This window comes from Plecotus auritus (genome assembly GCF_963455305.1).
Source record: "Plecotus auritus genome assembly, chromosome: 4".
Classification (NCBI taxonomy): domain Eukaryota; kingdom Metazoa; phylum Chordata; class Mammalia; order Chiroptera; family Vespertilionidae; genus Plecotus; species Plecotus auritus.
The window spans coordinates 183,744,149-183,857,407 of NC_137775.1; the positions used below are offsets into that span (position 1 = coordinate 183,744,149).

General features: G+C 49.4%; 4 protein-coding genes, 1 long non-coding RNA gene and 1 pseudogene across 11 annotated transcripts; 4 read left to right on the forward strand and 2 right to left on the reverse strand.

Moving 5' to 3' along the window:
• Window positions 1-2,297: 2,297 nt before the first annotated feature.
• On the reverse strand, window positions 2,298-9,593 carry GGCT (gamma-glutamylcyclotransferase). Its single transcript, XM_080664569.1, has 4 exons — window positions 9,212-9,593; window positions 5,218-5,363; window positions 4,132-4,267; window positions 2,298-2,877 (listed from the first exon to the last, which is right to left on the reverse strand). Exons 1-4 carry the CDS (start codon window positions 9,350-9,352, stop codon window positions 2,734-2,736), a joined length of 567 nt encoding a protein of 188 aa, XP_080520695.1. The 5' UTR covers window positions 9,353-9,593; the 3' UTR covers window positions 2,298-2,733.
• Window positions 9,594-9,703: 110 nt separating this feature from the next.
• On the forward strand, window positions 9,704-11,167 carry LOC308246385. Its single transcript, XR_013960409.1, has 3 exons — window positions 9,704-9,765; window positions 10,019-10,117; window positions 11,034-11,167. It is a non-coding gene; the product is annotated as an uncharacterized lncRNA (long non-coding RNA).
• Window positions 11,168-11,241: 74 nt separating this feature from the next.
• LOC308246382 (ER membrane protein complex subunit 5) lies at window positions 11,242-15,090 on the forward strand. The gene has a single exon (XM_080664570.1). The coding sequence runs from the start codon at window positions 11,375-11,377 to the stop codon at window positions 11,768-11,770; it is 396 nt and encodes a 131-aa protein (XP_080520696.1). The 5' UTR covers window positions 11,242-11,374; the 3' UTR covers window positions 11,771-15,090.
• A 6,644-nt stretch (window positions 15,091-21,734) lies between these two features.
• GARS1 (glycyl-tRNA synthetase 1) lies at window positions 21,735-67,010 on the forward strand. Its single transcript, XM_080664568.1, has 17 exons — window positions 21,735-22,056; window positions 26,802-26,903; window positions 27,661-27,763; window positions 28,422-28,563; window positions 30,047-30,135; window positions 30,561-30,637; window positions 32,285-32,430; window positions 34,432-34,581; window positions 42,851-43,013; window positions 44,076-44,240; window positions 50,455-50,562; window positions 51,238-51,383; window positions 57,130-57,215; window positions 59,175-59,284; window positions 61,941-62,034; window positions 63,147-63,337; window positions 64,654-67,010. Exons 1-17 carry the CDS (start codon window positions 21,823-21,825, stop codon window positions 64,777-64,779), a joined length of 2,232 nt encoding a protein of 743 aa, XP_080520694.1. The 5' UTR covers window positions 21,735-21,822; the 3' UTR covers window positions 64,780-67,010.
• Window positions 38,648-39,602, forward strand: LOC308246383 (large ribosomal subunit protein uL10-like; annotated as a pseudogene). The gene has a single exon. The product of its transcript is annotated as a large ribosomal subunit protein uL10-like (transcript).
• Window positions 67,011-76,113: 9,103 nt separating the features above from the next.
• On the reverse strand, window positions 76,114-106,634 carry CRHR2 (corticotropin releasing hormone receptor 2; the record flags this gene model as incomplete). Of its 6 annotated transcripts, none has more annotated exons than XM_080664086.1 (13): window positions 76,114-76,254; window positions 76,478-76,519; window positions 76,895-77,030; window positions 77,194-77,279; window positions 81,234-81,306; window positions 82,670-82,730; window positions 83,233-83,386; window positions 84,008-84,125; window positions 84,421-84,530; window positions 85,825-85,910; window positions 93,842-93,967; window positions 100,756-100,846; window positions 106,548-106,634. In XM_080664086.1, the coding sequence occupies 13 exons, from the start codon at window positions 106,632-106,634 to the stop codon at window positions 76,114-76,116; spliced, it is 1,311 nt and encodes a 436-aa protein (XP_080520212.1). The 6 variants fall into 6 exon arrangements, with proteins under 6 accessions (XP_080520212.1, XP_080520211.1, XP_080520215.1 ...); XM_080664085.1 differs by having other exon boundaries at window positions 100,756-100,849; XM_080664089.1 differs by lacking the exons at window positions 100,756-100,846; window positions 106,548-106,634 and adding an exon at window positions 94,138-94,240 and having other exon boundaries at window positions 84,421-84,524.
• Window positions 106,635-113,259: the final 6,625 nt, after the last annotated feature.

Sequence of the window (113,259 nt, forward strand, 5' to 3'; positions counted from 1 at the left end):
CTTTCCAACCTGTATGCCTTTCATTTTCTTTCCTTGCCTTATTGCACTGGTTAGAACTTCCAGCACTATAATAAAGAAGTCATTATGGGGAGGAGGGGTGGGAGGTGGGGCTCATTACTGCTGGTGGCTCTCTACTCTGCCTTTTCTGACACCACCCTGGTAGTGGTGGCCAGGGACTGGTTAGGGTACCTTGTTACAGCCTGGTGAGGATAGAAATCTAGATTCCCTCTTGACCTTTGCTGGCTAGAGGTCAGGGGGTCCACAATTTGTCTGTGGTTTGGTTGGAGTAAAGCATTTCTTCTCAAAAAGTTTTGTCTTGCTAGATTGTTTTCTACTCATTTTGCTAGACACAGCAGCTTTATTATTACTGTTGTCATTTTTTTGTTTGTGCTTTTGGGTTACTGGCTTCTTCAGCTACAAGTTGCAGTGAGATGTGTGAAACAAAAGAAAACCCAGGGAATTCAGTATCATGTCATGCCTTGGGTCCTGAGGTCCCTGGCTAGTCTGCCTTCTCTCCAGTTTTCAGTCTTCTGTTTGTTTTACATAGAATGTTCAGGGATTTTAGTGGTAGGTAACTAAAGGATTAGGGAAGAGTATGTCTACTCTATCTTCCCAGAAGTCAAAGTCACCATATATATTGCTAGTGTTTTAAATTCTTATTTCAAAAGTTGTAATTTTAGGTGAGTTAGGTCATTAGAATATTAGATTTTTAGTATCTAAGCAAAACTGAGCTTTGCTCACTGTTATTACCATAATTGTATTGGCAGGTCAGTGACAAACTTGGTCTTCTTTGGAGGAGTTGAGAACTAGAGGAAACGAGAATATTGGAGGGTATACTTGAAACTAGTGAGGTGTAACAGCTACGAAACATGGTCTAACCTGCAGGCTATGGCTCAGCATCACTGTAGAATCACAGCTGTAGCTGAAAGTCCTTTGGTCATTTTTCCCAGGAGAACACACGAATCTTTATGTTATGCTCCTGCAGCTAGTTCACTCACATACTAGGAACCTGTTTGGAGGTCCAGCTTCCTACATTTCTGAGACAGAGGATAGCTTTTTATAACCAGGACTAGAGGCCCGGTGCATGAAAATTCATGCACTGAAGGCGGGGGGGCCCTCAACCCGGCCTGATCCCTCTCACAGTCTGGGAGCCCACAGGAGCGGGAGGTGACCTGGCGATCAGGTGATGCTCCATCACACCTCTACTGCTGCCACTGCTGGCAGCGCAAGCCTTGGGCGGCCCTGGGCGGCTGGGCAGCTGCCATCCAAGACTTGCCTGCGCCTCGGGCCAACCCTGGGCAGCTGGGGGACTGAGGGGACTGGGTGACTCCGGAGGCAGGCGCGTGGAGCGGCCAGGCCCACCTGGGGATGGGGCAGGACGGGCCCAGCCTTGCTGCGTGCCTGCCACCCCAGGCTGAGGGGACTGGGCGCCGCCATCTTGTGGCTGTGGGCACCACCATCTTTGAGGGTGGAGCAGTCAATTAGCATATTCTCTCCTTATTGGCTGTGGGTGCCACCATCTTTGAGGGTAGGACAGTAAATTAGCATATTCCCTCCTTATTGTCTGTGGGCACCACCATCTTTGAGGGTGGGGCAGCAATTAGCATATTCCCTCCTTATTGGCTGTGGGCATCACCATCTTTGAGGGTGGGGCAGTCAGTTAGCATATTCCCTCCTTGTTGGCTGTGGGCACCACCATCTTTGCGATGGTGTGAGGGTCAATTAGCATATTCATTCTTTATTAGATAGGATTGCTTTATTAATGGCTCTTCTTTTCTCCATTTATTCAGCTAATAAATGTTAAGAAGGTGACCATCTCTTTCTAAGCCAAGAATTAAATTATAACTTCCAGAAAACCTTTTATCCTTCTGATCTTGCTTCTTCTACTTTAAAATCCCATTCTAAGGGTGGCCCTGTACAAGCTTAATTCTTCAATAAGAACAAGAATGATTTTAATACTTACTATATGCCAGGTTCTATTCTAAGCTCATTACATATATTCACTCCTCAAAACAATCCTAAGACATAAGTGTTTTGGCTGTCCTCACTCTACAGGCGAGGAAACTGAGGCAGAGAGTCAAATAACCCAAAGTCTCCCAGCTAGAGAGTGGTGTCTGGTTCTAGAGTCTGTGCAATAATCCTCTAACCAACCACATAGACTGCATATGGCCAAGGCCAGACCCACTATGTGTGATGATTAGAATCTCTCTTAACAAAATGAAATGTAGTACTTTAGTGGGGAATGTAGGATAAACCACAAATACATGTATGCCTCGAGGAAGAGTATGCCAGCTTTTAAATTTAAAAAAAAATTTTATTATCAACTGTCCCTGCAGCTTGCTTGCTCTTATTAAGCTGATAAAACAAAAACATTTCCAGAGCAGAGCGATTCACCAGCACCGTCATTAAGTTGCAAATCTATCCTCTGTCACAGAGCAAGAATACACTTCAGATCAACTCAAGAAAATAACTTCACAGAAAAGTGTTCACAGAATGACCCACATCCATTTACCATGCATTCCAGTGCCTCACGGTCCCCTTTGCAACCGCCTAACTCCTAACCCAGTTTCTTTTTAGAGTCCAAAAACAAGGAACCACTCAACGGAGATATCCCTTCAGAGCACTGCTGAAAATATATTAAACGTAGAGATATCCCAGTTCCCTATTCCAAAGGTTAAAAATACATTAAATGAGCACATAGAGAAAATATCCATAGGTATAGTCTATTATGTTCTAAGGAGTTTTTGTTTCCTTGCTTTTGATAATGTCTTCAATTTCTTCCGAGACCCTTCCTCTATAGTCATTTGGCTCTATCGCATTTAACTTCTTTTGGTACTCCAGGGGCAAACCATTCTCTTTGGCGCCCAGGCAAATGACCTAGAAATAGTAAAATAAACAAAAACACCTCTTTTAGTGTTTACCTTAGTATACCACAGCTTTATTTGCAATGTCAAAGCATGAAATATTAGCTTTCAGATGATTTTAGAATAACTCTAGAATAAACAGTTCTAGAACAAAAGGGAGATATGGTCACTTCTTTCACAATAAGGATGAATGTGCAGGGAATTTCCAAAGTCACCTGCTAGGTCCTCATGGAATATCAACTCTAAAAATAGTATGACAGAGTATTTTTATATCAAGACAAAAAACTTATTTATAGACTATGCATAATCTTTTAAGAAAAAACATTATTCTTTAAAAAAATTAAAGTTTATAGGGAGCAGTTTTCGTTGAATCCCAGACTCTAGTCTACTGATGAATTAGACATGAGGGAGTAAAGGGCAACCATATTCAGTGGTACTTTTCAGATCCACACCAGCCTAATCCGCTAGGTTCCTTACGGGAACATTTCAGAGCTGGCCTGGAACTGGGCCACCCCTCTGGGTGCCATGTCCTGATTGGGCCTGCTAACAATTCCTAACTTGGGGTTTCTGATAAGGGATGTGGAGGTCTCTATCCACATTTCTTTTCCTGTGCTTGTGGGGAGTGGTTTCCTGAAAGGCAGTGTGACTTCCTTTTTTTTAATCTAGGGATGGAAAACATTTCAGCAGTAGGAAATATATATTTTTCCCAATGCATATTGGTGTTCATGTTCTGTGGAGAGAAAATCGATTACAAATCCTGCATGTAGGAGGAAAATACATGTCTAGAATTATGACATATATATTTCTAACAGCGTTTTAAAATAAAGTTTTAGGAATATAGTTCTATCATTACAAATAAATCTGAACATTGTATTTCAGGTAAATATCATTTTTGTATTTAAAATTTTTTTTTTTTTTTTTTTTTTATATTTTATTGATATTTTACAGAGAGGAAGGGAGAGGGATAGAGAGCTAGAAACATCGATGAGAGAGAAACATCGATCAGCTGCCTCCTGCACACCCCCCACTGGGGATGTGCCCGCAACCAAGGTACATGCCCTTGACCGGAATCGAACCCGGGACCCTTCAGTCCGCAGGCCGACGCTCTATCCACCGAGCCAAACCGGTTTCGGCTAAAATTTTTTTATTAAAATGAATTGTTCATGTAGAATTTAAAACACATAAAGCTTTTAAAAAACAAGATACTCTTTAGATTAGTTCAGTGAAAATTAAGAGGAATCACCAAAAATCTTAATAAGTAGCTTACCTTTTTATACTGGGGCGAAGGGGGAGCGCTCTCATAATTTCTCATCTGGTAACTTCGACAGGTTATTTTTTTTCCTTCTTGAGTGTAAACATTAATTTCCATTGGGGCATATGTTCCACTATTAACCCCTTCTTGCCTGAAATAAGAACAGCCGAGTTTTAATCATACTTGACTTAGCCAAATTAGTTTACTGGATTAAGAATTTAACTACCTATGGAAGTATTTGCTCCCTCTATATTTTGGGATATAGTAGGACATATTATAATACTACCACATCCAAAGTAAACTCAGCATTTCAATTAGAAAACCCTAGGTTACTATTATTTGTTATACTTCATACAGATCTCTATGTTTATTTTATGTAAAAACATGCTTCAGTGTAGCTATTTTCATCTGTATATCCCCGAGACATCGGTGTCTAGGCTACAAAAAGTGGACTGTGTTCTGATAGCAGGAGGGTATCCAGCCTGAGCAGAGCAGAGTCGATGGCTTCCTCGCTCACAGGTGAGTGAAGCACCACGTGTGTCAGATAATCTGCTCTTTGCAAATCCTACTCATTTCTGCCAACTTCCTCTGTACTAAATGCTCTGCCTCACAACTCATGGGAATTCTAGTTATAAAAAGTATCAAAGCATTCCTAGTATGTTAAAGGTTTTTACAAATTATTATTTCTTTTTACTGATTCAACTGCCACCATAAAGAATTCGTTTTTAAAAACTGGCTCTAAAACGACTACTTCCGAAATCAATAAATATATGTGACAATTTAAAAAATCTTCTTGCTTTTTTACCATATGACACTAAGAAGGTTTATATAAGACAAACAGGATGAGAATAAGGACTTCCATCTTTTACAGGAGAGATTACACATGTCACCCCCCCAAAATCTCAATCAGAAAGTGTGACCCTCTAGGCTTTTCTTTTTAGGAAATGCACATTATACTTTTTATGTTAACTCTAAAGTATAAAGAATATGTCTGTCTGTAGTACATATATGGTTTTGAAAAACACATATAGATACACATCCTTGCATATGATCCACTTTCGGAATTTGTAATTATTTAACTTATAATTAGAAGCCACCTACTTATCCAGAGAACTTAAATTGCTTTTGTTCATTTTCCATACTACTCCCCACACTTCATCGCCAGGACTTTGAAAAATGGTGGCTATACCTCCATGCCAAGTTTCACTTGTTTTGCCTTGGGAATTGCCAAAGTCAAGCTTAAAATCCTACAAAGAAAACCAAAGTGACATGATCAATATTCTCTTGAACCAAAACTTCCTCAAAAAAGAAAAAAAAGTTTTACGTTGAACTTTATGGAATTAAAATATAAACTTTGAGTTCCTTCTATGTGTAAGAAGCTATGGAAAATAGAAAGAGAAGCAAAAACCCAGATCTCAAGGACTGTATGTATTTTTCATATTCTTCTTTAAAAATGAAATGTATATTAAATAGGTACAGTATCTTACCATAAACAAAAGGCTTAAGTGGGAAGAAAAATCCCATAATCCCAATGCCTTAACAACTATTTTTATTTTTGAAAATTACTTCCCAGCCTACTTACAGATAGATTTTTAACTTAGAAGCAATCACAGTGTACATAATTATTGAAACTGGGTGAAAGCTACATAGGGGTTATAATATTCTCTCTATTTTTATGGATGTCAGGAGTATTGACTAGCATATATCACGATGTTTGCCCTAAGGGAGCTGGCATTTGAGGGTAATTTGTATACATATGAACACTAATCTAATATTCATAAACTGTACTAATATATCTATAATTATCATAAAAGCAACTAACACACTGGAAAATTACTGGGTTCTATATACATACTGTGCTATGAACTTTATATGGACTCTCATTTGTATCTTGCCTAATAAACTTATTATACCCATTTCACAGCAAGAAAAACTGTGGCTTACAAAGATTAAGCAACTTGCCTAAGGTCTCATGACTAATAGGTAATGGAGCCAGGTTTCCAGTTTAGCTTCTTTTCTCACAGAGAGGGCACAGTCCTGGGGAAGATGAAAAATCCATACTTGGCTGTTTGATCTAGGAAGATAGCTTTCCATCTTTCCAGAAATTAGTTCCCTTAATGATAAAGTGAAAAAGGATGGGCTCAATAATAACTCTAAGGTTTATATTTTATCCTTGTCAACTTTATTTTCTTAAATCCTTCTCAGACATTTTAGGTAAAAAGGTGGTTTTTTTTTCAGTGACCAGTACCTTCAACTGGTATCCTGGATATTCTAGGACCAAGTGTCCCATCAAAGGATCTGATAAAAGTTACCGGCACACTAGGAACTGGTTGTCTATTGCTAAATGCAAGAGACAATTTTCATTCTTCGTCTTGTCCCAGTTCTCAGCTGCTTCTGACACAGTTAACCACCCTGTCTTGATCTGCTTCCTTCCTGACTTTCAGGTTGTTCCTTGATCTCAATTACCTTTGCCAACTCCTCCTCGACTACCTGGTCTTTCAATGTTGGGGTTCCTAAGGGTTCAGTTTAGGCCCTTTTCTCTGTTCAGTCAGTAGTTTGCTCAAGACAATCTCAACCCTCCAATAACTTCAAATATCATCTAATATTCCAATCACCTTTAATCCAACCCAAATCTCTCTGTGGGCTTCCAAAGTGCTTAAAGCAAGCCTGGCACATTCCGAGTGCCTAATAAATGTTCATTAATATTGTTCTGCTCACTTGGATGTAAAACTAGCATCTCAAATTGAGTGTGTGCAAATCGAGCTTGATTTCCCCTCCCAAACCTGATTCTCCTCTTTACAAACATCGCTATCACCCACCCTGTTATTGCACCAACAACCTTAGTCATCCCTATTATCTCTTCCTGCCTTCAGAGTCAATCACTGTTGACACTCTTATCTCCTAAATATCCCCCCAACGTGGCGTTTCTGCTGTCCTTGGGCAGATGATGACACTGTTACTTCCTAAATATCCCCCAAACCCACCTACCCTCCACTGCCACCACTCACGGTGCCATGATCATTAGCATGGAGCTTTTTAACTGGGCTCCCACATCCCCTATTGCCACCCCTCCCCCTTCCAAGCCATTTTCCACAGCAACCAGAAGAGGCAAATTAAAGATGTCAATCTCATCTTTCCTTTGCTTACATTCCACAGTGGGTCCTCTCACGCTCTCAAGATAAAACCAGTCTTCTTTGACCTGTGGTCCTGCCACATGTGGCCCTTCCCTACCTCTGCAGCCTTCATGCTATATCTCCTTCACACACTCGGCTCCAGCCGCACCAGCTGGGGGACCCAGCTTCTCTCCTGAGTGAGGTCTTTTGTACACACCATTCCTTCTGTTTGTTTCTTCCCTCCCCCGATCATTCAGGTCTTGGCTTAAGCCAGTGGTCGGCAAACTCCTTAGTCAACAGAGCCAAATATCAACAGTACAATGATTGAAATTTCTTTTGAGAGCTGAAAACCGACTTCTGCGCATGGGCCACGAAGTTTCAATCGCACTGTATGTGCGCGCCTGCACGTGGTATTTTGTGGAAGAGCCACACTCAAGGGGCCAAAGAGCCGCATGTGGCTCGCGAGCCGCAGTTTGCCGACCACTGGCTTAAGCAATCACATTTTCAAGAAAAGCTTTACTGAGCATTCAGGTTAGGTCAGGTCTCCATGTCATACATTCTTATAGCACCTTGTATGTCTCCTTAAAAAAAGAAAAAAGGCCACTTTTTTAGAGCAGTTTTAGGTTCACAGCAAAATTGAGATGAGGGTAAAACTCCGTTTTAAGACTAACCATACCTGTAACTAGATAATCATTTTCTTGATAGCTTTTCTCGTCATCTTAACTATCAAGTATCTGAACTTCTTTCCCACGTTTAGGGGACTCCCCTACCTTATGCACCTAGGGGGTAGAGTGCCAGAGCCCAAATCCCAGTTTTGAAGCTTTGAACACCGGAAGTTGGTTCTCCCAGCTTTGCTTGGGCACGTGGCCAAGATTTAGCCAACCTGGACACCCCCTGAGTCTTTGAATTATGCCCAAGGACAGCAGAAACTCCACCCTGGTGGTGGCGGCCACATCTGGGTTTCAGGATCTGCAGGGGTGTAGTGACAGCGGCAGGCAGGGTCCAGCACAGACGGTGCTGGTGATGCGTGAGGCAGTGCCCACATTTACCCAGTTCAGCAGGGGTGCAGCCCTGGCCTCCTGGGCTGCTCCTGTCTGTGACGCTGGCTGCATTACCATTGCCATGTCTCCTTTTATGCCTGCCTGTTTTGTCAGCTTTGTGGTCCTGACTTCCTGGTCATTCTGTAAGCTCTCCAACAGCCTTTCAATGCATTCTTTTTCTGCTTAAATCAGCTACTTTCTGTTGCTTGCAACCAAGAACCCTGATGATGACAGCAGAGGCCGTGTCTGTCGAGTTCAACAAGCAAAATGGTTTTGTAAGGTAATTTGCGTGTTTCTCCTATAGCCTGGAAGGTCCTCAAAGCAGCCAGCTCTACTCAATCATCTGTGTGTCTCCAGGTAAGTGCTGGGAAAAAAGGAACGAATGGACTGAACGGAAGAGCATGATTGTTACCCAGGTTGGCTCCGTTTCATCCAGCCACTTAACTGAGCACAGCCCTCACGAGGAATAAGACATGGTTCCAGCTTTCAGGGCCTCTCCTGTTCGGGGGACGGGGAGGGATGACGAAAGACAGGAAAACGGACTTTTACAATACCTGGTGACGAGTCCCGTAGAAAAGATACCTACAGAACAGAAGGCAACTGATTCCCTGACTTGGGTCGGAGAAAGCTTCTCCGAGGTGTCAACGGAATGGATTCTGAGAGGAGGCCCCTAAGTTAGTGGACGAGAGGCGGCCAGAACTGGGCAGAACGAGCAGCTTGTGGAAATGACAGGAGGACAGGAGGGGAGCCACGGCGGCCTGGGGGCCCCGTTGCTGGGGTGGCAGCTCTCAGTAGGGGTCAGGGCCGCGAGGGCGAGGTGGGCTTGCCCAGGAGGGCACATCGTGAAGACAAGCCGTACTCTTATGGGTGAGAGCTGCGTTCCCGGCCCCCTCGTCTGTGGGGTGGGCACCACGTCGCAGGGGCCGGGCGGGGAGCACTGACCTGCAGGCGGGCCACGCAGCAGAACGCGGCCGAGGGGTTTCGGAGGTGGATCCGCTCGGTCAGCAGGTTGCTGCCATAGGCGAAGTACATAAAACTCTCCTCCTCCTGACCCCGCAGGTCCTCGCAGCCCGAGCTCGCCATGACCCGCCAGACGCCCCGCGTCAGCAGCCGGGGTAGGAGGAGAGGACGGCGATGGCAGCGCGGCCCCGGGCGACCCCAGCTCAGTGGCTGCCGCCCCCGGAGTTAGGGGGAAAGGTGGGAAGTGTGGGCCGGGCGAGTCAGGAGCGAGCGCTCTTCTGATTGGCTGTCGGTCCCAACGATGCCAGTCGCCCCTGCTGATTGGCCAAACCCACCGCCCTCGATCCACTTTCCTCTTGGACTCGGAAATGCTCAGTCCGGAGGCGACCGGGGTCTGGTTCCTCATTGGACACGCCTTCTCTTGTCCCGCCTCCGTGGTCAAGGCTGCCTCTGATTGGCGAGTGGTCGGGCGCTACGCGGAGTCAGGTCAGGTCGCGTGGGCTTGGTTCGGCGGTCGCGGCGCGGGTCCCCACCAGGTTTCTCACTCTCGGGCGTGGGCCGGGGGTGGGGTGGGGTCGGGGGGCGAGCGTGTGGGTGGTGGCCGTGTGTGCGCTTTAGGGAGTGCTGGGCAGATCTGAGGCCAAACAGCGGCCCTGGCTACGACAGTTTCCTCACCCCGCCAGCTCGCCTCTGGCCCGGTTTGGATGAGTCGGCCAGGACGGGGCTGTTCACCCCACACGCCGTTTCCCGCAACCCCAGCCCTGATGGTCTCCCTGATACCTTTTCTAGGGACCCTTTGCCTCCTGGAGAAGTCCCTCTGAACGTCTCGGGCTCCGTTCCCTGACGGAAGTACTGTGCCGGGTTCAAATTCCGACGCTGCCGGTTGGTGTAAGTATTGCCATGAAGTGCACAAACCCCCGTGTAAAATAAGATATAAGAGTATTAAAACAATGGAATAAAACCCTATCTTGCTAACTTTGAAGTGAAGGTATTAATATGAACTCAGGGCCTAGTAGCAAATCTTGGGCACCCAGATTTTGACCCCTAAATACCATTCTCCACTAAAAGGTACATGGAGAAGGGGCTGAGGCCCGGTCAAGAGCTGGGAATGAGTGAATTCTTGGAATATCTCCTGACAGGAAGTCGGGAAGTATCCAAGAAAAAAGAGGTTCTTTTATTTTTTTAAAAAAAATTTTTTTTTAAAGATATCTTTATTGATTTCAGAGAGGGAGGGAGAGGGAAAGAAACTCAATGATGAGAGAGAATCATTGATTGGCTGCCTCCTGCTCTTCCCCTACTGGGGGGTCAAGCCTGCAACCTAGTCATGTGCCCTTGACCAGAATCGAACCTGGGACCCTTCCTTTCAGGCTGATGCTCTATCCACTGAGCCAAACCAGCTAGGGCGAAAAAGAGGTTTTTTTGAAAGGACCTGGGAGCCAGTGTGACGGAATGCCCACTGGCAAAGTTACAACAACTTGAGGATCAAAAATAATGACTGCAGTTGATTGAAAATGTCAAACATGTAAAAGTCATTTCCTGGAAAGAGTGAGCCAAATCTGAAAAAAAACCCAACGATTTCTAGAAACCCGCATTTGCCATATTACTAGTGGTGCGTATTACACCAGCTCTTTACTCTGAAAAGCGGTAAGTGGAGAAAATAAACACTTATCCTGCCTTTCTAGTTGCAGGTGTATTTCAGAGTAATCAAATAGCCCCAGTTGATGTGGAAACAGCTGTTAATGAAACCTTTTGGTGAAAGGGTGATAGGGAACAGAATATTAACATGTGCACAATTATTCCCCAGGAATTATTTGCTGGTCATCGGGGAAAACATAATGACAGTGGAAAAATGTGGCCTCTCCCATCTTAGCCTAGATGAATCTTATCACCACTAAACGTGGGCCGTGACTTTTGTCCATCATCATCTGTGAGTATTGTTTCCAAAAATCAACATAATAAAGCAGGGACTACAGGATTGAAGGGGGAAAAAAATGACACCAAGAGGAAAAATCTAAAGCAAACAATAGGACATACTGCAGAGCAAATAGCTTAGCCTCTTAAATTAAGCCAGTGTCATTTAATGAAATAAAGTCCTTCGCTGCTTTTGCTGGAGTGGGCACCACGTTCTGCTGCTCGTCCAGAACCATGGTGCCCTCGTTGTGGAAGGGGCTGGTGGGCGTCGGCCTTTTTGCTCTAGCCCACGCAGCCTTCTCCGCTGCACAGCATCGTTCTTACATGCGATTAACAGAAAAAGAAGATGAATCCCTGCCAATAGATATAGTTCTTCAGATACTTCTGGCTTTTGCAGTTACCTGTTACGGCATAGTTCATATTGCAGGGGAGTTTAAAGACATGGATGCTACTTCAGAACTAAAAAATAAGACATTCGACACATTAAGGAATCACCCATCGTTTTACGTCTTCAATCATCGTGGTAGAGTACTGTTCCAGCCTTCGGATACAACAAATTCTTCAAACCAAGATGCATTGTCTTCTAACACATCCTTGAAGTTACGAAAACTTGAATCACTGCATCGTTGAGATTTTTACAAATCGTAACAACAGGACAGGACACAGAGCTGGAATATGGCGTTTGGGGTCTGTAAAACACCTCCCCCCATCGATACTTATCTTTCAGACCTAATTTTTAAAAAGTTTATGCCCCTGGTTTTTATACTGTTAAATCATTGATGCAGTATAAAATAGCTGTGTAATGAATCTTTGATCTTTCATAGAGTTCTTTTTTTCCATTTAAAACAAATAGGCATCTTTTGTAAAAGTCACTGTTTTGAACACATTTCTTTGAAAAAAAAAATGTTGATGTTTTTGTAATTGTTTTCTCTGATTTCGTTTCCTTTGCACTAGTTTTTAGGACCCTTTTGGAAACAGTGTGACTGCTGCATTTTGCTGCATGAATGGTAATAAAATGGTCTTCAGTTCTTTTTTTTTTAATTTCTTTATTGATTAAGGTATTACATATGTGTCCTCATCCCTCCATTAATGGTCTTCAGTTCTTAACAAGTGGACTTCTCTGCAGAGATTTAAAAAGGTGACATCAGTTTTTCGGAGGCCCTCTAAAAAGGGGCTCTGCTTCAGGAGTTACTTGCCAGATTTTAATTTATCCCTCACTTCTCACCCCACCCGACTCCCATATACCTTCTGACATCAGCTATCTCGTGGCATCACTTCTCTGGAGTTCTGTGTGCAGTGAGCAATTTTTGTGTCAGAAATTCTTTGTCATAACAAATACTTAATAGACTCAACTTGCTGTAAAACTACTTGTATTCTCTTTGTTTATCTGTAAAAAATGTCCCTAATTGGTTACGTAGTGTAAGAATGTTGAAGATACACCAAAAAGACCCTTTGGGATTTAATTATCCTGTTTATGTAGAAGAATCACTGAGGAAAACGGATTATTTGTCATTAGCCAGTTTAATTTATTCAAATTCTGTTATTTTATTGCATACTATACTAGTGAATTAGTAAAAATAAACTTCTCATTAAAGGAATTGGGCCCAAAATGTTCTAAATATTTGGAACTACTATCTTTAATTTTTTTTTTTTCATTAATATCATTTAAGAATTTTTTGTGTGGCTTCTGACTTGTAGCAGGCTTACAGTTTTCCATCTTCATTGTATGTTGCTGAAGATTATACAGAGTAGTACTTTTTTAGGAACAGTCATTTTAGTTTTAGGGAAATTTGGCTAGCCTTTTGATCGGCAGAAAGCTTAACATTCCTTGGTAGAGGGATTTTATTGAATTCTCAGGTATGAAAACATTGCCTGTAGAATTGTATAGAAGTAAAGGGAATAACTGTGCAGATTTGAAAAGGAAATGAGCTTTAGGCAAAGGTCATATGATGCCCTTTCGCTGGATGGCATTTTTTCCACTAGAAATGAACCTTAGCGCTTCTGTTCTGCCTGGAAACGCACAGCCCCAGAGCAGGAGATTGTCATTGGGCTTTTATTGTTTTATTTAGTTTTGTTTTGCCAACCTAGTCTACCTGTAGAATACTAGCTCTGCTCTCTAAGGAGAACAAAGTTGGAAGTCTGATAACCTAGAATAATTTAGAAGTGAGTTAAAGAGGTGAAGTCGGGGGTTAAAAGTGGTGATGATAAAATCAGAACAGTGTGTGAGAAACAGCTCCTTACATAGGTTGTATACCGTTTCCTTGGGGATGACTAGGTTCCCAAGGGCCTCTTGTTTTCTTTTCTTAGGGCTGTCTTCCTTCCTAATAAGCTTTCAGAACAACTTTAAGATATAACTCACATTTCTTATAACTCACCCACTTAAAAGGTACAGTTCAGTGGTTTTGTAATATAGTCACTAGTTGTGCAGCTATGACCACAGTCAATTTGAGAACAGTGTTATCACCCCCAAAAGAAACTGTAACCCTTTAGCATCTCTCATTTCCCCCAATGTCTCCCAGCCCCGAGCAACCACTAATCTACTTTCTGTCTCTGATTTGCCTATTCTGGTCCTTTAAATGGATTCATTCAATATCTGGTCTTTCATAACTGGCTTCTTAAATATAGTTTTGTTCTATGGAGAATGATTACTCATCTTGAGAACTGTGACTGCTGTGAAAGAAAGTGGTTAGTGAAATCAGTAGACGTAAGACGGAGGGTCAAATTTTATTTATAATGCTATGAAACAGTCCAGGACTACCTAGGGTAGTCACAAAAATGTGATGCAAGCTATTTCAGTCTGCAGTGGACTATTGAAGGCTCTCTAGAATATGGGAAGACTCACTTCTTAATAACTAGGAACCAGCTACACGCAATGGGCTAATAGCCCAGCTGCACAAGTGCAGATCAGTGAATCGGGCCCTGTAACGCCCTTTTTCACACGTCCTCCATCCAAAAATGGCCTCTGTGGTCAAAGCTGGAAAAGACTGTTGTTCACATCCTCTTGGAGAGTCCAGGGTCCATGATCACAGGAAGGAATCTGAGAACACCGGTCATGAAGAAACCTGCTGAGCTCTGTTCAGTCCTGACTTTCCCAAACCTTTGGTGTTGGGAAGCATGTTACCAAGCATGTGGGAAATGCCTTGATTTTTGAAGGATGATTGCTCAGTTCTTGAAGAATCATGTTAACTAAACCCTTAAATTATATAGAAAATTGAAGACAAGCAATGATGTTAGCTAGATGTTATTTATTGGTTTAATATGATTTCAAAGCCATTTGTTTATGACTTAAACAAAGTTGTTTTAATCTACCTGTTTATGGCCTAGCAACTTAAGATGACAGCTTATCTCCTCTGGTGATAAGCTGTCAGCTGCTCATCTGCTAGGGACCCCACTGGGGCTTAGCAATAACATGTGGAGAAGCAACTATAGCTATATTAGTATTATCTATAGTCTTCATTTTATATATAGAGAGAGTATTTATATAAAAAATACTGACAATATGTGAGGACTATTCAAGAGTCAGTCTGGGCAAGGCGCGCTTTGCTGAGCTAGCTCTCTGAAGACCTTGGGGCATTAGCTCCTGTCTTGGTGGGGTGTGGCCTCACAGACAGTGGTAATAAACCTTGCAGCGACCCCTTTGAGGAATCATCCTGCCCACTAACATGTTCCTTAGCAACGTGCTCTGGCACCAATGGCTTTTTCATTTTGTGCTGGCAGCTGGAAGTCAGCTCCAGGTTGGTTAAGGGTGGCCCTCCCCAGTGCCTGCTTGTAGAAACAGGTCCACTTCAGCTAAATTTGGGCATTATTTCTCTCACCTCCCCTTGCCTGAAGAATAGTATAATTAACCTAGCATTGCGTTGGCATATGTTATTTATTATCTTCTCAAGAGATGCTATCCTGGATGCTATTCGCTTGTGACATTCCCTCAATGAACCGGTATTAAATAAATGGCTGGCAAAGACAAAATTAGTCTCTGAGCATAATTTTACCGCCAAAACAAAACACGAGAGTGGGAAGAATTCCAAGTCTTTGTACTGTTCTGGTTTGCTGCTGCCTGCCTTGGTGAGTGATATAACCTTTTATCACAAATCCAGTCCTTGAAATGTTACCAGACAGGGAAGCTGGCCCTGAGCAGGTCTGCCTAGGGCCAGCGGGTAGTGTGTGGGTTCTTGGCTTCATGTAGAAAAGAATTCACAATACAAGCCCAGGTGACTGAGGGTATGTTTATTAAAGCTGGGGACCGTGAGACAAGGGAAGGCCTGGACTAGAAGCAACAGGAGAGCCTGGGCTGGGCTGTTAGCTCACTGGGAAGTCAGAGAAAAGAGGCCTTAGAGCCTGGGATGAGCTGCCGCTGCCTGTTGCTCCCCTGGTTGCAAGTCTTCATGGGGTCCCTTAGAGTTTAGGAGGTGCATGCCTGTGGGGGGAAGCAAAGGGGGGAGGGGAAGGCACAGAGGGAGAGCACACATTGGGTCCTTTGTCGTGAGGGTTTTTTTCTCTTGCAGGTGGGAATCTTAGGGGAGGGTTTCAGCAGAATATTCATCAATTTTCCAGGTGTGCTCTTTTAGGGTCGAGGTCTCTACTGATTGCTTAGTGCCAGGGCAGGGGACTGTTAGTCATTGCAGCTGCTCCTACTGTTGTGTACTTGGTCTGGGCCTGGAGCCAAAATACAACTGGGGCCTAGATGTTGTCTCTAGGGAGGTGACCTGTGTCTGCTTAAGTTGCTGGGCCAGTTGGTTCAGCTATCTGTCTCAGTTTTCCCATTCCACTTGTCCTGGCTTACTGGCCTGTTTGAGAAATGTTGCTTGCCTTTGCTAATTAAATTCCTGATAATCAGGTTGAAACTGCAGTTATGTATAGAAATACCCATCAACCTCTATTAAATGCAATAATGGTTACAAGCTGGTGAAAAAAAGAATTTGATTGCAAGGCTGACTGAGAAACAAGTGTGATGGGAGTCTAAAATTCTCAAACTGGAAAAGGTTTGGCTCCTTGGTCCTTAGTATTTCCCATCCTTCTTCCTTTGCTCCTTCTTGGTTCCTTTAAGGTTGTCAAAGCAGTTACAGGGGTTGTAGAGCGGGTTAGACAGCTTCATGGAAATGTACCTAAGTAGCAGCACTGGTAGCAGCAGCTGGTCTTGTTAGGCTAGTTAGTTTCTTAAAACAAAATGTTTCAACTTACTCATTAAAACATTTTAGTGCCAGTATTGATTCATGTTTCCCACTACAAATGAGAAATCTTTCCAAATTCCAATTTGGAGGAAATGGTTGGCTTAGCAAGTTCTACTCTCATGTGATATGATTTTCCATGCTGTCATGAAATTAAAAATCACCTCAATATATATCATCACATGAATTGATAATGACAAAGTAGATGACTGCATTTGGCGGTATCAAGTCCTTCTGCCAGTCTGGTTTAGAGTGTACAATATCTGATGGTCTCTCGAACTAATTCCAGTGAGCAAATAGTAGTCTGTATCTGTCGTGGAAGCAGGGCTGTTTTCTGGCTTCTCGGTCAGGTGTCAGAGAGGAAGGTTTAGAGGTAACAGGGAGATCATTTAAAAAGTATATTCATTTATTAAATTTATTGGGGTGACATTGGTCAACATGGACTTACAGGCTTCAGGTGTGGGTTTCTATGTTACAAGATCTGTATATTGCACCGTGTGCCCACCCTCCAAAGTCAGATCTCCTGTCACCTTATATAAGGACTCCCTCTGAGGGAGATCATTTTTAGAAAGAATATCTTCCATCTGGCTTAGAAATTATGAGGAATTAAAATGTTTCTTAGGATGAAACTGAGAACACATCCTCTTTTTTTTTTTTTCTTGAAATAATTTCATCCACTCTGTCAAAAATAATCTGTTTTGTAGAGTTGTTTTGCATATAACTTTGCTGACTTCCCATTGCCTAGGGAACAAAAGTAAAAATAAACTCAAAAGACTGAAACCCAGCAAAATAGTTGTTAATATTTATATTAGCAAATTAGGACTAGACCAGAATGGGAGGAATCCTGCTAAAAATAGGAACTGTGAGTAGTTCTGGTCTGCCTGTAAAGACTTTCCTTCTTGCCCTGACGGGTTTTGCTCAGTGGCTAGAGCGTCGGCCTGGGGACTGAGGGATCCCGGGTTTGATTCCGGTCAAGGGCATGTACCTTGGTTGTGGACACATCCCCAGTTGGGGGTGTGCAGGAGACAGCTGATCGATGTCTCTCTCTCATTGATGTTTCTAACTCTCTATCCCTCTCCCTTCCTCTCTGTGAAAAGTCAATAAAATATATTAAAAAAAAAAAAAAGACTTTCCTTCTTAACTTTCCTGGAAAATTCTTATTTATTCTTCAAAATTAAATAAATGTTACCTCCTCTATCAAACCATCCCTAACTTCCAGGTAAATACAGTCTTCTATATTTATAATACTTGATTGATTCCTTTACTATTTCATTAAAACAATTTAATTTTAAGTAATTGTTGACATGCTTCCTTCCCCTACTAGACCAGGATGATCACAGAGGGCAGGAATTATCATTCATTCAACAAGTATTTATTGGGTGTTTACCACGAGTCAGGCCATTTTGCTACTGCTCAATACTGAGGAGTAGTCATCTTTTTCTTCCCAGCACATAGTACATATTTGTCTCATTACTGAGTAGGTATTCAGTAATGAGTCGCTAAATAATTCCATAACTGAGTGAAAGGATGAATAGATGAATGGCCTCTATTGTGTAAGGTAGAAAAGGTACCCATTTTGCAGTGAAGTTTCAGTTTTCCCAATTTTGCAAACAGAATCAGTGCAGAGAGAAGGTAAGCTCCCAAGGAGAGTAGGATCTCTCCTTCTGCAAGGAGACACAGTGACTCAGTTCCTGGTGGGCCTTTGGAGAGCCCAGGGCAGTACGAGCCTGTGGGTTTCCCATTTTTGCAACATGCTTGTTGCAGAATACATATAAGGCTTGATTTTCCTCTTAACATACTTTCCTCTGACAGTGTGCCCCTCTTCTTCAGTCACGTGCTGGACTCTATATAGTTGTTGCAAATCATTTTGACAGCAGGGAGTCCTTTTCCAAGGTGAGCCTGAGCCATCCTCAGCTCGGCACTCTCGCCAGCCGTTTGCCCACAGGGGCGGTGTCAGGCTGGCCCAGGTTTCATACGTGAGATGAAGGCTCATTACATGGAGTCTGATCTAGTTGTAATAGCAAGTGTGATTTTTTGTGGTTGGGTCTGGCATAAAGGAAGATAGGCACAAAAGAAAACCACCGATTTTCCTTGTTTATTCACGGTGACTAGTGAATGCACACATTTACTAGACTTAGTCAGTATAAACTTAAAATTACAGTAATACATATAAAAAAACTCTTCTGTGAAATTAAACTTTTCTACAGACTTAATTTTAATTACACAAACCTGTCTTCATAAGTAAAAACAAACTAATTTGCCAATTTTTTAACATATGCATGTGGGAAACCTATTTTATTATATAATGGACTTTTAGCTTTAACGGACACCCCCTCACCCAAATGAGTCCATGAGATCAAGGTTTTACCTATAATACAGTATAAAAGAAAACATTCTTATAGGAAAATATACATAACCGAGTTTTTCCAGCCTTTATCAGGATGTGGGGAGAATTAGGGAGTCTTGTAGCAGTTATAACTCTTGTCCCTACCTGAGAATGCAAGACTTGTAAATCCTTTCAAATTTCTTTCCAAATAATCTCTCCCTCTTCCATCCCAGGGAATGTCTGTCTTGGAGCTGGTCTTGATGGACACAGCGTCCTAAATCATTATTTCCACCAGGTGGCAGCAGTACACCAGCAGGCACAGCCTTCAGGTCACTGAGCCCTCAGAGTGTGACCAAGAATTCTTTCCTCCCCTTTACTATTAAAGAGTTCTCAAAGAGGCAAAGTTTTTTTGTTCTTCTTAGACCAGCGGTTGCCAACCGGTGGTCCTCAGATCACTGGTGGTCCGTGAGGTCCGGAAGGTTGGCGACCGCTGCCTTAGACCGTTGAGTTGGTTTTAGGCAGGTCTCCAGAAAGCATTTCACCTGAACTCCTCATCATTCATGGCAGGAGGGTTTATGGATGGGGTCATTAAGTCAAGATAAAATCTTTTTAATAGCCACACAAAGACCCAAGGGCCAGAAGATCCTAGAGTAGATGAATAGATTATAAAAAAGAAATAGACATTTCCAGAGATGGGTCATATTTTAATTTGAAACCCATGGTGGACAGGGTGACTGGGTTTTCCCATGGTAAAGAGTGTAGGGTTATCGGTGATCACACTTGGCTGTGCTATCATTTAGCTCCTTTGATCTTCACGTTGAGTGAATGAAGTGGTCAGACATTCGTTCTCTTGGAAGGATAAACTCAAGCATGATGCTGCTGCAACATTGCTTCTATAAAAAGCAAAATCAAAATAGTTGACATTAGCCTTTGGCAGCTAATGCATTCTAGTTCTTTCCTCATGATTGATAAACATAGACTCTCTTTCCAGGAAACTTGAGACCCCCGAGAGACACGGAAAGTCCAGAGCAGCCCTCTCAATACAGAGTCTGGTGTTCTATTACTCCTTTGACTCCAGGATCCACACTAGATTATCCTTGAATTAAGATGTCCAAACATTCAGACTCCTAACTGGGTCTGAAAAGGTTCTAGGTCAAGCTGGGATCCAGGTGGAGGTGAGATGTGGTGATGGTGGCCCTGCCCTCGATGGCTACATCAGGAACATGTGGAAGGTGGATGGAGGAAGGAAAGCTGGGTGTCGATACATTGGCTGGACTGGGGTCTGTCCCCTGTAACCTAAGATTGTCAGTTGACATGATGCTGAAGCCTGCTGTGGTCCCCTCGGCCCCTGTGGTGAGGCCCCGTCCCTGGCAGGAGAGGGAGAAGCTCTTGTCCTCCCTGCCGTGCTGGGGCATCTCACCCGGGCATCTGGACCCGTGGCAGAAGGCTGTGTCTTCCGCTGCTGCAGTCCTCTCCACGCTGCTGAAAAGTGGCCCTGGTGTGGCGAGGTGCGGCCTTCTTCCCACCCTCTGCCTCTGCCCCAGCCCTGTGACATAAACTTCCCCTCTCATCATTTAGGCAGCAAACGAAAGAAATGAGTGAAAATTAAATCATGCAAACATTCACGGAGGCAGTGTCTTCGTGTTACCAGAGGTGCCCAGATGAGCCTGTGCTGAGAACTGAAGACTGATCAAGCTCACGTCTAAAACCCTGGGTCCGGAGGAAAATTCCAGCTAATGGGAAACATTGGCCTTACCTCTCCCACGTGACACTTCAGCAAAGAGCTGGTCCAGGAAAAACGCCACTCACTCAAAAGATGAAAGATCAGAAATGATTCCACAAAGGATCTCTCTAATATATAAGGATCTCTCTTATATACTAGTAAATATATAAGCTTAGGAAAGGGACAGGCCAAGCATGTGGCAGATGCGGAATCGTCACCAGGAAAATGCTGTTGTGCACTGTCACCCCAAGAAATTTAATTTAAAAAAGGAATTGCATAGCCCAGCCCACGTGGCTCAGTGGGTGAGCATCAACCTGTGAACCAGGAAGTCAGGGATCGATTTCCCGTCAGGCAATGCCAGGTTGTGGACTCCATCCCCAGTGTGGGGCATGCAGGAGGCAGCCGATCAATGAATGATTCTCTTTCATCATTGATGCTTCTCTCTCTCCTCTCTGAAATATATATATATAATAAAAAAGGAATTGCATAAAAAATATTTTAAAAAGGAAAATGCTGCCGAAGAGCAGATGAAAGCTGTCACCAAACAACTGCCAGGCATTTCAAAACAATAAAATGATTGCCTCCTAGAAGAGAGAGTACAGGAAAAACTGGAAAAGTAAAATGAAGAAAAATCGAAATTAGCCCAACACATTATTTTTGTAGTCCCTCTATGCAGAGGGAATTCAGCGTTTCTGGCTAGCCAGCCCACCCTTGGGGCAGGAGCAAGGGAGCGAGGCATCGTAGGGCAGTGGCCTAATCACAGGAGGCAGGTCAGCTGATGCCAGGCCACGCAGGAGTCCCGCGCCCCTGGATGCTCATCGCCACACCCCTGCATTATCATGTTCCCTAGCCTTTTATCATCTCTTTGCCCCTAGCCTTTCCTCATCTATGCTGGTTCAAATCCTGCTCGCGCTGAAGGGTACTGATCTCCAAAAGGCCCGTCGCTCCTCCTCTCGCTTCCCCAGCTTTTGTCTTGACATTGATTGGCAAGGCATGGTTGTGTGAAGTTGGGCAAATCACCGACCTCTCTAGCCTGTTTCCTCCTCTGAGGAACGTCTGAGGCTGAGCAGCAGTGAATCTAAGTCCCTATGATTTGATGTTTATGACCCTGTAAAGCCCAAGGGGCGAGAGATCAGACGCTTCTGCACGTCTCGGATGGAGCTGCGTCCCGGGATGTCCACCCGATTGGGGTGGCCTGACGCATCACTGTGCAAATATGTTCGCAGGGGGGCTACCTGAGTCCCCACAGCTCTCCCGGGCGCCCCGAGTGGACCTAGCTTCCCCGGGGCTGAAGGATCCCGGGTCCTTCCGGGTTTCTGTGTCGAATCTGCCGGCGGCGACCCGGCGCCGCGTCTCCGTGTGGAAAGTGCGCCTGCGCGCGCGCCGCGGCGTTTACGCGGCGGTTTCATCATGCTCCCGGCCGGGCAGCGCGCACCGCTTCCGCCGCCGCGCCCAGGCCCGCCGGCCCATGCCCTGTCCGCGTCCGGCGCTGCTTAGAGCCGCCCGCGCCGCTCTGCTGCTGTCGCTGCCGCCCCGGCTCCCGGCGCGACCTCCGCCTCCGCCCCCGACCCCGCCCCGCCGGCGCCTCGGCACGCGCGCCCCCGGCCCGACCTCGTTCCCCGCGGCCGCCTCCCGGAGCAGCATGGACGGCGCCGGGGATGAGGAGGTGCTGGCACCTCTCAGGCTAGCCGTGCGCCAGCAGGTACCGGCATTCTGCGTCTTCCCCGCAGCCCCCCCCCCGCGCTCTCTCTCCTTCCCTCCTGGTTCTCTCCTCCCCGGGCATCCCTGCACCTCGCCGGTTACCCCTCTCTGGAAGCCCTAGGTTTCCTGGCATCTCCTTCGCCGCCCCCACTTTGGACCAGGTCCCCGCGTGCGTCGGCCACCTTCCCTCCTCTTGGGCGACTCCCTCGGTCCCCGTGGACATTCTGCGTCCCTCCGCCCGCGATCTGGTCCCCTTTCCCAGTCCTTGCTACTGCCCGCGCCTCCTCTCTCCGGCGGGGCTGGGATCTGTGACCCTTGGGTCCCCCTCCTGTCCTAGCTCAGTATCCTCAACTTCAGTTTTCCAATCTCGGCTGTGTTCTTTGTGCACCCCCGGTGGCGAGCTGCCTGGTCAGCTGGAGCTGCCGGTTCTGTCTTCTTACGGCTGGACTCTGTTTTTTAATCTCCAGCATGCTTCCAATAGTGTATCCTCCTTGACATCTTCCTGCATTCATTGCTTAGCCGCATGACAGGCTGAGAAGATTAAAAAAAAAAAAAAAGTGGAAACGTGGGTGTGGGGAGGTGTTGAACGGGCCCCTTTCTAAAAACGATGTGAGTTCTTCGTCCTTCACTTTCCTGTCATCTTTGCTGGGTTCCGAAAGGGCCCTTTGGAATGAGCGAGCCCTTCAGATCGTGAACCTGGGGAACTGTAAATGTTGCTGAGTTACTGGGTGAAGTCAGCCCTCCGAATGGAACATTTTGAAACTTGATTTTGCCAGAGGGAGGGAGGTTTCATGCGCTGGAGGACTTGGCGATTTGTACAGGCCTGCTTTTCCTAGGGCAGTGCATGGATATTAGAACTTAGAGAAGACAAGAAAAAGGCTATTTCAGATGGATTCTCACATCCATTCAGGTAGAGCCCAAAGCTTGGGAGCGATGACCTTGTAGTAAACAACAGACGGGTTTCTCCTGCACGAGCGGCGCCTGATGCAATAACTTGTCGTAGCTGGGGAGGGTGGAACCCTCCCTCGGAAATAATTCATTGGGGGCAGATCTGCTACAAATTCAGCAAATCCTTCCACTTGGCGATCTCTACTTCTTGCTAGTATGAGCCTGACTCAGTCAGTAGTGTTTTATTCTGCAATTTCACCATGGGCTTAATTTTTTCTCCTTTATTATTGGTATCAGAATGCTTATTTTCCATCTCCCTACACCCACTCCCCTCAAATCATATTAGGTGTGGTTCCTTTGTCGTTCCTGTAACTCAATTTTTGTTTCATATCCTTCACTGTAGAAGGGAGAATGCATCCAAATTTAAAAAGACACGTTCCCAAACCCCTCCCTCTGCCACGTTAGCCTGGAACTGCAGTGCAAATTATCTGTCTGCAGGAGTCTGTGGAAGCAGTTAAGTGCATTTTGATCGGTTCCCATGCCATTACTGTATTGCATATTGTGTATGCTGGCTTGGTTCATTTTTTTTTTGTTTGTTTAAGATATTTTTTGAATATGTAAGTTAGTTTGTGTAAGTTAGGTTAGATTCTTTATCTAGTTTTCCAGGACCACACATATGAGTTAACTACCTGAAACTTTGAATCACACTGATTCCAGTGTCAGTTGGAAGGGGATTTAAGGATCATCTACTCACCACCCTTTCCTCCCCTTTTTTTTTTTTGCTTATGAGGAAATGAGGCACACATCACATATCTATATTTTATATTGTGAAGTTTGTGCAATTGGAGACAACCTTGGGGATTTTAAGGTGCTTAACAACGAGTTGTGTTAGTGGGATGTGTTTCATATAATTACATGTTTCATATAAACTTGCAAATCTGGTAGGCCAGTGGTCGGCAAACTGCGGCTCGCGAGCCACATGCGGCTCATGAGCTGCGGTTTGCCGCTCTGTTGACTAATGAGTGTGCCGACCACTGTACTAGGCTATGTGGATGCTGTTGCTTTTTGGAGGTTAGGTTTGTTAGACGGAAATGCATGTTCCTGTGGCATATTCTTAGTTGCTTATTGGAGAATTAGTTATGGAACTCCTAAGAGGATTTCAGAACACCAAGAAAAATGCATTTTTTAAAATATATTTTATTGATTTTTTACAGAGAGGAATAGAGAGTTAGAAACAGATGAGAAACATCGATCAGCTGCCTCTTGCACATCCCCTACTGGGGATGTGCCCACAACCAAGATACATGCCCTTGACTGGAATCGAACCTGGGGCCCTTCCGTCCACAGGCCGACGCTCTATCCACTGAGCCAAACCGGTCAGGGCCATTTTTTTTTTTTTTTTTTTTTTTTTTTATGAAAGGTGCCCTAGGACAGTGGTCGGCAAACTGCGGCTCGCGAGCCACATGCGGCTCTTTGGCCCCTTGAGTGTGGCTCTTCCACAAAATACCAAGGCCTGGATGCGTCTATTTTGAAGAAGTGGCGTTAGAAGAAGTTTAAGTTTAAAAAATTCGGCTCTCAAAAGAAATTTCAGTCGTTGTACTGTTGATATTTGGCTCTGTTGACTGATGAGTTTGCCGACCACTGCTCTAGTCTTTATTTTGCCAAATAAGGACATTAAGAAAACTAATACAGTCACCAAATTGCCATCTGAATTTTGCTTTCATTTCATAAAAGAAAGGGTATTTTAATACAAAAAAGACAAGACATAGCTCATGGTTTATATTTAGTAGGTTTAACTTCGAAAAATATCTAATACTTTTTTTTTTTTTTTTTTTACACCCTGTGTTATGAAAACTCTGTCCTGGAGTGTCTTGTTTGGGATCGGAGTAGATGTGTGAATAACATTACTTGAGTCTCAGTGTTTCCTATTTTTCTTTTACTGTAATTGGGAAGACAGCTAAAATCCAGATCTTAGCAGCAGTAAGAAGACTTAGGAGGAAGAGCCCCCAGCCTTTCTCTGCTTTGATTTTCTGAACTAACTGTGCCCATTAAAGCTCTTGCTTGAGCCGCAGAGGGCACATGAAAAGTTTATGACATCGTTGTCAATAGCTGGAGAACATTTGGAAATCTGAGACAAACTCATTAATCTTAACAAGAACCCTCATGTGTAAAACCAAACACCTTACAAAGGGGAGGTTTTTGTTGTTGTTTCTTGGCCAGCCGAATATGCATCATGATATATAGATCCTGTGGAATGATTTCTCATCTAATAACTACTTTGCTTTATAATCACAGGCTGTTATTTCACATAGATGTCTTTAGGTAAGAATTTACCCAGGAACTAAGCTTTTACTTGATGTTTCTTAAGGGTAATGTAGATGACGTTTCACATCAGTTTCATTCAACAACACACACACACACACACACACACAGTTGGGTTGTGAAGACAAGAGAAGAAAAATAATGAGAAATTAGGAATCCTTAAGTACTTTCATCCATGTTTAGATCACATCCAATTCTTTTGTTTTCGGGGTTGGATCATTATAAATCATGATTTTAAAAGTGATTCAGGGAAATTAATTTTAAATACTTCCTGCCTTTACCTTCACTTGTGGTGGTCCTTTGCATGTGCCCCCTCTTCAACCATGAAGCTCCAAAAGAAAAAGTAGGTGGAATGTGTGGGAGCGGCAGTACTTGACACAGAGTGGGAGACCCTCAAAAGAACTGCTTGCCTGCATCTTTACCAAGTTCAAGACATTCAATGAGAATTACTACTTCCTGACCTCTTTTCAGAACAAAGGTCCTCACACGTTCTTATCCCCATCCAAAAGCACTGTTAGTGAGCATGTATAAGGCAGCTGCTCTGACAAGTAGAGGAAGGAAAAAGGACACTAAATAAAGAGTAAATTAATAATATTTGCTGAATTTTAAGTGCTTGGCACTGTGCTAGGTTTAGGTTGTGATATCAGTCAACAAATATTTTTTTAAGATATATTTTATTGATTTTTTTTTTTTTACAGAGAGGAAGGAGAGGGATAGAGAGTCAGAAACATCGATGAGAGAGACATACATCAGCTGCCTCCTGCACACCCCCTCTACTGGGGATGTGCCCATAACCAAGGTACATGCCCTTGACCGGAATCGAACCTGAGACCCTTCAGTCTGCAAGCCGACCCTCTATCCACTGAGCCAAACCGGTTAGGGCAACAAATATTTTGAGTGCCAGAATTGACGTGCCAAAATTCCTCTCTTAAGACAGGGACAAAATACATGCACGTAAATAAGCCACTGCATTGATAGGGTGACTTCAGATATTGTAAGTGTAATGAAGAAGCTGAAATAACGTGAGAAGGTGGCTAGAGAGGTCAGGATGGAGCTAGTTCAACGGCTCTGAACTTTGGGACCCAGTGCCGCCTTTTACACCACATACTTTGGAATTCCGTTACTATCCTGCAGTGCGAAGACAGTCATTTTTTGTAGGTAGAGAAGAGAGATTCAAGGAGAGAGTGGTCTATTTTTTGGTTCTTCTGTGTTCTCTATACTAATTTGCTATTTCCTTCTTTTTATCAATACCTTTCTCTCCTCCCTCTCCACCTGTTTCCTCCCCCCCCCCCCCAAAAAAAAACAAACCAGTAGTAATAACCACTTTAAACCCTGTGTACTTGTTTGTATATTCTGCTGGGTAATAAATGCTGAGGGCAAACACTTTCAGTTATTTGTAATGACCTCTCGTATACTAGACATTTGAATGGCCTTATTCTTATACAGATACTTTTTAAAAACGTGCTCAAAAACACATTCCTAACTTTTCTTGACTTTTGAAACCAATCCTGAATGTAAATTCTCTCTGTTGGCTAGGGAGATCTTGTTCGAAAACTGAAAGAAGATAAAGCACCCCAAGTCGATGTGGACAAAGCGGTAGCTGAGCTCAAAGCCCGGAAGAGGGTTCTGGAAGCAAAGGTGAGCCATGAGACTCTAAAACAGGAATGTAAGTAGGTATAGGATTGTTCATCTTTATTTAATCTCTGGGGGTAGGAAAGACCTAGAAAAGTTTCATAGCAAGTCCCATTTGCTTTCTCTCTATTGACCCGATGCCTTCCTCTCCTCCTCTACCCCGCCTCATTTTCTCAGGGGGCAACTCAAAATCTCACCTTCTCTTTGAAGCCCTCTGACCCCTGACCTACCCCTTTGCCCATATCCTAGACCTAGACTCAACATGCCCAGTGAATTTCCCTGGAAGGCATAGTGCTTCTCCTCCTTACGGGATCTCCCATGCCTGGGAAGAATGGCTTTGTGTTGATATTTCTGTTGTTTCTTTTAAGGAAAGGGTCTCTCCATCTGATACCTGCTCCCAAATCTTTCAAACGATAAATCTCCCATCACCAAACAGAAGTAGTGTGGCGTTGGAAGTCACTATTTTGCTACTGTGATCCACTACAAATTTAGATATTATTGATCAGTATCTGCTCCTAAGTAAGCCTAGTCTTGTAATCTTGGAAATGATCACATATTTTCCTAAATAATTAAGTAAAGATATCTTTTCTGTAACTCAAAGGGGGGGAAACGCCAAGGTTTCTTATTTTTTAAGGGTATCAAAATCTTGTCTGATACATTTTATATTGAATTTTGCTGGGGAGTAAACGAAATTCACATGTGTAAATTCATATTACTACGCATCCCTCTGTCTAATCACGTTTTCCATTAAAAATCCCTGTAGGAGCTGGCATTACAGCCCAAAGATGACATTGTAGACAGAGCAAAAATGGAAGATACCCTGAAGAGGAGGTTTTTCTACGATCAAGCTTTTGCTATTTATGGAGGTAGGGGATTAGTGATAGAAAGAACAGGTGTGCTGTTCGTGGCTTTAATATTGTTCTTAAATAAAAACTGGCTTGCCAGTTGACACCTACTTGTCTGAGGTCACCTAAAGCAAAGGATAGATATTTTGCTTTTGTTTGTTTAGCGTCAACCATTTGATGTAAAATCTGTTTTTATTTCCCTCTGCCCTATTTACTCTTGAAGACTTGATTCAAGTTTGGCTAAACAGATCTCTAAATGTTTAACTTCGTGAGGATTATATAGTGGCTCAAATTCCCAAGAATAAATTAGAGAATTGGGTGCTAAAATTATTACTATCAGTTGAAACAAGAACTTATTGTCTAATTTCTATGGCAGAAAACTGTAATTTTTTTTCATTCTGTTCTTGTATGTGGACGAATTTCTTTCGCTTTCAGTTTTTTTTGCTAATTCTACTTGAAATTCTTAATATGGAAAAAGTAAACGAGTAGGAGCTTTTTAATTTTACCTCTGTCAGCTAGTGGAGGGAAGGCTCTTGGTACTGAGGGATTCGAATGTTGACTTGAACACCTTTCTAGGGAGTATGTGAAGTCTTACCTTATCCATGTCCCATGTCTCCTTGCCTTCATTTGTTCAGAATGGCAGGGTCAAGTACATGTTTCCCTTGTTGACTTTTTACAGGTGTTAGTGGCCTGTACGACTTTGGGCCAGTTGGCTGTGCTTTGAAGAACAACATTATTCAGACCTGGAGGCAGCACTTTATCCAAGAGGAACAGATCCTAGAAATTGACTGCACCATGCTCACTCCTGAGCCAGTTTTAAAGTAAGATTTATAGTTTGAGGGCTGAAATTCTTTAATATGCACATTTAAGAACTTTTTCTGATTATAAAAAGCTACCCATGTTCATTATAAAAATCTAGGGGAAAAACCCCAGAAAATATTCACCTACTATTCACAGATAGTCATGTTAAGGTCATTATAGTTATCCTTCCGGTCTCTTTTCTCTAAGTCTCTATATGTGTATCCATGTTGGTAGCACACTGCTGTTTTTACGTAACATAGGTGAACATGGACTTCTGTCATCAGTTTTCTAAAGCATTTTTAATAACAGCATAGTATCCTGTTTTATGGGTATGCCATGCTTTATTTAGCTAGTCCATATTGTAGGCAATTAAGTAGTTTCTAATTTTTTACTGCATTAAACATGCCGATAGATGAATTTTTGTATATATCCCTGATTATTTCCTTAGTATAAATTCTTAGAAATTCTGGGCAAAGGTGTAAATACATTTTTATTATTTATTTATTTATTTATTTATTTATTTTTTGTAAATACATTTTTAATCAAAAACTACTATTTGTATTGAAGTTTCAATGCAGACATTTAGATTATTCCTACCAATATTGTTGAAAGCAGAGCAGGATGTTTTGAATGTAAAACTGAAAGAGGAATTCTTACCATTTTATATATCACTTCATTTAATGTTCCCTGGTAAAGAGTTATTTTTGGCCATTTGCATCCCTTAGTCTTTCTCTTTTTATTTTTTTAATTTATCTTTATTGTTGAAAGATTACAGATGTCCCCTTTTTTTCCCCCGTTGACACCCCTCCTCCCCACTTCCGACCTCTGCTTTCTCTTAATAATTTCAGCCAGTTAAGACTAGATGATGGATCTAAAAGATCAGGAGAACCTGTTCTTGAGCTACTTGCTCCACTAATGGGAACTGTGTAGAGATAATACCCTGTCCATGCAGGTTTCAGGGGCAGAGAACCAAGGCTCATTATCTATAACTAGAGATCCAGTGCATAAAATTCGTGCACTGGTAGGGTCCCTAGTGGCTGCCTGTTGCTGGCCAGGTACTCCCTCCCTTCCCCTGGCCGGTCCCGCCCCCTGGTCAAACTCCCAAATGAACTCCAGGTTGAGGGGACAATTTGCATACTACGCTTTTATTATATAGGATGAGATAAGAGTTCTTGGCTAGCCACGTTTGGCCTTTGCTTGTATTACTACTAATAATAGGATAGGTGTGGGTTAATTGATTCTGCAAAGTAGCACAGACTTTCTGACAACTTGTGAAAAAGTGTAATCTAGGTGATGTCTTTTTTCCTACCGGAAGGAAGAATTTTCTCTGGCATACATTATCATCTACCGTGGATGTATCACTATAGATGTGGGAGTTTCCATCTTTCAGATTCATAGATACAGACTATGGATAAACATATAGAAGGGGGATTGTCTTATAAGGTAAAAGCTATGTGTTAATTTGTATGAAAATGACAAATTGGCTTGGCATTGTTACTTTAGGACTTCTGGCCATGTAGACAAATTTGCGGACTTCATGGTGAAAGATGTAAAAAATGGAGAGTGTTTTCGTGCTGACCATCTATTAAAAGGTATGGTTCTTCATCTCAAGTAGGATTGATCAAAACAAAGGGTTTAGGTGAAACCTTTCTCAATGTTTTTCTATTAAAATTTTGGGGGTGCATAATATACAAAGGCTAAAGTACACGGATCTTAAGTATACAGATAAAATCCCTTACTTTAAAAAAATGTATACTGATAATTAGAAATTCTGTAAGTCAGCAAAAGGGTCAAGCCAGTATCATGACTCCCTGTTAAATCAACCAAGGGATTCATATCAATTAGGACCATTATCCTTGGATACATTCTTTTTACCTATCCAGCATTGAAACTCAGAAATACACTGTCCCCAAAAAAAGAAGAAAAAAATACACTGTCCCGAAAAAAAGAAGAAAAAAAAATACACTGTCCCCTTTCCCCATTGATTGAAATTGACATGTACCAACATGTGTTATAGCTCATTTACAGAAATTGATGTCTGATAAGAAGTGTTCTGCTGAGAAGAAATCAGAGATGGAAAGTGTCTTGGCTCAGGTGAGTTCTTGAGAGGCGCTATCACAGCACCTCAGGTAGGTGCTATCTTCCTCCCGGCATTTGATGACTATTGAATTCCACATGGTGCTGACCCTGGCCGAGGTGGTAAACAAGCCAAGTTTACCGCTGTCTCTCATAGCATCCCCAATTATATTTTTATTTTCTTCTCTCTACCTTTTGTGGCTAACCCTTTATTTTAGCCAAAACCAGCAAGTTTGTTTGAATAGGCATAAAATTTGTTCTCTCTCTTTGAAACCCGTTTTCTGGGTTTAATAGAAAAAAACCAGAGGAGGGCTGAATGATGAACAGTGTTCAGTGTAGATGTGGAGATTTGGGGGTAGGTATCTTTGTGAGAACTCTCTTGATCTGCTTCTGGTTGCCCTGTTATATAATTCTTAGGATCTGATGGGTCGGCCTCCAGTACAGTTTTAAAATTTCTATTTAAACTAACTGATTTTAGGGGAGACAGAAGAGACTATAGAGGTAATCTATTCTGACTTTTCCCAAGTGGGGGAATACCTTCCATAGCAGAAGTAGTTCTTACCCTTTGTGTGGGTCACTTGAGAACATAACCCTTTCCTTTTTTCTCATGAGAGTTTACTGGGTATTTTCCCACTGTTGCTCTGTTTTGTAACAAGCTAATTTTTCTCTGTGCTATCTAGCTTTCCAACATTAGCTGTGAAATTTTCTCCTTCATTTAAATTGAAAATCTTCTTAATCTGGCCATTTATTTTAGGTCCTCATGAAGTATATCTTATTCCTTGCTTGAAGCTCATTGTCAGTTCTTGTATTCTGACATTGTTATAGCTACACATTTATTTCTTATTTCCTTTTTTCCCCTCAAAGGCATGAACTTTATTATTCTTATTATTATTAGGAAAAAGATATGAAAAGCATGTCTAATTACCCCTAAAATACTGTTTCCTACTCTGAATGCTAGAGTTACTAAAGTTTTGTGTGTACGTCTTTGATCATAACAGTTTCATTTATCTCCAAGTAACTTAACAGAAGCAGGAAGTAATTAGTTGATTTGTTAAGTCATATTTTATAGTTTGAGCACTGACTTCCTGTTTCTTCCCAGATCCACGTTCTAGGAGAGCAGTCTGCTTTCTGATTTGTCATGTCAGATATATATACAGCTGCCAGTGTAATTTTCAGTGAGAAGTTGGGGACCCGCGGGAAGGGGCCGAGTCCTTACATATGGCCCCGTGGATGCCTGGCTGAAGGCCCATCCTTTGCCTGAGCACATCTTAGTGCCTCTGACTCCTTTTCAGCTTTGCAAAGCATGACGGTTTCTTTAAAAGGCACTGGCTTACCGTTGGTGGTAGGAAGAGCTCTCTTCCTGTTACGTGGATTCAGCAACCAGATTTAATTCTCTTATTTATCCTCTGTCCATTTTTGCTGACCCAAAAAAATGAACCTCACTGGTGAATGTTGAGTTTTAGATCCTTCCCAGAAAGATACTTCATTTTGCTGTTGGTAAATGAAATCTGTGTAAACTGGTTATGCTTTTATGTGGGTATCTGGAGGTTATTTTGGATGAGTTTTCACGGTGGATGGGGTTTAATATATAATACTTTATCTTATGCCTTGGTTTTTCCTCAGTCTTTTATACTAATTTTTTTTTTTTTTTTGCATGTTCTTTAGCTTGATAACTATGGACAGCAAGAGCTTGGGGATCTTTTTGTGAACTATAATGTAAAATCCCCCATTACTGGAAATGATCTCTCCCCTCCAGTAGCTTTTAACTTAATGTTCAAAACCTACATTGGTCCTGGAGGAAACATGCCTGGGTATGTATCATTTATTGTTCATGTGTCAAAGTTATTAACATTGCTTGTCATAAAAGGTAAATATCAATATAAGCCATGAGGGGGAAATGATGAAAAGTGATATATGAAAAGTGCAGGCAAATATATTAAGGAAAAATTATGACAGAAAAATTTGATTTCTTCTAGTTCTTTAGTATATATGTTGATTTTTTTGGCCTAGAAATAAACATAAAAGGTATGATCATCATACCTTCTAGTTACACTGCAGAGTACAGGAAAGACAGTTGAAGAATGATTTGAAAGTCATTGAACTTATTGCTGAAGGAGATGAGAAACCATTCAGTCCAGATCAGCACTGTCCAGCAGACCGCCTGCAGTGATGGGAATGTTTGTAATCTGTGCTGTCCAGTATGGTGGTCATGTGGGACTGATGGGCACTTAATTGGGCTAGTGCTTCTGAGGAAAGAAATTTTAAGATTCATTCAATTTTAATTAATGTGAATTTTAATAGATATGACTAGTGGCCTAATACATCGGACAGCACAAGTTTAGCTTTGATTTGAAAGACTTGATTTTCACAGAGCAGAGAAAACCTGGACCATTTATAGTATGACCCAGAGATGGACTCTGTATTTTCAGATTCCTTGTCCATTTCCATTTCATAGCTCCAGATATTTTCCTTATGGTCTCATTTTATTATATTTCATTTACTTATTTATCTAATGGTCTCATTTTAAAGGGCAAGAGAAGGGTAGGTTTTTGCAAGATGAAGTTAAATAGATCATGTTTTCTAGAGTAGAAACTAAAGAGTAATAAAAATTAATTGAGACAGAATGTTACTAGAATTACTTTACTGAGACACAGGGTTGACTTGGGATATTTGTGGAAAGAGGCCAGAGGTAAGCCTTTCATTTTGGCAATCCATACACAGAGTCATAAAACGGGCCATATCCTCTGATCTGCCGTCCCACTCCTAGGAATTTATCTAAGAAAGCAACTCAAAAGAAAAGGAAGTGATACTTGTCAAAGGTGTATAAATTAAAAGTACCACTAACCTACTTATCCTATAATTTGAGGATGGTGAAATAAATGACACCAAGTAGAACATTTCGGTAGAATACTCTGTAGCTGTTGACTATGAGAAGTTTTCAGTTATTCAGAAACTGAAGAAGTATAAAATAAATGAAAGAATACATATTTTTTTACATCCTACTTAAAAACATGCACATAACTGAGCTGTACTTCTGTTTGGGTGAAATGTGGAAAGGAGGACAAAAATCAAAAGCGCTGGGTGTGTGGGAGATGAGGGTAGAATTTTATTGTTTTTGTCTGCATTGTCAAGTTGTTTCCATAAAATATGTATTGTGAAGTAGGCTGTTGAGAATGCTCTCTTAGTTGTTTTGCACAGAATATTCTCCGTGAAATTCAGAAGAGGGACAGGGGATATTTGCTTGTCTCTATCTTTAGCATATGGAGAAATATTAGACGCCTCTGGCTGGAAACCTAAAGTACCACAAAGAAGAACATGACATGAGAAACCTCGAAAGTTTCCTGGCTCAGTGTGATGCTGTGATGAGTGAGCTGTAGTGTGGAAGGGTAGCCCACATGGACTTATTTTTCGTCCCATGGTTATGCTCTAATATGTGGGTATACGGAGGCTTGGGTCTGATTTTCAGAAGGATCTGAAATTGTCATCTGTCTCCATGAAAATGATCAGTCAGGAAGAATAGCAGATGTTTTAGGGACACTATGAGAGAGGTGGTATTTGATTCACTGGAGTAGTTAAATAAAATGGCATTTCTAGCAGTAGTATTGCCATACCAGCTACCTAATACATTCTCTCATACTTAACGGTAACGTTTGCTACCGAGGGAAAGATCTATTTCTAAAACTTTGTTTTAGGGTTCACACAGCTTTGAGTGCAAATAGTATAGTGAGGACTTTTAGGATTTGCATCTAGAATTTCAGATTTGTTGGAAAACTTAATTTCTTTATAACCGACTGATTGATTTAAACGTACAGGTACTTGAGACCAGAAACTGCACAGGGGATTTTCCTGAATTTCAAACGACTTTTGGAATTCAACCAAGGAAAGTTGCCGTTTGCTGCTGCCCAGATTGGAAACTCGTTTAGAAATGAGATCTCCCCTCGGTCTGGACTGATCAGAGTCAGGTACTGCCCACATTGTTCTTCTGGTGGACTTAGTGAGTGACCTTGGCATTGCACTGGACATGAAAACTTGCTATTCTGCTCCATTCTTTCATGATGATGGAATTATTTTTATGCTACAAAAAAGCATGTTTTATATTTGTATCTCCAGATGTAAACTCTGGGATGACTGGCAGCTCTGAGTAACGAAAGTGAACTTGAAGGGAAAGGCAGGGAGGGTGAAGAGCTTAAGTCTCTGCCCTGCTCCAAAATGACCTTTTCCCCTCGTTCATCATGTGCTTGTGATTTTTTAAAAAGATAAAAAAAATTTTTTTTTTAAATTGATTTCAGAGAGAGGAAGCAAGTGGGAGAAAGGGATAGAAACATCAGTGATGAGAGAGAATCATTGATTGGCTGCCTCCTGCACACCCCCTACTGGGGATTGAGCCCGAAACCCGGGCATGTAACCTGAGCAGGAATTGAACCGTGACCTCCTGGTTCATGGGTCAATGCTCAACTACTGAGCCACACTGGCCGGGACAAGCCCCACGTGGTTTGAGGATGGCAAGATGTTGATTATCTAACCCAAGGCATTTTCTGGCGGTGGTGATGCAAATAAGAGTAGGGTGAGGTGGGGCTGGGGTGATGGTTATGACAGGAAGATCATTCCAGAACAGCATTGCGGGGTTAGGAGTGTTTCAGTAACCAGCTGGTGTTCTTCCAAGTTGACTACTATCTGCTCTTGTTTAGACATCCACTGGGCTCTATTCTAATGACCTCCCTTTGTCAGATGTGTCCAGGAATGTGTGGGAAGGCGTGCGGGCACTATTTAGTTACATTTTCTTTGGGAAACTTAGTATGACTTATCTGTTTATGACTTAAGCCTTTTGTGATTTTTATGTATTTTCTCACTGATGTCATCTCTTAGGGCTGTGGTCGGCAAACCGCGGCTCGCGAGCCACATGCGGCTCTTTGGCCCCTTGAGTGTGGGTCTTCCACAAAATACCACGGCCTGGGCGAGTCTATTTTGAAGAAGTGGCGTTAGAAGAAGTTTAAGTTTAAAAAATGTGGCTCTCCAAAGAAATTTCAATCGTTGTACTGTTGATATTTGGCTCTGTTGACTAATGAGTTTGCCGACCACTGTCTTAGGGCAATAAATTCCGTCTAAAAAACAGGATATGTAAGTAAACCCAACTTTCTTAGGCTCTCTGCAGTCCCACTGCCCCACCCATTTCCGCTCTTCTTTTCTTCCTTGCTGTAATTACAGACTTCAGTCACAGCATATCCCAGCCACACACTCTACATCAAAGCATCCCAGCCATCTGCCTAATCTCATTAGTCCCCCTGACTCCCTCTGAGGAAATGCGCCTGTGTTCTGACCACACTTACCTTCAGGCCTATAAGCCCTTAGCCTTAGAATGTAGAAAGGGGAGACTTCCAGGAGGAAAGAGCCTGCACAGAGTAACAGTGACTCCAGTTTGGACCTGTATGTATTTTCGTTTCCATGGCCCCAGGTACGTTCTCTGAACTCAAAGACAGGAGGCAGCTGGTAAAATCAGCGTTAGTGTTGATTTCCGCCTCCCGTCTGTGAGTGGGATGATTTGACAGCACAGATGCAAAGACGTTGGCAGCAGATTGTTTTGGGAATCTGGGCAAAGCCCTTATTTTGATCTGCCCTGCATTTTAGATGTTCTGTTTCTCAGCCCAGTTCTAAGCTCTGTGAGGTCAGACACTGTGCTTTTCTCTCTTATATTTCTGTGCACACAGACGATATTTCATAGTTGTTGAAAGACAATCTAGACATAGGTGCTGCATGACTAAGAGATACCATTAAATTTAAAAATTAAAGTTCTTTTGCAGTGCATTTCATGTGTTTTTAGACCTATTTAAGCAATTCTTCATTACTTCTAAAACATCTGAGATAATCATGAAAGTGCACAAGTAAATGTGTGTGTTTTAAAGAAGAAAGATTTGATTTTACTCACAAAATTATCTTAAAACACTTTTCCCTCCAGTAGTTACTAAATTGACATTCAGAGGAATCTCTCTGGAAAACCATTACTATGTGCATATTTATTTCATCATGAAGCAATTAGCTTGATGTTAGCTTGTTCAACTAAGCCTTATGTCTTCTGCTTTGAATAACACTATTTAAGAAGCTGTTATTCCAAAGAAACAAGCTGTATGGTGCCATTATCAGTCACTTACTTATTCAGAGCAATAAAAAAGAAGAAATCAAACTACTCTAAAACCATAAGAACAATTTAAATTCACTATTAATTTCCCATTATTTGAAAAGTAAATATTGGGAGCTTGTAAATATCAGACTTGCTAATGCTTTAAGGAAAACTATTTTATTTGGAAGTCAGTTCCTTATTTCACTTCTTTTTGTGTCTGTTTTTTGCTTAAATTTTCCTAATTTTAAAAACTATTGATCTGTTCTTTAAAAATTATTTTTCATTAAAAGTAATAATCTTTTGTGGTTATATCTAGTATCAAAGAAAAAACAGAAATAGATAGTACTTAAAGTGGTAAAAACAAGATTTTATTCAAGACTCTTGCAATAGGGAAAGAGAGACCTCATATAAAACAGGGCTCAATTCTGAGTACAGCATTCTCCCAATATTATCCACAGGGTATATGTCCCCAGACCCCTGGTGAATGCCTGAAACTAGATAGCACTGAACCCTATATACACTATGTACATACTTACCTATGATAAGTTTACGAATTAGTCAAAGTAAGAGATTAACAACAGCTCATATAGAACAATTATAACAATATCTATCTATCTATCTATCTATATAATAGAGGAATATGCTAATTAGCTGGGACGCTGTAATGGTCACGACCACTTAGCAGGGGACAGGAGCCTGTGGTGCCTCCTTTGGAGTTGGGGAGCTAATGACAGACTGGCTCTGGTCCTCCTCCAACAGCCCTCTCCAGCAGGCATGGGGTTGCTGAGACCCAGGCCGGGCCTCCGGTCACAGATCCACAGCTTCAGAGACCAACTCTACCAGGCTGCCTGGAGCCCATGTGGCTGGGCCGCAGGGTGCCTGAACCCGGTGCCCGTTCAAGACGTGAAACAGAGGAGGTGCGGGAGGAAATCCAGAGAACGGGATGTGGGGGTTCAAGACTCACTTCCTTTGGACTTTGTCCTTCTTGGCCTTGGTCCTTTTCTTTCGGGCCTGGAGCGCAAGCACTGCAGGAGAGAGGGATGGATGAAGGGCGAATGTGGAAGAAAGGAGGTGACCCAGGTGAGGGTGGAGACCCAGCAGCTGCAAGAGACCCTGCTACAGGGCCGCCTCAGGGGCGGCTGCCGGGCAAGCACCACGGCTGGCTAGGAGGTGGGCGGCCCAAGAACACCATGCGGCGCTGAGGCGGGGTGTACCAGAGGGGGCTTGGGCCTGGGCAGGGAGCCAGCGGGCGGGGATCTGCCTCGCCCACGGAGAGCAAGGTTCTGCAGTGGCCCCAAGATCCAGGTCGGCCTGGCAGGGAACAAGGTGGAAGGACGCTGGGCGGAGGGGCGCGGACCCGCAGCCCTGAGGCAGGGGTTCAGGGGCGGTGCACTGCTGGGTACCCAACTGCTGCAGTTCGCAGAAGCTCCCGGCACTAACGGGGCCTCACCCCAGCAGCCTACGCACTTGACAGGCAGCGACTCCTGCTCCCGCCTTGGCCCAAAAGCAAGCCCGTGCCCACCTTGTCCCACAGCAGCACACGCCTGCGTGGTGAGTGCGAAGCCTACCACCTGCTCCGGAGAAGGGGCGGGCAGTAAAGAATGGGGGCAGGGGAGAGGAAAGAATGTGGAGCGTCTGCGATGAAGAGGTGCTTGAGAATGAGGCTCGGAAGCCTGACGGGGAGGTTTGTTCTGTTTGCCCCGCGGCTGCCCCTTAGGAAGGGCAGAGAGCATGGCTCCGAGGCTCCCTGCACGCTGAGTCAAGTTCCACAGCCAACTGGAATTGGCCTCAGTTTCCTGGTCTGTACAATTGGTTAAGCGTGTCCCAGTGCCTTCGCTGACCTTTGAGGGCCAATTGAGATACTATATAAAGAAAATGAGGGCTTCCTCCCGCCAGGAGTCCTCGTGGGAGTGACGTCGTCTTTAAACCCTGCGTGGCAATCCCTGACACACCGCCGTGATGCCCAGGGAAGACAGGGTGACCTGGAAGTCCAACTACTTCCTTAAGATCATCCAACTTCTGGATGATTATCCAAAACGCTTCCTTGTGGGAGCAGACAATGTGGGCCCCAAGGAGATCCGCATGTCCCTCCGCCGGGAGGCTGTGGTGCTGATGGGCAAGAACACCATGATGCGCGAGGCCATCCGAGGACATACGGAAAACAACCCAGCACTGGAGAAACTGCTGCCTCATATCCGGGGGAATGTGGGCTTTGTGTTCACCAAGGAGGACCTCACTGAGGTCAGGGACATGCTACTGGCCAATAAGGTGCCAGCTGCTGCCTGTGCTGGTGCCTTTGCCCCGTGTGAAGTCACTGTGCCAGCCCAGAACACTGGTCTGGGGCCAGAGAAGACCTCCTCCTTCCAGGCTTTAGGCATCACCACTAAAATCTCCAGGGGCACCACTGAAATCCTGAGTGATGTGCTGCTGATTAAGACTGGAGACAAAGTGGGAGCCAGCGAAGCCCCAATATGCTGAACATCTCCCCCTTCTCCTTTGGGCTGATCATCCAGCAGATGTTTGACAATGGCAGCATCTACAACCCGGAAGGGCTTGACATCACAGAGGAAACTCTGCATTCCCGCTTCCTAGAGGGTGTCCGCAATGTTGCCAGTGTATGCCTTCAGATTGGTTACCCAGCTCTTGCGTCAGTGCCCCATTCTATCATAAATGGGTACAAGCGAGTTCTGGCTTTGACTGTGGAGGTCAAGGCCTTCTTGGCTGATCTATCTGCTTTTGTGGCTGCTGCCCCTGCCACCGCCGCCACCACTGCTGCTCCTGCTGCTGCTGCAGCCCCAGCCAAGGTTGAAGCAAAGGAAGAGTTGGAGGAGTCGGACAAGGATAATGGGATTTGGTCTCTTTGATTAATTACCAAAAAGCAACCAGCTCAGCCAGCTCTATTTGAGAAACAGGAAATAAAGGCTTACTTCTCTTTAAAAAAAAGAAGAAAAGAAAAGGAAATGAGGGAAGAAGTGAGAAAGAAAAGGAAGGGTGAGCAACACAAAAGGAAGATTGGAAGGAACCTGTAAACCTGTTGTCACTTAAATAGGGAATATAGTCAATAGTGTTGTGATGATGGTATGATGCCAGGTGGGTATTGAAAATATCTGGGAACACTTTGTAAAGTATATGGTTGTCTAACCACTCTTTTGTAACTAATGTAAAACCTGAAACTAATACAAAATAATATTGAATGTAAAGAAATGAAAATAGGAGTGAAATTTTTACAAACTTCAAAGTTTAAATAAAGGCTGTAAAGGAAGGAAGGGGGAGAATACAAATAGTGTTTTTCATTTTACCACTTTATTGTCTTTTCAGTACATGAAAAAGACAGTTGCCTTTATATGGTGCTTTTATACTTTTCTAGGTCATTATCTCATTTGATGTTCAGGGCAACTTAAAGACAAGATAATTCCCTTCACTATTCAAAGAAAGGAAATCTTGGTGTCTGGCCCCAATGATTCAATCGTCAAGCCCTTATTGTAAAGCAGGGTTAGTGAAATTTTCTGTGAAGGGTCATATCTATACTAATAAAAGCCTTGGGGGCGATCAGGTCAGCAGGGGAGGGCAGTTGGGGGTGATCAGGCCAGCAGGGGAGCAGTTAGGAGGCGATCAGGCTGGCAAGCAGAAGTGGTTAGGGGCAATCAGGCAGGCAGGCAGGCAGGCGAGCAGTTAGGAGCCAGTGGTCCTGGATTGTGAGAGGGATGTCTGACTGCCGGTTCAGGGATCAGGCCTAAACGGGCAGTCAGACATCCCCGAGGGGTCCCAGATTGGAGAGGGTGCAGGCCGGGATGAGGGAAACCCCCCCCATGCACAAATTTCTTGCACCGGGCCACTAGTCTATATATATAAAAGGCTAATATGCTAAGTGTCCCTCCGACTGTCCGATCGATCTCTATGACACACACTGACCACCAGGGGGCAGACGCTCAATGCAGGAGCTGCCGTGACACACACTAACCATTTACAATGAAACGGCACCATGGACCTGGCACCAACAGAGCAACACTCAGCTTCCCCGAGTGGGACACAGGCCCTGCCACCACCCAGGTGCAACAGCCCACCAAATCGTAGCCAATGCTGCCAAGATCCCATGGCACAAAATGTTGCCCACACCCAGCCCAGCCTGGAAACGGTGTCTCTGGGCACCAGGTAATGACATCACATAGCACTGCCCAGCTTCCTTTCCATAGCGACTAGCCTCCTTGGACTTTCTTCAGCTCAGGAACACTACTTGCTTTATAGCCAGGTGCAAACATTTTACACTTTAACCAAATGTCTGTGAAGTGTTTTCACATGCCTCGTCTCATTTGATCCTCACAGAAGTCCTGGAGTAGGTAGATAGGAGACTCAGTAGAATCCTATTTTATTTTCATTAGCCAGAAAATGGAGATTTACAAAGTTTAGAAACTTGACCCAACTGAAAAGAAGAAAGAAATGGTGGAACTTGAAAATGATTTCAGGTTTTCTCACTGTGCAGGTTATAGTCAAACACTGCTACAGTTAAATATTTCACCCTTTGTTCTCCCTGTGTGATCTACAATAATAATCTGCTTCGTGTTGATATTTACCGCTATGTTGCTGACAGTTACCTGAAAGAGAAGTTGGGGTGCTTCACTGGGCTGGAAAAAGTATCTAAATCAGAAAACAGTTCTAATTAAGCAAGTTTACCTATCTATATATATAAAGCTCTCGCTGGCGCCAATTGCACACATATGTTTCCATCTGTCATTGTTGATCGTGAATTTGGTTGACATTTCTATTATAGAGCAAGGGTGAATAGCCATATTAAAATATTTATTTTAATTAATTTCCTTTCAATGTGCATGAATTCGTACACTGGGCCTCTAGTACTGTAATAAAAGTTATGTGAATGTGGTTTCTCATTGAAAATACCTTATTGTACTGTCCTCACCCTTGTGATGATGTGAGATGATAGAATGTCTGTGTGACGGGATGAGGTGAGGTGAGTGACAGAGACATTGTTATGTGACATTAGGCTACTGTAAGGGTGACTTGAACACAAGCACTGCGATACCATAACAGTCGATATGATAACCAAGAGGCTACTAAGTGACTTGGGCAGGTACGTATACAGTGTGGCTACGCTGGACAGCGGGATGCTTCAGATCCTGGGCAGGATAGAGTGAGTGGGACGTGTGAGATTGCATCTCAGTACTCAGAGTGGCACGCAATTTAAAACTGATGTTATTTATTTCTGGAATTTTTCATTTAATATTTTTAGACCACACTTGATTGAGGGTAACTGAAACCTCAGAAAGCGAAACCAAGGATAAGGGGGGACCAGTGTACACATGGGCAAGTGGGGATTTATAGCCGAGGAGCAGGGTGGCGGTCAGGGGATGGGATTACTAAGAGGGAACAGCAGGGGTAAGGGGATTCTGGCTAAACTGCCCTGATAGGACTCTTGCTGAAGACAGGCTAGGGCAGGGGTGGGCAAACTTTTTGACTCGAGGGCAACAAGGGGTTCTTAAACTGGACCGGAGGGCCAGAACAAAAGCATGGATGGAGTGTTTGTGTGAACTAATATGAATTCAAAGTAAAGGAGCGGAGAGGAGAGCAAGAGAACCAGATAGAACAGCCGGATCCGGCCCGAGGGCCGTAGTTTGCCCACGGCTGGGCTAGGGCATCAGACGTTGCCTGGGGCATAGTGGAGGAGGATGATGATCGGATAGCAAGCGGGAGTGGTTCTGATTAAACTATCTTAGCAGGATTCTTGCTAAAACTGGATTTTACAAGGAACTGCACAGATGGGCCTAGGAGAAGGTTCCAGGGCCTGACTAAAGCTTGGTGAAGTGAAGCATCTTTGTCACTAGACAGAAGGTATTAATATCTGAGAGAAGTTGGATTGTGTTATTTATTTAAAATACTGAGTAGTAAAGTTTTCATGAGTGCAATTAAAATTAACAACCACCTAGACAAAACTAATCTAACTTTTTCTTTTGCCATTCCATTAGGAAACAATTTCCTGTTTAGTGATGAGATTCCTGCAGTGTGAGGGCATATCATTGTAAAATGAAGTTGAAAATAAGGGCCTTGTTTGTTGTTTTTTATAGTTAAGCATGCAACTTTTGTCCCTTATATTTTTCTTTCAGAGAGTTCACAATGGCAGAAATCGAGCACTTTGTAGACCCCAGTGAGAAAAACCATCCCAAGTTCCAGAGCGTGGCAGACCTCCACCTTTATTTGTATTCGGCAAAAGCCCAAGTCAGCGGACAGTCTGCTCGGAAAATGCGCCTCGGGGATGCTGTTGAGCAGGTAAGATTCCATAGGTAACTTAATTTGCATTCTATCTATTCAGGTTTTGTAGCACTTAGCAAATTCTGTGTACTGGATGGCAAAGCATTTTATTTTAGCAGTCACTTTATTGTCTTTATACAGTATGATTATACACTGTTATTACAGTGGGAGGAAATTACCCGAACATGACCATTTGTGGGCCACTGGGCTAACATGAAAAAGAGTGTTTAGGAGACTCTTGGAAAAGAGATCCTGGATTGAACTGTGCCTTATCAGCCCGACTTCTAGCAATGTGTGCTACTTTCGGGGAGGCATTTTGACCCACAGAGAGCAAGCCCTCTGGATTTTAATCTCTTCTCTATTACCCATAGCAATTGGGAGAGTCTTACATATAATAGAATTTCTCTAATTATTTGCTTAGAGAAATTCGTGAGTGAGAACTTTTCTAACAGTAATGGCTTCCCGATAGTGGAGTGAATTGCCCCAGGGAACAGTAAGGTTCCTGCCTCTGAAAATATTCAAGTAGAAGCTGGGTGATAACTTATTGGCCACTTTGCTGAGAAGAGCCCTTCAGTGGGTAGGAGATGGGGCCAGATGACTTCTAAGATCCTTCCAGTACTTAAAATGGTGAGATTACATATGCTGCATGGGGCTCACAGATTTATTTCAGTGGCTGAGAATACATTAAAATCCCCTCAACATGTCTTATTACTTTTTTTTTTTTGTCCTATTACTTTTGTTAATTCAGAAGGAATATATTTGTAATTCCTAGGTCATTATTGTGAATGTCATTTTAGCATTGTAGACCTAGAAGGTATAGGTATTAGGCTGAATTTTTGCTGACCTAGTGAGTATGGTAGAAAGATTGTGAATAACCCCATTATTACCAGTTTGTTAACTTGACATTATTCTGAAAGCTAGATAAATTAGCTTACCTTGTATTTCAAATATTTGTCTGTAGATCATGAACAGCTCAATGGAAAATGGTACGTGGCCTTCCAAAGCGCTAACATGTGTTTGTTCCATCATGTGTGCTTGCTTGCAGAGTTATTTACTTACTTGTTTATTCATTTATTTTAGGGTGTGATTAACAACTCAGTATTAGGCTATTTCATTGGCCGCATCTACCTCTACCTCACGAAGGTTGGAGTATCTCCAGATAAACTCCGCTTCCGACAGCACATGGAGAACGAGATGGCCCATTATGCCTGTGACTGTTGGGACGCTGAATCCAAAACGTCCTATGTAAGTAGAGTGAGATGGTTTTCAGTATGTGATTTTCACATTGTTATCTTAGAAGCATGGATATCAAAATCGCCTTTTGTGTGCTTTATGTCAGAAAGTGAAAGTTCCAATTGTATGCCTCTCCCCCAAAGCATTTCATGTTTCTTTTCTAAATTAGACGTTTTCTGTAGTAAATCATTTTGGCTTTGAGGATTTCTGTTCCCAATCTTTTTTGTTGGTGGTGGTGGGTGTTTGTTTTTTAACAACCCTTTAAAAATTTAGAAGCCATTCTCAGCCCCATGAGCCTTGGTTTGTCAGCCCCTGATCCAGATGTCGTTATATGTATTACAAATGTATAAATGTGTACATGTGTAATGATATGCATATATTATTAGTGGCTGTTATTGATGTTGTTTTTAATATATTCTTTTTTCTTTGTGGAGTTCAGAGAGACTTTCTGTAATCTGTTAGGTTTTTCTTGTTACTTCATTTTCTTCTCAAGCTTCTTTGACATATGTATGCCAAAATGACAGTAGCAATTATTTTTGGATTACAGGTGATCATTCCTTTCTTTACATGTTTTAGATTTTCTGGAACTTCTTTTTCTTTTCAAATCAAACCAAGGAAATATTTTCTGTTTCGTGTGGGGGAAAGTTTACGTCTTTTCTCTTTGTCCCATACCAGTTCCCTTTCTTAGTCTGCTTTGACTCTTAAGTTCAAGTTAAACCAGACACAGATTCTTGTTGCTTCTATTTAGATACTGAATCTGGCCTGGATTTCATCTTATTTAGTATTTGTTTATTCATTAAACATTTATAATTGTTGAGAGCTGTATGACATTCTAAGGGCTTCACCTGTTATCTTTGCAATCTTCACAATAATCCGAGGGAACTGAAGTGCCGAGAAGTTAAGTATTTTGCTCCACTCTACAGCTAGTGAGTGGTGGAACTGGGACAGGAACCAGGTTGCTTGATCTGCCCCACACTCTTAACCATTGTGCTACGTTGCTTTAGTAAACCCTTGTACATTCTTGTTCATCCTCTTAAGTGCCACCTGAGCTGTGGCCACGCCTTTAAGGATTGGGGATCAGAAAATGTGGGCCTAATAAGTCCTGGGGATGTAAGGTACAGCATGGTGACTACAGTTAATAATGCTGTAGTGCGTACTTGAAATTTATTAAGAGAGTAGATCTCAAATGTTCTCGTCACAAGAAAAAAATTCTGTAACTATTAATGGTGATGGATGTTGATTAGACTTATTGTATATACTAGAGGCCCGGTGCATGAATTTGGTGAGGGTCCCTCAGCCTGGCCTGCTCCCTCTTGCAATCTGGGACCCCTCGGAGGATATCGGACCGTTAGTTTCGGCTCAATCCCTGCAGGCCAGGCCGAGGGACCCCACCAGTGCACAAATCTGTGCACTGGGCCTCTAGTATGCATATAAGATCTTTGGTTAATCTCTTCCCGTCCTTCCCCCTCCCCACTTCCCTCTGAGATTCATCTGTTCTATGTTTCTATGTCTGTGTGTTGAGCATCTGCCCCCTGGTAGTCAGTGAGTGTCATAGCTAACAGTTGAACTGTCACTTAGGCTTTTATATATATGGGTTGCAAAATGCTGATCATTTTGCAATATATAAATAGTAAATTGTTACATTGTATAACTGAAACTAATATTATATGTAAACTAGAGGCCCGGTGCACGAAATTCATGCAGGGGGGTGTGTGTCCCTCAGCCCAGCCTGCACCCTCTCCAATCTGGGACCCCTCAAGGAATGTCCAACTGCCCGTTTAGGCCCGATCCCGGTAGGACAGTCAGACATCCCTCTCACAATCCAGGACTGCTGCATCCCAACTGCTCGCCTGCCAGCCTGATCACCTCCTAACTGTCCTCCCCTGCAGGCCTGGTCCCTCCCAACTGCCCTCCCCTGCTGGCCTGATGGCCCACAACTGCCCTCCCTTGCAGGCCTGGTCCCTCCCAACTGCCCTCCCCTGCTGGCCATCTTGTGGCGGCCTTCTTGTGTTCACATGGGGGCAGCCATCTTTGACCACATGGGGGCAGCAATCTTGTGTGTTGGTGTGATGGTCAATTTGCATATTACTCTTTTATTAGATAGGATAGAGGCCTGGTGCATGGATGGGGGCCGGCTGGTTTGCCCTGAAGGGTATCCTGGATCAGAGTGGGGGTTCCCTTGGGGCGTGGGGTGGCCTGGGCAAGGGGCCTGTGGTGGCTTGAAGGCCAGCCACGCTCCCCAGTGACCCAAGTGGAGGCCCTGGTATCTGGGATTTATTTATCTTCTACAATTGAAACTTTGTAGCCTTGAGCGGAGCCAAGCCTCCTGCTTGCTCCTTGGCCGCAGCTATTTTTGTTGGGATTTATTTATCTTTTTTTTTTTTTTTAATAAATCTTTATTGTTCAGATTATTACAGGTGTTCCTCTTTTTTTTCCCCCCATAGCTCCCCTCCACCTGATTTCCCACCCCACCCCATGCCCTTACCCCCCGCCACTGTCTTCATCCATAGGTGTAAGCTTTTTGTCTAATCTCTTCCCGCACCCCTCACACCTCCTTCCCCCTGAGAATTGTCAGTCCACTCCCTTTCTATGTCCCTGATTCTATTATATTCACCAGTCCATTCTGTTCTTCAGATTTTTTATTCACTTGATTTTTAGATTCACTTGTTGGTAGGTATGTATTTGATGTCATTTTGTTGTTTATAATTTTTATCTTTACCTTTTTCTTCCTCTTCTTAAAGAATACCCTTCAGCATTTCATGTAATCCTGGTTTGGTGGTGATGAACTCCTTTAGATTTTTCTTGTCTGTGAAGCTCTTTATCTGACCTTCAACTCTGAATGATAGCTTTGCTGGGTAGAGTAATCTTGATTGTAGGTTCTTGCTGTTCATCACTTTGAATATTTCTTGCCACTCCCTTCTGGCCTGCATAGTTTCTGCCGAGAAATCAGCTGACAGTTGTATGGGTAATCCCTTGTAGGTAACTAACTGTTTTTCTCTTGCTGCTTTCAAGATTCTCTCTTTGTCTTTTGCCCTTGGTATTTTAATTATGATGTGTCTTGGTGTGGTCCTCTTTGGATTCCTCTTGTATGGGGTTCTGTGCGCTTCCTGAACTTGTAAGTCTATTTCTTTCACCAGGTAGGGAAAGAAATTATTTATTCTGTCATTATTTCTTCTAATAGGTTTTCAATATTTTGCTCTCTCTCTTCTTCTGGCACCCCAAAAATTCAGATGTTGGTACGCTTAAAGTTGTCCCAGAGGCTCCTTACACTATCTTCATATTTTTGAATTCTTTTTGTTTGTTTGTTTTTCTGGTTGGGTGTTTTTTGTTTCCTCATATTTCAGATCTTTGGTTTGATTCTTGGGGTCCTTTGATCTATAGTTGAATTTCTGTATATTCTTTATTTCAGACAGTGTATGCTTAATTTCTGACTGGTCCTTTTCCATTTTTTGGCATTCTCATTAAGGTCCTTGAAGGTCTCACTAAGCTCCTCGGAGGTCTCATTAAGTTTCTTGGCAGTTTTTAGAAGATTCTTGAGTAACCTTATAAATGTGGTTCTGAACTCTATGTCGTCCAGTAGTTTGCTTTCCTCCATTTCTTTCATTTGTGACATGTTTCTTTGTCTCTGCATTTTGCTGCTTCCCTGAGTTGATGGAGTGGCTTTGTGTGGTAGGTGACCTATAGGGGCCAGTAGCTCAGCCTCCCCAATCACCTGAGGTGGACGCTCTTGGTACACCCTTTTGTGGGCTGAGTGCAAAGTCTTGGTGTAGTTAAGCCTTGATTGCTGTTGGTACACTGGGAGGAATTGACCTCCAAGCCAATTGGTTGTGAGGACCCGTTGTGTCTATAATGGAAGAACTGCTGCACTCGAGACATGCTTATGGTGCAGGACTTGTTTCAGTGGGGCTTTGGTGCTCACTGAGTCTGCCTCTTGAATGTGTCACTTATGGATGTGAGGAGTTGAAATCTGGTGTCTCACACTGACCACTAGGTACACTGGCTTCTGGATCTCCAATGGGGTGCAGGTCAGCTACTGTCTGAGGCCACCCAGCAGGCGCTACAGCGAGAACTACAGTTTTTTCCTCTTTGCTTGGGGTTTGGAGGTTTTGGAGCTGTCTGACCCGGGCTGCATGTTTGCTATCTTAAGCTGCAATAGGGCAGGCCATTCATATGCTAAAGCCGCTGCTTGGAGCTTGGGTGGGTTTGTAGGTTGTGCAGGGCGGGGTCTCGGCGTCACTAGGCTAGGGCGTGGCAAACAGCGATGGCTGCCAGTAAGCCAGCTCTGTGTCTCTGACCGCGTCCCGCGCCCCAGCGCAGTAAACAATCATTCCTGCACGCAGCCCTGCAAGCAAGCCACCCTCACTTTCCAACCCAATGGCAGACAGTCCAGCTTCTCCCCATAGGAGTTTGGGTCCCCAGCGTCTCCCCAGAAACTGGAGTTCAGAGTAATCGGGAGCTTGTCTCCCTTCGGGTTGAAAAAAGCAGCGCTCCCAGTCGCCCGCCGCCAGCCCGATATGCGCGCCTCCGTACCTCAGCTTTTCAGCGCTTGTGCACATCTCAGTGCTCTTTTCTCTTTCCTTCTAGTTGTAGAACTTCCACTCCAGCTTTCCCGTGGTTCTGGGTGATAGACTTTTTGTCTTTTAGTTGTAGTTTTGAAATTGTTGTGCGAGGCAGCAGTTTAGGTGTTTACCTATGCCACCATCTTGGATCCTCTCGGGATTTATTTATCTTCTATAATTGAAACTTTGTAGCCTTGAGTGTAGGCCTAGGCCGGCCAGGGTGTGTGGAAAGCTTGGCTTCCCCCATTACAGGGGAAACCCAAGCCTCCTGCTCGCTCCGTGGCTGTAGCCATCTTGGTTGGGTTAATTTGCATACTTGCTCCTGATTGGCTGGTGGGCATGGCTTGTGGGTGTAGCAGAGGTACAGTCAATTTGCATATTCTTTTATTAGATAGGATTATTCCTAAATTTTAAAAAATTAAAGAAAAATAAATTAAGAAAATGTTGTTAGCCTAGCATTGAGATTAGGCTAGTGTTTTGTGTAAGGTCATTGGAAGACAGGACAAGCAAAACCAGAAGCTCCAAGATAACGGAATCTAGAAGAGGGGAGAATGCCTCTAAAGACTTTAATACTTTCTTTCTGTGCCCTTCATATTTAAGTTCTTCAAATAAAAAATAGTTACTGATACTGCTCCTGCTCCATCTTCTCTTCTTCCATCTCAGAGGCAACCACTGTCCCAAAGTTGCTTACCATTGTCAGGCATGATTTTGTAATTTCACCTCTTAGTACATAAATAGGTTAATTTGCATCTTTGGTAAATGATAACCACCAAGTTTATACAGTTAGCATGTACATTTAAGCTGACGTGTTAGTGAATATCATGTTACATGTTTTCAGGTTTTGTTCTTTAATTCCTCGTTTGTTATTTTGTGTTGCGGTTTCTGAGCTTATATGAGTTTCATATTTGCTCTCTTTATTTCAAGCACCCCATGAGGTAACATGCACTTAGAAAGCTCATGATGGTTGACTTTTCCCAAACTCTTCAAATCAAAGGCAAAAAATAAATATTCATGAGGACTAACTAGATACTTAACTAAAATAAGCCTCTTACCTCTTTTGTTCTTATTCAAATAACAGGTTCTTAAGGGTCTTTGAAAACAATTTAGATTGTGCTTTTGAAAAGTATCTTAGGTTTTAACAAGAAATGGAACCTGGCACCCATGCTGTTATTAAGCTTTACTCTGTGACCTAAACATTACCTGCTCTTAACGGAATGTTCTTCTGGTGGGTGGGAAGCAGCCATCTGATGCCGAGTGGTGAGAGCTATGGACACTTCATCCGTAGAGCGGAGGAGTTTCTGCCAGATTTATTTTGAATCCTGCTCACAGATTTGAAACAAACCTGTTTTCTTTTCTAGGTTCACATTTTATTGCCACTATTAAACCCTAAAATTTGTTAGTTTAGCCCACATTCACAGCATGGCAAAAAGAATGTGTCCAGAAAGTAACAGATTTACTTTGTGTACATGTGTGATTTATGTTTGATAGGGTTGTTAGCCGCCTGGTGTGAAAGACAATCCCCATTTCAAACGTTTATACAAGTTAGGAGTGGAGATTCCATAATTGAGTCATCCTTGAGTATGTGGAAGAGTTAGTTATAAGCTGCATGGGTTTGTGAATGAACCTAACGCAAGGAATAAATGTTTTTCTCTATCCTGTCTTCTTAGGGCTGGATTGAGATAGTCGGATGTGCTGATCGGTCCTGTTATGACCTTTCTTGTCACGCGCGAGCCACCAAAGTCCCACTTGTAGCGGAGAAGCCGCTGAGAGAGCCCATATCCTTTCTAATTGCTTCTCAACTCAGCACTAACGTGTGAACATCTTGGAAGGAGACAAGTCCAGCTCTGTGCCTGGATCCTGTGGATAAACTGAGGTGTTTGATATTGGGGTAATACTTCCTTAAACCCATTATTTCACCCGTTACTGCTCCGCTCCTATTCTCTCTACGTACAATCTGACATGTGCCCACTCAGTGTTTGGTTCTTAAAAGAAGTATTTTCAGAAAAATGCTCTAAATATCTTTCAGGGCATTTCAGGCATTTCTCCACACCTGCACCTACCTACATACTCTTTGCAAAAAGAGTACCTGGTGAATACATTTTCTAACAAAAGATGGGTGCCATTTTATGGTAGATAAAATAGTAATTGCGCTTACTTGTTATGTTCATCAGCACAGTAGAAATTTCCTTCCTTTACCAGACAGTGAAGTTGTGAGCTGATCTTAGGGCTAGGCCAATGGTGTTGGGACGTTTTAGAAATGAATAAATTATTACCAGAAGTTACCATGCTATGTATCAGCTTCTATGCTGATTAGATAATATATTCCTGTAACTTTGAAAAAAACTCTACTGATGGTGTTTACTTACTTTGAATGATTTCGTGGTTCTCAAGATCATTTTCCGAAATACTGAGGTAGTTCTACAATTTTGGATTCCTTGACTACTTCATACAAAACAGTCAACATTGTTCAGTTTGAACCCAATAAGGGAGCAATTGGTAAGGCGTATAAGAAGGATGCGAAGCTGGTGATGGAGTACCTTGCCATTTGTGATGAGTGTTACATTACAGAAATGGAGAAACTACTGAATGAAAAAGGGTAAGATTTAAGATGTGTGCTTTTACATGTGCTCCGGGCAAATGCGTCTTCTCTGCCACGTTCTGAAGGTTAGGGTGAGGTTACTGTCTTAACAATTCTTTGCAGGTAAGTGCTATCTCCGGCTACGTTTAAAGGACTGGGCTTGCCAAGATTTAGGTACTATTGCCAGAAATAGATTTGAAATGGACTACAAAGATCCCCCCAACCCCACCCAATAACTTTTTTTTTTTTTTTTTTTTTTTTTTTTTTTTTAAATATATTTTATTAATTTTTTACAGAGAGGAAGAGAGAGGAGAGGGATAGAGAGCTAGAAACATCGATGAGAGAGAAACATCGATCAGCTGCCTCCTGCACACCACCTACTGGGGATGTGCCCGCAACCAAGGTACGTGCCCTTGACCGGAATCGAACCTGGGACCTTTCAGTCCGCAGGCCGACGCTCTATCCACTGAGCCAAACCGGTTTCGGCCCAATAACTTTTTTAGAGGAGAAGACTTGTCCAAGGTAGTGACTGAGGAAGGATTAGAAACCATATTTGCCTTCAAGTCAATGCTCTGTTTTTGAACTTTAGAGTAGTCTCTGTAATTGTTTTAAGCATAAATTTAAAAAAAAATAGTAGAAAAGAATCTTTAAAGGAATCCAACAAAATCCAACACTAAAGAGTATAAAATTTACTATGTCTGAAAAGCAATAAAAATGTGTAGACATATGAAAATGTGACCCCTAATGAGGAAAAGAGTCAATCAAAAGAAACACCCAGAAATGACAAACATGATGGAGTAAATACATAGGATCTTAAAACAGTTATAAATATGCTTTATATGCTCAAAGACGTAAGGGAGCATATGAGGTGAGAGATGGAAATATATATGGAGAAAGAACCAATGGAATATCAAGAGGCAATATCTCAAAAACTCACTGAATGGGGTTAACAGTGGATTAAACATTGCAAAAAAAAAAAGAGTATGGAACTCAATGTAGCAATAGAAACTATTTAAAATGAGGCATAGAAAGAGAGACTGGAAGAAATAAATGTTCTTTGGGACAATAAGAGAAGTATTTTCAGTCTAACGTGTAATTGTGAGTCACAGGGAGAGTATATAGCGAAAATATCTGAAGATACATCAATAGCTGAAAATTTTCCAAATTTGATGCAGGCTATAAACCCAGGGGTTCAAAAAGTTCAACCCCAGCAGAATAAGCAAAGAAAGCCACATAAAGCAACATCAGAATCAAATTGCAGGAAACTAGTAATGAATAGAAAACTCTAAATAGCCTGGGAAGAAAAGGTTCCTTATATGAAAAGGAACAAAGATAGGAATGATTGGAGTTCTCATCAAACTCTAGGCAAGCCGCAGTACAATAGAATGAAATTTTTTTAAGTGCTTACCGACAGAAATCCTAGACCAGCAAAAATATCCTTCAAAAATGAAGAGGAAGTGCTTTCAGACAGACAAAGGCTCAGAGGATACATTGCCAGCAGACCTACCTGCAAAAAAATGTTAAGGGTGTTGTTCTTCAAGCAGAAGTGTGAAAATTTCTTGAAGCAGAAACGTGGAAATTTAAATTTACCCAAAGAAATTAAGAGCTCTAGAAATGCTAAATTCATGGGTATTCATTGATTTCATTAAAATGACATTTCTTAATTTCTTTAAAAGATAATGCACTGTTTAAAGCAAAAATAATAACAATGTGTTATGAAACTTACAACATATATAGAAGTAAAATGTATGCCATCAATAGTTCAAAGGATGAGAGTGATGCATTGGGAATAGACGATTGTAAGGTGTGTATATTTTAAGTGAAATGTCATAATATTACTTGAAGTAGCCTATGATAAATTAATAAAAGTACATAGAGTAAATTCTAGAGCATTTACCTGGAAAAAACACATAAGAACCAAAGGAATATAACTAATAAACCAATAAGGGAGATAAAATCTATATATATAAAAGCCTAAGTGACCGTTATGACAGAAGGACCAGAACGACCGGACGATTGGCTGGTAGCTATGATGTGCACTGACCCAGACCTTGCTGCTGTGGCCCCGACAGCCCTGAATCTGGTTCACCCACACCCCGGACCCAGACAGGAGGGAGGAGGGAGCCCGATTCCTCGCAGAATCGGCCGCGCCTTTGCTTGCTGCTGGGGTCCTGACAGCCTGAATCTGGTTCACCCACACCCCAGACCCAGACAGGAGGGAGGAGGGAGGAGGGAGCCTGATTCCTCCCGTAATCGGTTGTTGGTTAGCTTGCTGCTGGGTCTAACCTCCCTCGGTCCCTCCCCCCGGCAGGCAGGCCCGGCTGATGGACCCCACCTATGTACGAATTCGTGCACCGGGCCTCTAGTAGAATAATAAAATATACTCTAGAACAGTGGTTCTCAACCTTCCTAATGCCACGACCGTTTAATACAGTTCCTCATGTTGTGGTGACCCCCAACCATAACATTATTTTCGTTGCTACTTCATAACTGTAATTTTGCTACTGTTATGAATTGTAATGTAAATACCTGTGTTTTCCGATGGTCTTAGGCTCTACAGCAGCGGTTCTCAACCTGTGGGTCACGACAGGGCCGCCTAAGACCATTGGAAAACACAGATATTTACATTACGATTCATAACAGTAGCAAAATTACAGTTATGAAGTAGCAACGAAAATAATTTTATGGTTGGGGGTCACCACAACATGAGGAACTGTATTAAAGGGTCGCGGCATTAGGAAGGTTGAGAAACACTGCTCTAGAAGAAGACAGAAGAGGAAAAATGAACAAAGAACAGATGGAACAAATACAAACTAACTCCTGAGAGGGTAGACTTAAACTCAACAGTATTGACAACTACAATAATATAATGATTCAAACCAGCGATTTTCAACCAGTGTGCCACAAGAATTTTTAAGACATGCAATACCCGACTACCTCTTCTCCCTTAAATTGTCAAATAAAAAAATGACAACAGCCAACACAATAGCATTCTAGTATGAATGTCCTGCCTTAAATCATAAATATATAGATCATGCAATAGAGCTGCATCTTATTAGTCATGTAGCATAATAAGGTTGTGTCTGATTGATTAATTCTTGGTACCAGAAATCTTATATACAAGTATAGGCACCTGATTTTTTAAAAAGTCACTTTGGAGCAAAAACGGTAGGTAATTGCTATTATTATTATTATTATTATTATTTGTAAATCAAAATATACTTTTGATGGTCAGGTTGGTAAAAATATATTTTTTGGTGTGCCGCAAAATTTTAGTACAGTAGGTCCTCGGGTTATGTCGGAGATCCGTTCCTACGGCACGACGTAACGTGATTTTCGCCGTAAGTTGGAACCCACCTACATAAGCACCTACGTCACTCACCTGGAGCACATACGCAGCAGTAATGAAGTGAAACAGTAAAAAAAATTTAAAAGAAAGATAACAATTCCTGGCCTTTACTTGTGGTAAATAAATAATAAAAAACATAAAGCATATATTTACATACATTGAAATGACAGAACTTTTTTTTTTTATAAATAAATGGGAGATAGCAATGTAACCACGAAACATCGAATCCGACGTAACCCGAGGACTGCCTGTAATTAGTTTATGTGTGCCATAAATAAATGTTGAAAATCGCTGATTATAAACACTTAAATTAATAGCCATGGTCAGACTATTTAAAAATTCAAGACTCAATTAAATGCTGTTTATAGGAAACTTACTGTAATTGCAATACACAAATAGGTTTAAAAAAATGTTCCCATATAAACATTAATCAGAAAGTTGGAGTGGCTCTATTAATATCAGGCAGAGTAGACATCAGAACAAGGAAAATTATCAGGGGTAGAGTTGCATTTCACAATGTTAAAGGGTCAATTCATTAGGAAGCTGTATCACTTCTAACTATATGCAACTAAAAACCTCAAAATGTGTATGGCCAACTTGACAGAACTAGAACGAAAAATAGACAAATCAGTAATTACAGCTGGAGATTTTTTCGCCCCTTTCTCAGTAATTGTAGAGCAAGTAGACAAAAGTTGAAGATCGCTATTAATTTAATGTCAGTTATATAATGTCTAAAAACCAGAATACACATTTCTAAGTGCACTTCAAACACTGTTCATACTGTTTTTTAAAATATATTTATTAATTTCAGAGAGGAAGGAAGAGGGAGAGAGAGAAACATCAATGATGAGAGGGAATCATTGATTGGCTGCCTCGTGCACGCTCACACTGAGGATCAAGCCTGCAACCAGGGCATGTGCCCTGACCAGGAATCGAACCGTGACCTGCTGGTTCATAGGTCGACACTCAACCACTGAGCCATGCAGGCCGGGTTTTCATACTGTTTTTATACAACTCTCCGGCTAAGGATGAATTTTGCATTTTCAAAGGGTTAAGAAAAGGAATACTAGGGACTGCATATGGCTTGCAAACCCTGGAATATATCTGGCCCTACACAGAAAGTTTGCCAACAACTGTCATAGGCGTTAGGCTAAGTGAAAGAAGTCTTACACAAAAGATTATATGCGAAATCCTAGGAAAGACAGTGCTAGCTTAGTGATAGGAGGCACAGCAATGTTAACGGGCCAGAGGGGATTGAGATAAGGGACAGGGCAACCTCTGGAGTGATGGTGGTTGCATGTGCATGTACATATTTGTTGAACTATTGCAAGATGAGTCCTTGTAAGTTGAGAATACAGTTATCCATTTCAAATCTTACTAAAATGGACATAGATCACTAGTTAGATATTATTAGCCACAAGTAAGACAGTTTCCTTTTTTAATTATTCTCTAATAATGGCCTCCTCCTTGCATATTTCAGCTTGTTAACAACCATTACCTACTCTATACTTAGGCCGTGCTTGCCGAGAGAATATATACGATACGGTTTGTGGAGCGGGCTCTTTAATGCACACGCACAGACTTCAGACAGAACGTACAGTTGGAGGAGGGATCGGTGAAAGTCACTCATGTAATGCATGAGATCATCACTGCGAGAAACTAGCAGAAGGCAGTGCAACCCGTGTCAGCCGCACAGCTTCAGAGACAACCATGGGGCCTCTCTCTCGCAGCTCTAAGCTGCTTGTGAGAGACCCTACCTGATCTTCCTACTGTGAAGAAATGCCTCGGGAGCGAATTGTAAATGGGAAGTCTTATAGCCCGGAACGGAACGGGTGTGTCTCAGGATGGGAACATACTGCAGTCCGTTACTTGGGGGTAGGGGGATAATATTTATATTGACACATCAAACAGAATCATTCAACTTTTAGCTGATCTTCATCACCATAAATGTCAATGTTTATTTGGGAAATAGAGTAGGAGTTTTAAGATTACTTTCTGTGCAGTGACAAGCTGGTCATTCTTATATTTGTTGGGACAATTAAGAGAACAGTGGTCTTTCGTCAGCAGGCCTATGTTTGACAAATTTATTCTAATTATTCTAAAATTGAATTTTTAAAACATTGGTTTTGGTTTTAACCTTGATCTCAGAGTCAAAGAAATTGGTTATTAAGCCACTTAGGGAACTTTATAAAACTAGTCATATTTTGGGGTGCCTCCCAGAATACTGTTTGATGCCTTTGTTAGAATAATACTTTGGTGTTTCTTGTGAAGTAATTTAAGTTTGGCTTCAGCTATTATATTTGAGAGTTGACTAAGTTGTATTCCACTTAAAATGGAAAACAGCGGTCTGAAAAGCTCCTTTGAATGAAGGCACAGGGATGCCTGTTTTCACTAATATGTAATGTTTCTTTGTAGGGAATTCACTATTGAAACTGAAGGGAAAACATTTCAGTTAACAGGAGACATGGTCAATGTGAAGAGATTCCAGAAAACACTATATGGTAAATTTGTAAAAATAATTAAGAAACAATTTGTTTGTGTTTGTTTTTTTACTTTTATAACATAACCAGTTTACTGAGAATTTGAAGAGGAAAAATAAATTCTTAACGCCATAACCCTAAGTTTGATGAATATGTTTAAGGTATTATCCTGGGCCTTTTTTAAAGAACATAATTGTGCTCATACTGGAGAATAATTTATAATGCCACCTTTATATTTCCTATGATCTCAGGTGCGTATGAAGAATATCTCTGATTTAAAAGATTTATTTTTTCATTTTAAGGAAAAGTGCTTTTGTTTCCTAAGCAAAAGAGGAATTTTACCCCCCCCTTTTTTTTTTGCAAATTAACTTGTTAAACTTCACTTAGATTAGTGATCTTTAATGCTTTTTTAAAAGCCAAGATGATTTTTTTTATAGAACAAATTCTGTGAATTTGGGAGTGAGTGTTTTGGAACATATGAGGATGCTTATGGTTTATGGTGGCTGCATGAAAGCTCCTGGGAGCGGGGAGTGGGGGGTAGGGGAGCTCCTGCCAGGGAGAGAGCAGGCCTGCTTTTCCACTGGGCCTGGCCTGCTCTGGAGCCAGGCCGCAGGGAGCTGGGCGAGCCGTCCGAAGTGGCAACAGTGAGCAGGGGGTTCTTCATGGCCTGGGCTACTACGTCACCGTCCTGTAGCTGCTTCAGAGCCGTTGTTCGCATGCCACGGAAGGATGGGCCGAAAATGCCTCCATGATGTTTCTAAAATGGTATTCTTACCCTTCATCACAGACAACTTAAAAGGCTCTCTTCTTCCCCGTGTGTGAGTTTTCAGTTCTAGTTCTCATTTTCCTTGCAACGTGAACGCTCCAAGGCTAAAGTCAGTCAGTCACCTTAGACCGGACAGTGCTTAGTCTGCTGTTTTTCTGAGTCACATGTGCTAATGAGTGCATTTCCCGTGGGTCCCACAGGTACAGCCTCCCCGTGGGAAAGGCTGTGGGCCCTGGTGAATGTCTCTGAGTGAGTGCTGATCCCTGAGCACACTTCTCTCGGGGCCTCCTGACCCCAGAACCTTGGACAGCAGTGGCAGTAACGTGGCTCTCTCAGACTTCTCATCCACATGGCAGCAAACCCAGCAAACCCCTGGTCCTCGTGTGTGTAGGAATTCTTCTTGTTAATTTGGCCAGCTGTCACGATAGGTTTTTCATCCCAGCAAAACCTTAGAAAAGCTCTGGAGTTTTCCTACTTTCTTCATAGGCAAGGCGGATGTTAGCATGTAGCCGCTATTGGTCATAGCTTACCAACTGGGGAAGCCGTCCCTCGGGGCCCTGTTTCACTTGTATGCTATATAAACAACTAGTGAAATTTGATGAAGTTGTTTTTCACTCCGACTTTCTCTTTATTTTTTTATTTCTTTATTGATTAAGGTATCACATATTTGTCCTCATCCCCCCATTCCCATCCCAAACCCCTCCCCACGCATGCCCCCACCCCCCTGTTGTCCGTGACCACTGGTTAGGCTTATATGCATGCATACAAGTCCTTTGGTTGATCTCTTCCTCTTACCCCCACCCTCCCCTACCTTCCCTCTGAGGTTTCCGACTTTCTCTTTAAAGGCATCATGTTTCCTACCAGCAAATAGTTCTCAGGAATGTTTCTTCATTCTGATGTACAGAATCGATCAAAATTCATCCAGGGGTGGGCAAACTTTTTGACTCGAGGGCCACAATGGGTTCTTAAACTGGACCAGAGGGCCGGAACAAAAGTATGGATGGAGTGTTTGTGTGAACTAATATAAATTCAAAGTAAAGGAGCGGAGGGGAGAGCAAGAGAACCGGATAGAACAGCTGGATCTGGCCCGCGGGCCGTAGTTTGCCCACGGCTGACTAGAGATAATTTTAGTGCTAATGAGGATTATTTAGCGAGGCCCTGAGATGCATCACTTGGGGTTTCAGAGAATGTTATTGAGTTTCTCTCTCTTGCAGTGGAAGAAGTTGTTCCGAATGTAATTGAACCCTCCTTCGGGCTAGGCAGGATCATGTATACGGTATTCGAACATACATTCCACGTGCGCGAGGGAGACGAACAGAGAACGGTAAGCTGTCCCATACACGTGTCTTCTCTTACAAAGTCAGAAATGAAACTTGCTGCAGTACGTGAATAAGACAGAGTGACCAGTTAGCTGCTGCTACTCATCTCTGTGTAACTGTCCACAGAGCAATGCACTGCCTCATGTTATTTCATTTGAGCTTTAGGGTGTGCAGGTTATTCTCGATGCCATTGTTTTAGTTGCTTGGTGTTCTCTATTCTGAGACACGGCATATCACTTTGAGGGAACTATCTTTGTTGCATCTATGGAAGGAATGATACTTTCTGGATATACTCATGTTTTCAGAGAATTGGAAAGGAAAGAATGGCTCTTGGAATTTGGTCAAACCAAGAAACTATGTCTGCACACGTAAAGCATTTAAGGGAACCTTAAAGGGCATAGAATTGTCTGGGGTACTTTTGGGGTAAAGACATAAATTCCTAGGTTCTATTTCAGGGATACTGATTCACTAGGTCTTCGATCCAGGGATCTGTGGTTTTTTATAGGAACCCCAGGTGATTGCAGTGTGGGAGATTGACAGACTTAAATTGCACATTGGCATTTGGGGGATAGCCCTTCCTGTCATTCAAGCATTGCTAACTATCAGTATTTATAACTGCGTAAGTTTCCTTTCGTTCCTTTGTTAACTGCGTAAGTTTCCTTTCCTTCGGCTGCTTCTGAATCGCTGCCCACGTCTGCCACTTAATCCCTTCACTTTGCCTTCCTTCACCTTCTCACTGCACCTCTGCCTGCGGACCGTATACTCCTGGATTCATAGCAGACAGTCCGTCAGCGGGATAATGGCTAGAGAATGGCAGCTGTCTATGTCAGGTTAACTGCGAGGAACGTTCTCATCTGCATGACCATTCATTCTAAAGCTGAGTGTGCATCGTGTTGGACATCCGCTCTTTCTGGGACATTTAGCCTTAAAAAAATGGACCAATGAGCTCTTGGTGCCAGTATTGTACATCTGACATACTTACTATTGGCAGTAGGTAGCTACTAAAGTCGCCATTTTGTTCTCTGCCCTAAAGTTGCATCTTCATTTCCTGACATTGAAGGAGCAGCTTTTCATTCATTCAGCAGAGAGTGGGAGCGAGGAGGCTGGTCTCCTCCAGTAGGGATGACGTCTGTAACGGAATGTGCTCTTTGCAGATGTCAAGTTCGCTTCGAGCTTCTCTGTTTATTTTTAAATCGGTTTTTAAAAAGCCTTTTAGCTGTTCCTTTGAATCTAACAATATTGATAAAACTAGAGCTCTGGTAGAAATGTAAGGGCTAAGCCAGAGGAAATTAGTGACAGCGTTTTATGAATTGCAGAGATTCCTGTCATGAAGAGACATTTGATTAGGCTGTGGGAAGCCAAAAATGTTTTAAAATTACTAGCACATGGTTCCTAACCCATTTTCCTATGGCTTTGGTATAGAAACACTGTCAGTGAGGTAACATTTTTTCCAGGAAGGCAGGTCCCCGTTCTCTCTCACAAATAGTGACCACAGGTGGAGGCGAGGAGTCGGACTTGAACATGTGACCGCGGCAGCCGCAGCCCTGGAGTCCGGGGCTTACTCCCCGCGGGAGTTCACCGTTGCTTGGCATCGGAAGTTGATTAGGTTTTGGGGTGGGCTGCACTGGGTCCTGTGTCATTTGTTATTTTTATGGGACCTATTCATTCTGAGTTTCATATTCTTACCTTCAGGCGAACCTTTTGTTTAAATATTATTTAAGAACTTGTTTCCAACCCAGAAAGGCAGACGAGTTTGCCTTCCACAGAATATCCTCGCTTTCTTTCACGTCTGAGCACCCCGCAGCCTGATCAGGAGCAGTGTGAGAGGCTGTGCTTTTCCAAGAAAAGTGTGGGGTTACAGAGCATGCTTGTTTGTTCCATATGACTTCTCTTGGAAGGCAGCTGTGCTCACCACTATACCACCAGCGCTGCGTCATGATACTTCTTTTGGACACACATTTGTGAGCTGATTAAACGTTCTGGTTTTACATGGTCACTGAGGCTCATAGATCGTCTGCTGAAACGCTTCAAGGACAGAATGGGATTTTGTTTCGGGGCCCTCCCACCCATTACTTGGTGATTTGGAGGGAGATTCTTTAGGGATCTCCACAGAAAGAGGGAAGGCTGTAAGGCTTTTTGTTCGTTTTTAGAAAGAGGAGGGGAGAGGAATAGAGAGATAGAAACATTGATGAGAGAGAAACATCATTGATCGGCTCTCTCCTGCAGGCCTCCTGCCGGGGATCAAGCCTGCAACCCAGGCATGTGCCCTGACCGAGAATCAAACCAGTGACCTTTTGGTTCTTAGGCCGATGCTCAACCATTGAGCCACACCAGCCAGGCTATAAGGCTTTTTATACGTCACCAAAAAATGGGCATCTTCTGTGGTGGGTTTGAGAGTGCTTTCCCATCATTTAACTTTCACAGCAGAACTGCGAGGCACGCAGAGCAGGCGGGAGAGACTAAGGCCCAGAGGGCGCTCAGCTGAGGGTTCCGAATTCAGAGCTAAAAGCAGACCTTTCTGGTCTAGTCTGGTGAGCCTCTTGTTCTCTTTCGTCACACTGCTTTTCCTACTGTGTGTCCTGGTGTCTTGATGGTGAAGTTTGGACAGTAGCATTTAGATTTTTATGAACTAACACATTTGTGTTTCTTTCTCTCATCTAGTTCTTCAGTTTCCCGGCCGTGGTAGCACCATTCAAATGCTCCGTCCTTCCACTGAGCCAGAACCAGGAGTTCATGCCATTTGTCCGGGAATTATGTAAGCAAATCCAACTGAGCACCTTCATGGAAACCCTGCCAAGTAGACTGGATTGTAGGAAGTGTTCTTTTAAGAAAATAGAATCACAGTGGCGTGGCCTCTGCTCTTCTTTCTGAGGCAGTGCTTGCTCAGGAGCTGTCCTCCTAGTGTTTGAGTGAGAGCGGTGGGACCAGGTATCAGACTGAGAGCGGTGGGACCAGGTGTCAGACTGAGAGCGGTGGGACCAGGTGTCACTCTGAGAGCGGTGGGACCAGGTGTCAGACTGAGAGCGGTGGGACCAGGTGTCACTCTGAGAGCGGTGGGACCAGGTATCAGACTCAGAGCGGTGGGACCAGGTGTCACTCTGAGAGCGGTGGGACCAGGTGTCACTCTGAGAGCGGTGGGACCAGGTATCAGACTGAGAGCGGTGGGACCAGGTATCAGACTGAGAGCGGTGGGACCAGGTGTCACACTGAGAGCGGTGGGACCAGGTGTCACACTGAGAGCGGTGGGACCAGGTGTCACACTGAGAGCGGTGGGACCAGGTGTCACACTGAGAGCGGTGGGACCAGGTGTCACACTGAGAGCGGTGGGACCAGGTGTCACACTGAGAGCGGTGGGACCAGGTGTCACACTGAGAGCGGTGGGACCAGGTGTCACACTGAGAGCGGTGGGACCAGGTGTCACACTGAGAGCGGTGGGACCAGGTGTCACACTGAGAACAGCCTTGCTTCTCCAGCTCACTTCCTGGGGGTCTCCGGCCCCTGAGCCCCCAGCACCGACAGGAGCCTCGTGGTCACCTGGTGCGGCTCACCTACTTCAATGATGGGAAACAGAGAGTTCATTGAGCAGCTCAGGGCCCTGCAGGGGGAGGTGTTGGAGTCGGGACGGGCCTTGGCCGTTGGTCTGATGCTCGTCCCCCACCCGGCAGCTGTGTGAGGTGCGAGGGAGGGGTTGGGCTCCAACAAGGGACTTACTCAACTTTGGGGATTTTTCCCTCTGTTGGGCCTGTAACTAGTTACTCTCCTGTCTTAGTTCCTTTTATAAGTTTCCTCAACTTGTAAGGCAACATTTAGATGACCCCGGGGCTCTCCATTATTTTATTTTGAATTTATTTAATTGATTTTGGATAGCGGAAGCCCTGACCAGGAACGGCGTCTCCCACAAAGTAGACGACTCCTCTGGGTCCATCGGAAGACGCTACGCCAGGACTGACGAGATCGGCGTGGCTTTCGGCATCACCATTGACTTTGACACCGTGAACAAGACCCCGCACACGGCCACCCTGCGGGACCGGGACTCCATGCGGCAGATTCGAGCTGAGGTGCCCGCCCTCCCTTTGGCCGTTGTAGTCTTAGAAACGTGTGCTGGTTCCTTCTCATTTGAGCTGGATGTTGATGCTCCCCTTTCTTTTTTTCTTTTTAATTTTAATCATAGGCTTATATCAGACAGAGCACAGATTCTCAACTCCCCTTGGTTTCATTATGAAAATATCCATGAACACATCTCTAATATTTTATAGCCATTTGGATCACTCTGGGCTCATTCTCCAGCAGTTTGCTTTGATAGTTGCTGGATTATTTGGGCAAGAGAAACAGGATCCCACGCGGTTGTTGCCATAGTTTTATTGGCAGGCTTGGAGGGACTTGGACATTTCTATATAAACGTATACATGTGCGTGTACAAGCTTTTCCATGTTAACCCATTTAATACAGCACCTATGTTGTAGTAATTTTACTTAATGAGAAGGTAACAGTGGAGATGGGAAGTGCAGGAGGGGAAGGGAAGAGTGGCCACTTTAATTGGCAGCCACCTGGCTAATGTATTCATCTTGAGGAGGCTTTTATTTAGAGCCTGGTAATCGCTCAGCCCGATGCAGAGAGCTCGGCGTGGGGGAAGCAGAAGGAAAAGACTGCTTTTCCCAGACGAGATGACAGTCTAGTCCAGAAGTCTGGCTTGTCCTTTTACAAAACCAGGTCTCACTCCTCTGGACCTGCATTCCCACCTGTCAATGGTTCTCAGAGGCCGGGCCCTGGGCCGGCAGCGTCCACATCACCTGGGAGCTTGTTCGATGAGCAGAAGCCCCGCCCCAGACCTACTAAATCAGAAGCTGGGGAGGAGAGGGTTGTGGGGGGGGGCGGGCAGAACCGCTCTATCGAGATCTCCAGGGGGTCCTGGGGCTCAGGGTTGAGAACGGCTGCTGCGTGGTGGCCAGTGTGTGCTTGTGGCTGAGGCACACGCTGGCCCCCAAGCTGGGGCTCCCAGTGTACCAGCCTCTCCTGGCTCCCTGAGTGGCCCTGGGTGACCCCTGTTCTCAGAGTTAGATTTGACCCCATGAAGTCACTGCATGGGACACGAGACTTGGGATAATGAGGAAAGGCTGTGTGGGAGACCTGGGTTTTGTGGGGCTTGGCAGGCGTTCTGGGCTGGAAGAAGAGCAGGAACCGGGTCTGGGAGGGAGGTCAGTGTGGTTAAGTGAGGCGGCTGCAGAGGGAAGGACAGGAAACATCCTGTGGGAACTGGTTTCCATCACTATTGAACACTGGTTTGGCTGCGAGGGTTCCTGCGTTCAGGGTCCACCCTTTCTGACAGTCTGATGGGGTTGGCTGACTCTTGGACTTCTCTTCCCTTTTACCCCAGGTCTCTGAACTGCCCGGTGTCGTCCGAGATCTGGCCAACGGCAGCCTCTCGTGGGCCGACGTGGAGGCCAGGTATCCTCTCTTTGAAGGGCAAGAAACTGGTAAAAAAGAGACAGTGGAGGAATGAGGACAATTTCAGCAACTTTTGACCACTTGCGCTAATAAACAAATAACTCTTCCCATGTCCACGTTACAAAAAGCGGCCTTGTGATCGCTCCGGGGACTGCATTGGATCCTCAGCGGCCGCCTGCTCTCGCCCACAATTAAAGTTGGAGGAATTCTGAACAGTCTTGTCGTCCATTTGCTCCTGCTTCCGCGTCCGCGGCAAAGCTGTTGCTCTCACCTTTGGACACATGCTCGTAGCTTATTGTTAAACTGATGCTTTTTTATAATTAACAGCTTTATTGGGGCATAATTTACATACCATAAGATTCAGCCGTGTGAAGTGTGTAAGTCCGTAATGGTTAGTGGATTCACGGTGTGAACCGCCGCCACACTCGGATTTTAGAACACTCCCCTAACCCCGAAAAGAAATGTGCACTCAGCTCACTCCACGTTCCAGCCCCAGCCCCAAGCAACCACTTAGGTACTTTCTAACGACGCCTTTTCTGTTCCTTCTCTTCCTGAGAAGGTGATGCGTTGTGCTGAGGTGGCAGCGTGGACGGCCTGTGGGAAGGCCCAGGTGGGGCTGGGGCAGCAGAGAGCAGGAGGAGGAGGTGTGTGTGTGTTGGGGGGGCAGGGGGAGAGCAGGGCTGCCACTGGAATGTTCTGCAGACACAGTCTTTGCTCTTTCAAGTCTCCAGGAGGTGGTCTGTGGGCAGGAGATGCTGTGGCCTCCCCAGTAGCCCTGGCACTCACTGCACCCCTGGGGCGACAGGAGCCCATCCGTCTTACCTGCCTCCCTGATTCTCAGCCACCACAGTGTCTGCCTTCCAGCCTAGGAGTTTCCTGAGGGCCTTCGCTTCTATGACATTTTTGCATGGAACACTCAGCACAAGAGTTACCTGTTAGGAAAACAGTTCCAGGATGTGCGAATGTGTACAGCTCTTCATCTGCAGGGTTGAGACCTTGCCTAGTGTCCCAACTTCCTCTCACGCAGTGGAGGGGGTGGGGGGTGACGGAAAGCATGTTTGTCTCGGGTGCAAAGAGCGATGGAAGTGGAGAATCCCCAGGGCTGCTCTCCTTCACATCACATCTCGGCGATGCCCACCCAGCACTGCCCAGTGAGGCATTTGATACGCAGACTTGGGGTGAGTCTTGAAATTGTAAAAACCAACCTCTTGGGGCAGAAAGTCTTGTCCTGAAACATTTCTCTCTGCTGCTCTTTAGAGCGTTCCTTGTTAGAAGGGAGATGGTAAATACACTTGGTTTCCATTTCCTAGGGAATTCCTTTCACCTCCGATTCCTGATCGCTCTTAACTTGGTGCGTGCTGCAGCTTTCTCCCCTGGGAGTGATCTCTGCTTCTCCCCATTCATTCCCCTCTTACAGCAGCGCCCCCAGAGTCCATCACCACCACCCCAGACATTGTTACGAGCTCACTAATAGGAACGATATATTAAACACGTGGTGGGATTTGCCTGCTTTGGATCATAAAGGGATTGGAACCAAGCTCTCTCACTTCAAATACATTTGTCATGAGTAAGATGCTGTATATTAAATCCGCAAGCCCTCCCTTCCCCTGTACCTCCTCCAGGGGCCTTTCTCCCGAGAACACGCTGTCTGGAAAGTGATGGATCACCTGAGTGGGGTGGGCAGAGCTCGCTGGTTCTGTCTCTGCCACGTGTGCTTGCTTCTTAGCACAAGAAGAGGCTCTGTACGCGAGCGGTGTACACACACACACACGCACGCACCTCTTTTATTCAAGCCCAGTGTGTAGTTCAAGAAAGCCAAGCTCTTTCTGGCCTGATGCTCTGTGAGGCCTATTTGATGTATCAGACTGGGCTCAGGGAGAGCTAGATAAACAGCACTGTCTCAGAGAAACGACTCCTGAAATCTCTCCCCCCACAAATAGTGATGGCGAAGGCTCCGATTCTAACTGGTTTTCATGGAATGTACCTAAGAACACAGTAGTTCCTTTAAAACTTACCTTGGCTTGGAATTCAGGGCATTCAGTCAAGTACTCCTGAGTTATGTCTGGAGAGGTGGTCAGTGCCTGATTTCTCCCGGAGTTGAGAGCCTTATTGTCGCTTCACAGCTCATAGCAGTGAAGCACTGAATATAGATGGTCGTCTCAGAAGGAATTCATTGCCTAGAAACGATGTTACTCACTGCATGAGGCTGTACCATAGATGTTGGATGTCCAAAGTTCATGGCGACAACCAGTTGTGAAAGTTTTTTCAATAAATCTCTTGAAATAGGTTCGTTCTAGACCTTTCTTTACTGTTCCCTTAACCAGCATAAACTTAGGGTAGTGGCAGTGACTGTCTTAGCCTGTGGAATCTATTCATGAGAGAACCAGATGCCTTGGAAATAAATCTAAATTATCTCTGGATTTCGCTGCATTGAAGTTAGCCTCCTATCACCAAGGACGTCTTAATCTGGATCTCTTGAGTGGGGTAGGATGAGAGGTTTTGATAGCATTGCTCCTACTAAAGAGCCTTGCACCAGCATCTTTGCTGATAGTCTGCTTAAGGCAAGTTTTTTGTGTTAGTTGTTTTGTTTTGTTTTTGGCATTTGGCCAACACCACAGAAATTTAGTTGAAGATGCAGTTAGAGAACAGATGAATAATTCTGCTGCGCCTCAAAACTCACCTCTTGTTGCCTCTCCAATAATTCTTGATAATTGCGCTGCCTCGAAGCAGTAATTGTTAAGACCACGAGGATGGAGTTAATGTCTCTTCCGGAAGCAGGGATATGGTTGGGAGCTTCGGCAGGAATGGCCCGAGAAGCAGCCCGTGGCTCTCTCTCCCGCTGGTGACGGGCTGTTCTGGCTGGGTGGGCATCTTCCCTGCAGGTCCAGGGACACGCCCTTGTAACCTGCTGCAGCTGTGACAGGTCCTCAGTCCTGGCTGCACAAAAATACTCCTGTCTCTGCCCGCTCAACCCAGTTTCATGAGCGTCTCCAGGGTGAGGCCTGGGCATCAATGGTATCTGGAAAGCACGTTAGGAGAACGATGCCACTGTGGATGCCTCAGCTTGAGCCAGAAAGAGCCTGCCCCCCCCCCCACCCAGAATGGCGAAAGGTCTGCTGAACGAGGGGTGTCTTCTGACAATAGGGGTCAAGTTGTCAACACCAAAGTGTCCAGAGAAGATGCGCTTAGAGGGCGTTGCTTTTGTATTGCTCTTCCGCAGGCATGTCAAACTCGCATGCCATGAGGAGGCATGCGGCCCGCCGGCCGCGAGTTTGACATGCTTGCTCTACTGAGATGACGGTGAATGTGCCCTCATGGACCCCAAGCATCTCTACTGCCGTGCCCTGCTTCCCTTGCGCAGTGTGGGGTGAATTCCTCTCTGCCCTGGAGCCTGGCCTGCTGTTTCCTGGGACTTCGGGAGGCTGTACCGGAGTGCTTCCAGCCGGAAAGGCTCTTGGTTAGCCCTTGCAGGAACTTGAGGATCACAGCTGTCCTCATCCATCCACGAAAGGAAAGGAAGCCGAGCCCTCTCAGGGTCACTGTGCTAGAAGGGGGCGGGGCAGTGGGAACCCAGTTCAACGCCCATGATTGTGTAGGGATGAAGAGGCCTTGAGGAGGGTGCGTGAAGCTCTAAGAACCTTCCGTTAGAGAAGGGAGCTCCAGGTTACCGGCCTCGGGGAGTGAGGGCGCCACGGGTCCTCCCACAGCCGTGGACTCTCACTCCCCACACGCGGGGTTGGCTTCAGCCTTGGGGTGGCTTTGTGGCGGAGGACAGGCCGGGAGGTGGGGAAGGACGGAGCTCGGGAGAAGCTGCCAACTCCTTCCCGCCGTCACTGTCCTCACTGCCCGGGCCCTCTCAGTCCCTGTCACAGGCTGACACTGTTTCTTGCCGTCAGGAAGCACTTCCTTGTCCCTAAGCTTGCCGACAACTCAAGGCCTTTCCTCTCGTCCTGCACTTTGCAGTTGGCAAAGCAGCTTCTCAGCCAGGCTAGGAAGTCTCCGTCTTCCCAGCCTCTTGTTTCAGGAGGCGCTGTGTCTGCAGATGTCTCCTCGGGGAGGGTGTGGCTAACCCTGGAGAGGACCCCGGGAGAAGGGGAAGACTGTTCACAGGCCACCGCTGTTCTCCATGCACCCCGTTTCTGTCTTCTCTTTCCTTCCCCTCCCCCTCCCCTCCCCTTCCCTTTCCCCTTTCCTTCCCCTGTCCCTTCCCCTTCCCTTCTCTTTCTCTCTTTCTCTCTCTCAGCCCTTGCTCATTTTCCTACTTCTGTCTCTTGTTCACTGCTCAGCATCAGCCACTTTGGGTGGTACCACAAGCACACAGTCTTCCTTGGCCTCCAGAGGTCCTTTCCGAGCATCCCAGCCTGCCTGGAGGTTTACAAAAGCCGTTTAGGCATCATCATCCGTGAAGCCATGTCAGGTGCTCTCCACCGGGTGAGGCAGGTGTCCAGGCGCTGCGTCCGCGGCCCCCGCAGTCAGAGCAGAGACGTGTGCAGAGCTGCGGTTAGGAAAGGAACTGTGAGGCAGGGCCCTGGCTTGGAGAGGGGAGAGCTGGTTTGTCACCTGAGTCGCTCGGTCCGTTTTCCTCTCCTTGAGGGTTTGTCTCCTTTTCTGAAGCTGGTTGAATAGAACGCGTTCAGTGTTAGTCAGTCTGTCCGTGAGGCGGCTGAGGAATCCGTCTCCCCGCTTGCTCCCTGGCGTTCCCACGACAGCTGGTGGACGGGGGCTCCTCCCTGGGCCTGGCTTCCCTGTACTGGTTAACAGTCGGGTTCAGAATCTGCAGCCATGTTCGTTTTTCTGCCCGACGTCACTTCCTGCAGGCGAGGCAGGTATTATAATAGTTAAGCGGCCGGCGTTGGAGACAGACATGTCCACGTGAGAATCGGGCTCTGACCCCAGGCGTGGTGCCGCCTTGGGCAATTGGTGTAACCTGGAGCGGACCGGCCTTTGCCATTGCAGAGACTCTGTGTCCGTCCTCAGTTAAAAAGAGAAGAAGAAAGCCCTCCACCATCGGAGGTGTAGGGTCTGTTTAGGCCCAGTGGGGCGGCGGGCTCTGTGTTAAGGGAACATTTCTGGCTCTGGGTGTGTGTGTGTGTGTGTGTGTGTGTGTGTGTGCGCGCGCGCGCGCATGTAAATCCAAGGCCACCTGATGCTGGCCAGGGAGGACGTTGCAGAAACACAGCCCTGGACCCTGGATGGAGAGGCATCGCTCTGGGTCATGTGCACTTTCAAGAGAAAGGGGCCCCCTCGAATCCACACACGTGCACTGGCTGTTCGGCTGCGGGAGCCTGATTCTGTGGATCGTGCGTGCTGGGGGCCGGAGGGTGCAGCAGCGGGAGCTGTGGGCGCTCCCTCCGGGAGGCTGTCTTCCGCCCAGTGTTTCCCGCCCTTGCCCACTGGGAACTTTCTCGCCATAAGCAAATGCCGGACCGCAGCTCTCCCGAAGGGCTTCCCTTTGAGATCATGCATTTATATGAGCCTCGTGTTTCCTGGGACAATTAGACAGGCAGGTGTGAGGTGGTGGGGTGAGCAGCGGGAGTGTAATTTCCCAGGGTGGACTGACCCAGCCATGATTCTGTTGGATGGGGCGGGTGGGGCTGAAGAACAGAGGGTTTGGGGAGCTCCATGCTGGAGATAGAGGATCCCAGTCCTGATTCTTCTAGAATCCAGCTGGGGTGGCCCGTTCTAACCCTCCCTGCCTTGGTTCCCGGCCACAGCCCGAGCCTGTCGTTTCATGAGCTTGAGGCTGGAAGAGAAAGTGCTCCTCTCTCCGGGAGCCAAAGCTCTCTGCCCCCTCGTTCAGGGTCAGGCCTCGGTGCAGAAGTGACCCGCATAGAATTTTTCCAGCCAGTGTCTGCCCTCGTTAGGCCTTAAAACTCAATCACCAACAATTAGCACAACCGCAGTTGTGCTAACTAAAACCACTTACTCTAATTGGAGCTTTTCTTGGCTCATCAACACCCAGTGCTCTGCATCTGAGTGCGAGCTAATTGATAGTGAGATGAAGCAAGATGAGATTGTGGGAAAGGGGAAAAAAACACTGACAAGCTTTTAAAGATCTTTATTAACAGTCTTTTTAAAACTGAGACCAGACCTTCCATTTTTCTGAAAAGAATTCTGAAGCAAGCGTGCGAGTTGGCACACTCCCTTTAGCTGCCCCCTCGGTTAGTGACAACTCCAATGCCAGTCCTGACTTCTCTCACCGGCCACGTCCAGGTCATCGGCTCCACTTCCAGTCAATGTTCAGAACCAGGCCATCACCCTGATACACCTGGACCTACTGTGTGCACTGTGACCCTGATACACCTGGACCTACTGTGTGCACTAACTGTGACCCTGATACACCTGGACCTACTGTGTGCACTAACTGTGACCCTGATACACCTGGACCTACTATGTGCACTAACTGTGACCAGTCTTGTTTCTTTCTACTGTGCTTCTGGAGAAGGTCTCTCACTTAGAAATCGACTTCCTACCCCCAGGCACTACGATTGTGTGCATCTGTGGTCCGATCCATGCTTCTGGAACCCTTTGTTCAGATGAAACCTGCCTTAGAACCCTAATATTTCTCCAGTACTCGCAGTTCTGGGCTGGGACACACAAGGTCCTGCCTCCAAGCCGTTCACAGACCTAGGTTTGTATCCAGTCCAGGAGCGCCACCGAGGAGAGCGGGCCCTGGAAAGGTGCATTGCCCCAGGGCAAGGGTGGTGGGCACAGTGCGTGCTGGTGGCTCCCAGGACCCTCCTGTGCGAGGCCCACCCCCGGCCTCCTGTTTCAGGTCTGGAGTGGGCTCACAAACCCGGACCCTGAAGCCGCCCTAGGGAATACTTGTGAGCTACATTAGAGCGTTTTACGTCTCCTGAGGGCAGTGGCTCTTAAAGTTGGCTCCCTGGTTCTTCTGAGGATTCCTGTAGAAATTTCTTGCACTATTTAACACGCTGTACTTTTACATTGTATACGTTTATATTTTTCTAAGGAAAGGAACCCGTTGTTTCCACGGAGGGGCCTCTTCCTCCTCATGCCTTCAGCTGGGAAGGCCTATTTGCGTCTGCAGCGCCACGGGAGGGGTAGCCAGCAGCTGTTTCTCCAAAGACCTCATTTGGAGACGTGGCTGGAGCGTCCGTGGCTTAGGAACTCGAGGTGCGGCTCCATAGTGCAGGCTTTGGAAGAGCCGGGGGAGACAAGGTATTTGGGTCCAACGGAAAGAAGAAGGGAGGGCGAGGTGGTTCTGGCCCGACACCAGCCTTCCCCAGGGAACAGGGGAACCAGGACGGGGAGGAGCGAGATGACAAGGCCGGGTGCTCCGCCTTCTTGGGCAGAGGGGCCTCCGCGGCCCGTGACGCTGGATTGTTGATCAGCGCTGGGCCTCCGTGAGCCGGGGGGCCCTCACTCGCTGCCCTGCACAGCTAACTAAGCAGCACGATTAATTACTGAGCTGTATTCACAGCAGCAGCTCAGGGACATTTTCTCCCGCAGCGAGAACCGCTCCTCCCGCCCATCGCTGCTCACTCATTTGTCCCACAGCAGCTCCCGGGCTGGACTCGGAGCTGCCCCCGCAGGCCCTCTGCTCGGGCCAAGTGCGAACGTGGACCCTCTGCCCAGCTGGCTCCATCGTCCATCTGTGGCCCCTCCTGTGCCCCCCAACAAGTGTGGGGCTTAAACAGGGGGACCATATGCTTGATGGTTCACCTGTGAGAGGGAGAGGGGGGCTTGTCCCCACACCAGGGCGGGGTGAAGGCTAATCCCGCCGCGTGGGGCCCCTGGAAGCAGCGGGGGGGGGGGGGGGATGACTTCATGGACGCCTGCAGTGGCATCTCGGTAGGCTGTCGGAGGCTCTCCTCCCGTTTGCTGTCCACGTGTGCAGCGGAGAGGTCGGGGCCTGGCCTTGGCTCTGCTGGTGGTGGGCATGGAGCCGGGGATGGATCGTCTCTGCAAAGCTGACCTCTGGGTTCTCTGCGCCTTTGGTCTGTCTGGCTGGCCGGGGCTCCAGCCTGGGAGTCAGCCAGCTCTGGGTGGGCCACATGGGAAAGGCCGGTTATCCCGGGAGCCCTTCTAGGGCTCCTACTGGGTGCAGAGCTCTTGCTGTGGGGACGGGCTTGGTTGCCAGGACAGGTGCTCACTGAGGCCAGCATGTGGGGGAGCCAGGGCCTAATGGCCTGGTGGCATTTCGAGGCCAGAGTTCAGCAGGGACCATAACCAGGAACTGCCCCGCCCCGTAATGAGAGGATGCAGGGTCAGCATGGGACCAAGGAGGGGCCTCCTCCAAACTGGAGGGGGAGCGGGGCAACCTCCTGCTGAAAACGGGGTGGAGCCCTGGCTCAGTGGTTAGAGCCCTGGCTCAGTGGTTAGAGCCCTGGCTCAGTGGTTAGAGCGTCAGCCGGAACACCGAAGGCTTGCAAGTTTGATTCCTGCTCAAGGGCACATACCTGGTCCCGTAGGAGGCAACCAATCAGCGTGTCTCTCTCACGTCGATGTTTCTCTTTCTCTCTCTCTCTCTCCCCTCCCCCTTCCACTCTCTCTAAAAATCCATGGAAAAAGTATCCTCGAGTGAGGACTAACAAAAAGCCAAAAACACGGGTTAGAGACTGCTGCCTTCAGGACAGGCCCTCCAGGGAGCGGGCGGGGTAATGAGCCGGCCTCTGAGGAGCGGTGATGAGTGTCCGGACTTGGCGCTGAGGCTCTGCGGAGGCTCTGCGGAGGCCTGCGTTCCGGTGGCTTCTCTGATGAGCGCTCGGTCACTGCTGGCCGCAGGACTCTCCAAGTGGCCTCTGGGGGCTGGACCGTTGATGGCTCCCAGCTCTACCAGACCCCCAGGATGCTAGAGAAAGTGGCCATCAGGCCGCCTCTGCATGCGCAGAAGTCCGGCCAAGACCCGCATGAGGTCCATCTCTCGGGAAGGGACGGTCAGGGCCTCCCACCGCCTCCCAATGGACACGGACTGTGGTGCCTCCCAGCACCTAACCCGGACCACGTCCCCGCTGGCGCCGAGGTGTCCAGTGTGAGACAGTAAACAGGCACCTGCCGGGGCAGCAAAGCCCTGGCAAGGTTGATAGTTCTCCATTCCTGTTTTCGCCGCATGCAAAGAGGACGTCTGCAGGGGCCAGCGGACGGGCCGTGTGATGAGAGATCGCTGTGCACTTTGGGGCATTCAGCTCAGGAGTGAGAGAATCGAGCGACACCACTTACTCCTGTGCCAAGGCCGCCCTGCATGTAGTTATACAAAACGCAGAGGGAAGAGGATGCTGAGTCCCGCTCCCTTCTGGCAATAAATATTCACCCACAGACTCACGAACAATTAAGTTCCTACCCATTTCAGAAGATGTGTTTCCAATGACTTCCCTTTTTCGGTTTAACAATTCCTTCTAAAAACTCCTAGCAACCCTGTTGTTTTCCTCAAGCACATACTGCATTTTATAGAAAAAATAACTGTAATAATTCTGTTTAGAAGAGTTTTTTTAAAAATCCCTTAGAACCTTCGGTCACAGGAAATTAAATATTTCGATTTCAATTTCTAAATATATTTTGTGGCAGAGGAATACGGTGAGGTGAGCAGTGAAAGACTTTCAACCGTAAAAATACTTCCTTCGTATAAAATCCCCTAGACCAGTGGTCGGCAAACTGCGGCTCGCGAGCCACATGCGGCTCTTTGGCCCCTTGAGTGTGGCTCTTCCACAAAATACCACGGCCTGGGCGAGTCTATTTTGAAGAAGTGGTGTTAGAAGAAGTTTAAGTTTAAAAAATTTGGCTCTCAAAAGAAATTTCAATTGTTGCACTGTTGATATTTGGCTCTGTTGACGAATGAGTTTGCCGACCACTGGCCTAGGGGAAGGGAATGGACGGGGACACAAGTTCAGAGAGGAAAGGAACCATGTAAGCTCTCCGCCGGCAAAGAGCAGCGGCTGTAATTTTTTTGACAGATGAGGGTAGGTATTTAATCACCGCTGTGCTTGGAGTCTGTATGCTTTGTTAAAGTATTGTGGCAGTTTTATTTTAACACGCAAAGAGTTACCTAATCCCAGAAATCTAGGTAAACCATAGTAGACGTCAACTTAAAAATGCAGACAAGATAGATACAATTTTAAAAATTGGGCGGGGAGGTGGGGAGGAAGGAGAGGCCGTATCAAGAGCAAAAGCCCTTTTGAACCCTGGCCTCATGGCTCCTCCCACCCCTGGGTCCTGGCCCCTCGGGCAGGGTGCGGGGAGCCAGGACAGGAGGACACTGCCCGGGGTGGTTGCTCATGGAGACCACCGGCCTCGTCAACCGGTCCCTCCAGATTCCAGAATCTGGGCCTCTGGGACAGGCCGGGGGACAGGCCGGGGGACAGGCCAGGGTGTGCGGCGAGCCCTCTCATCTGTGCTGAATTCAACTGCCTGTGGTTGGGGAGGAGGGGCAGACATTGTCCTGGGGGAATGATGAGGGTCAGGCCTGCGGTGTGGGGGTCAGAGAGAACCGGCCCAGGCCAGCGCCAGTCTGCAAGGAGATGGGACCCAGCCCAGCACCCCTGGCCCACAGCACCCCTTCGGCTGCCTGGTCCCCTTCACCTGTGGGGGCTGTTTCCACAGAGACATGCTTATTCCACAGAGAGCAGGTGTGGTTTCCGAGGGGTGGCTGATGCCCAGGCTCAGGTGGGGGCTGGGGAGTAGCTCCGGTCACTGAAGATGTACTTCAGTGTCTGCTGTTTCTACCCCACGCCTCGTCCCTGCCCGTCCCCCGGCTCCTCTCCGTTTTGTCCTGCACTGTGTACCTTATTGGTCTAAGTGTGGCTGTCCTGGCCCTGGCCCTCCCCCGCGCCCCCCCCCCCCCCCCCGCCCACAAGCCTCGAATCTATGGACGAGGCTGAGGTCTCCCAGAAAGGAGTCCGCCTTCTTCAGGAAGCCCCGGGGCAGGGTGGTGTAGACCAGGCTTTCGAGGCGAGAGGCCCTGGGATCAAGCCCTTTACACCCCCCCTCCCCCGACTGCAGAGGGCGCCACTGAGTGTGGAGGCGGCAGGCAGGGAGCAGGGCCGACCGGCTCCGGCTGCTGGCAGGAGGGCCCACACCATGAGTGGGGCAGGGGCCCAGGCCCACAGGAACGAGCTGTGGGACTCGGGCAGGTCCTCCTGGTCCTCGGCCTCAGTTTCCTCCTCGGTGAGCGGAGCTTCCGTGAGGACCTATGTGAGCTGCTGTGCACAATGCCCGCAGACCCGCGCCCCGCTGTCTTGCTCTCCTCGGGGTTCCGGCGACTTCTCCGCTCCGGCCCGGCTGGCCCTGGTCCGCGGAGCCCCCTGGGCCGCACAGGCTGGAGAGCTGGTCTCTCCCCTCCCTCTGTCCCCATCTGGGCTTCGGTGGAGGAGGACGGGGAAGCTGTTCTGACTGACGGGGGAGTGACGGGCAAGGGGGGTGACATGCGGGGTCATACAGCGGCCGTCTGCTTGATGCTGTGGAAGCTGATCCGAGTGGGCGAGGTGGGGATGGACATGGCCCGGGCCCCAGGGACTCGGAGGGAGTGATGGTCCCGCCACCGGTGCCACCTCTTCTTCACGGCTGCGCGCACCTGCGGGGGACGCACAGACTCAGCTCTTCCTGGCTGCATACTTGACCTCTACTCTGCAGGGGCCCCTCAGGCAGCCTTCCTGTCCCCCCAAAGGCGGGTGATTTTCCCAGCCCTCCCCGCTTCTCCACTATGGAGCTGAGCAGAGCCAGGGACCCGGCAGTCCCGAGCTGCCTGGAGTGGGTGTGAGGCCCTCGGAGCCCAGGTCCCCGGCCCGGCCTCATACCTCTCCGTTTAAGAAGCAGTAGAAGACAGACACGAAGAAGCCCTGGAAAGGAAGGAGGGTGGTCAGGGGTCTGCGTGGGCATCGCCCGGCCTGGAGGGGGGCAGGGGGCCAGGAAACACTCTGACCCAGAACCCCAGAGGCTCAGAGCTGGGGGCCACCCCTCCTGGTGCATGTGTGACAGGTGGCGTGAACCCCCAGAGCAGGCGCTGGGCCAGCAGTAGGTGCCAGCTGGGTGACCCAGACCCGTCGGGGTGGGCCCACCTGGGTTCTGGGGTGGGGGTTCAGTGTGTGCACACTTATATTTGAGTGTGTGCCCGCGTGACACACATGTGCACCCGTCCCGTGTGACCGTCCCGTGAGGGCACCTGAGCGCCCAGGTCGGGGAAGCTCGCTGCGGCCCCTCGGCCCTGGGCCCACCTGGAATGACTGCAGGAAGGAGTTGAAGTAGATGAACACGATCTGCGACAGGTCGTCCTCCCCAGGGTTGACCAAGAAGAGCATGTAGGTGATGCCCAGAAGGGGCAGGAGCACCAGGGTGGCCTTCACCGCCTTCCTGGGGGGGGGGGGGAGAAGGGTGACGCAGGTGGGGCCTCACTGGGTGGCGAGAGCTCCCGGGGGAGACATAGAGGACCCTGCCCAGAGGCCGGTGCAGGGCCCACGTGGCCTCCATTTCTCCCAGCGGTTGGCCAGCGGGGGCTAAGGCACCCATCACTTACCTGTACTGGATCGTCTCTGACGTGGTGGATGCTCGTAGTTTTGTCATTAGGATCCTGACGATGTTGAACAGAAATACAAAGTTGATCTGGAGGGAGGGAGTCAGAGAGGGGGAAGGAGGACCATGAGGTGGTTTGCGCTGAGAGGCAGCCACCTCCCCTGTAACCCACTGGGAACCCAAGTTCCACGCGCACGCACGGCACACTCGTCACCCCAGCCCCGACCTGGGGTCCCAAGGCCTCTGCTCCTCTCTCATGGGACAGGCAGGCACCCCCTTCTGCTCAGCTGCCTGTCACCTGAGGCTCCCGGAGGGGAAGCCACCCCAGGCAGCAGAGGAGGGCGCAGAGGCCACGCCTCCTGAGGCCTGACTCTGCAGTCCCCCACCCCACGCTGCCCGAGCCCCTCCCCCTCTCTGCTGTAGGGACCCTGCCCCTCCTCACTACGGAGGGTCTCCTGGAGAAAGACCACTTCCTGGTGGGCAGGGGGAGAGGGCCTCTTCCTGGTGCAGCAGACGGGCCAGCTGGGGGTGCCGGTAACCCGGTGCTGCGGGACGGATGACTCTACCCTCCGTCCCTGGTGCCGGTAAAAGTCCAAACCTCCGCAGACCCCGCAGTCAGTGAAGATGAAGGAGCCGCTGGGCCCACGGGGAGGCTCTGGAAGGGCCTCATTGGTCTTCATTCTGTCTCAGCATCCACGCCCACGGTGCCCGCCGCTCCCCAGGCCCCTGCCTGGCTCCTGTGGGCCTGAGGGCTGCAGGTGTCTGTTAAACCTCGTGGGCTCGTGTGTGTGGCTGTGCTGCCCTCCACATGCTCCCGGCGAGTCTGTGGGACTGTTCTCTGTGCGGAGTGTGTGAGTGTGTATCTGCGGACATGGTGTGGCTGTTGTTTTTTGTCTTCATTTGTCTCCAAGTGTGAGCAGACAAGAAAGTGAGTGTGTGTGGGGGCCTGACACTAGCAATCCCTTTCAACATGCACACACACACACACACACACACACACACACACTCACACTCTCACACACTCTTCCCAGTCTCAGTCCTGAGACTCCATCACTCCTTGAACCCTCCTAAGTTCTGGATCCAGGCTGAGGCACACAGGCAGACATCATGGGACAGATTCCTGTGGCCTCTGGATGACCCCTAAGTTGAAGTGCTCTGGGGACCCGAGGGGCTCAGACTCCTCGGCCACAGCCTGCGGCTCTCATGCCCTCAGCGGCACGGCCTGGCGAGCCCAGGATCAGGGTGGACTGGGAAGCCTTCATCCAGGGCTGCCCGTGGCCTGCTGATCCCTGGTTCTCCTCAAGGGCCATCCAGGTTATAGCTCCCAGGTTTCTGGTACATTAACCTGAACGCACGGGCCAATCCCAATGTTCTCACACAAGCAGACAAACCATTGGACCTTTCCTGACTCTGACTTTCCCTAGAGGCTGTTGGAACCAAGATACATTCCCATTTCTGCCACATTTCCCTGCATTAAACCTTATTTACCCATCACCCATCAGCCCACTAACCAATTCATTCAATTATCCGCCCGCTCCTACCCATCCACTCACCTACCGACTCAACTACCCACCCACCCACAAATCCATCCAAACAGCTACTCAGCAAGCATGCATCCATTTATCTAGCCATTCACCCCTTTATTTAATGGGTGACATAATATATGTCCACCCATCACCCACCCCTTCATCCAGTCCATGAGCATCGCTGAGCTCCTCCTGGCTGCAGGCCCTGTTCCAGGTGCCGAGGAAGAGCAGGAGCAGGGTCTAGGGCAGAGAGTCTGGAAGACAAGGCCTATCCCCTCTTCTCCCATGAGGCAGGGCAGTTAGTGGTGCTGCCCCTCACCCCCCATCTCAGCCTGGGTCTGTGCAGCCGGAAAGCCACTCTGTCCTCATGAGCTTGTTCCCAGCCTCCCCCTTTACAACATCTGCACCACCTCACCCACCAGGCACCTTCCTCCCTCCTGCAAGGGAGCCTCTGAACCCCCCTGTCCACACAGTGGTCTCCATTCTTGAACCCCACTCTTCCCCCTGCCAAATCCAAGCTCTTCAGTGAGCACCAGCTCTGCACTCTAATCTTGTCCAGCCTGGGTTTCTTGATTCATTCATTCATTCATTCATTCATTCAGTGAGGGCCATGTGCCTGACTCTGAGCTGGGCACTGATGATAGGAAGTGGACTTGGCTCTCGGTCTGGGGTGAGGGGTGCATTGCATTTTTCTTAAGTGGTCAGACAGCCCTGGAGAAATGGCATGTGAACTGAGAAAGTGGGGGAGTGTTCCCGGCAGAGAAAGAGCTAGGGAGGAAAGCCCTGGCGTGGGGGAGGTGGGCTGGATGGCGGCCAGTTTGGCTGAGGTGAGGCAGAGGAATCAGGACACAAGTCCAGGAGGGAGGTAGGAAAAGCACCAGATTCCTTCCTTCAGGGCCCTCTCAGCTCGGGGCGGGGCAGGGCCCCCAAGCACATATCCTACAGAGACAATGGCACAGGTGGTGGGGGACCAGCCCCTGAGTATCAGCTCAGCTAGCAGTTAGTGGTGACCTTGGGCAGGTCGTTCCATCTCTCAGTGTTTTCATCTGTGAAATGGGAAGCAGCTCCCTACTTCTCCCAGACATTGGGGAATGCGAGGTCTGGACAGCACAAGGATGGAGCTTCTGGAAGGGCTGACCCTTGGCACCTGGAAGCCCTGTTGGTGCAAACAGCTGGGTGTGGGCTGGGTCCAAAGGCAAGGACACGCAAAATGCCCTGGAGGTGAGGGTGGAGCCAGGAAGCGGGCATGGAGAGAAAGCTGGTTGAGTCTTGTCTCCCTTTCTCCATTCATTTCCTCACCACTGTCCCACCTGCTTGCACCGGGGGCTTGCTCCCCACTGTCGTTGGTCCCCCATCCAGGCCAGCCTTCCTTGGCTGGGTCCCAGGCTCGTCACAAGGCCTGACCTCCAGGAGGGCTCTCAGCAGCTGGCCGGGAGGGACTGGGTCTCATGGAGTTCCCATTCATACTGGGGGTGAGGGGCTCATTGCAGCTGGGACTCCAAGGACCATCCTTCCCCCACGCACTGCCGACACGGACTGGCTTTGCCTCTGAAATAACAGAGCCCTGATGGTGCAATTTCAGGCCGGGGGTGAGAAACCTTCTTAGTCATCTCCAGTGCACATACATCAAGGACACTCCGAAGACGGGGGTCAAATGAATCCCGGAAAAAGTCATAAAAACGAGAGTAAGGCAATAAAAGAGATGAACAGTCATCGCCCTCCAGGTAGACCAAGGAGGCCTTCATTAGGCACCTGCTGTGTGCAAGAGGCGGATGGATGCCCTCTCTCAGTTCCCAGGAGCGTGTGGCCCTTTAAGGGCCGGTACCTACAGGAGCCTGAAATTACCGAGCCTGAAATAAGTCTTACATAAATGCCAACTTCTTAGGGGCCTTTCTGTGCGTCTCTCTCCTTTCTGTGTGATATGTAATGGGTTCATTTTTGCAGAATGCAGCCCCTACTTAAACTCCATATTAATTAAAGCTCATTGTGGATTAAAGATGGGTGGCAATTGTACCACAGGTTCAGAAACATTTGGCAAAGGGCGGGGAGGTGAACTAGGAACAATTGCTCATTACACTTCATTCTGGTACCAGGTCTCCAGGCTGGGGCTGGGCTGGGCCCTGAGGAGGCTGCTGGGGAGGACAGGGGTATAGGTCTGGGCTGAACAGAAGCCTGCACACCCTTCTCTGGCCACCACTGCCCCCTGGCCTGGCTGGCTCAGCGTTTACCTGGCACGGGGCTGTCACATGTGGGAGGGCACTAGCAACCGGCCAGTCAGACCCATTCTCTGCCCAGAGGAAGAGCCCAGTGCCAGGGACGGGGGGAGAGGGGCTGCATGGACACAGAGCGAGGGGAGAGCGAGCTGGGAAGGGAGGTGTCAGGAAGCCGGTGGCATGGACGGAGTGTGTGCCGGGGGCGGGGGGGGGGGGTCTCCATGCCACATCGCTCCCTCATGTCTCTGCTGGGTGGGTCCTCCGCTGCTCCCCTGGTCCCCAGCCCAGTCCCAGTGTCCACCTACCAGGAGCACGAGGAGGATGGGGCCCTGGTAGATGTAGTCCACTAGGTCGCCCGGCCCCTTCCCAAACCAGCACCTGCAAAGGTGGGGGCTGTCAGTGGCCTGCTGAGCCGCAGCTGGGAGACCTCTGCAGACTCAGGCCCAGGGGCCTCCAGCTTGACCCTTCCTGACACCCATCCTCCAGGGCTGTACCTTCCCCAGCAGCCCGGGTGATGGTCCCAGCCCTACTGACCACTGTGCTCACCCCGGCTGCCTTTTGTCTTGCTTAGAGGGTCTCCCCAGCCAGTCTGAGGGTGGCCTGAGTCGCCTCCTCCTCCTCCCCCTCCCCTTCCTCCTTCTCACTCCCATACCCATTCCAGATTGCTGGACCCAGGGCTCACGATGGAGAGCTGGGCTGCCCCCTCACTGGTCTCGGGTCCAGCCGCCTGTGCCCCTGTTCATTCATTGCTTAGAACCCGCTGCTCCGTGTGCCAGGCACTCCGCGCACAAAACAGCAGGAGTCTTCTCCTGCCCCGAGCCTGCCTTCCTCCCAGCCGAGCCTCATTCATGCCGCGGAGCCTGCTGCTGCCAGGGGCTTGGTTGCTCTCTAGGGCGAATGGAGGGTGAAGCTTTGGGGTCTGGGTCTGGGGGACGGGCGGGGCCAGGACCTCGTCCTGGACCTGGAGAAGGGCCCATGCCTATGTCCCTACCCCCCTCAGAGGGCATCCGGTGCACCTGGCTCAGACAGGCATCTCCCCAGCTGCCTCCCAGCACCGGGGTTTCTGGTCTCTGCCCGAATACCCCCTGTGACAGGAGGATCACTCTCATTCCGCACAACGATGAAAGCTGCCCCTTTATTCTTGGGTAGCTTTTATCATTATGAGCGCTTCCGAATGCCGAGTTCCTGGATTGCGCCCCATTCCTGTCCCCACCCCCAAATCCCATCTGCTCTCTCCAGCCTCAGAGATGCCCTGGAGACAGACACTGACGGTCCCCTGTTCTCTCTCCTCTCAGCTGGTGGCACCCGGCTTCCCAGCCTCTCCCTGTCAGACCCATGACCAGGTTGCCATCATCTGCGCCGTGGCTTCGTATGGCAGAGGCTCTGACGCAGGTAAGTCCCAGGACACGCCGCAGCCCCGGGGTCTATGAGAGGCTCACTGGCCCAGCCAGGAGCCCCTGGCCTCCTCCCCGTCCCCCAGTTCTGAGGAGGAGGCCTTTCCAAAGGCCAAAGGGCGCTTAAAGGAGCCAGAAATCCTAACTCAGTTCAACCAAGTTGACTCAACACCGACCACAGGAGCACCTCTGGGTGTCCGGGCTGTAATTTTTCACCTAAGGGTGAGGAAAAGCCGATCTGTCCCATGTGGCTGCCATACCTCCCTACGGCTTGGCGGAGCCCACGGCTGCCCCGTCCGGACGCCCCTGACCCTGACCCTGACCCATGGCTGGCCTGTCCGACTCACTGTTTATTCTCATAGTAGAGCTTGCCAAGGGCCCAGGCGATGATGAGGGGGCAGGGAATGCCTGGAAAAAAGACAGACATGGCTGTAGTGGACAGACAGGTGGACAGGGGACCCTCTTATAGAACACAGGGTAGGGGGACCATAAGGGGCTCGAGATCATGTTTCCAATCATCCACTGCAGACCCCCATGACCAAGGGCCTGTCCCTAGACCCCAGCCCCTGCCCCTCCACCACCCTCAGCCGTCCCCTCCGGGCAGGCCAGAGAGAGAAGGAAACTGGGTTTTCTGATAGAGAAGTGCCGCCGGCAGCTTCTCATCTTGAGCCAGAGACCAAGGCCTTGGATCTGCCACTCCAGGCGGGAGACAGGTCCCTGTGTGGGAGGCGCTTTGGAGGGACTATTTGCCTCCTCCTGGCCAGCCTGGAGGGGACTGGCTGCGCTGGGGACTGTCCTGGGGATGGTGGGCAGGGCTGTGGTTCTGTCCTTGGACCCAAGATGAAGAGAAATGACCTTGACAGTAGCACCCCCTCCCCGCTTGGCCCTGCCACCCCCCGGGGACCCTCACACCATCCGACGAAGAGGAAGAGCCACTTGCGCAGGCGCTCGGTGGAGTAGGTCATGACGATGGCCGTGTGCAGGTAGCAGCCCTCGACGAACATCCAGAAGAAGTTTGTCACCACGAAGTAGTTGAAGATGGTGGTGATGCAGCGGCACCAGACCTGCACGGGCAGGCGGCAGTCAGGGCTGCGGGCAGGGCCCAAGGGTGTGGCGGGGGTGCTGGTGGAGGGCCGGTCATTTTAGTGGTTCATGGACATGGCATCGAACGCCCTCAAATCCCCTACTGTGTGGATTAGCCCTAGTCATTTCTCTCTCACTGTTTCAGACTGAGTGAACGCGCCCGTCTCCCGGCACGGGTGTGTCTGACCTCCTCCAAGGTTTCTAATTCCCCCTTTTAGCCAAGAAAGAGGGGCTGAGTCCAAGCGTCCTGCAGGCAGAGGCTAGAAGGGCACCACTGTTGTGTTGCCGTGGTGCTATTTTGGGGGGGTCACCTTTATCCCATAAGTCACACTGGTTTCCATTTAGGGATGGAAGGTGAGCTTTCATGTAGGAAAGTGATTTCAGGTAGAGTGATTCGATGAAAAGAAAATTGTTACATAAATAATAGTACGGGGTCGATGAAGGTGGGCGGAGCCATGGAGGGGCATCTCCCGTCTCTGGGTTTGGGACAATGAATGTTGGTTGCTGCTCTTTGTGCCCCCAGCAGAGGAGAATCTGTCCCTTTCCCTCTGCGCAGGGCTCCCCCCACCCCTGGGCCCAGCCCCAACCGGATGCCCAATGACCTCATTGCTTTCATGCACTTCGTGGTCGATGAGCTGCAGCAGGAACCACGTGACATTCCGCAGGATAAAGGTGCCGATCAGGTTCCAGTGAATCACATTTCGAAGACAGCGAATGCTCCTGCAGGAGGCCCAGGTCAGGGGTCAGCCAGGCTCAGGGGTCAGCGAGGGCTGAGGCTCAGGAGGCCAAGTAGAGACAGCCTGGCATGGGGGCAGGGCTGCACCAGGAGCCACGGTCGGGCCCTCACTGCCAGCCTCCCCATGGCATCCATGTGCCTGCCAGGCGCGCCTCCCCCACACGTCCTCCCCTCCGTCTGCTGGCTCCAGGGCCCCTGGGGCGGAGGTGAATGTCTGGGTCAGGTGAAGGGGGTGTTGTGGGAGGAGGACAGGGAGAAATCGGGGGAGGGGTGACTCACCGCAGGGCCAGGAAAAGCAGGAAAGCGGCCATGAGGGCTGCCATGGAAACGCAGTGGCCCAGGTAGTTGACCATGTGGGCGATGTGGAAGTGCAGCTCGTACTTCCTCTGCTGGACAGACAGACAGACAGACATACGGGCAGACGGAGGCGTGGGGCCCACGGAAGGCGGTGCTGAGCACTCCAGCGATGGCCACCCTGCGTGTCCTGACCCGGAGGCAGAGGGCTCCTCCGTGCAGCTCCCTGCCTGCGGTTTGCCACTGGGTGGCTCTTGGTAACAATGGCTGTGGTCAGGCCTCCCGACATGCAATTTTGGAGCAGGTTTGGACATAGTGGATTCTGAGACATGCCAGAGGTGCGGGTAGATTTTATCTTCTTTGTAATTCTGGATTGGGAGTTGCCACCCCTGTGTTTAGTCTCAGCTCAGACCCCAGCCTCTGAGCAACCGAGGGTGAGTTGATTCAAATTTCTGGGCCTCAGAAATTTGTACCATGGGGCCACCCTGCCACCTTGCCTCAGAAGCAGTGACTGCTGGGAGGTCTGAGGGTTGCTCTGGGATCAGTCTGCCCTTGGGTGTAGCCATGGGAGGGACAGGTGTGTTGTCTGCAGCGGCTTAAGAACGATATCAAAATCAAATAAAGCCATTGTGCTTTTTATTATCCCCACGGGCTGGCAATTCTAGACAGGCGGTGAAAAAGGACTCCTTCCTGCCACGGGAGGCGCTATCCCAGCCCCGTTTGGTTTGCCACCCTCAGAGGGGCTGTGAGACGGAGTGAGAACAGAGGCCGGAGCAAACCTCTCTCCGTGAGGACTGTCCCGCTTGCCTCTCCCGTGGCCCTCACCGCAGTGTCCCTGTGGCTCACATGTTGAAGAATCACGTTCTCAGGGTAGACAAATGGTCTTCTCCCAGCCCCCCGAGGACTGTTTCTGGTGAATGAGGAGGGGCCTGGAGGCGGGACATACCCTTTTGGGTCAGAACTGAAGCGTAGCTTTAAAGGGGAGGTGGCTGGGCCCGCAGGCAGCAGGGAACTCCGTTTCAGAGCAAGAGGGGCTAGTGGGGTCTGAGCAGGGCCCAGCTTCCTGTGGGACTGCCCTTCTGGGGGCGGCACTCATGTCCCCGTGGAGTCAGAGTTAGAGTGCCACCTGGGGAAACTGAGGCCCAGACGAGGAAGGAAGTCACACAGCCTGTGAGATGTTGGGGCACTGGCTACAGAGTCATTCCCTTCTTGTGCCACGTGCCACCCTTCCCTACCTCACCACAGTGTCACTCAACACAGGGTGGGACGTGGGGCAGGGGTCAGAGGTGCAAAATGGAGTGGTCGGGAGACAGGCCTGGTTCCGCCACCCTGGGGATCCTGTGTGCTCACCCTGAGTCTGTCAGGGTCAGGGCAGGTGGGGCCACTCACCTTGTTCTCCAAAATGGGCACACACTGCGAGTAGTTGAGCCGTGAGGCCCAGGTCCCGTTCTCCAAGCACTCTCGGTAGGCATTTCCTACAAAAGATGCCAAGCACGACGAGGCAGGTCACTCCCCTCCTCAGGAACTCTCCCTGGCTCCCCGGTTCCCCCAGGAGAAGGCCCACACTTCTCAGCTTGCCTCGGGCAGGAAACACAACACGGACCTACAAGTTCATCTGAAAGTCAAGTGTGTGAAAGCTGCACACAAGACTTCACCACACGCGGCAGCTAAGAGGCATGAATAATAAACCCATTTCAGTACAGTCTTAGGCTAGTTCGAACACTTCCTTTAATTTTGTTTGAAACGGAACCCAACTGTAAGCCCTGAGAAGTGGGTGAAGATTCACTGCTTTCAGCCAAAGGATTACCAGTCTTATCTCAACCATGTTATGCAGGGGTCCTCAAACTTTGTAAACAGGGGGCCAGTTCACTGTCCCTCAGACCGTTGGAGGGCCGGACTATAGTTAAAAAAAAAACTATGAACAAATTCCTGTGCGCACTGCGGGCCCGGGACGCGTCGGCTGCTAAGCAGGACAGGCAGCGGCACCCGGCGGGCCGGATAAATGTCCTCGGCGGGCTGCGTGTGGCCCGCGGGCCGTAGTTTGAGGACCCCTGATAAATGGTCCATACTTTTCCTACCAGGATCAGGGCTTTCATTGTAATAACAGCTGCCACTGACATTGCAGACGTTTGCCACGTGCCACATCCTCTCTGCTTTCTATTTGCTGTCCATTCAATCTCCACCGCAACCCCGTGAAAGAGGTACTAACATTAACCCATTTCACAGAGAGGAAACTGAGGCACAAAGAGATCGGGCTGCCTGCCAAAGATACAAGAACGAGAAGAGGATTCAGACCCAGGAGGTCAGGCTTCAGGCTTGATGCTCATAACCTCTAGGCTACTGAGTACATAGGAATAAAGGGCATTTGGGGAAACAGGACCATTCTGCTGACCTTGAGCCCCGGCTGCCTGGGTGGCCCCCACGTGATGTCTCTCAATGTTTGAACCTCTGTTAAAGTTGGAATGTGACGTGTGAAAAGACATTTCAGAACCTCAATGTCTGATGTACAAAAGTGCAGGTTTTATCCAAGGGAAATGTACGGAAGTCAAAGAATGTTTGTATTTATCTTTCTTTCATTCTAGCTTGACGTCAAGGTCTCGCTCCTAAGCCACCTCCTCCAGGTAGCCCACCCTCGCACCAGGAGCAATCCCTCCCACCTGAGAACTCCCAAAGTCCTTCGCTGGCTTCTGCTCTGCATTGCATGATTAGTATGACTCTAACCTCCCCCACTTGGTTATACATTCTAAGTGCTCCATTGTTGGGGTGATTTGTACCAGGCTTCTGCTCTCTGGCTACTGAACGGTTGTCTGCAGAATTTTCTTTTGGCTTCTGTTAGACTAGAAGCCTGGTGCACGAATTTGTGCATGGGTGGGTCCAGCTGGCCTGCCCCTATTGGGCCAATTGGGGCCCGGCTGGCTGCAGGGGGAGGGGATGTGGGAGGCTGGCCAGCCAGCCCCGCCCCCTGGTTGAACTCCCAGTTGAGGGGACAATTTGCATATTAGCTTTTTATTATATAGGCTATACACTATAAAGCTAATGAAGATAAACAGCACACAGAACACAAGTGCAGGGCTAGAGGGGGGACTCAGGTCATTTTGGAAGCAGTGAGTTCTGAGATAATTAAGTTACATAAAAAACCACTTCCGCCGAGCTGACAGTGAGTAAAAAGCAATGGAATTATTAAGGAGCACTTGCTGAGGAGCAGAAGCAATGGTGGAGATTCTATTAGCTTAATTGTTTTTTAATTCGGTGCTCTGAGCGCACAGATTTTTCAAATTCAGCGTGGTCACTGGCCTCTTCCTGCCCCTGGGCCCTGCCAGCGTGAAGCTACCTCTGGCCCTGGAGTATTCCCCAGGCCAATGCGGGTCTGACACCAATTCCAACCCCAATGTGGACACCATGGCACCCAGTTCCTCCCTTAGGTTTTCTCCCTCCTCAGGGGACCTTGGCTAACTCCCTTCCCTCTTGGCCTCAGTGTCCCCCTCAGAAACAGTAACGTAAATTTCTGTTTTACTACAGAAAGGTTGTGTGTTAAGAGAATCTGATGCATAGGGTCAGTGAAGTCGCTGAACTAAAGGACAGAGTGTAGGGTGAAGCCGAAAGGACCCCTGTCAAGGTATCTTAGGAGGGCAGGTCCTTTTGTAAAATAAACACCTGTGCCTCTCCACAGGCCTGTGTGAGGTGAGATAGACCTTGATTCTAGCTGTGGTTCAAAGAGAAAAAGTTTATCTTCTGGGAATGTATTCTTAGATGTTACCTGGCTTTCTTGACGTTCATGGCTAAGCCCTTTCCTCCAGGAAGGCCTCCTTGATTGCTCCAATCTGGCAGCTCTTTCTCTCTCAAGATTCCCCACACCCACTTCCAACAATCTGAGCCTCACACTTCTGGCCCTTGCTCATGACTTGGCCTGAGTTGATCAGTGTGGGACTCCCTGAGGGCAGGCCCCAGAGTACTCATTTCCATAGTATGGTATCTCAGCTGGTACTGACCACAGGAAGGCTTACGGATGGCAGAGGGTCAGCATAGAGATGCTGCAAATCTGAGACCTTTCTGGTCCCTCGTGTCAATGCCGCTGGGGTACCAAGTTCTGTGAATTCTTTTATTTTTTGGAGTCCACCCCCCTTCTGTCCATCCCACCACTCTCTCTCTAGTCATCTTACCTAGACTGGCACAATAGCCTCCTATCTTGCATCCCTGCTTTTTCTCTCACCCCTTGACTTTCTCTATCCTTAATCCCAACTGTTAGAGTGATCATGTTGTTTTATGCTTAAAAGCCACAGGCAGCTTTTTATTGCTCTTGGGGATAAAGCCCAACATTCTCAGTGTGATGTCCAAGGTTCAGGACACTCGTGCCCAGCCTAATTTTCCTGACCCATCCCTAGCAGTCTCCCCGGCAGCTGACATTTGCACTAGCAGGCAGGGCCCACACTGTCTCTCTGCTGAACCAGTCCCTGAAACGCCCTCCTCACGCTTACCCACTGCCCACTGGCAAACTCCTATTTTCTAAACCCCAGCTCAAATGCCATCTCCTGGAGGCTCCTTTAACATCTGAGATATTAATACTCCCTTCTCTCTTTTTACTCCTCCTCTGTGCCTTCCAGTCCTTGGAACTTAGGCTTTCACACTCTATTGCCCTTGAACCACAGCAACACATCCATTTCATATCACAATCCAGTGTGTACACACACACACACACACACACACACACACATACACACATACACACACACACACACATACACCCACACACACACACACACACACACACACACACATACACCCACCCACCCACACACACACACACACATACACACATACATACACACATACACACACACATACACACACACATACACACACACACACACACACACACACACACACACTGCATTACTGAATTCAGCTCCACAGAGTGAAATTTATCTTAACTACAGTCATATTTTTCTTTATATTCTATTCCAATTAATTCTGTTTATTTTATGTACAAATGCTGGTCGTGAGCCCACTGAACTGACTTCACAATCCACTGTTGTGCTACAACCTGTTGTGTGACAAACAGACATCTCTTTTCGAGCATTTGCCATGATTCACTGCACACCATCTCACTGGACTTGATCCTATTCTTTGCTACTGAAGTTGAGCTCCCCGGGGACAGACCAGTAGGCACAGACAGACTGCACTGGAGTCATCGGGTCCCCCTCAGGAGGCTGTGTCGAATAGACTCAGGTCAGCCGAAACCTTGGGAAGCAGGCCCTGGGCTGTGGGATGTGGTAGCAGGAGGGTGTTTCCCTCAGAAGCCCAGGCATGCCTGGGAATGAGGTTCTGTCTACAGACACTGGGTACCCGGGGACTGGCAGACAGATGTCCCCAGCTCTTCAGGGGAGCCGGCTAATGAGGATTCTGAGCCCTTAGGCACAGCCTGGGATAGGAGAGTGACAGACAAGGGGAGAGTCTCCTCTGGGAACCACTGGAAGATGGGCACGGAAAGTTCTAGGACAGGTGGCCAGGCCAGAGTCTCGGGGATGGATGCAGTGAGGTGGATGTCTGTTACCACAGCAACACAGGTGCCCCGGCCAAAGATCGATGCCAATGGTGTGCAGTGTGGCCCGCCAGGGGCATTAGGGTCTGAATGGTATGGGCAGGGTGTTCTCCTCCAGGGCTCTGTGGCCTAGGAAGCCTGGACCCCCTCCCCAGCAACGTGCTAGAACTCTGCACCAGAGTGGCCCTGGCCTGTTGAAAGGGGTCTCCTCCTTTCAGATGCTGACACTGTAATAGGAGTGCCTGGTTCAGGCAGTCACCTGAGTGGTCCAGGCGCCTGGCTGGGAAAAGATGGGGGCCTATATTTTAGCTGTAGTTTTTTCTCTGGCTGGCTAAGTCCCTTCCTTCTTGGCCTCAGTTTCCCCTCTCAGAAACAGTAAAGCAAATTTCTTCTCAAGGATGGTATTGGCATCACAGGTGGGTCAAGTATTTGTTGTGGGGGCCTTCTCAAGATGCTAAGAGCCAGTAGTGACCACAAGTCACTGTGACAATCCCAAACATCCCTACATCACTTTCAAGAGTCCACTAGGTTGGCACTGCTATCTGTTATTCTAACTGGCAAGGCATAGGAGATAGGCCATAGAAGACAGGGACAATTTTCGTGGTAGTTATGGGGACAGAGTGCAAGAGACAGGTTGGGCGTGGGGAGTGAGTAGGACTGTGGTGGAGGGTCAGTAATGTGGTCATTGGATCATGACAAGGAGGAAGGTGCTGGCAGATGCTACCAGGAAGGTGGGAAGGACCAGAAGCAACACTCATAGGAGGTCACTGGGCACAACAGGAATGTTCAGCACCACGGACAGCAGAGCAAACCCATTCCCCACCATCTATGCAGGTGCCCCTACCTATCTTGGAGAGATCTAGAACCCATCACTCTCACCCGGCCTTCAGCCCATGGCCCTGGGCCCAGCCCAAGAAGGCTACACTAATTCATGTCCCTCTTGAAGATCAAGCTTCTGCCCTAGATCCTCCAGATGCTCCCAGGACTGCTCCAGCCCACTTGTGTGTTCAGTTGCTACCTCTCCTAGTGCATGCTGGTTGGGATTTCCCAGCTAGCCTAAGGAGGCAAGGTCTAGTTCACCCTCTCCTCTGGTCCTTTCTGAAGGGCTACATAGAGCTGAGCACACAGGGGCTCAGGAGGGACCGAGGTGATGCTGTTGCCTAGGTCACTGGGTAGCCCTGAGTGAGGATGTGAGGCTTGGAGTGGGCCAAGGGGACAGTCTGCCACCCAGGCCTCACCGAGCTGCATGGCAAATGCAAAAGCTGTGGTCACACATGCAGGGAGCATGTAAGGTCTCATATGCGTGTCACGGGTAGGTTGAGCCTTGTTTCCAGAACTGTTGACACTGTAAGTCCAACCCCACCTGGGGTAGGGGTGTCCGTCTACAATAGCAAACTTGTGGCCAGTATCCTCCAGATTCAGGGCAAGAGATCCTTGACTGTCCCCAGAACAGCACGTTGGAAACAGAGCCAGCAGGCATCTCCTTGGGAACTTAAGAGGGGGAGGCAACTTGTCCCTTACTGTTCTAAAGGGGCCCAAAGCGGGAGAGTGACATGTCCAGGATCACCAGCAACGAACAGGCAGAACTAGATCTCTCCCCTGGGACACACTTTCTCATGGGAGACCCTGGAGCTGGCGTTTCTGGAAGCAAGAGGCTCTCTCTTGCTGCACCAGGTCCCAGAAGGTGCAGTCAGCTGTGCCCTCTGCCATGCCTATCTGGGACCCTCCTTGAGGCTCCACCCCATGCACCAGGCCTGTCTTTGAGAACTGTGACATCCCCACTGTGTCAAGGCCCAACCTCCCCCTCTCCATGAAGCCTTCCAGGAATGCTCCAGTGCCCACCAAGCCCCCCTTCCCAGTCCCTGACTGTTGGTTTGTGTGAGTCTGGTCTTTAAGCTGCCTGGGCCACCTGAGGGCTGAGTTCGGCCTTTCCTGTCATCTCTGTCCCCTCAGAGCCCAAGAGGAGATTCCTGCACAGCAGGCTGACCCAGTGCAAAGACCGACCCCTCTGGCTGGAGACCGCTCAGCTGATGTGTTTCCATGTGAACACTATCCATGCTTCAGCATGTGCCTAGAAGGGGGTTCTGGGAAGTGGGGACCCATCCTCTCCATGGGGTTGGGTTAGGTGGGGTGTCCCTTTATCCCCTGTTCTGGGAGATGCCTCAGTACAGATGGGGCCAGCCATTCCCATCAGGGCCTGAGGTCCTGGAGGCTGAGCTGGGCTGAGCAGGGCTGGGCTGGGCAATTCCTCAGGAGGAAAGTGGACCTTGTCCAGGAGGAGGCAGCAGCTCTTTTGTAGCTGTGAGGACCACAGGACATGGGGGAGGAGGGGCCCGAGCAGGGCACTCCAGGCTGGCTGGGATGAACAGGGGCCAGCCCAGGCTGGGGTAGGAACCAGAGCAGAGCGTCCCCAGCCCCCGGTCCACAGGCTATGGGTTGAGATGCTTTATCACCCCCCTTAACCCTTAGTCTCCTGGCCCAGGCTGACTCAGGGACCCCGAGTTCCACGGCCACACCCCACACAGCTCGCAGAATCCTAAAAATACAGTGTTATAATCTCAGGGCTGAGGAGCATGGACGTCATTCCTGCTGCTTGCCCTCCTCCTGGGGCGGGGACCTCATTTCCAGCAGGGAGGTCTGTTTGAACCCTGGAGAGAAAGCACGTCCTCAGATGATGCAGGGCTCCTCCTGAGCGGCCTCACTGTCTCCACCAGCCCCTTCCGTTGGGGGCTCCTCTGCTGCTGGGATCCTTGGGCCCAGGAGAGCCCTCCACCGGAGCAGGTGCCCGCAGGGGAGTGTGCTTAGCCTCAGATGCAGGCCCTGCTGCTGTCTTGCCCTCTAACCGTCTCTCTCAGCAAAGGCCTCAGGCTCTAAGAGCTCGGACGTGTGTGTGTGTGTGTGTGTGTGTGTGTACACACGCGTGCTTGAGAGGGGTGGGCGAGCGGTGCCACCCTTCAGACAGACACTCAGAGAGAGGTTGCTACCATGTTCCCAACACGGGGCTTCAGACATCCTTCTCCCTACCCGGAGGCCCCCTGCTGGTGGGGTGCGGCTGGAGATGTGAATGGCCTTCAGGGGGGCCAGTGATTGCTGCCCTGGCTCCTGCCTGGCTCCCATCAGACCTTGCACCGGGCATAGACTCAGGCAGCCCCCCCTCCCAGGGCTGGTCCTGAACAATCCCACCTGGATGCTGGGCGGCTCCCCAGCCTCCAGCCAGGAGGAAGGTGGGCACAGGCTGCCCCCCTGGGAGGCGGGGGTGGTCCTGATACCTGGGGCGCTGGAGGAAAGCAGCCCACGGCCTCTGACTCAGCCCAGAGGGTCAGTCTGGAGACACCGGGTAGGAAGAGGTAGCACCCCACTCTCTGGCCCAGAAGCTTCTGTGCTGGGGGTGCTTTCCCAACACAGGCGCTGGGCTTGGCTGCCTCCTGCCCTCCCCTCTCTGGGAGTGAAGAGTGATACCCACTCACCCTGGGGGCTGGGACTCAGTGCAGCGCCACAGCCCCCCCCCCCCCCGCCCCCGGGGGGACATTGGCTAAACAGAGAAGCTCTAATGGGGAGCCTCACGCACCCAGTGTAGATAACCTGGAAGAGGGGTTCACCCTCAAAAGGGAGGAGGTGTGTTCTTCTCCCCTTTCTGGGTTCTCGCAGCTCGGCGCGCGGGAGTCGTGGGCAAATCAGTGCCTCGCTGAGCTCTGACCACAGGGGGGCACAAGTTGCGTCCCCAACATTATAAGGGTCCTTATCGCCAGCGGGCTGACGGTGCCCTGGCCCTCCGCACGTCTCCGATGCTGGGTCGGGGGCCCCTCCACTCCCTAAGCGCCCTCCTGGCAGGCCGGGCAGACCCGCGGCAGAGGGCCCGGCACTCACGCGTGGTGTTGTACTTGATGCCGTTGAAGTCCTCGGGGCACGGCCTCTCCACCAGGGCTCCGGCTGCGCTGCGGGGCCAGCACGTCCCGATCTGGTCCAAGGTCGCGTTGCAGTAGGAGAGGGGACCTGGCGACGGGAGAGAGAGGAGCGGGGCTCAGAGAGGTGGTCGGGGCGGGCGTGGGGCGCGGGGCGCCGCGGGAGGCAGGGCTCCAGGCGCTCGGAGTGCCGGGCCCTGAACGCACCCAGCGTGCAGGGAAGGAGCCCGCGCCGCCCGTGTCGGCTCGCCTCCCGCCTACCCTCGGGGTCCAGGGCCAGCTCCCAGCCGTCCGAGAACAGCTCTCCGGCCAGCACCAGGCTGCAGTTGGCTTCCAGCAGGCTGGGGAGCAGCGCCGTGTCCATCGCGCCCCACAGCCAGCCGCGCGCAGAGACGGCGTGTGAGTGCGCGCTCGCTCGGGGTGGCTGCGGGGCCGGGGTGGCTGCAGGGCCCGGGGCCCGAGTGAGCGGCCCAGAGAACCGGGTTTGGGTCCTGCCCGCCCAGCCCTGACCTGCGGGCGCTGCGCCCGATCGCCCGGAGCCGCCCAGTCGGGACCTTAACCGAGAGGAGCTGGCAGCGCACTGAACTGCGGGCCCACCCGTTCGGGCGCGTCCAATGGCCGCGTCAGGGGGCGGGGCCGGGCGGCTCCTCCAGCCCCCGACCCCCGGGCCAGGCGGGCGTCCGCGTTCTGTGGTCCAGAGGAGGGCGGTGGGGGTGGAGAGTGTGGGCCGGGGGTGGCGGAATGCCCGTCCGTCTGTCCAAGGATCGCAGCCGCCGGGGTGCAGCCTGCCTAAAAGAGTTTCTACCTACCTGAGGGGGTAGCGGGGTGGGATGGGGTGGGGGGTGGGGGGACCGGGCGCGAGAGTCCACGTGCAGATCTGCGTTCCAGAAAAGCTCCCCGTGGCCTCTGGGAAGGAAGTGGATTGGAGGGGCTTCAAAGCAAGCGGGGAGGCCACCGAAAAGTCTAGTGAGAACGAGGTGCCTGAATGGGCGAAGGACCAGCTGTGGGGGCTGGGGTGGCCGGGGATTCCCAGGAGAACCAGCCCTGGTGAGGAGGGCCTGGAGAGAGGAGGCGCTGGCGAGGTCTGGGGAGAAACTGTCTGAAATTAAGTGGAGGACTTCAAACGCCAGGGTCTGCCGCCGCCCTGGGCTCCTGAGAGAATAGTTTCTTCCTCCTGGCTGGGGCATGCGGCAGGGCCCCCTGAGAGTGGTCCGTGTGTGTGTGTATGTGTGGAGAGCAGGCCCCACAGCAAGTGTGGAGCAGCTAAAACCCCTTCTGTGGCATTTGCTCTGGCCCCATCGGATTACCTCCTCTGTAATTGGTGCCGGCTCCATTCTGAGGGCCCAGGGTTGAGCCCTCTGCTCACGTCTGCTAAGTGGGGGGAGGGGGGTGGGGGGGGGAGGGAGAGAGAATCTGGGCTCAGGAGACAGGGTCTGGGGTGTGGTACACCCCAGCTCAGCTGGGTTCTGGTCCTGCCTGTCTCTGCTCTTCCTGCATGTTATCCCAGGTCTTACCCTCTCTTCTGGGGCTGTTTCCACGTCAGTGAAATGTTCTCTGAGCCCCCTCCCAGGCCTAAGGTTCTCTGGTTCTGAGTTTTGAGATGCAAAGAACGAGGAAGGTGTACGGTGTGAGTGTGTGTGTGTGTGTTGTTTCCATCTTTAGAGGGCAGGGAGAGCTGGGACCCAGGCCGAGCTGGGGCCGAGGCCCCAGGGGAACTAGTCCTGCCCCCTTGCCAGCCTCCACTGGGAACAAAGCTGCCAGAGAAGGCTGAGCCCACCCCGGCCAGCACTGTGCCCTGAGCAGGGAGGGGAGGAGGCAGCTGGCTGCCTTTGTGTGCTCATCTCATCAGCCTCCTTGCGAATGCCACTGTCCCTGCCCAGGCAGAGCCGGGGTGCGGAGACCAGGGCCCAGTGCTGGAATCTCACCAGGGCCAGCTGACTGGCAGGTACAAGGTGCAGGCCAGCCGGCCAGGTCTGTCCTCTGCCTCCTGAAGGGACAATTAGAGCCCTGGGCTCCGTCCTGGGCAGCTGCAGAGGCGAAGGTTCCTTGGTGTCTGTCATAACCAGCCCACGGGAGTAGGCGGGAGAAGCTGAGTCGCAGTCCCAGCCTCAGACGGGCAGAGTCCTGTCCCCAGCCCCAGGCTGAGCCCTGCCTCACAGGATCCCACAGAGGCTAGCGCGTGGCGGGCAGGTTAGCCCACGCCTTCGCTGAGAAATAGTCTCCATCGCACACAGAGGAGGGCTCTGCGCACACTGATCACAGCACAGGGGAAAGGGAGAAGGCCAGCCCAGATACTAACCGGCTCATCACCACGCGGGGAGCAGCGATGTCAGGGGTGGCGAGTGCCCAGGGACCAGAGGCCGAGGTCCCCTCGACTCACGGCAGCTTTCTGCAGGACGGAAGGCCGGCCCAGATGGCCTTCATGGGCGGACACATGTAATGAAGTCTCCTCGGGGAGAGCCACAGGCCATTCTGCATCTTGACTGGCCAGCTGGGCCAGAGCACAGACCCACAGACCCACAGACGCAAGGTCCCCTGGTTTCAGGGCCATTTCTCTCGGATCTTATTATGGGCACAGTTGTCGGTTACTGTAGGTGTCACAGAGGAAACGGAAAAGGTAGCAGCTTTGGAACAAATTGATTTCACAGCTCGCTTGAGTGTTTGCAAATAGATAAATGAGGGGGGACGGAATTGTCAAAAGCTAAAACTTCCTTCAACTGGATTAAATCTAACTACAAATAAATAAGGTACGGGCCTTTTTGCTAACTGAGGAAGCACAGGTCGATGGGAGGCCCCTGAGGTGGAGGCCAGGGGGAGAGGTATTTGGGACAGTGTGTGCCCCCAGGCTGGTGGGACAGGTTGCAAATAAGTTCAGGGAAGTGTGACAGGTGCTGGGAAGACACCTGTGTGTCACGGGCAGCACTGAGTGAGGCAGGTGCCGCCGGCGCACCTCAGTGTCAGCTGCAGTGGCCGTGACCAGTTCCAGGCAAGCTCAGACACACACCTCGGTTCTCCGGTCATAGCCGAATGCCAGGCGTCAAACAGGCATGCAGCGCACAGTGGAAATACACACGGTGTCACACACAGTCAGGTGTCTTCACAGCTTCACACACATTCTCTCATTCACCCCACCGCCCATCCAATGTCAGCTGGAAAACAGGATGTACGGGGACAGTCTGTCTTTGCATCTCTTGGGGGCTGTGTGTGGCCAGACTGAAAGGACAGGGGTGTGCACGGCTGGGACACAGTTGTGGGGCTCACGGGGAGTAACAATGGGGCAGCTGCTGAGGGCACAGAGGCTCAGGAGAGTCCAGGAGCTGCCCCGCTCCTGCCCCGTGACACTGGGGACAGTGCCCCTAGGCCAGATATCTCCTCCCCACTCCAGCCCACCCCACCCCACCTGGGCACAGGGGAGGTGGCCTGGGGTATCATGTGGAACCACGGCACCAGGTTGTGGAACCAGGAAAGGCCCTCTGCAAACTTCTCATTTATAGCTGGGCAAGGGGAGGCCAGAGGAGGAAAAGGAATTCCCCCTTCAGTCCCTCCCACACCATCTTCATCTCTGCAGAAGCCAGACTGGGCTCCTGGGCATGGCACTCCTCACAAGAGTGGCTCCCGAGGGCCCTCAGGAGCAGCCCGGCTCTCTGGCCCCGCAAAGGACATTCTTCATGGTCCTTTATCTGCATCCTCTCCCTCCTGCTCAACTTGAGACGCCCTTTGGGAAAGCTTGTCATTCCCTGGAGCCACTCCATACCTCTGCACCTTTGCATGTGCTGTTCCCTCTGCTAGGAACGCCTTCACCGCTCTTTACTCCGGCTTGCCTAGCTGATGTCCACTCATCCTTCCAACCATCAGCTTAGCTCCCACCTCCTTTGTCTTGTCTGGGCTGGGTGGCCTTCCTCGGTGCCCGCATCTGCTAGGAGCTGGTCTGTGCCACGGCGACGTTGTTGGTTTTTCTACTGTTTCCTCTCCCAGCCCGGGACTCCCCGAGGGCAGGCCTGGTCACGCTCACTAACTAGCCTAGCGCCCACCCGAATGCTGCAGGCCTACGCTCAGAGCCATTGCTGACACAAGGGCTGCCTTGGCACCAGCCTGGTCTCCTGGCCAAGGCTCTCTGCTCTCTTCCCATTCGACTAGCCCTGGTGTGTGTGTGTGTGTGTGTGTGTGTGTGTGTGTGTGAGTGTGTGTGTGTGAGTGTGTGTGTGTGTGAGTGTGTGTTGGATTGAGGAGTTATTTCAAGGGATCCCTGAATCCACTGGACACATGTATTACCTCTGGACAGAATAAATAATATGCATTACAACACATACCTCTGTGATGAATAAAACAAATACTCCAGCCCTAACCGGTTTGGCTCAGTGGATAGAGCGTCGGCCTGTGGACTGAAAGGTCCCAGGTTCGATTCCGGTCAAGGGCATGTACCTTGGTTGTGGGCACATCCCCAGTAGGAGGTGTGCAGGAGGCAGCTGATCGATGTTTCTCTCTCATCGATGTTTCTAACTCTCTATCCCTCTCCCTTCCTTTCTGTAAAAAATCAATAAAATATATATTTTTAAAAAACAAAGAAACACTCCATGCACAGCCTGAGGTCCCTCGTGATTATCTGTGTTTTCCCTTTAGTTGGACCTCAGTTAGGGGCTTACAGTGTAATTGACCATCGCCTTTGGTTCATGACCCCTTGTCGCCAGTAGCCCACACATGGTCTGACTTTTAGGGACACAATTTATTTTATTTTTGTCTTTCCTTTCATGGAAGTTTGTGTGCAGCAGTAAGTATAATGACTCTATCGCCCAATCTGAAACTAGATCACTGCCAATCACGCGCCTGCTTGTCTGTCTATGCACTCTCAATATTGCCTTGATCGTATTGCACTTAGCTTTTTCAGTCTGATCACGTGTGTGTGCGTCTGAACAACAGATTGTTTGGTTTCACCTGTTTTCGAACTTGATGCATTTTCTCAATCAGTGAACCCTAAAAAGGAGAGTACTGCCCTGTATGAATTGTTCCTGAAGTCCAAGGGCATCCTAAGAGCATGGATGCTCCTCTCAGGGGCACAGCTAATGAAGGCTAATGCGTCCCCACTTAGCTGCTAGGCAGCATGGCATGCCGGAAGAATGTGCAACGGCAGGGGGAACGTTCCCTCTGAGCTATAAGAGGCGAAATCAGGTTACAAAGCTGTGGACACAGGGTCATGCCAGTGTTATCAAAACAAAAACAAAACTGAGAAAACATGAGGTTCTAGGGATTGATAAACTGCGGGGGCTCGTAAATATTATGAATATTCCTGGGTTGAGGGACAAGGAGCACTTACTATCTTCTTCCTTGATTTTTAAAAATATTTTTTTCCCAAATTTGTGGGGTGTGTGTGTGTGTGTACTATGTATTGGTTTAAAAACAGATAAATGATGTTACAAGTGAAGCAGGAGAGGCCTTGTTTTTGGAAAAGTTGGGACCCTCCTCACTAGGAGGGGATGGGGAACCATTTTTCAGGGGCCATAAGGAAGGCGGGGGTCTGTGTTGGAGGGGAGTGGGGAGCAGGGAGAAGACAGTGGGTCCACGAATGAACCAGCATTCCCTCTAGAGCAGAGAGCTCTGCAGAGGTTAAGGTGGCCCTCCTGATGTGGGGGGGCTCTATTTCCTGCCCGATATGGCCCCTGCTGGGTGTGTCCACAGTCTCTCATTCAACCTTCTCAGTGAGCCTCTGAGGTTGATTTAGACCCGTTTGTAACAGACGAGGAAACGGAGGCTCAGAAGGTGTTTGGGGTTGAATTGTGTCCCTAAAAGTCCACATATTGAAGTCCTAACCCCCAATGCCTCAGAAGGCAGTCTTATTTGGAGACAGGTCATTCAGTCACTAGGATTGTCCCTAATCCAAAACGACACTGTCCTCTTAAGGAGAGGCGATTAGGACACAGACCCCCCGAGGGAAGAGCAAGGGAAGGCGCAGGGAGAAGACGGCAGTCCACAGGCCACGGAGAGAGGCTCCGAAGGAACCACCCTGCCGATGTTTGATCTGGGACCTCTGGCCTCAGAATCGTGAGGAAATGAATTTCTGTCGTTTAAGCCCCTCGACCTGTGGTGTCTTACTGCAGCCCTAGCAACTGAGTGCAGGCGGCCGGGGGCTTGTCCGCAGCCACACCACTGCGGGTGGAGGAGCTGGCGCCAGACTCGGGTCTGTCGGACCCTAATGCCTGAGCTCTTGGCCTTGCTCTGTGAGGAGGGCAGGTGACCAGGCTGTCGTCCTCCATGCCCGACTCAGGCTGCATTCGGCGCTGCGTCTCCCTGTTGACCAGCACCCTTATCTCCAGGGGCCAAGGGCAACGCCAGCCTTCCTTCTCCCCTTCCCCTCCCCCGGCTGCTTCAGTGGATGCCGATCTGAGAAGGCCGGGACCTGGTGGGGCCCTGCGGCCTCTCCCCAGCCCGTGGCTGACCCTGACTCTGACCGGCCGCCAAAAACCCCGAGGGTCAGAGCTCAGGCACCCGCTGCCGCTTCGAAGGTCCCTACTAGGAGGTGACACTTGGAGTCACCGTGACCAGAGAATAGGTTTTACACCTCTGCTGGCCTTGCAGAGGGGCGGGCCCTCCTCGGGCTCCTGAATGCAGCTCCTGCCGCTTCCTTGGGGTGCAGCTGCTGGGAGCTGGGAGCTGGGAGCTGAGGGCGACTCCCAGCCAAGCCCTCATCACCAGGGAAGAGTCTGAGCCCCAAGTAGGAAGGGCCTGTCCAAGGACAGAGACAGAGCTGGGCCTGGAAGCTGGAGGCTGCCCCTGTCCAGCACCCACCCAGCGTGGGCTGACCTGGGAGAGCCTCTTCCTCCCACAGGCCCGGACCCACCCTCATCCTGCGGTCTGCCATGTGGTGCCCACAGCGGGCATGCGTACCTGAGAGGTTGGCGAGCGTGGTGGCGGTGTGGCAGTGCTGCTCCAGCAGTGCCCACGGACGCTGGTCTCCAGGCGCCTGGCGTGGCCCAGCTGCCTAGGAAATAGGAGGGACCAGGGTCAGAGGTCAGGCCCTAGCTAGCGATCGACCACACATGTCTGTTCCCTGCCCTGTTCGGTCATTCATCCCTTATCTCTGTGGTGCAGAGGGGGAAACTGAGGTGGGAAATGCACAAGGCCAACCAGCAGAATAGCAGCCTGGCCGGGCCTGGAACCCTGTCCTCAGAAGTGGCTGGTGCAGTGACCTCTGAGACAGGAACCTTCTCTGTCCATCCCTCAGCCCCAGGGGTTTCCTCCTCAGGTGGGACGCACCCCTGTGACGGGGCCCGGGTCCTTCTGCCAGAGAGCCAGGTGGAGGTCCACTGGCAGTTCATTCACCCAACAGATACTTGTAGAATGCCTACTGTGTGTCAGGCCCTGGCTGGGGGACCCAATGGGTGTACTTGGGTAGTCTCAGGCCAGATAGGGATTCCCTAGATTTAGAAGGTGCAGAAGGGAGCGGGGGAGAGTGGGTGATTTCACACTGTCACACCAGTAAACAGGCAGTTACAAAATGTGTTAGATTTAACACATGGGAGAGACAGCTAAACGAGGGAGGCTTCCTGGAAGAGGGGGCATTTTGGAGACAACCAGAGGATGAGTAGGGGAAAAGGAAGGACCACTGTGTGAGTCTGAGCACTCACCAGAGAACAGATGAGGTTGGTGCAACAATGGCAGCCCCATTCAAAGGATAAAACCCACCCAGGATCCCATCTCCTTGAAGAATCCTGAGAGTGGGTGCTGGGAGGGATAAAGTAGGTGTGTTACCTCTGCTTCAGGGGACCATCTTATGGTGGAAAGGATGGATGGGTGACCAACTTGTTACAGCATCTACAATTTGCTAAGGAGGAATAGGGTGGTGTCATGAAGGTGTTCATGTTGATATGGGCTTTGAAGGTTGAGTAGGAGTTTGCCCAACTGATAAGGGCAGTGCCAGGAAGGGCATCCTGGGTAGACAGCACAGCATGCACAAAGGCTGAGAGGCTGGAAAATTCATGACCTGAGACTGACAGAGAGCAATGCACTCTCAAACACTAATCCTTGTCCCCCATTCCTCCCAAGACAACCACCTTCCCTGCTCTGTGGTCAGCACCCCTCCCAACCCTGACATTCCTGATTCTAGGATTCCAGAAGCCACTGCCCCACCAGTGGATAGCTCTTCCCCTGCCTGTCAGATGTTTGCTCCCTGACTGCTGGGTCAATGTTTGTCCTGGGATGTCCCCAGGGCCAGATCCGATAGCCCTCAAACCTCACATTTTCTACTTGGGGCTCAGTCTGTTTCCTGTGCTGGGGCTGGAGGCCGCACGCTCAGCCTCCCAGGCTGGCCTGGAGCTCCTAACTAATGATCCCACCCAGTCAGATGGGAGAGGCTGTCCCCTGTCCCCCTCCAGGGGTCATCGGCACTGATTAGCTCTTGGCTGTCCCAGGGGCAGAGAGCTGCTTCCACCCTCACCCCTGTTCCCAGCCCAGAGCCTGGCACATAGCAGGTGCTCAATAAATGTTGGCTGGCCACCTGGATGGATGGTGTCAGCCAGATGGAGCTGCGTCCTCACCCCCAGTTCTGGGAGCCCCGGTTCTGGGCTCTTCCTGCTTGTCACGTTTCCTTCTCTCTGAATCTCCCCTTAGAGGCCAGCGGTCCAGGTCCCTGTGCCTGGAACTGGAAGCCCGCACCTTAGAGGAGGGCAGGGGAGAGGCCCTGGCAGGGGCAGGATGCAGCGGGCCAGAGCCAAGACACCAGCTGCTCTTCCTCCACCCTGGGCCCTGTCCAGGCAGAACCTGTGCCCCAGGGGCCACAAAGGTGCCACTGCCCTGGAGCCAGGGGGTCTGGCCGAGCCTAATGCTCCCCTCTGGCCTGGTGACAAAGCTTCATCTAAATTTAGCCCCTGGTCTAAGCCTGGGAGATTTACGGGACCACAGGTCCTGCAGCCAGACTGCCAGTAACCGCGGGGAAGGGGGTGGGCCCCTCCACCCCCTCCCGCCGCCTCCTTCCCTGTCCAAGGTCAGAGCGGACTCCTCTCCCAGGGAGAGGTTTCTCCCCGCGGTTCCCTTCATTCACTGCTTTTGTTGAGCCTGGGCTAGAGACAGAGGAGGGAGAAATTCAGGCTCTGCTCCCCTCTCCAAGGAGGAGGTGGGGCAAGTGGAGGAGGGAGGAGGGAGGAGGAGATGGAGAGGGGAGATGGGAAGAGAGGAGGTCAGAGAAAGGGGGAAACGGGGGAGAGGGGGGTGGGAGAGAAGGAGGCAGCCTGGACCCAGAGCAGGCAGGAGGACACAGTAGGCAGCACTGGGCTGAGGCTGAGGCTGCCTGAGACAGAGGGTGAGGGATGGGAAGTCAAGTGAAGGAGGCAGCTCATTTCCAGAGCCACTCACTGGGCAGGCTTTCTGGAAGAGGAAACCTTAGATAATTGGTTCTAATTATCAGGTGCCGGACCTCGAGGGCGGAACCCAAAAGCCCTCCCATCCCCAGCCTGTCCCTGAAGGTCCCTTTTCCCACAATGCCCACTCTCCCTTCCAGTCCTAATTCAGCCTCCAGCTGGCCTGCAGAAACCAGACCTCCCCTCCTTGTGTGTTCTCTGATCTCCGAAAGCCTGCAGCTCCCTCTCTCCTGGGCCCATCTCCCCTGACCTGTGCCGAGCCCTGGGCCCTGCACACAGGTGTCTAGGGTGCAGGGAGAGGACAGGGGAAGGAGGGAGGAAATACCTGGACCCCAAACAGCGAGAGGGAGCTGGCCAGCAGGAGGCCCTATAACAAGACTCCAGGTGTGGAATTATCTCCTTGCTTATCGACTCATCTGATGTCCAGTTTGCCCCCAAATCACCCTCCTCTGAATTGTTTTGTCATCTGAATAACCCAACAGTAACTCACCATTAACATGAAACCACAGTAAAAGGAAAGTCTGTTAAGTGAAGGGAATCTGGAGTGGGGCTATCTGGTTTGAATCCTGGCCCTGCCACTTGCCAGTCCAGTGACCTTGGGCTCCTGACCTGGCCTCAGCTTCCTCATCTGTAAAATGGGGATGATGATGGTCTTATCTCCGGGGACTGCTGTGACGTTTACAGTAGATGCTGTATGTCAGTGCTGCTAACAGTGCCGAGCACATGGTGAGCCCTGTGTGGCTGCTAAATAGAACGAACACAATCAGCTTATTGAATAATCTATCCTTCCCTCTGGTGGCTTTGAAATGATATCTTAAAAAATCCAAATTTTGAATAAAGCGACATTAGACAGACCAGCAGAGGACTCCTAAGCATGGTTAAAATGAGATAAAGTAGAAAATGACAGCTAAGAGGATAGAGAATAGTTCCTTAACTCTGCAAATCTGAGACTTACTAGGAATACAAAATTAAGTAAGGAGTGCCCTCAGACAAATTGCTTTTTAAAAAAATACTTAAACATCAACAAAATAGCAAAAACAGGGAGGAAAAATTAGCTGGTCAGGTTAGAAAACCCTCAGGAGGTAGTTGAATGTGTGGGAAACCACTGGATGAATCGGCTTCTGGCAATACAGCCCTCGAGGCTCCCGCCTGCAGACCCAGGAGTGAGTGTGTGCAGGGCCCTGGCCTTGCCTGGAGAGGGCTGTGCAGGTGAGGGAGGGTCGGGCTTCTGGCCTGGGCCCCGTGGGGACTTCTCTCTTGGCTGAGCCCGATGGCTCCCACAGAAGCGCTGTCCTGAGACCCTTGGGAGGGGAAGCATCTTGTGTCAAAGGTCAGAGGGGCTGGACTAAGCCAAGAGGGGCTGGTAGACTCCAGAGGCAAGCAGCTTGAAAGGGTCGGATCCAGGGCGTAGGAATGCAGCAGCCATGCTCATTAGCCTCCCTGCGCCTCTGTTCCCGGCCATAAAGAACGTCCCACCTTCCCGCGTTTTAGTAAGGCCCAGGCCACAGGGCCAGGTGCCCCAGGAGCACAGCACTGCCTCTCGGAGCAGCTTCCCGAAGGCCTCACTCAGAGGTCCCCCCTTCCCCCTCCCCGGGGGCCAGGGCCAGGCTGGGCTCCTCCGGGCTCCTGCCTGTGGGCTGGGCCAGGGCCCTCCCCACTCAACCACCACTCGTCCAGCTCCCTGCCCCCGAGATAGAAATCAGAGCCCGCCAGGACCCCCCACAACCCGCTGCAGCCTCACGCCGCCTCTTCTTAGGGTTGGGGCTCCATGGACTTCCCCGCTGCCTGCTTTCCTCCAGGATCACCCTACGGCCACCCCTGCCCTCCTGCCCACCTCCCACTGCACCTCCCCAATCCTGTCGGAGGCTCTCATTCCCCAATGCACTTTTTTTGTTGTTATTCAAATGACCAGAGTTTGTAATACACATTTTCTTCCCACCAGTGTCTCCTTCGGGCTCTCACCCCCACAGGGCAGGAGGCACGGGCTGGGGTTTCTGCCCCTGTGCCTGCCCCACGCCAGGTCCTGCTTCATCAGGGCTGATGAGTGCGGGCGGGAGCCGGCCCCTCCTGGCGCCTCCCACCTGTTCTCATTTCTCAGCGAGCAGGAATCTCCGCTGGTTTGGACGAGGACCCAGAAATGAATCCCATCTCCACGAAGGCCAGAGGGAGAAAGCCGAGCGAGGAAGCCGAGCTTTGGGGCCGGGAGACGGCGGTGCAGTTCCTCTCCAGCTGGTTACATCCTGAGTAACTGGCCCTGCGCACCCTCAGCATGGTGCCCGCCTTCTTCTCCACCTGAGCAGACCCCCCACCCGCTCCCCCCGCCCCCAGGGCAGGGCCCGGCGCCTTCTCGCTTGATCTCTAGCGCTGGGCACAAAACCGCAGCTGCATTTACGGGGTGCGTGCTCCGTGCCCGCAGGTACTCAGCGCTTTACTTGTAGTATCTCGGCGGCTCCCCACGGCAGCCCTGTTCAGTAAGCACCGGCCTCATCCTCGTGTTACCGCGGAGGAAACTGAGGCTTGGAAAATTCCAGTCACCTGCCCAAGGTCACAAACGAAGCAGCAGAGAAGGGATTTGAATCAGTCTGCGGGCAAAGTGCTTTGCCGGTCGCTCACCGCCCAGCTGATATCCCTGTTGAATGACGGCTCCTCTGTGTCCATAAGGGCACAGAAAGGCCCAGGGAATGGTCCCCAGGCGGGTCTGTGGGGGCCCAGGATGGGACCAGCCTCCTGCCTTCCAGCTGGCTCAGTCCCCGCAGAGCGTGGCCGCAGAGCGTGGCCCTCTGAGCCCTGGAAGTGGGGTGGCGCTTCATGAAAAGTGCAGCCTAGGACAGGTCGCCCTCCCTCCCTGAGCCTCAGTTTCCTTATTTGTAAAGTGAGGGGAGGGTTAGAGAGCGACCCCTCCTGCCACAATCATGGGCAGCTGTGAAGCACGCCCTGCCCGCCTCCCAGGACTTCTTAGCTGCTCTCCATCCTCACCCCCTCCGCCTGCGACCCCGCCTCCAGCCAGAGGGCACCCACAGGGGAGGGGGCAGGATGGACTGGAGGAGAGGCACGTGGGGACACCAGGGGGTCAGCCAGGCTGCCCCATCCTAGCTGCTGTCAGTTTCATCTCTGCTCCACCGGCCCCCTCACCCAGGTAGATCAGCATCTCATCACCCACACAGGGACCCTCAACCCCAACGCACCACCAAGCCCTGAGCCTCCTTTACTGGCCCAGGAACTGAGACCACCCCCCGACCCCCGCCTCCTAGTCAGGATAGCATGGAGCTCCAGCTCCCGGCGCCCCCACCCTGAGACACGACCCCTGCTCCCCCCCCCACTTACTTTGAGCAGCGGTGGGAGGAGGCAGAGCAGGCAGAGGAGAGGGTGTGGGATGTGGAGGAGGCATGAGGGCCCCTCGGGACCCCCCATGCCGTGGTGAAGAGGGACAGGAGCGCACCTCCCAGCTCAGATGTCCCGCCCCGCCTGACTTTTCTCCAGAGGGAGTGGGACCGCCTTCCCCACCCAATGAAGAGGCCTAGGTGAGGCCCTGGGCTTGGGGTATTTCCACCCCCCCCCCCCCCCAGCGGTGACACCGCCCCACAGCCCGCCCCTCCAGGTTATTTATAGCGGGTGCTGGGCAGCCGCTTCTTCCCTGGCAGCCAGGGACTGGACTGCCTGGAGCTGCAGAGAAGGGGTTAATGCCTTTGCCTGGGCTATAGCCCCCCCCTCCCCCCGGAGAGAGGGATTGAGAAGAGGAGGGGGCCTGGCTGTGGCTTCCCAGCCCGGGCTCATATTCCAGTTGTCAGGGAAGCCTTGTCAGGAGCCAGTGCCTGATGGGACATGGGGAAGGTGAATGTGGATGCAGATGAAAGAATCGCACTGTATCAATGACGATGTCCCGATCTCGGCCATGCACTGTGGGTAGGTAAGGGAATGTTCTTAGGAAACACGCCCAGAGCTAAATGGGTACTTAGGGACACCCGGTTTCTAACTGACGTTTAAATGGCTCAGAAATACAGACATACACATAGAAACACACACACACACACACACACACACACACACACACACACACACACAGAACAATGAAGCAGGTGGGTCAACAGGCAGGGCTGAGCAGTCTAGTTTCCAGGCTCAGGAGGTAAGGCCTCGGGACCTGTTCCAACAGGTGGGCTGGTGCAGGGTTTAAAAGCTTAGCAGCCATCAGGCTCTGAGCTAAAGCATCTGAGGAATGTGATTAGTGGGGCCCCAAGCTTTCCCAGGAGGTGCACAAGGTGGGCCCAGCCCTGGAGGACTCAGTGAGTTCAAGAAACTCTGCTACTGTGTTCACTCTGGTATTTCTGGCCTCAGGTCCTCCTCCTCTCTGCCCCTTCCTCCAGGCAGCCTTCCCTGATTGTTCCCACCTCTCCCTCCCCTGAAATCTCACAGGCCTGGGTCTTGGCCCCTGGCTTTTCCCTGGTGTGGACGAGTCTCTGAATGACCTTTTGAAGGAAGGTCGTCTCTAACCAGCTTGGGCAGTGCCTGGCTTGCCTCCTTCTCTTTTACCTCATCCCCCTCCTCCTCTGTTGCAGGCAGCCTCATCCCAAGGGTGCAGGAGACTCTCTATAAGAAAAGTGGAGGAAGAGTCAACCTCAAGGCCAGCCTCCGAGTGTGGGAGTGTGCCAGCCACGGGGAGGGGTATGGAACCCCAAGACGTGGGCATGAGCCACTGTGATGGGGGTGAGAGATAGTACAGGCGCTGGGGCAGGTCAGGGCAGGGAGGGAGGGGACTGTGTGTGTGTGTGTGTGTGTGTGTGTGTGTGTGTGTGTGTGTGCGCTGCTGGAGGACCTTGAAGGATCTGAACAGAGGGAGAAGGGAGGCCTTGACTCAAGGTGGAGCGTCAGGGTGGACAGAGGCAGGAGCTGGGGAGTGCCGGCTGGCTCAGCCACTGGCCAGAGGGGAATTCCGGGTGTCGCCCTATGTTGTCTGGGAGGCTGGGACTTCGCCTGCACCTCACATGTGGGGACTGCTTTTCCTTCTCTCCTGCCAGTCTCTCCTGGGAACACTTCCTGCCAAATCACAGCAGGTGTCTCCTCATCTCGGCCCCTGGGAACCTGCCTAGGAGCCTAGAAGGTCAGGGAAGCCTGCACTTGAACCTTCTAAATGTAATGGGTTCAAGACAAGCAACAGCAGCAAACCCTGTGGCCCCTGGGTGTGCCTCGGAGGACTGGGGCTGGTGGAAGGGACCCCGCCCGCAGCTGTGAGCTGGCAGGCTGACAGGAACTGTCATCTAGAAGCTTCTGTTCGTGGGGGGCCACCCTGGGGCTGATGGGAGCCTCTTCGTTTTTGAAAATGCCTTCCTGGCTGTTGAGGTTATGAAAGACAACTCAGCGAGGTCTAGGAGGGAGGTGGGTGGTTTGCTTTGGAAAGAGGTGGATATCCTAGATTTCACTTGGCATCTGCAATGCAGAAGGTGCCAGGGCTTGGGTCTGGGCTGGGGGTGTCCTTGGAGCTTGGAAGACCGCAGGGCAGGCCAGGTCTGAGGCAGAGGGGCGGCTGAGGGGCTCCCCTGAGGTGTGACTGGGCAGTGAACATCAGCAAGGGGCCTGCACAGCGGCGGGGTCACGGGGCTCCGGAGTGAGGGGAGGTGCTGTGCGTGTGGGTAAAGGGTGGGCGGGGTGGGCGGCTCCCAGGATGCTCAGGAGGTGGGAGGGGGGACCGGCCATCTCTTAGTTTTGTCCAGAATGGTTCTGTCCTGAGAAATGCTCTGTCCTCTACTCCAGTGTTTCTCAACAATTTTTCCCATGATCACCGCCTCCCTCCCCAAGGAGCCTTTTTAGAATTTCCCCCTAACAGCCCCCCATGAAACTTTAATACCACAGAAAACCGCACACTGGGGTCTGTGGTTCTGTGGAGGGCCACAAACCATGGTAACATCCAAGTTTGTTCTGCTCCCCAAGACCCACCTTTTGCCCCCTTGAGGCGCATGCTCTCCTCCAAACGTGGTTTGCTTGGCAGTGGGCAGTGCGGGCGGCCAGTGCAGGCGGCCAGGCTGGGGAAGTGAGAGGGCCTCCCCTTGGTGACCAGAGTTGATTGGTACAGAGATGGCCCGCTGATCTGAAAGGACTCAGTCAGGGTCCTTCTCTGGGAGTTTTAAACTTGGCATCACAGGAAGACTATTTCCCCATCTTGGAGAGGGTGAGAGATGCCACGTGTGGAAGCCACATGGCCGTGCAGTAAGCCGAGCAGAGGGAACGAGCTGAGGGAACGAGCTGCTGCATCCCAGCGAGGGCCAGGGGAGAAGGGGAGAAAGCACCAGGGGCCTCCCAGGCTCTGGGGAAGCCCACGTGCCTCTGCCCCCGCCAGTTGGAAGTGTGTCTCTGCCGCTCACTCCCCTAGGAATGCTGACCAAGTGAGAAGGGATCAGGAATTGAACAGAGTAGAATTCAGAGTAAAAAGTGACCAGGGACATGGAAAGGTGCCCAAGGACCTGTCCCCATGTCCGGGAACCCAGGATGATTGAGATGAGCCCAGACTTTCTGTACATCTAATGGCTGGGCAGCCGGGTCATTGTAGGTAAAAAGGAAGGGTAGCTTTGGAGGACTGTCCCCCCCATCCCCCGCCCCATGAAACTTTAACACCGCAGTACACTGTGGGGTTCGTAGGGACACTTGGGTTCCATGTGTCTCTGAGCAAGAGAGGGACAAGGCTGGTTGTTTCAGGAAAGCTTGCTCGAACAGCAAGGTAGTCATGGTTTGGAGACACAAGTCTGGAGTTAAGGAGAGAGCAGAGAGGGCTGGTACAGCAGCCCAGGCAAGAGATGAGGGGGTACCTCAGTCCAGAGTGGGGTCCGCCTGTCCTGCAGGGCCACCCTATTGTCCCCTTCTCTCATCTGGGGCTGAGACTGCTGGTACCAGGGCTGTAACAGATGAGGTTGCCTGGGGTCCCCTCCCCCGACACCCGAACTTATGGCCAGGTGACGCCTTGTCCCCCACCCCAGGTGTGTGAGGCCACCTCCTTATTTTAGCTGTGGTCACACCGATGTAGTCTTGGACGACAGCGTATGCTTTGGCGATGCCATTTCAGACCACGATTTTAGAGCATCGTTGGAAGGACAGCCATTGATTGTGCTCACTGTTTATTTTTATGTTTGCTGTGGCTTCTGTGGGATGTTGCTTTGATCTCCCGCTCTTGTTTTCTCCTGCAAAATCCGGGATCAGGGAGGCCAGGTCCAAGTAGGAGTTATGATCGTCTCTTGTCACTCGTCTCGGAAGAAAACCACATCATCGTGTCTGATTGGTAGGGATTAGTCAGCTCTGGCAGAGGTCTTACCTGCTTGTGAAGTCTGTGTTGGGGAACAGCTGTGGGACTTACCTTTTCTGGGTTAGTTCGGGTTCCCAGGGGCCCTCGGGCCTGGCTCCGGGTTTTCATGTCTGTGGTTTCACAGCTGTCCTCCTGTCCCCTGTGCAGCCACCGTGGGCTGGGCTGGCAGGAGGCAGCCTCTGCTCCTCCCCGGGGAAGGGGTCCCCTCTGCGGGCCTCCCCCCTGCTCCAGCGTTCGTTCGCCATGGCCCCTGTGATGCACGGCTCCCTCCCTTCACCTTTCCCCCAATTCCCGTCACTGAAAAGTGACGTCGCAGCACCTCCCGTGGAGGAACAGTGTAAGGATCAAGTGAGAACAGGTGTCAACCACTTCCCAGAAATGTGGTTTTGTGCCTCCGAGTTCAAAGTCAACAAACATTGAGGACCCACTATGTGCAAGACCCCACACAAGGCATGACCATGGGTGCCTAGAACAGAGTAGGTTCTTAACAAAAGTTTGTCGAGTGACTAAGCCAGTGGGGATGGCTTTAGGCAAGGTCTCAGGGCGAGGCTTGGGGTGGTCGGGGAAGAGGGGTTTGAGAAGCCCCGCAGCACAGGGCTGAAACTGGATGCTTTCACCCACACCTGCCTTTCCCGAACTACAGGGGCACTGAGCTGGAGGGGAGACAGTCCTTAGCACGAACTAAACATTCACTGATTGAGCATCGGTGAAGGATAGGGTGCGGGGAGAGAAGACAGTGGCTGTTCCAGTGTCACCGGGGAGACAGATCAGAATTGGCCAGGGCTGTGAGGACCAGTGAGCCTGCGGGGGAGGATGAGCAGAGCTTGGCTGGGTGAAGGTGAATGTGTGGAGGGATGAGTGAGAATGACATAGGCTAAGGGACCAGCAGCGGTTGGTAGGGGTGGAGTGGATCTTGGATGAGCAGGGAGGTGAGGCTGAGCAGAGGGCAGAGCCCTGGCCAGGAGGCCTGTGGTCTGGGTAAGGCAGCCATAGGGGGGATTAGTATGGGTAAGGCAGCCATAGGAGGGATTAGTATCCTCCTGGGGATGACACGGGACTTTGGCGTTGTAGGAAGAACTGGGTGGAGGAAGGCTTGGCTGGGACTTGCCCAGAGGCAGGAGGCCGGGCAGGAGGCTGTGCCGATAGCAGTGGCGGTGGTCTGAGTTCCGGTCCCGATGCTGCTCCCGGAGCACATTGGAGCTGGAGGGCGCCTTCATGGACACTCAATTCCCATTCCCTTTACAGGTAAGAAATCAAGGCCAGGGAGGCCTGGTCCAAGTGCAGGAGGGCCGGCACTCAGCACTGCTGCCTCACGCCCTGCCCCACCGGCCTGCAGAGCGAGGGGAGCGGGGGGGGGGGGGGGGGGGGGGGAGCGAGGGGAGCGAGGGGAGCGGGGGGAGCGGGGAGCGAGGGGAGCGAGGGGAGCGAGGACAGCTGTCCTTTCCTCCTCTTCTAGGTCAGGCTGCCCTGCTGCGGGGTGGCGTGTGGGGCTCCCAGATGACAGGAGCCCGAGGCACAGGTGAATGAAAGGCGAGTGGCCTGTGGAGCTGGCAGGGCCCCAAGTTAGCTCTTTGCTGGGCAACGTCGAACCCAGTGCCTGGGCAACTTGCTGAGCCTCTGGCTGAACTGGGAATGTGAGCAAATGCGGGGCCAAGGCCACCAGCACCAGCCTAGCAATGCAGGGAGGGGGCCTTTTATTAATGGAGTCCCCAGGGGCCACGGAGGACAAAGGAGAGAGCCAGAGGAAGCCAACGCTGGACCCATACACAGCTCGGGCTTCCCTCCTGGTGGCCGGCAGCCTGGGAAGGTGGTCCTGGGTCCTGCTCCCTGTCCCTGAGCCTGGACTGCATGACTTACCCGTGTCAGCCCTCAGAGAGAAGCGGCACCTCCCGGGCTTTCTGGTCGCCACGTGGGGATGAGGATGGTCTCCGTGCTGGGCTGCCCACGTTACCCCGGGGCCGTGGAAATGCAGATGCCCAGGGCCTGGCCTCCCGGCTGGGGGCTCTCGGCAGACTCTGACCACCGCCCAGGCCTGCTGGTTGGCAGCAGCTCTGTTTTGCCCCCGCCAGCCCATTGGTGACACCGGGTGGAACCTAATTCTTTCCACTCAGGTCTCTTCCCCTCCACGGCCTACACTGTTCCTGGAACAAGATAAGGTGCACATGAGGGGACGTGGAGGTTATGACAGCTCAGCACCAGCGTCTCCTGATTCCCTCGCCTCCCCTCCAGCTTCCCGAGAAAGACAAAAATCAGCAGCAGCGCTGAAGGCTGGGAAGAAGCCAGGAGCAAGGAGGCCTGAAGCAAGCAGGACGGGGCCTTCCGGCCAGCACGCCCCGGCCAAGTCCTGTCCCAAATGTGCGAGGGCTGCTTTCGCCTTGGCCTCCCCGTCCATCTCTCTCCCCTGTGACGCAGCTGTCCCCTGAGATTTAACTCAAGTTGGCATGAGCACGCGATCCGCGCAGGGACCCCCGGCGGTGGGGGTTACGTAGTGCAGGGAGCGCATATTCTCATGGTCATCGCTGGTCTCTTGAATGGCTCATGTGTCTTTCTGGGGCTTACCCAGACCCACCCGTGGGTCCCCCGGCCCCCACCACGGAGCAGGGGGCAGCCACTGCGGCTCCACGGAAGCTCCGGGGCCACAGCCTCCCCTCCTGGTGACGGAGACCCTGCCCTCCTGGGTGTGCGCCTCTCACCTCACGCAGGGACTCCAGGTGGCAGTCCCCAGGCCACGCTCCTTCTCTGGGAAAACCT

Coding starts and splice junctions, on each gene's coding strand:
- GGCT (XM_080664569.1), bottom strand. CDS start 9,352: ATGGCGAGCTCGGGCTGCGAGGACCTGCGGGGTCAGGAGGAGGAGAGT. Junction 4,268..5,217: donor AATTTAAGTTCTCTGGATAA/GTAGGTGGCTTC, acceptor TTCTTATTTCAG/GCAAGAAGGGGTTAATAGTG. Junction 2,878..4,131: donor CTTCGCCCCAGTATAAAAAG/GTAAGCTACTTA, acceptor TACTATTTCTAG/GTCATTTGCCTGGGCGCCAA.
- GARS1 (XM_080664568.1), top strand. CDS start 21,823: ATGCCCTGTCCGCGTCCGGCGCTGCTTAGAGCCGCCCGCGCCGCTCTG. Junction 30,638..32,284: donor TGGAAAGTGTCTTGGCTCAG/GTGAGTTCTTGA, acceptor CATGTTCTTTAG/CTTGATAACTATGGACAGCA. Junction 50,563..51,237: donor AGAAGCCGCTGAGAGAGCCC/ATATCCTTTCTA, acceptor ACTACTTCATAC/AAAACAGTCAACATTGTTCA.
- LOC308246382 (XM_080664570.1), top strand. CDS start 11,375: ATGGTGCCCTCGTTGTGGAAGGGGCTGGTGGGCGTCGGCCTTTTTGCT.